Raw genomic sequence first — 140,000 nt, 5'->3', positions numbered from 1 at the left:
TACCTCATATTACTGTGTATTACCTCGTGTTACTGTATATTACCTCATGTTACTGTGTATTACCTCATATTACTATATATTACCTCATGTTACTGTGTATTACCTCATATTACTATATATTACCTCATGTTACTGTGTATTACCTCATGTTACTGTATATTACCTCATGTTACTGTGTATTACCTCATGTTACTGTATATTACCTCATGTTACTGTATATTACCTCATATTACTGTATATTACCTCATGTTACTGTATATTACCTCATATTACTGTGTATTACCTCATGTTACTGTGTATTACCTCATATTACTGTGTATTACCTCATGTTACTGTATATTACCTCATATTACTGTGTATTACCTCATGTTACTGTGTATTACCTCATGTTACTATATATTACCTCATGTTACTGTATATTACCTCATATTACTGTATATTACCTCGTGTTACTGTATATTACCTCATGTTACTGTATATTACCTCATATTACTGTGTATTACCTCATGTTACTGTATATTACCTCATATTACTGTGTATTACCTCATGTTACTGTGTATTACCTCATATTACTGTATATTACCTCATGTTACTGTATATTACCTCATGTTACTGTGTATTACCTCATGTTACTGTGTATTACCTCATATTACTGTATATTACCTCATGTTACTGTATATTACCTCATGTTACTGTATATTACCTCATATTACTGTGTATTACCTCATGTTACTGTATATTACCTCATATTACTGTGTATTACCTCATGTTACTGTGTATTACCTCATGTTACTATATATTACCTCATGTTACTGTATATTACCTCATATTACTGTATATTACCTCATGTTACTGTATATTACCTCATATTACTGTATATTACCTCATGTTACTGTGTATTACCTCATGTTACTGTATATTATCTCATGTTACTGTATATTACCTCATGTTACTATATATTACCTCATGTTACTGTATATTACCTCATATTACTGTATATTACCTCATGTTACTGTATATTACCTCATGTTACTGTATATTACCTCATATTACTGTATATTACCTCATGTTACTGTATATTACCTCATATTACTGTATATTACCTCATGTTACTGTATATTACCTCATGTTACTGTGTATTACCTCGTGTTACTGTATATTACCTCATGTTACTGTGTATTACCTCATATTACTGTATATTACCTCATGTTACTGTGTATTACCTCATGTTACTGTGTATTACCTCATATTACTGTGTATTACCTCATGTTACTGTATATTACCTCATATTACTGTGTATTACCTCATGTTACTGTGTATTACCTCATGTTACTGTATATTACCTCATGTTACTGTGTATTACCTCATATTACTGTATATTACCTCGTGTTACTGTATATTACCTCATATTACTATATATTACCTCATGTTACTGTGTATTACCTCATATTACTATATATTACCTCATGTTACTGTGTATTACCTCATGTTACTGTGTATTACCTCATGTTACTGTATATTACCTCGTGTTACTGTATATTACCTCGTGTTACTGTGTATTACCTCATGTTACTGTATATTACCTCATGTTACTGTATATTACCTCATATTACTGTATATTACCTCATGTTACTGTATATTACCTCATATTACTGTGTATTACCTCATGTTACTGTGTATTACCTCATATTACTGTGTATTACCTCATATTACTGTGTATTACCTCGTGTTACTGTATATTACCTCATATTACTGTATATTACCTCATGTTACTGTGTATTACCTCATGTTACTGTATATTACCTCATATTACTGTATATTACCTCATGTTACTGTATATTACCTCATATTACTGTATATTACCTCATGTTACTGTATATTACCTCATATTACTGTGTATTACCTCATGTTACTGTGTATTACCTCATATTACTGTGTATTACCTCGTGTTACTGTATATTACCTCATATTACTGTATATTACCTCATATTACTGTGTATTACCTCGTGTTACTGTATATTACCTCATATTACTGTATATTACCTCATGTTACTGTATATTACCTCATGTTACTGTATATTACCTCATATTACTGTATATTACCTCATGTTACTGTATATTACCTCATATTACTGTGTATTACCTCATGTTACTGTGTATTACCTCATATTACTGTGTATTACCTCATATTACTGTGTATTACCTCATGTTACTGTGTATTACCTCATGTTACTGTATATTACCTCATGTTACTGTGTATTACCTCATGTTACTGTATATTACCTCATGTTACTGTATATTACCTCATATTACTGTATATTACCTCATGTTACTGTATATTACCTCATATTACTGTGTATTACCTCATGTTACTGTGTATTACCTCATATTACTGTGTATTACCTCATGTTACTGTATATTACCTCATATTACTGTGTATTACCTCATGTTACTGTGTATTACCTCATGTTACTATATATTACCTCATGTTACTGTATATTACCTCATATTACTGTATATTACCTCGTGTTACTGTATATTACCTCATGTTACTGTATATTACCTCATATTACTGTGTATTACCTCATGTTACTGTATATTACCTCATGTTACTGTATATTACCTCATGTTACTGTGTATTACCTCATGTTACTGTGTATTACCTCATGTTACTGTATATTACCTCATGTTACTGTGTATTACCTCATGTTACTGTGTATTACCTCATATTACTGTATATTACCTCATGTTACTGTGTATTACCTCATGTTACTGTGTATTACCTCATGTTACTGTGTATTACCTCATGTTACTGTATATTACCTCATGTTACTGTGTATTACCTCGTGTTACTGTGTATTACCTCATATTACTGTGTATTACCTCATATTACTGTATATTACCTCATGTTACTGTATATTACCTCATGTTACTGTATATTACCTCATATTACTGTGTATTACCTCATGTTACTGTGTATTACCTCATGTTACTATATATTACCTCATATTACTGTATATTACCTCATGTTACTGTATATTACCTCATGTTACTGTGTATTACCTCATGTTACTGTGTATTACCTCATATTACTGTATATTACCTCATGTTACTGTATATTACCTCATGTTACTGTATATTACCTCATATTACTGTGTATTACCTCATGTTACTGTATATTACCTCATATTACTGTGTATTACCTCATGTTACTGTGTATTACCTCATGTTACTATATATTACCTCATATTACTGTGTATTACCTCATGTTACTGTGTATTACCTCATATTACTGTATATTACCTCATATTACTGTATATTACCTCATGTTACTGTGTATTACCTCATATTACTGTATATTACCTCATATTACTGTATATTACCTCATGTTACTGTGTATTACCTCATGTTACTGTATATTACCTCATGTTACTGTATATTACCTCATATTACTGTATATTACCTCATGTTACTGTATATTACCTCATGTTACTGTGTATTACCTCATGTTACTGTGTATTACCTCATGTTACTGTATATTACCTCATATTACTGTGTATTACCTCATGTTACTGTATATTACCTCATGTTACTGTATATTACCTCATGTTACTGTGTATTACCTCATGTTACTGTATATTACCTCATGTTACTGTATATTACCTCATATTACTGTATATTACCTCATGTTACTGTATATTACCTCATATTACTGTATATTACCTCATGTTACTGTATATTACCTCATATTACTGTATATTACCTCATGTTACTGTATATTACCTCATATTACTGTGTATTACCTCATGTTACTGTATATTACCTCATGTTACTGTGTATTACCTCATGTTACTGTATATTACCTCATGTTACTGTGTATTACCTCGTGTTACTGTGTATTACCTCATATTACTGTTGTCGGGATCCCTCAGATTACTCTTTCATCTGAAGGACCGATGTTCTTAGGTGTGAAGCACCATATGTCTCTAATCAATTGCTCCGTCGAGAAGGATAACACAGACACCAGCTGTATAATACCACTCGGGATGCCTGCCAAGACGCCTCTGGCTTATCAGTTAGGCTTCCGTCTTTTATAGTAAAGAATTTAAACATTTTACAGACATGCGCAGTACAAATGATTTTACAACTTGTTTTAGACAAAGAAAGTCATTTAGGCGAAAAAGCAGAGGTATTTGACCTTGGTTCACAAGGGAGATGTCTGAGACATCTCCTCGAAGAACAGATAAGGTTTTAAACAAGAGAATGCAACATAGACAGAACTCAATTTAACTCCTTCAGTTCCTATCATTCCCCCCTTTGACATCTTCATTTTCCACAATCTGGAACACTGGATCCTGCAACAACAGCGGATAGTGGCTCGTTCACCAGGTACTATCCCAGGCCGACGGGTTGCCCAAGGGAGACAGGTCTTCTACCTTCTCCATCCCCCAGATACTGAAGCCACGTCCATCATTGCAAGAGTACGCTCCTTCATGCCAGAAATGAGATGTCAATCTAGGACTCAAATGAATAATAGTTAAATTCTTGTTGTTTACAGTCAAACTTCCTTATCTATTTCTACATCTTTTCTTGCATACAGAGATACACCAAAAAACAAGTTTCAATAGCACATATATTACGAAGATACAAACAACAATGATTTTGGACAGCAACGGTGGTGTTCGATATATCCAATATATCCCATATTTGGTCATCTAAGTAATCTGTAGCCCTGACTAATTTATCCCACATTTGAGTAATCATAGGATAAATAAAAATAGAGCTGACAATTTTATTAGCCACACTCATCTGCACTATATGTGGTCTCCCAGAGAGGCAAGGTGTATTGTCAGCAGCTCTTTTGTACAACGTGTGTTTAGGTATGCTCTGAGTATTCAACTGGTCATTCGGAATAACAAAGGTAGCTGGAGTCAAACGACCCAGAGTACAAGCACCTTTTACCCCTACTGGCAACCATTTATATGCATTGTCTCCACATACCCAGAACATGTCACTAGGTAGGTCCCATAGGGCTGAATGTTGTAATACCAGTCTATGAACTAAATCTATGAACGCAGATACATTCTGAAGCATACACCAATTTGGAAGTTGTCCTAAAGGGCTACAATACCCTACATCGGGATTTCCACAGGTGGGAGTTCCTTTCTCATATCCAGATGACTCGTTGCAAGGTATATTACCTGAAATATTAAAACAAGTTTCATTATTGCCCTGGGGAAATAAATTGGAATACTCCCAGGACGTGTTATGCAACCTTCTTTCTAGCAGTATTGGTTTGAAGGCATCAGTAGAGTGGGAAGTTACATTAAAACTAACTTGTAGGCCATACATTGGAATTTGCCCCAGGTAGGTTAATCGAGTTCTATTCCTGGGTACCCAAGCCCCCCTTTATATGCCAGATATTGAAGGTGTGTATTACTTCCTGAAAGATTACCCTGCCACCAAGGGTATCCTACCCATCCCACAATAGGTATACCAACAGTTGTGTTCCATAACTTCACATTATTTGTGGCATTATTAGCGAGTGTATCAGAACAACTGGTCCAGGCAAATAATTCCTCGGGTGGCACAGGAATAACAAGGAACGGAATACTAGTGGCTGATACTGGTGAATGTGTGCAGATCCAGCAATCTGCTGGAGACTGAGTGTCTTTTGACCAATCATTTAGTATTTTTTCCTGATGTTGTATAAACTTATTATTCAAGGACATTGGAGAATTTAGATTGTCCCACGCAGCTACCATTATTACAGATAATGCAACAAAACCAAACCAAAACATTATGCACTCTTATGCTTTGTTAACTCCTGTGGCTAGTTTGCAATGCGATGCGTGGATCCAGGTTGGTCTTCCTTCCAACTTAACAGAAGTAGGCGTTGTTAGGAGTACTTGGTAAGGTCCTTGATATCGGGGTTCAAGGGTCTTTCTGGAGTGTTTCTTGACATATACGTAATCACCAGGTTGTAGACAATGAGTTCCTTCCACACTATCTGGATCTGGAATGGAAGAGAAAACTAGAGAATGCATTTGAGTTAAATGCTTTTGCAACTGGATTACATAACTTGTCAAATTATCCACATTGAGTGTTAAGACCTGTGGGTAGTACAACCCTGTGTTCGGTGGTCTTCCAAACAGTATCTCGAAGGGTGACAGTTTAGTTTTCCCCGTGGGTGTGTACCTTACTGAGAATAATGCTAATGGGAGACACTCTGGCCATGGTCTATGGGTCTGCTCCATGGTTTTCTGTATTTTCAATTTCAGTGTCCCGTTCATTCTCTCTACCTTCCCTGAACTCTGTGGGTGGTAGGGTGTATGAAATGCCTGTTCTACACCTATCATTTGCATTACATTTTGCATTACCTCAGCAGTAAAGTGTGTACCTCTGTCTGATTCAATTGTTTCAGGGACACCGAATCGTGGTACTAGTTCCATCACCAGTTTCTTTGCAGTGGCTCGAGCTGTAGCCGTTTTCACCGGGTAGGCCTCTGGCCATCCAGAGAAGAGATCTACACATACTAGGATATTTGCATACACTCCTACCTTGGTAGCTGTATGTCGTCAATCTGCCGTCTCTGAAACGGGTAGAGAGGCCTAGGTGTCGCTTTCTTAGGGACTTTTACTGTTTTACCTGGGTTGTGCTGTGCACAGATGAGGCATGATTGTACAAGTTTCGCGGCTGCGCAACTGAAGCCAGGAGCGATCCAGAAGGCATCTACCATGGCACACATGTGACTTTTTGAGGTGTGATTGGGGCCATGTGCTGCTTGCGCCATGATTGGGAACAGGGACTTTGGTGGGCACATTTTATCCTTATTCTCCCATACTCCATTTGAGTTCAGCTCAGCTCCCAGTCTCCCTCGGTGTACCTTCTCTGTTTGGGCAGCCTTTTGCTGGAGGGATTTCAGGACATCTAGACCCAATGTGGCTGGAATACGCTGACTCCCCGCCACCGTCCACTGCTCTCTCTAGGCCGCCTTGTGCTATTTTAGCAGCCTCGTTCGCCCTTCTATTGCCCTCTACCTCCACGGAGTCACCTTTGTGTGTGCTTTTACCTTGACAATGCCAACCTGGACTGGTAACATCAATGCCTCCATCAATTGTTTCACCAGCTCTGCATTTTTAATGGGCTTCGAATCTGTGAAAATATTAGCGACTTTACCTGCAGCGGCTCTACACGCCTCAGTGAGTGCCTTCAACTCTGCCTCCTGCGCCGACATGTGAGGAGAGAGTGGTTCCGCTCGGATTACCTCATGTGAGGATACTACTGCATACCCAGTGTAGAATCGTCCATCCTGGTGGTATCTGGGGCCATCTACAAAAAAGAAACTCAAAGTCTGCATTAGGAACAGGTTTTTCATGAATGTGTGCAAACCCAACTGTCTCCTGACTCATCAGTTCTATGCAGACATGTTCATGCGTCATGTCAAAGTATCCTTCCTCACTTGCCAATACGGTCACCAATTCCCCCTTTTCTGAATCCACAGGCAGGAGGGTGGCTGGATTCAGAACGTTACATCTTTTGAGGAGTGACATACTCAGGAATTAGTAGAGCACACTCAAGTCGGAGCTGTCTGGCCATAGACAGATGTTTTGGTTGAACTTGTAGGAGTATGGCATGGATCGTCAGCGTCATCTCACATGCCTTTCCTATTACGTCTCCACTTTTTTCCTTGTGCTCCAGCATACATGACAGGTCGTTTTATTGTCCTTGTTTGCTCAATTTCTTTAACTACCTTAAGGAAGTCTTTCGGATCTACATGTCTCCATTCAGGTCTGGCTGTCTGTACTGCGTCTCGTAAGTCTTTGTTCATACCGTCAATGAGTGCATTCACCAGTATTCTAACATCAAGTGGGTTTATGCAAATGTACCCCATGTCTGCCCATTTCAGCTGTAACCGTCCAAGGTATATCTCTACTCTCTCTCCTCTTTGCTGTGTCACATTAGTCAGGAGTACAGACTGCTCTGATTGTTCCACTGCAGCCCATTGTCTTAGTGACTCACAGTACGTCTCCCCAGATCGTGCAGATTTATCATCCATGCCCCAAGCCTGATTCTTTGTCACATCTGTGTGTCTTAATTATATGATCTAGTGCGTCACCTGCCTTTAAACTCACCAACCTCTCTAAGTCTGCCCAGGTACACATATATGTTTGCTGTACTTCCTTTATGTGTCTGTAAAACGGGAATGGTTGGTCTTCAGGGGCAGGCAGCTGCTTCAGCAAAGCTAGCTGGTCAGAGGGGCTCCAGGGATAATACACCTGCATCTTTCTTATTCTAGTCACACTTCTAGGTCCTGCTGGGGTTGGCCGTCTGATGTCTACTGTCAGCTTACTCCTCAAGGGCCAATGTCCCTACTATCCACTATCCACACTATTATGTCAGCTTCTTATGATCTTGTCTGGATAGGATTTAGTGCAATTCTCTTAGGTCAGTAGCACAGGTCACACAAGTAGCTATTCAGTCTGGGTTTGTCTGAGTCTGACCACAGTGTTTACAAGTCCATCTATTTTGTCTGGGTCTCTGGTTACACTTTGTCAATCAAACATTCATAATACACCTTTCATACTGCTGCACATTCTCAAGCATCATTTATTCACTTGCTATTTTCTTCCCTTGTCTGTGCCTTTTTGTACATCCAAACATTCACACTCTGGTATTTTTGCCTTTTTCAATATTTGTCCCACTTGTTTTACTGCTTCCTTCCTTCTCTGTCTCTTGTAATTTGACACAATTTGCTATACAAATCAATCACACAACTAGAAGCAGGTTCAAACACATTAATGACCAAGCAATCACTTACAATTCCCTTCTAAATTAGGCACCAAATCTTACTTTTAACTTCCAATCTTCAATTAAGTACTGTTGCTTTAAAATGCACAAATCTTTCAGCTTGTACCTTACGGATAGAATTACAGAGAATTTTGAGCACAGCTCACACTCAGCAGAGATAAGAGCGAAGGGAGAAGAAAAACTACGCAGCGGTATCATTCCCCCCTCCCATCAGAATGCAGCGTCGTCCTTCACAGAATTCTGTAGTTCTTTAGACTTATCAAAATCAATTTCTACAAAGAAACTCAAAATCACGGGATTTCACTGTAAGGGCAGATAACTGTATAATGAGATTAACCATGCCTTGCCCTTTTTCTGGCCAAATGCATTCAGGAAACTTTACAATGTAATGCCACATATAACACGAACTATATCATTACTCAATTCATTCAGTCTCAGATGTAGATTTGAAATATCTATAACGCATCTGTCCGGGATTCCACCACAACTAGAAAGGTCACAAATCTCTTGACACAAAAATGATGTGTGATGATTCATTCATACGTGCTCATTCACTGATTTTTTTTTTTTTTTTTATACTCAATTACTCATCTCTCATCTTATTCAGAGGTTCTCATAGACATATATACAAGGATTCACACAGCCTGCCTATCTTGCACTTTGGATTTGATTAATACTTTTTCCAGGTTCTTTGCTGCACTACTTCCATATCTATCCTCAATTATATCACATAACCGATTTCCTTCTTCAGGTATCTTTCCCTGACTGTTCCCCATCTTATCTTTTATTCTTATCCTGTCTCTCTTGTTGTCTTCCTGTTAGTCCCCTGCCTTAGGTGGTGTATTGGGTAAGCTCAAGACTAGGCTCTACTATACCTCGTTACCTTCTTCCTAAGGTGCTAACAGGCTAAATGGAGTGTCTGTTCCTCGGTGTACTACGTGTTTCGTGTACTTATATGCTATGTAGCATCCGAACAGAAATACTCCCACAACACACAGGATTGTAAATAAAGTGTCCATCTACTGGGGTTCTTCAGTCATATCCTGTCACAGGCTCATTTCACGGTCCTGTGCTCATTCGGTCACACTCTTATCTGTCACAAGGTTTATTCGTAAAGGGTGTTGATTTAAGCTTAGGCGGTGACCTCCCCGAAAGGACGCTGTCACATGACCCAGTTAGGCAATATCACCACTCTTTGAACGAATACCTACTGTGCAGCTTATTTTTCTACTTTCCACAACCTTTCAAATCAAAGTAGCCATTCAACAACCTCCTCTATTTCTAGTGCGGAACCGTCTATTGTGAAAAACTTGTCCGTCCGGGCTGCGCAGTATGAACTGTTCACCCAGCCTTATATTCCATAATGTCAGACCTCTCCCATTTTGATTTGCATCAGCTCTTTTTCTAAAAATAGCTGTGCACACACAGAACCTACAGTAACCTCTCATTCGAGCAGAAATTACATATGCGTGTCACACCCGATTTCCTCAGAGTTCTTATATGGACCTGATTTTACGGCCCCCTCCTCTACTAGATTCCCCTTTATACGGACCTTAGTTATAATGATAGATTATGAAGAGCAGAGAAGAGAAAAAATTGATCTCTTACCTGGCCAGGTGTTTAGGTCTGCTGTTCACAATTTCATCAGTAACTGGAGTGGTCTGTAGATCGGGTAGTCTTGGAGAGGTGCCTATATCAGGTCCCTGTTTCGGGCGCCAGGAAACTGTCGGGATCCCTCAGATTACTCTTTCATCTGAAGGACCGATGTTCTTAGGTGTGAAGCACCATATGTCTCTAATCAATTGCTCCGTCGAGAAGGATAACACAGACACCAGCTGTATAATACCACTCGGGATGCCTGCCAAGACGCCTCTGGCTTATCAGTTAGGCTTCCGTCTTTTATAGTAAAGAATTTAAACATTTTACAGACATGCGCAGTACAAATGATTTTACAACTTGTTTTAGACAAAGAAAGTCATTTAGGCGAAAAAGCAGAGGTATTTGACCTTGGTTCACAAGGGAGATGTCTGAGACATCTCCTCGAAGAACAGATAAGGTTTTAAACAAGAGAATGCAACATAGACAGAACTCAATTTAACTCCTTCAGTTCCTATCACTGTATATTACCTCATGTTACTGTATATTACCTCATGTTACTATATATTACCTCATGTTACTGTATATTACCTCATATTACTGTATATTACCTCATGTTACTGTGTATTACCTCATGTTACTGTATATTACCTCATGTTACTGTGTATTACCTCATGTTACTGTGTATTACCTCATGTTACTGTATATTACCTCATGTTACTGTATATTACCTCATATTACTGTGTATTACCTCATGTTACTGTGTATTACCTCATGTTACTGTATATTACCTCATGTTACTGTGTATTACCTCATGTTACTGTGTATTACCTCATGTTACTGTATATTACCTCATGTTACTGTGTATTACCTCATGTTACTGTATATTACCTCATGTTACTGTGTATTACCTCATGTTACTGTATATTACCTCATGTTACTGTGTATTACCTCGTGTTACTGTGTATTACCTCATGTTACTGTGTATTACCTCATGTTACTGTATATTACCTCATATTACTGTATATTACCTCATGTTACTGTATATTACCTCATGTTACTGTATATTACCTCATGTTACTGTATATTACCTCATGTTACTGTGTATTACCTCGTGTTACTGTGTATTACCTCATATTATTATTATTATTATTATTATTTATTGTTATAGCGCCATTTATTCCATGGCGCTTTACATGTGAGGAGGGTATACATAAAAACAAGTACAATAATCTTAAACAATACAAGTCATAACTGGTACAGGAGGAGAGAGGACCCTGCCCGCGAGGGCTCACAATCTTCAAGGGATGGGTGATAATACAGTAGGTGAGGGTAGAGCTGGTCGTGCAGCGGTTTGGTCGATCGGTGGTTACTGCAGGTTATAGGCTTGTCGGAAGAGGTGGGTCTTCAGGCTCTTTTTGAAGGTTTCTATGGTAGGTGAGAGTCTGATATGTTGTGGTAGAGAGTTCCAGAGTAGGGGTGATGCGCGAGAGAAATCTTGTATGCGATTGTGGGAAGAGGAGATAAGAGGGGAGTAGAGAAGGAGATCTTGTGAGGATCGGAGGTTGCGTGCAGGAAAGTACCGGGAGACGAGGTCACAGATGTATGGAGGAGACAAGTTGTGGATGGCTTTGTACGTCATGGTTAGGGTTTTGTAATGGAGTCTCTGGGCAATTGGGAGCCAGTGAAGGGATTGACAGAGGGGAGAAGCTGGGGAATAGCGGGGGGACAGGTGGATTAGTCGGGCAGCAGAGTTTAGAATAGATTGGAGGGGTGCGAGAGTGTTTGAGGGGAGGCCGCAGAGCATGAGGTTGCAGTAGTCAAGGCGAGAGATGATGAAGGCATGGACTAGGGTTTTTGCAGATTCTTGGGTGAGGAATGAACGGATGCGTGAAATATTTTTGAGTTGAAGTCGGCAGGAAGTGGAAAGGGCTTGGATATGTGGTTTGAAGGAGAGATCAGCATCAAGGATTACTCCGAGGCAGCGAGCTTGTGGGACTGGGGAGAGTGGGCAGTCATTTACTGTAATTGATAGGTTCGTAGGGGGGGTCACGTGAGATGGGGGAAAGATGATGAATTCTGTTTACTATATTACTATATTACTGTATATTACCTCATGTTACTGTGTATTACCTCATGTTACTGTATATTACCTCATGTTACTGTGTATTACCTCATGTTACTGTGTATTACCTCATGTTACTGTATATTACCTCATGTTACTGTGTATTACCTCATGTTACTGTGTATTACCTCATGTTACTGTATATTACCTCATGTTACTGTATATTACCTCATATTACTGTGTATTACCTCATGTTACTGTATATTACCTCATGTTACTGTATATTACCTCATGTTACTGTGTATTACCTCATGTTACTGTATATTACCTCATGTTACTGTATATTACCTCATGTTACTGTGTATTACCTCGTGTTACTGTATATTACCTCGTGTTACTGTGTATTACCTCATGTTACTGTGTATTACCTCATATTACTGTATATTACCTCATATTACTGTATATTACCTCATGTTACTGTATATTACCTCATGTTACTGTGTATTGCCTCGTGTTACTGTGTATTACCTCATGTTACTGTGTATTACCTCGTGTTACTGTGTATTACCTCATGTTACTGTATATTACCTCGTGTTACTGTATATTACCTCATGTTACTGTATATTACCTCATGTTACTGTGTATTGCCTCATGTTACTGTGTATTACCTCATGTTACTGTATATTACCTCATGTTACTGTATATTACCTCATGTTACTGTGTATTGCCTCATGTTACTGTGTATTACCTCATGTTACTGTGTATTACCTCATATTACTGTATATTACCTCGTGTTACTGTGTATTACCTCATGTTACTGTGTATTACCTCATGTTACTGTGTATTACCTCATATTACTGTGTATTACCTCATGTTACTGTATATTACTGTATATTACCTCATATTACTGTATATTACCTCATATTACTGTATATTACCTCATGTTACTGTATATTACCTCATGTTACTGTGTATTACCTCATGTTACTGTATATTGCCTCATGTTACTGTATATTACTGTATATTACCTCATATTACTGTATATTACCTCATGTTACTGTATATTGCCTCATGTTACTGTATATTACTGTATATTACCTCATATTACTGTATATTACCTCATATTACTGTATATTACCTCATGTTACTGTATATTACCTCATATTACTGTGTATTACCTCATGTTACTGTATATTACCTCATGTTACTGTGTATTACCTCATGTTACTGTGTATTACCTCGTGTTACTGTGTATTACCTCATATTACTGTATATTACCTCGTGTTACTGTGTATTACCTCATATTACTGTATATTACCTCATGTTACTGTATATTACCTCATGTTACTGTGTATTACCTCATGTTACTGTATATTACCCCATATTACTGTGTATTACCTCATATTACTGTATATTACCTCATGTTACTGTGTATTACCTCATGTTACTGTATATTACCTCATATTACTGTGTATTACCTCATATTACTGTATATTACCTCATGTTACTGTGTATTACCTCATATTACTGTGTATTACCTCATATTACTGTATATTACCTCATGTTACTGTGTATTACCTCATGTTACTGTGTATTACCTCATATTACTGTGTATTACCTCATGTTACTGTATATTACCTCATATTACTGTGTATTACCTCATATTACTGTATATTACCTCATGTTACTGTGTATTACCTCATATTACTGTGTATTACCTCATATTACTGTATATTACCTCATGTTACTGTGTATTGCCTCATGTTACTGTGTATTACCTCATGTTACTGTGTATTACCTCATATTACTGTATATTACCTCGTGTTACTGTGTATTACCTCATATTACTGTATATTACCTCATGTTACTGTATATTACCTCATGTTACTGTGTATTACCTCATGTTACTGTATATTACCTCATATTACTGTATATTACCTCATGTTACTGTGTATTACCTCATGTTACTGTATATTACCTCATATTACTGTGTATTACCTCATATTACTGTATATTACCTCATGTTACTGTGTATTACCTCATATTACTGTATATTACCTCATGTTACTGTGTATTACCTCATATTACTGTGTATTACCTCATATTACTGTATATTACCTCATATTACTGTGTATTACCTCGTGTTACTGTATATTACCTCATGTTACTGTGTATTACCTCATATTACTGTATATTACCTCATGTTACTGTATATTACCTCATATTACTGTGTATTACCTCATGTTACTGTGTATTACCTCATGTTACTGTGTATTACCTCATATTACTGTGTATTACCTCATATTACTGTATATTACCTCATGTTACTGTATATTACCTCATATTACTGTATATTACCTCATGTTACTGTGTATTACCTCATATTACTGTGTATTACCTCATGTTACTGTGTATTACCTCATATTACTGTGTATTACCTCATATTACTGTATATTACCTCATGTTACTGTGTATTACCTCATGTTACTGTGTATTACCTCATATTACTGTGTATTACCTCATATTACTGTATATTACCTCATGTTACTGTATATTACCTCATATTACTGTATATTACCTCATGTTACTGTGTATTACCTCATATTACTGTATATTACCTCATATTACTGTATATTACCTCATGTTACTGTATATTACCTCATATTACTGTGTATTACCTGATAGGAACTGAAGGAGTTAAATTGAGTTCTGTCTATGTTGCATTCTCTTGTTTAAAACCTTATCTGTTCTTCGAGGAGATGTCTCAGACATCTCCCTTGTGAACCAAGGTCAAATACCTCTGCTTTTTCGCCTAAATGACTTTCTTTGTCGAAAACAAGTTGTAAAATCATTTGTACTGCGCATGTCTGTAAAATGTTTAAATTCTTTACTATAAAAGACGGAAGCCTAACTGATAAGCCAGAGGCGTCTTGGAGGCATCCTGAGTTGTACCATACAGCTGGTGTCTGTGTAGTTCTTCTCGACGGAGCTGATTTAATTAGAGACATATGATGCTTCACACCCAAGAACATCGGTCCTTCAGATGAAAGAGTAATCTGAGGGATCCCGACAGTTTCCTGGCGCCCGAAACAGGGACCTGATATAGGCACCTCTCCAAGACTACCCGATCTACAGACCACTCCAGTTACTGATGAAATTGTGAACAGCAGACCTAAACACCTGGCCAGGTAAGAGATCAATTTTTCTCTTCTCTGCTCTTCATAATCTATCATTATAACTAAGGTCCGTATAAAGGGGAATCTAGTAGAGGAGGGGGCCGTAAAATCAGGTCCATATAAGAACTCTGAGGAAATCGGGTGTGACACGCATATGTAATTTCTGCTCGAATGAGAGGTTACTGTAGGTTCTGTGTGTGCACAGCTATTTTTAGAAAAAGAGCTGATGCAAATCAAAATGGGAGAGGTCTGACATTATGGAATATAAGGCTGGGTGAACAGTTCATACTGCGCAGCCCGGACGGACAAGTTTTTCACAATAGACGGTTCCGCACTAGGAATAGAGGAGGTTGTTGAATGGCTACTTTGATTTGAAAGGTTGTGGAAAGTAGAAAAATAAGCTGCACAGTAGGTATTCGTTCAAAGAGTGGTGATATTGCCTAACTGGGCCATGTGACAGCGTCCTTTCGGGGAGGTCACCGCCTAAGCTTAAATCAACACCCTTTACGAATAAACCTTGTGACAGATAAGAGTGTGACCGAATGAGCACAGGACCACGAAATGAGCCTGTGACAGGATATGACTGAAGAACCCCAGTAGATGGACACTTTATTTACAATCCTGTGTGTTGTGGGAGTATTTCTGTTCGGATGCTACATAGCATATAAGTACACGAAACACGTAGTACACCGAGGAACAGACACTCCATTTAGCCTGTTAGCACCTTAGGAAGAAGGTAACGAGGTATAGTAGAGCCTAGTCTTGAGCTTACCCAATACACCACCTAAGGCAGGGGACTAACAGGAAGACAACAAGAGAGACAGGATAAGAATAAAAGATAAGATGGGGAACAGTCAGGGAAAGATACCTGAAGAAGGAAATCGGTTATGTGATATAATTGAGGATAGATATGGAAGTAGTGCAGCAAAGAACCTGGAAAAAGTATTAATCAAATCCAAAGTGCAAGATAGGCAGGCTGTGTGAATCCTTGTATATATGTCTATGAGAACCTCTGAATAAGATGAGTAATTGAGTATAAAAAAAAAAAAAAAAAAAAATCAGTGAATGAGCACGTATGAATGAATCATCACACATCATTTTTGTGTCAAGAGATTTGTGACCTTTCTAGTTGTGGTGGAATCCCGGACAGATGCGTTATAGATATTTCAAATCTACATCTGAGACTGAATGAATTGAGTAATGATATAGTTCGTGTTATATGTGGCATTACATTGTAAAGTTTCCTGAATGCATTTGGCCAGAAAAAGGGCAAGGCATGGTTAATCTCATTATACAGTTATCTGCTCTTACAGTGAAACCCCGTGATTTTGAGTTTCTTTGTAGAAATTGATTTTGATAAGTCCAAAGAACTACAGAATTCTGTGAAGGACGACGCTGCATTCTGATGGGAGGGGGGAAGGATGGAGCTGCGCAGTTTCTTCTCCCTTCGCTCTTATCTCTGCTGAGTGTGAGCTGTGCTCAAAATTCTCTGTAATTCTATCCGTAAGGTACAAGCTGAAAGATTTGTGCATTTTAAAGCAACAGTACTTAATTGAAGATTGGAAGTTAAAAGTAAGATATGGTGCCTAATTTAGAAGGGAATTGTAAGTGATTGTTTGGTCATTGTAAGTGATTGCTTGGTCATTAATGTGTTTGAACCTGCTTCTAGTTGTGTGATTGATTTGTATAGCAAATTGTGTCAAATTACAAGAGACAGAGAAGGAAGGAAGCAGTAAAACAAGTGGGACAAATATTGAAAAAGGCAAAAATACCAGAGTGTGAATGTTTGGATGTACAAAAAGGCACAGACAAGGGAAGAAAATAGCAAGTGAATAAATGATGCTTGAGAATGTGCAGCAGTGTGGAAGGTGTATTATGAATGTTTGATTGACAAAGTGTAACCAGAGACCCAGACAAAACAGATGGACTTGTAAACACTGTGGTCAGACTCAGACAAATCCAGACTGAATAGCTACTTGTGTGACCTGTGCTACTGACCTAAGAGAATTGCACTAAATCCTATCCAGACAAGATCATAAGAAGCTGACATAATAGTGTGGATAGTGGGTAGTGGGGACATTGGCCCTTGAGGAGTAAGCTGACAGTAGACATCAGATGGCCAACCCCATCAGGACCTAGAAGTGTGACTAGAATAAGAAAGATACAGGTGTATTATCCCTGGAGCCCCTCTGACCAGCTAGCTTTGCTGAAGCAGCTGCCTGCCCCTGAAGACCAACCATTCCCATTTCACAGACACATAAAGGAAGTACAGCAAACATATAAGTGTACCTGGGCAGACTTAGAGAGGTTGGTGAGTTTAAAGGCAGGTGACGCACTAGATCATATAATTAAGACACACACAGATGTGACAAAGAATCAGGCTTGGGGCATGGATGATAAATCTGCACGATCTGGGGAGATGTACTGTGAGTCACTAAGACAATGGGCTGCAGTGGAACAATCAGAGCAGTCTGTACTCCTGACTAATGTGACACAGCAAAGAGGAGAGAGAGTAGAGATGTACCTTGGACGGTTACAGCTGAAATGGGCAGACATGGGGTACATTTGCATAAACCCACTTGATGTTAGAATACTGGTGAATGCATTCATTGACGGTATGAACAAAGACTTACGAGACGCAGTACAGACAGCCAGACCTGAATGGAGACATGTAGATCCGAAAGACCTCCTTAAGGTAGCTAAAGAAATTGAGCAAACAAGGACAATAAAACGACCTGTCATGTATGCTGGAGCACAAGGAAAAAAGTGGAGACGTAATAGGGAAGGCATGTGAGATGACACTGACGTTTCTTTTGACAATCTATTCCCCACATGACATCCATGCCATACTCCTACAAGTTCAACCAAAACATCTGTCTATGGCCAGACAGCTCAGACTTGAGTGTGCTCGACTAATTCCTGAGTATGTCACTCCTCAAAAGATGTAACGTTCTGAATCCAGCCACCCTCCTGCCTGTGGATTCAGAAAAGGGGGAATTGGTGACCGTATTGGCAAGTGAGGAAGGATACTTTGACATGACGCATGAACATGTCTGCATAGAACTGATGAGTCAGGAGACAGTTGGGTTTGCACACATTCATGAAAAACCTGTTCCTAATGCAGACTTTGAGTTTCTTTTTTGTAGATGGCCCCAGATACCACCAGGATGGACGATTCTACACTGGATATGCAGTAGTATCCTCACATGAGGTAATCCGAGCGGAACCACTCTCTCCTCACATGTCGGCGCAGGAGGCAGAGTTGAAGGCACTCACTGAGGCGTGTAGAGCCGCTGCAGGTAAAGTCGCTAATATTTTCACAGATTCGAAGCCCATTAAAAATGCAGAGCTGGTGAAACAATTGATGGAGGCATTGATGTTACCAGTCCAGGTTGGCATTGTCAAGGTAAAAGCACACACAAAGGTGACTCCGTGGAGGTAGAGGGCAATAGAAGGGCGAACGAGGCTGCTAAAATAGCACAAGGCGGCCTAGAGAGAGCAGTGGACGGTGGCGGGGAGTCAGCGTATTCCAGCCACATTGGGTCTAGATGTCCTGAAATCCCTCCAGCAAAAGGCTGCCCAAACAGAGAAGGTACACCGGGGGAGACTGGGAGCTGAGCTGAACTCAAATGGAGTATGGGAGAATAAGGATAAAATGTGCCCACCAAAGTCCCTGTTCCCAATCATGGCGCAAGCAGCACATGGCCCCAATCACACCTCAAAAAGTCACATGTGTGCCATGGTAGATGCCTTCTGGATCGCTCCTGGCTTCAGTTGCGCAGCCGCGAAACTTGTACAATCATGCCTCATCTGTGCACAGCACAACCCAGGTAAAACAGTAAAAGTCCCTAAGAAAGCGACACCTAGGCCTCTCTACCTGTTTCAGAGACGGCAGATTGACGACATACAGCTACCAAGGTAGGAGTGTATGCAAATATCCTAGTATGTGTAGATCTCTTCTCTGGATGGCCAGAGGCCTACCCGGTGAAAACGGCTACAGCTCGAGCCACTGCAAAGAAACTGGTGATGGAACTAATACCACGATTCGGTGTCCCTGAAACAATTGAATCAGACAGAGGTACACACTTTACTGCTGAGGTAATGCAAAATGTAATGCAAATGATAGGTGTAGAACAAGCATTTCATACACCCTACCACCCACAGAGTTCAGGGAAGGTAGAAAGAATGAACGGGACACTAAAATTGAAAATACAGAAAACCATGGAACAAACCCATAGACCATGGCCAGAGTGTCTCCCATTAGCATTATTCTCAGTAAGGTACACACCCACGGGGAAAACTAAACTGTCACCCTTCGAGATACTGTTTGGAAGACCACCGAACACAGGGTTGTACTACCCACAGGTCTTAACACTCAATGTGGATAATTTGACAAGTTATGTAATCCAGTTGCAAAAGCATTTAACTCAAATGCATTCTCTAGTTTTCTCTTCCATTCCAGATCCAGATAGTGTGGAAGGAACTCACTGTCTACAACCTGGTGATTACGTATATGTCAAGAAACACTCCAGAAAGACCCTTGAACCCCGATATCAAGGACCTTACCAAGTACTCCTGACAACGCCTACTTCTGTTAAGTTGGAAGGACGACCAACCTGGATCCACGCATCGCATTGCAAACTAGCCACAGGAATTAACAAAGCATAAGAGTGCATAATGTTTTGGTTTGGTTTTGTTGCATTATCTGTAATAATGGTAGCTGCGTGGGACAATCTAAATTCTCCAATGTCCTTGAATAATAAGTTTATACAACATCATGAAAAATTACTGAATGATTGGTCAAATCATTTGCTGGATCTGCACACATTCAGCAGTATCAGCCACTAGTATTCCGTTCCTTGTTATTCCTATGCCACCCGAGGAATTATTTGCCTGGACCAGTTGTTCTGATACACTTGCTAATAATGCCACAAATAATGTGAAGTTATGGAACACAACTGTTGGTATACCTATTGTGGGATGGGTAGGATACCCTTGGTGGCAGGGTAATCTTTCAGGAAGTAACACATACCTTCAATATCTGGCATATAAAGGGGGGGCTTGGGTACCCAGGAATAGAACTCGATTAACCTACCTGGGGCAAATTCCAATGTATGGCCTACAAGTTAGTTTTAATGTAACTTCCCACTCTACTGATGCCTTCAAACCAATACTGCTAGAAAGAAGGTTGCATAACACGTCCTGGGAGTATTCCAATTTATTTCCCCAGGGCAATAATGAAACTTGTTTTAATATTTCAGGTAATATACCTTGCAACGAGTCATCTGGATATGAGAAAGGAACTCCCACCTGTGGAAATCCCGATGTAGGGTATTGTAGCCCTTTAGGACAACTTCCAAATTGGTGTATGCTTCAGAATGTATCTGCGTTCATAGATTTAGTTCATAGACTGGTATTACAACATTCAGCCCTATGGGACCTACCTAGTGACATGTTCTGGGTATGTGGAGACAATGCATATAAATGGTTGCCAGTAGGGGTAAAAGGTGCTTGTACTCTGGGTCGTTTGACTCCAGCTACCTTTGTTATTCCGAATGACCAGTTGAGTACTCAGAGCATACCTAAACACACGTTGTACAAAAGAGCTGCTGACAATACACCTCACCTCTCTGGGAGACCACATATAGTGCAGATGAGTGTGGCTAATAAAATTGTCAGCTCTATTTTTATTTATCCTATGATTACTCAAATGTGGGATAAATTAGTCAGGGCTACAGATTACTTAGATGACCAAATATGGGATATATTGGATATATTGAACACCACCGTTGCTGTCCAAAATCAGCTCATCATAGCCACTAATCAGCATACCATAGTATTAGATTATTTAACTGCAGCGCAAGGAGGTATGTGTCAAGTCATCGGACCAGCTTGCTGTCATTATATAGATCCCAACAGTAGTTTAAAGTTAAGATCAAAATTAGAGGATGTTCAAAAACTTAGAGATCAGTACGATAAAGACAATGATCGTACTAAGGATAGTTGGTGGTCAGATACATTCTCCTTTCTTAATCCAGCTAATTGGTTTAAGGGTATTGGAGGCTGGATAACTGGGATTATACTAAGTCTATTACGTATTGTTGTCTGTATCTTCGTAATATATGTGCTATTGAAACTTGTTTTTTGGTGTATCTCTGTATGCAAGAAAAGATGTAGAAATAGATAAGGAAGTTTGACTGTAAACAACAAGAATTTAACTATTATTCCTTTGAGTCCTAGATTGACATCTCATTTCTGGCATGAAGGAGCGTACTCTTGCAATGATGGACGTGGCTTCAGTATCTGGGGGATGGAGAAGGTAGAAGACCTGTCTCCCTTGGGCAACCCGTCGGCCTGGGATAGTACCTGGTGAACGAGCCACTATCCGCTGTTGTTGCAGGATCCAGTGTTCCAGATTGTGGAAAATGAAGATGTCAAAGGGGGGAATGATAGGAACTGAAGGAGTTAAATTGAGTTCTGTCTATGTTGCATTCTCTTGTTTAAAACCTTATCTGTTCTTCGAGGAGATGTCTCAGACATCTCCCTTGTGAACCAAGGTCAAATACCTCTGCTTTTTCGCCTAAATGACTTTCTTTGTCGAAAACAAGTTGTAAAATCATTTGTACTGCGCATGTCTGTAAAATGTTTAAATTCTTTACTATAAAAGACGGAAGCCTAACTGATAAGCCAGAGGCGTCTTGACAGGCATCCCGAGTTGTACCATACAGCTGGTGTTTGTATAGTTCTTCTCGACGGAGCTGATTTAATTAGAGACATATGATGCTTCACACCCAAGAACATCGGTCCTTCAGATGAAAGAGTAATCTGAGGGATCCCGACATACCTCATGTTACTGTATATTACCTCATGTTACTGTGTATTACCTCATATTACTGTATATTACCTCATGTTACTGTGTATTACCTCATGTTACTGTATATTACCTCATATTACTGTGTATTACCTCATGTTACTGTGTATTACCTCATGTTACTGTGTATTACCTCATGTTACTGTATATTACCTCATATTACTGTATATTACCTCATGTTACTGTGTATTACCTCATGTTACTGTGTATTACCTCATATTACTGTATATTACCTCATGTTACTGTATATTACCTCATATTACTGTATATTACCTCATATTACTGTATATTACCTCGTGTTACTGTGTATTACCTCATGTTACTGTGTATTACCTCATGTTACTGTGTAGTACCTCATGTTACTGTGTATTACCTGATGTTACTGTGTATTACCTCATGTTACTGTGTATTTCCTCATATTACTGTATATTACCTCATATTACTGTATATTACCTCATATTACTGTATATTACCTCGTGTTACTGTGTATTACCTCATGTTACTGTGTATTACCTCATGTTACTGTGTAGTACCTCATGTTACTGTGTATTACCTGATGTTACTGTGTATTACCTCATGTTACTGTGTATTTCCTCATATTACTGTATATTACCTCATATTACTGTATATTACCTCATATTACTGTGTATTACCTCATGTTACTGTATATTACCTCATGTTACTGTGTATTACCTCATATTACTGTGTATTACCTCATATTACTGTATATTACCTCATGTTACTGTGTATTACCTCATGTTACTGTATATTACCTCATGTTACTGTGTATTACCTCGTGTTACTGTGTATTGCCTCATGTTACTGTGTATTACCTCATGTTACTGTGTATTACCTCATGTTACTGTATATTACCTCATGTTACTGTGTATTACCTCATGTTACTGTGTATTACCTCATGTTACTGTATATTACCTCATGTTACTGTGTATTACCTCATGTTACTGTGTATTACCTCATATTACTGTATATTACCTCATGTTACTGTATATTACCTCATATTACTGTATATTACCTCATATTACTGTATATTACCTCGTGTTACTGTGTATTACCTCATGTTACTGTGTATTACCTCATGTTACTGTGTAGTACCTCATGTTACTGTGTATTACCTGATGTTACTGTGTATTACCTCATGTTACTGTGTATTACCTCATATTACTGTATATTACCTCATATTACTGTATATTACCTCATATTACTGTATATTACCTCATATTACTGTATATTACCTCATATTACTGTATATTACCTCATATTACTGTGTATTACCTCATGTTACTGTATATTACCTCATGTTACTGTGTATTACCTCATATTACTGTGTATTACCTCATGTTACTGTATATTACCTCATATTACTGTGTATTACCTCATGTTACTGTATATTACCTCATGTTACTGTGTATTACCTCATGTTACTGTGTATTACCTCGTGTTACTGTGTATTGCAGTCTGTGTTTCATGGTCGGTGCCGCTCTGTATCCTGACTTCCTCCTGTTATTTCATCCTTTAGTTTCTCCCTTTCCTGTCACAACTTGCAGCCTCATTTTCTTAAAGAAGACGGGGGGTTAGCGCCGTGTTCCTCTCCACACACCGTGTATGAGGAGTCGAGGACAGGACACCCGGCATTGCCCCTTTATACTGCATTCAGTGAAGCTTTATTAAGTGGACGCAACGAACATTCATTTTGCCAAAGCAGTAGGAGCTGTGGGGATAATGGTGAGGACTGAGGTAACGATGGATGGGGTACAGGGTGGGGGCCATAGAAGTCCATGGCATAGGGAAGGTGGATGGGGGGATGGGGCAGATCCAGGGTGGGGCTATAGAAGTCCATGGCATAGGGAAGGTGGATGGGGGGATGGGGCAGATCCAGGGTGGGGCTATAGAAGTCCATGGCATAGGGAAGGTGGATGGGGGGATGGGGCAGATCCAGGGTGGGGGCCATAGAAGTCCATGGCATAGGGAAGGTGGATGGGGCAGATCCAGGGTGGGGGCTATAGAAGTCCATGGCATAGGGAAGGTGGATGGGGGGATGGGGCAGATCCAGGGTGGGGGCTATAGAAGTCCATGGCATAGGGAAGGTGGATGGGGGGATGGGGCAGATCCAGGGTGGGGGCCATAGAAGTCCATGGCATAGGGAAGGTGGATGGGGCAGATCCAGGGTGGGGGCTATAGAAGTCCATGGCATAGGGAAGGTGGATGGGGGGATGGGGGCAGATCCAGGGTGGGGGCTATAGAAGTCCATGGCATAGGGAAGGTGGATGGGGGGATGGGGCAGATCCAGGGTGGGGGCCATAGAAGTCCATGGCATAGGGAAGTTGGATGGGGGGATGGGGGCAGATCCAGGGTGGGGGCCATAGAAGTCCATGGCATAGGGAAGGTGGATGGGGGGATGGGGCAGATCCAGGGTGGGGACCATAGAAGTCCATGGCATAGGGAAGGTGGATGGGGGGATGGGGCAGATCCAGGGTGGGGGCTATAGAAGTCCATGGCATAGGGAAGGTGGATTGGGGCTATCCAGGATGAGGCCATAGAAGTCCATGGCATAGGGAAGGTGGATGGGGGGATGGGGCAGATCCAGGGTGGGGGCCAGAGAAGTCCATGGCATAGGGAAGTTGGATGGGGGGATGGGGCAGATCCAGGGTGGGGCTATAGAAGTCCATGGCATAGGGAAGGTGGATGGGGGGATGGGGCAGATCCAGGATGGGGCTATAGAAGTCCATGGCATAGGAAAGGTGGATGGGGGGTTGGGGCAGATCCAGGGTGGGGGCTATAGAAGTCCATGGCATAGGGAAAGTGGATGGGGGGATGGGGCAGATCCAGGATGGGGGCCATAGAAGTCCATGGCATAGGGAAGGTGGATGGGGGGATGGGGCAGATCCAGGGTGGGGCTATAGAAGTCCATGGCATAGGGAAGGTGGATGGGGGGATGGGGCAGATCCAGGGTGGGGGCCATAGAAGTCCATGGCATAGGGAAGGTGGATGGGGGGATGGGGCAGATCCAGGATGGGGCTATAGAAGTCCATGGCATAGGAAAGGTGGATGGGGGGATGGGGCAGATCCAGGGTGGGGGCCATAGAAGTCCATGGCATAGGGAAGGTGGATGGGGGGTTGGGGCAGATCCAGGGTGGGGGCTATAGAAGTCCATGGCATAGGGAAGGTGGATGGGGGGATGGGGCAGATCCAGGGTGGGGGCCATAGAAGTCCATGGCATAGGGAAGGTGGATGGGGCAGATCCAGGGTGGGGGCTATAGAAGTCCATGGCATAGGGAAGGTGGATGGGGGGATGGGGGCAGATCCAGGGTGGGGGCTATAGAAGTCCATGGCATAGGGAAGGTGGATGGGGGGATGGGGCAGATCCAGGGTGGGGGCCATAGAAGTCCATGGCATAGGGAAGTTGGATGGGGGGATGGGGGCAGATCCAGGGTGGGGGCCATAGAAGTCCATGGCATAGGGAAGGTGGATGGGGGGATGGGGCAGATCCAGGGTGGGGACCATAGAAGTCCATGGCATAGGGAAGGTGGATGGGGGGATGGGGCAGATCCAGGGTGGGGGCTATAGAAGTCCATGGCATAGGGAAGGTGGATTGGGGCTATCCAGGATGAGGCCATAGAAGTCCATGGCATAGGGAAGGTGGATGGGGGGATGGGGCAGATCCAGGGTGGGGGCCAGAGAAGTCCATGGCATAGGGAAGTTGGATGGGGGGATGGGGCAGATCCAGGGTGGGGCTATAGAAGTCCATGGCATAGGGAAGGTGGATGGGGGGATGGGGCAGATCCAGGATGGGGCTATAGAAGTCCATGGCATAGGAAAGGTGGATGGGGGGTTGGGGCAGATCCAGGGTGGGGGCTATAGAAGTCCATGGCATAGGGAAAGTGGATGGGGGGATGGGGCAGATCCAGGATGGGGGCCATAGAAGTCCATGGCATAGGGAAGGTGGATGGGGGGATGGGGCAGATCCAGGGTGGGGCTATAGAAGTCCATGGCATAGGGAAGGTGGATGGGGGGATGGGGCAGATCCAGGGTGGGGGCCATAGAAGTCCATGGCATAGGGAAGGTGGATGGGGGGATGGGGCAGATCCAGGATGGGGCTATAGAAGTCCATGGCATAGGAAAGGTGGAAGGGGGGATGGGGCAGATCCAGGGTGGGGGCCATAGAAGTCCATGGCATAGGGAAGGTGGATGGGGGGTTGGGGCAGATCCAGGGTGGGGGCTATAGAAGTCCATGGCATAGGGAAAGTGGATGGGGGGATGGGGCAGATCCAGGATGGGGGCCATAGAAGTCCATGGCATAGGGAAGGTGGATGGGGGGATGGGGCAGATCCAGGGTGGGGCTATAGAAGTCCATGGCATAGGGAAGGTGGATGGGGGGATGGGGCAGATCCAGGGTGGGGGCCATAGAAGTCCATGGCATAGGGAAGGTGGATTGGGGCTATCCAGGGTGGGGGCCATAGAAGTCCATGGCATAGGGAAGGTGGATGGGGGGTTGGGGCATATCCAGGGTGGGGGCCATAGAAGTCCATGGCATAGGGAAGGTGGATGGGGGGTTGGGGCATATCCAGGGTGGGGGCCATAGAAGTCCATGGCATAGGGAAAGTGGATGGGGGGTTGGGGCATATCCAGGGTGGGTGCCATAGAAGTCCATGGCATATCAGAGTTCTCTTTCTCGCAGTCTATGGCATTCGTTCACATATTGCGCTGCTATCTCCACTGCTCTCTCTTCTTCCCCCAGCAGGATGTATGTTTTCTCTTCCTCCTTCATGGAATCCGGGAAGAGATGTGAGAGTCTCCTGAGGTCAGTGTCCCTCACTGCTGAGTATTTGGTATTTTTCAGTTTGTCGGATTTTTCTCTTTATATTTCTGAGTAAAATGTAAATTTATTCTATAAACTTCTGACCACAGGTCTCCGAATTTCGAAGCACTAAATTTTGTATTTATTATCAGAAAATGAGAAATGGTCAAAACAACAAAAAATGCAGAGTGCTTGCCGACCTCAAATAATGCTAAGAAAACAAGATCATAATCATTTAGAAACAACAATCCTAATGTTTTACCTCAGGAAGAGTTCAGAGATCAATATTCTGTGGAGTCCCCATGATTGTTAACCCCAGCTTTCCTGCGTCTTGGCTGCTTCCCACCAGTCTCTCACACGGCTTTGGGTGACCTTCTCCCACTGCTGGTACACACATGTCAGCAGTTCTTCTTTGTCTGATGGCTTGTGACTCTCCATCTTCCTCCTGATTACATCCAGAGGTTCTCAGTTCTGGAGACTGGGCGGCCATGGCAGGGGTGTGATGTGCTGGTCTCTTCATTTTTCCCCGAGCGGTATGTCTGGATCCCTCCTCCCTGAGTGACGTCTCCTCCTCGATCCTGAATACCTGAATTCTCACCCAGATCTCTGCAGCTGAAGGTACAGTCAGACCCTCGTCTCATCAGGTAAGTCCGAGATCCTGCAGAACATTACACCACTGACCACCCTGCAGAGCATCGCTCCTCCACCTCCTGACATGCCATCACTGATCTCCAGAGATCTGCAGAATATTACACCACTGACCACCCTGCAGAGCATCACTCCTCCACCTCCTGACATGCCATCACTGATCTCCAGAGATCTGCAGAACATTGCACCACTGACCTCCCTGCAGAGCTTTGCTCCTCCACCTCCTGACATGCCATCGCTGATCTCCAGAGATCTGCAGAACATTGCACCACTGACCTCCCTGCAGAGCTTTGCTCCTCCACCTCCTGACATGCCATCGCTGATCTCCAGAGATCTGCAGAACATTGCACCAGTTATACATTATTACATTTGGATTTACAGGATCCGTCCCCTAGTGGTCTCTCTGACAGGTGGTCTATAATAATCATTATTTTTGTATACATATTCCGCAGCACTTTACAGGTTGCACACATTTTCATCGCTGTCCCTAATGGGGCTCACAATCTACATTCCCTATCAGTATGTCTTTGGAGTGTGGGAGGAAACCAGAGTACCCGGAGGAAACCCACCAAACACGGGGAGAACATACAAACTCCTTGCAGATGTTGTCTGATAGGCGGTCTTTGTAATCAGTCTTTCTGACGGGTGGTCTCTCTAGGTGATCTCTCTGATCGGTGGTCTCTCTCCGTTTGATCTCTATGCTCAGTAGTGGACGAGGCCCCGGCGGCCTGATGTGCTGAGGCCTGTATGAAGCATCCCAGGAATGACAGGACTCCCCTCCCACAACTACTGTAATCTCATCTCCCTCATACACCGTGTCCCAAATTATTGTGCAAATGATATTTTTCTCTGATTTCCCTAAGTGGTCGGTGCCAATGCCGGTCACTCTAATAAAAGTCATCACCCGTCAGAGACTACATGGCATGTTATTGAGGGAACCTCTCCACCATGAATGGACACAATGCTCCAAGTTATTGGGCCCAGGAGAAGTTCTAGACGTTTCATCTGTTGTAAAGAACTGGAAATGCTCCTTTGTGGAATTTGCAGCATTAGGAGGTCACATTCACTCAGCAAAAAAGCTATTTAACTCCAAAACCTCCTAACAGGCCAAGTTACATACAGTAGGAACCCTTCTGTGATATAGTAACAGTAATTAAGGTTGAAGGGAGACTTTAAGTCCATCTAGTTCAGCCCATATCCTATCCTAACTTGCCCTAACATGTTGATCCAGAGGAAGGCAAAAAAAACCCCATGTGGCAAACAGTAAGCTTCACATTGGGGAAAAAAACTCCTTCCCGACTCCACATACGGCAATCAGACTAGCTCCCTGGATCAACGCAATATTAAGGAGACTAGTGTATATACCCTGTAATATTATACTTTCCAAGAAAGGCATCCAGTCCCTTCTTACATGTTAGTAGGGAATCACTCATTACAACATCATATGGCAGAGAGTTCCATAGTCTCACTGCTCTTACAGTAAAGAATTCGCATCTGTGAGTATGCTTAAACCTTCTTTCCTCCAGATGTAGAGGATGCCCCCTTGTCCCCGTCACAGGTCTAAGCGTAAAAAGATCATTAGAAAGGTCTTTGTACTGTCCCCGCATATATTTATACATTGTAATAAGATCACCCCTAAGCCTTCGATTCTCCAAACTAAATAACCCCAGGTGTAATAGCCTGTCTTGGTATTGCAGACCCCCTAGTTCCCTAATAACCTTGGTCGCTCTTCTCTGCACCCGCTCCAGTTCAGCTATGTCTTTGTTATACACCGGAGACCAGAACTGTACACAGTATTCTAAGTGTGGTCGCACTAGTGACTTATATAGAGGTAACATTATATTCTCCTCATGAGCATCTATGCCTCTTTTAATGCATCCCATTATTTTATTTGCCTTTGCAGCAGCTGCCTGACACTGGCCACTAAATGTGAGTTTGTTGTCCACCCATACACCCAGGTCTTTTTCAGTGACAGTTTTGCCCAGTGTTTTAAAATTAAGCACATAATTATACATCTTGTTCATTCTACCCAAGTGCATGACCTTACATTTATCCCCATTAAAGCTCATTTGCCATTTATCAGCCCAAGCTTCTAGTTTACATAAATCCTCCTGTAATATAAAATTGTCCTCCTCTGTATTGATTACCCTGCAGAGTTTAGTGTCATCTGCAAATATTGAAATTCTACTCTCTATGCCCCCTACAAGGTCATTAATAAATATGTTAAAAAGAAGCGGGCCCAATACTGACCCCTGTGGTACCCCACTGCTAACCGTGACCCAGTCCGAGTGTGCTCCATTAATAACCACTCTTTGTTTCCTATCCCTGAGCCAGCTCTTAACCCACCTACACATATTTTCCCCTAGCCCCATTGTTTTCATTTTATGTATCAACCTTTTGTGTGGCACCGTATCAAAAGCTTTTGAAAAGTCCATATACACCACGTCCACTGCATTCCCTTGGTCCAGTCCGGAACTTACCTCTTCATAAAAGCTTATCAGATTAGTCCGACAGGAACGGTCCCTTGTAAACCCATGTAGATATTGGGTCATGAGGTTATTCTTCTCCAGATACTCCAGTATAGTATCTCTTAGAAAACCCTCCAGGATTTTACCCACAGTTGAGGGTAAGCTCACTGCCTATAATTTCCAAGTTCAGGTTTTGTCCCCTTTTTGAATATTGGCCCCACATTTGCTATACGCCAGTCCTTTATTATTCTTTCATCTATTGAACTTGTGAGTTTTTGGAGAGTTTCTGCTTGTATTTCTTTGCATGAAGTCTATTGCAAAAAAAAGGGGGGGAGACAAAAAGCGCAATAGGGTCTTATCCACGTTACAAAGGACAGTATATCTTGAAATATGCTCACCTGGTTAGGATGAGATAAGAGCGTGTAGGTAGCGGCTGCTGCAGATCCACAGGTCTTCAGTGACCAGAAGAAATGATAAATCCAAAGGGAATTCGTAGCTATATTCCGCGCTGCCGCTTTAGACAATTTCCAGGAGAGTGCTGTATGATTGCAGTGGTTTTATTCTACGCGTTTCAGGGGTCTCATGCCCCCTTCATCAGGAAATACCACCTGATGAAGGGGGCATGAGACCCCTGAAACGCGTAGAATAAAACCACTGCAATCATACAGCATTCTCCTGGAAATTGTCTAAAGCGGCAGCGCGGAATATAGCTACGAATTCCCTTTGGATTTTGCATGAAGTCAGAATAGCCTCCCAGAGCTGCTGTTTTGATGTGAACTGCCTCCCACCCTCATAGATCTTTTGATGATACTCTATGTATCTATAGGGTTCTAGGTTCTCTATAGGGTTGAGGTCAGGGGAAGATGGTGGCCACACCATGAGTTTATCTCCTTTTATGCCCATAGCAGCCAATGACTCAGAGGTATTCTTTGCATGAAGATTATTTTGCTCCTGAAGGCACGTTTCTGCTTTTTATACCATGGAAGACAGCTGTCAGTCAGAAACTCTATATACTTTGCAGAGGTAATTTTCACACCTTCAGGAACCTTAAAGGGCCCTACCAGCTGTTTCCCCATGATTCCGGCCCAAAACATGACTCCTTCATCTCCTTGCTGATGTCGCAGCCTTGTTGTGACATGTGGCCATCCACCAACCATCCACTACTTCATCCATCTGGACCATGCAGGGTTGCTCGACACTCATCAGTAAACAATACTGATATGTCTGGGCCTACTGCAACTGTTTCTGCTTGTGAGTACTGTTTAGGGGTGGCCAAATAGTAGGTTTATGCACCACAGCAAGCCTTTGAAGGATCCTACACCTTGAGGTTCGAGGGACTCCAGAGGCACCAGCAGCTTTAAATATCCGTTTGCTGGTTTGTAATGGCTTTTTAGCAGCCACTCTCTTAATCCAATGAACTTGCCTGGCAGAAACCTTCCTCATTCTGCCTTTATCAGCACGAACACGTCTGTGCTCAGAATCAACCACAAATCTCTTAACAGTACGATGATCACGCTTAAGTTTTCGGGAAATATCTAATGTTTTCATCCCTTGACCAAGGCATTGCACTATTTGATGCTTTTCAGCAGCAGAGAGATCCTTTTTTCTTTCCCATGTTACTTGAAAACTGTGGCCTGCTCAATAGTGTGGAACATCCAGTTTTCCTTTTATTGGGCTCACATGGCAAACTAATTATCACAGGTATCTGAGATTGATTTCAGTGATCCAAAGAACCCTGAGACACTATACCATCAATTACGGGGTCAATGTCTGAGATCCCGCACACAGGGACGGTGTCCGAGATCCCGCGTACAGGGTCAATTTCCGAGATCCCGTGTACAGGGACGATGTCCGAGATCCCGGGTACACGGACGATGTCCGAGATCTCGGGTACACGGACGATGTCCGAGATCCCGGGTACAGGGACGATGTCCGAGATCCCGGGTACAGGGACGATGTCCGAGATCCCGGGTACAGGGACGATGTCCGAGATCCCGGGTACAGGGACTAGGTCCGAGATCTTGCGTACAGGGACTAGGCCCGAGATCCCGCGTACAGGGACGATATCTGCGATCTCGCGAACAGGGACGATGTCTGAGATCCCACATACATGGATGATGTCCGAGATCTCGCGTACAGGGACGATGTCCGAGATCCCATGTACAGGGACGATGTCTGAGATACCACATACAGGGACGATGTCCGAGATCCCAAGTACAGGGATGATGTCCGAGATCCCATGTACAGGGACGATGTCCGATATCCCGCGTACAGGGACGATGTCCGAGATCCCGCTTATAGGGACAGGTCCCGACATCCCACGTATCGGGACAGGGCTCGAGCTCCCACGTATAGGGACATGTCCCGACATCTCACATATAGGGAGAGGACCGGAGCTCCCACATTCAGGGTCTTCTCTACCCCAGATGGCTGTCGCCATTTCATCAACCATAAAAGGTGTCGATCCTTTCCATCCCGGGAAAGCTTTCTTCATATGGCAGACTGAAGTGGTCGCCTGACCTTTAAATTTCAGGGAGGCTGTGATCATGTGGAATTCCATAGAGGCTGTCTGGCTTTTAAACATCCCGAGAAGGCTGTGACCATGTGTTTCAAAATCTAAGGCACCTGGCCATTCTATGACAGCAAGATTGTCAGCATGTGACTGACCATAAAGGGCTCTGGTCTATACCATCCCAGCGAGGGTGTGATCATGTGACTGACCATAGAGGGCTCTGGGCTATTCCATCCCAGAGAGGCTGTGACCACGTGACAGACCATACAGGGCTCAAGGGTGTGACCACGTGACTGACCATAGAGGGCTCCGGGCTATTCCATCCCAGAGAGGCTGTGACCATGTGACTGACCATACAGGGCTCGAGGCTGTGACCATGTGACTGACCATAGAGGGCTCCGGGCTATTCCATCCCAGAGAGGCTGTGTCCATGTAACTGACCATAGAGAGCTCCTGGCTATTCCATACCAGTGAGGCTGTAGCCATGACTGACTGTAGGGTGCTCCGGACTATTCCATCCCGGAGACGCTGTGACCATGTGACTGACCATAGGGGGCACCTGGCCGTTCCATCCTGAGGAGGCTGTGACCATATGACTGACCGTATGGGGAATGCACCAGATCTTTCCATTCCGGAGAGGCTGTGACCATATGACTGACCATAGGGGGCGCTGGGCCATTTATCCCGGAGAGGCTGTGACCATATCACTGACCATAGGGGCCGCAGGGGCATTCCATCCTGGAGAGGCTGTGACCATATGACTGAGCGTACGGTGCAACGGGTCATTCCATCATGGACAGACTGTGACCATATGACTGATCATCGGATGCGTTGGTCCGTTCCATCCCATCCTGGAGAGACTGTGACCACATGACTGACTGCAGGGTGCCCCGGGCCGTTCCATCCTGGAGAGACTGTGACCATATGACTGATTGTAGGGTGTGCTGGTCCATTCCATCCCTTCCCAGGGAGGCTGTGACCATGACTGACTGTAGGGTGCGCCGGGTCGTTCCATCCTGGAGAGGCTGTGACCATATGACTGACCGTAGAGTGCGCTGGGTTGTTCCATCCCAGAGTGGTTGTGACCATATGACTGACCGTAGGGTGCGCCGGACCATTCCATCCCAGAGAGACTGTAACCATACGACTCACTTCAGGGTGCTCTGGGCCGTACCATCCCAGGGAGGCTGAGACTGTATGACTGATTGTAAAGTGCACAGTGCCATTCCATCCCAGAAACGCTGTGACCATTTGACTGACCGTAAGGGACGCTGGGCTGTTCCATCCTGGAAAGGCTGTGACTATGTGACTGACTGTAGGGGGCACCTGGCCATTCCATCCTGGGGAGGCTGTGACCATATGGGGAATGCACCGGGTCTTTCCATTCCGGAGAGGCTGTGACCATATGACTGACCATAGGGGGCGCTGGGCCTTTCAATCCCGGAAAGGCTGTGACCATATGACTGACCATAGGGGCCATAGGGGCATTCCATCCTGGAGAGACTGTGACCATATGACTGAGCGTAAGGTGCAACGGGCCATTCCATCCTGGACAGACTGTGACCATATGACTGATCGTAGGGTGCGCTGGTCTGTTCCATCCCATCCCAGGGAGGCTGTGACTATGACTGACTGTAGGGCGTGCTGGGCCGTTCCATCCTGGAAAGGCTGTGACCATATGACTGATCGTAGTGTGCGCTGGTCCGTTCCATCCTGGAGAGGCTGTGACCATATGACTGATCGTAGTGTGCGCTGGTCCGTTCCATCCTGGAGAGGCTGTGACCATATGACTGATTGTAGTGTGTGCTGGTCCATTCCATCCTGGAGAGGCTGTGACCATATGACTGATCGTAGTGTGTGCTGGTCCGTTCCATCCTCGAGAGGCTGTGACCATATGACTGATCGTAGTGTGTGCTGGTCCGTTCCATCCTCGAGAGGCTGTGACCATATGACTGACTGTAGGGCGTGCTGGGCCGTTCCATCCTGGAAAGGCTGTGACCATATGACTGATCGTAGTGTGTGCTGGTCCGTTCCATCCTGGAGAGGCTGTGACCATATGACTGATCGTAGTGTGCGCTGGTCCGTTCCATCCTGGAGAGGCTGTGACCATATGACTGATTGTAGTGTGTGCTGGTCCATTCCATCCTGGAGAGGCTGTGACCATATGACTGATCGTAGTGTGTGCTGGTCCGTTCCATCCTCGAGAGGCTGTGACCATATGACTGATTGTAGTGTGTGCTGGTCCGTTCCATCCTGGAGAGGCTGTGACCATATGACTGATTGTAGTGTGTGCTGGTCCGTTCCATCCTGGAGAGGCTGTGACCATATGACTGATCGTAGTGTGTGCTGGTCCGTTCCATCCTGGAGAGGCTGTGACCATATGACTGATCGTAGTGTGCGCTGGTCCGTTCCATCCTGGAGAGGCTGTGACCATATGACTGATCGTAGGGTGCGCTGGTCCATTCCATCCTGGAGAGGCTGTGACCATATGACTGATCGTAGTGTGCACCGGACCATTCCATCCCAGAGGGGCTGTGACCATATGGCTGACTGTAGGGTGCACCGGACCATTCCATCCCAGAGGGGCTGTGACCATATGGCTGACTGTAGGGTGCGCCGGACCATTCCATCCCAGAGGGGCTGTGACCATATGGCTGACTGTAGGGTGCGCCGGGTTGTTCCATCCTGGAGAGGCTGTGACCATATGACTGACCGTAGGGGGCGTCGTGTTGTTCCATCCTGGAGGGGCTGTGACCATATGGCTGATTGTAGTGTGTGCTGGTCCGTTCCATCCTGGAGAGGCTGTGACCATATGACTGATTGTAGTGTGTGCTGGTCCGTTCCATCCTGGAGAGGCTGTGACCATATGACTGATCGTAGTGTGTGCTGGTCCGTTCCATCCTGGAGAGGCTGTGACCATATGACTGATCGTAGTGTGTGCTGGTCCGTTCCATCCTGGAGAGGCTGTGACCATATGACTGATCGTAGTGTGCGCTGGTCCGTTCCATCCTGGAGAGGCTGTGACCATATGACTGATCGTAGGGTGCGCTGGTCCGTTCCATCCTGGAGAGGCTGTGACCATATGACTGATCGTAGTGTGCACCGGACCATTCCATCCCAGAGGGGCTGTGACCATATGGCTGACTGTAGGGTGCACCGGACCATTCCATCCCAGAGGGGCTGTGACCATATGGCTGACTGTAGGGTGCGCCGGACCATTCCATCCCAGAGGGGCTGTGACCATATGGCTGACTGTAGGGTGCGCCGGGTTGTTCCATCCCAGAGGGGCTGTGACCATATGGCTGACTGTAGGGTGCGCCGGGTTGTTCCATCCTGGAGAGGCTGTGACCATATGACTGACCGTAGGGGGCGTCGTGTTGTTCCATTCTGGAGGGGCTGTGACCATATGGCTGACTGTAGGGTGCACCGGACCATTCCATCCCAGAGGGGCTGTGACCATATGGCTGACCGTAGGGGGCGTCGTGTTGTTCCATCCTGGAGAGACTGTGACCATGTGACTGACCGTAGGGTGTGCCAGGTCGTTTCATCCTGGAGAGGCTGTGACCATATGGCTGACCATAGGGGGCGCCAGGCCGTTCCATCCTGGAGAGGCTGTGACCATATGACTGACCATAGGGGGCGCCAGGCCATTCCATCCCAAGGATGCTCTGAGCTTTCTTTTTTCTTTCCTCAGTGTCCGCTCTGATGGCGCTCTACAGTTTTGGGACAGATCCCGTGTCTTGTCATGCCTGGAACAAAGATCGATCCCGTGAGTAATGAGAACGTGTAAGGGTTTATGACCCCCCCCCATTATAATCAGTAGGTAGCCACAGGGGCGTAATGATCGCTGAGGGTATGACCGTGACTGTACCTGTGTGTGAGGGGCCGTTGGGTCAGCGCTATTTTCTTCAGGTGTATGGCAGAGCTGAGGACCACAGGCTCCCTGCCCCGCACTAACATTACAGCCAAAGGTCTAGAGGCCCCAGCGGCAGAGCACTCCGACATAATGTCAAGGTCACCGGTGTGATGTAATTTTTCACGCCTGCGACGTGACACCAGTAAGCGCTGCAGCTTTACAGTAAGTGTGGGGCAGAGAGCCAGCTGAGAGAAAGAAGAGGAGCAGCTCGGTGTGGGAGCGTGGACAGGTGACAGATTGGGTTAGTCTTTGTATGATAGTAGTGGAGCACTGGGGGGCAGAATACTATACAGAGGCAGAATTGGAGAACATCATTGCTATACTGGGGCCACATATGGGGGCCACAATGAGGGACATTACACCTCTATGGGGCATGATAGGTGGGCTGTACTAGTTTATGGTGCCATGGTGGGAGAAGTTCTGGGGTATTTGGACACTAGGGGGGCATAAGGATTATTACTGTATGGGGGCATGATAGGTGGGCAGTACTAATGTATGGGGCCATGGTGGGAGAAGTTCTGGGGTATTTGGACACTAGGGGGGCATAAGCATTATTACTGTATGGGGGCATGATAGGTGGGCAGTACTAATATATGGGGCCATGGTGGGAGAAGTTCTGGGGTATTTGGACACTAGGGGGCATAAGCATTATTACTGTATGGGGGCATGATAGGTGGGCAGTACTAATGTATGGGGCCATGGCGGGGGAAGTTCTGTGGGTTTTGGACACTAGGGGGCATAAGCATTATTACTGTATGGGGCATGATAGGTGAGCAGTGCTAGTTTATGGTGCCATGGTGGGAGAAGTTCTGGGGGATTTGGACACTAGGGGGGCACAAGCATTACTATTGTATGGGGGCTCATAGTGTGACAGGGTGACTTGCCCAGTGTGACCTGACCCGACAATCGGTCGGTCACAAAACCAACAAAGACAAACAAGGGGACACCAGGGACAGAATTACAACGGTGGGCCCTGCAAATAGGGAACGGGGAAATGGACACCTCCTGCACTCTCCTAAGGAAGTGCCCTGAACTCTCCTCACATTCCCTATACAAGTTCTTTCAACCTGTCGCTGACCAGGATACCTCAGTCCCTCACTTGCCCTGCACCTATCCCTTACTAGGGAACTGTCAAGTGCGGACACTGGTCCCACCGCTGTACTAGTAAAACACCAAGGAAAATAACAGACAGGGAAAAACAAACAACACTTAGCTTCCTCTAAAGTCATGCCCCGGACCGGAGAGTAAGGCACCCGAACACAGCTTCCAGCAGGATAACCACTGCTCCAGATCTGCTGCAAACACCACTGCTCCAGATAGCTTGTCTCTTCAAAACGGTTAGCTTCCAAATGACCAGTATTACCAACAGGGAGCTGCAGCAGCTGATGACCTTTTATAGGAAGGAGGGGGGAGGTCACCACCTGCTGACTAATTAAACATGTAGTAACACCAGCGGGTAGCGGCGAGGGGGAACCCCAGAAGCAGACTCACTAAACTTGTAGTAACACCAGCGGCCACCGGGTGCAAAAACCCATATTAACCCCCGAGGGCCTGAAAGGAAAAAGGTTTCTATAAGAGAATCCAGACTCTGCCACAGATCCAAAAATGGACCGTGACACATAGGGAAACATCACTACTGTATTGTCATTTACTTTTGGCAACGCTGTTACTGTAGAAGTGAGGAATATTGGAAGAGGTGAACCAGAATCGGTCAGCCCAGGAGTGGACATATCATTGGGGCACCGTGTACAGCCTAACAGGTGCCCAAGAGGTAAGGGGGCTGCCAGAAAAATAGGAATAATTCCTAAAATTCTATGTACATGTCCAGTGCTCGTGCTGCCCCACCCCCCATTAGGTTTGTGCAGTGTACACCCGAAGCCATGTGCAGGCACGTAGCTGCAGCTTCCCTCCCCTGTTGGAATGGCCACTCGCCCCTCCTTCAGGTAAAGGAGCTTTGTGCAATGTGAGGTCAAGGTCGCCGGGCTCAAGCTGGCAGGAAGTAAGGTTTACCAGCCACATGTTCCTTTGTTTATTTCAGATCAAATTTAATAACACACAATAAGCCCAGAGACAGGAAGCCTATATTTTCAGGATTGGCATAACCAAAGCTACACGCAGCAGCGTTTTGCAGCTTGTGCGTCCACCAGAAACCGAGAAAAGGGTATATTCCTCCCAGTCATACATAGACATATGGTGTTTGGTCTTAAATGAAAGAGAAATTCGTACGCAAACATTTGATTCCCCTGTCGTCTCTCTGTGAGCTTTCCAGCCCGAGATATGGCCCGCAGAAGTTTTTAATACTTTTTAATAGGGTGTGTATATCCTCTAGCTCAGCCCCCCAGTGAGGTCAGCAAGGGAAAGGTATAAAGCTCAGATGCTGACTCAGGAGGGTGTCAGATGCCAGGAGTGCCAGCTTGGAAGCTGTGCTGATGGACCATTTCCCCTTGAGGAAGGCGCTCCTCCCCCCATCAACACATCATACCAGTGACTGAGATGTGTAAGTTCTTATTTTCATCCTTTTTTATTTTGTAACTGTTTTGTATATACTGTATTGTGTCTCCTTTTGTAATATATTCTGTATTTTTGTAAACACTACCTATATTTTCTGGAGTAAATCTATAAAATTTACTAGTTTTGTTTTCCTTGCTCTATGAACGAACCTCTATGACAGAACAGAGGTTTATGTGTGTATTTCCGGCCTGAGCCTGGGGATATACATACCGCCCTCACTGCAGCGTGCCCAATAGCCAGTACATGGCAAGGCAGACTGACTGCCGACTACTTGTCCTAGGTGTAGTTCCCTGACTGACCTGAAGATAATGGGGGCGCCAGAGAGCTGCAAGTTCCAAACCGGAACTGAGAGTGGGATAAACAAGTAGCTCCCTGACAGGGGCCACTACCACTTTCAAACCAGTGAGCAGGTTCTGCCAGAGACACAAAGAAGGGCCATATACTGTTCTTGCCCTAAGGGCCTCTTGTGTCACCGCTCAGTCACAGTCAGCCATAGATGTCTGTGTGTAACACTCAGAAGAGACTTATCCTGGCTGGAAGAAGAAGCCATAGTGCTCTACGCCGGGTGAAGAAAAAAACCCAAAATGACTTCAATATTTGAGACGCAACTGATGAGTGTGTGGCGTTACCTATACTGTCCATAATGGAAACTCCCACTTTAGAGTCAATCTATGGGGTGATATTCATTTCACTACTGTGATTTCTTTTATCAATAATCAGCGTAGTGATATTAATCTGTCACTATGTGGTGGTAATATGTGATCTGGTCAGGGTGTGGCAGTATTTTGCCTTTGTATGAGGTATCATTTGGTCACTATGTGGCCTGGTCATGGTGTGGCGGTATTTGACCCCTGTATATGGTATTATTGGTCACTATGTGGTGGTAGTAGAAAAAAAACATTATTACTGCATTTTTGCAGCATTTTTTCAACCCCCATTCAAGCCAATGGGTGAAAAACGCTGCAAAAATGCTGAAAGTAATGACATACTCTATGTCCAAAAAAAAGCAGCAAAGCACAAAATCCTGATGACACAAAAAACCAGTGTGTGTGCATGAGATTTCTGAAATCTCTTAGGCTTTGCTGGCACTGTAAAAAGCAGCTGAAAATTAGCATAAAAAAAGCAGCACAAAAACGCCCAGTGTGAACAAATCCTAAGTCTTGTTTGCCAGGGGGATCAAATACTTATTTCTCCCTGCAAAATGCAAATAGATTTATACAATGTGATTTTTCTGGATTTTATGTTTGATATTCTATCTCTTAATGTTAAAATTAACCTACCCTTAAAATTATAGACTGTTCATGTCTTTATCAGTGGGCAAACTTACAAAATCAGCAAGGGTTCAAATACTTATTTCCTTCACTGTATATGATCTGGTCACGGTGTTGCTGTATTATTCGATCAGTATGTGAGAGTAATATGTGGTCTGGTCACGGTATTTCTCCCTTGTATGTGGTATTATACGGTCACTATGTGATGGTAATTTGTGATCATGGAGTGTTTGTATTTGTTCCCTGTATGTAGAATGATTTGGTTACTATTAGTATTATAGTGCCATTTATTCCATGTGAAAAGGGATATACATAATAAGACAAAAACAGTCATAAAGCCCATTAGAAATATCAGTGATCCACTTTTGGGTGGCTTTTACTATGGATCGTACATATGGATCCGTTTCATGTGTACTTGATACCTGTGACCTACCTGCCTTTGGCGATTACTGGATGCTGTATCAACATCGATTTTACTCTTTTAGCCCCATTTGGCCCTTTACCTGTATTTGGAATTAACTATTCATATTTGTTTCTTTCTAATGGGCTTTATGACTGTTTTTCTCTCTGGTCTTTTTGTATATGTTGTTGGTTGCAGTTGGCCCTTATTCTAGTCCATAAGATATGTGGTATTATTTAATACGTTATTTGTTGGTATTTACGATATTAGTGGAGGTTTTTCTTCCATTTTTTCCACTATATTATGCTTGCCGATACTATTCTCTTCTATAATAAAAAACAAGTACCATAATCCTAAACAATAAAGGTTGGCGACTGGTCCAGGAGGAGAGCGGAATCTGCCCCTGAGGGCTCACAATCTGCAAGGGATGGGTAAGGATACAGTAGGTGAGGGTACAGCTGGTCTTGCAGCAGTTTGGCGGTTACTGCAGGTTGTAGGCTTATCAGAAGAGGTCGGTCTTCAGGTTCCCTTTGAAGGTTTCCACATTAGGAAAGAGTCTGATATGTTGTGGTAGAGAGTTCTAGAGTAGGGGGGACGAGCGGGAGAAATCTTGTATGTGATTGTGGGAAGAGGAGATAAGAGGGGAGTAGAGAAGGAGATCTTGTGAGGATCGGAGGTTGTGTGCAGGTTGTAGGCTTGTCGGAAGAGGAAGGCCTTCAGGTTCCTTCTGAAAGTTTCCACGGTAGGCAAGAGTCTGATATGTTGTGGTAGAGAGTTCCAGAGTGGGGGGGATGCGCGGGAGAAATCTTGTACGTGATTGTGGGAAGAGGAGATAAGAGGGGAGTACAGAAGGAGATCTTGTGAGGATCGGAGGTTGTGAGCAGGGTTCCTAGTACTGAACCTTGGGGTACACCTACTGATTGGGGTGAGATGAGATGGTGGTGTGTGAGTGGGAGACACTGTTTGTAAGGGCTGAAGAGGAGAGGGCTGAATACAATCTGTAGACGGGAATCAGTGATGTGTAGTCCGTTGGCAAATATATAGCTGCAACTGTTTTTTTTTGGGGGGTGGGGGCTGAAAAAATTTGATCCTTCAATTATTACATGCTTAGAGGTCCTTTTTTGTTTTATACAACACTCCCAAAAATCATTGAAACTCTTTCCTGGGATAAATTTCTCACCAAATACACTATCCCGTAGTGTGGAGTACATTTCTGTATTCTATAAAACTGAGAAAAAGCATTTAAACATTTTGCAGGGTTAATTACATTTCTCACCAAAACACTATTCCGTGTTCAGGGGTACATTTCGTTGGTCTATAAGCCTCAAACAACTTTTTCAAAAATGTATCGGTATTACTTTGCTCATCCATAGGGAATCACAGCTTCTTGGGTAGGTTCTGTTGCTATATAAGCCTCAAAAAGCTTGTTTAAAAATTATCACTATACATTGCTAATCCGTGGAGCATTACTTGTTCTTGGGTACATTTAGGTGGTATACACTCAAAAAAAAGTTCAAAAATGTTTTCCTGATTCAATTAGTCATCCATACAGTTTAATGTGGTTTGTGTAAAATTACAGTGGGTTAAAATTTTTACAAACCGCTTGTCCTGGTATAGGTAAAGCATTTTTTTTCAAAAAATTTACTATTGTCACATTTAGGACAGAGACACACTGGCGAATTTTTCGTCCGAGAATCGGATCGTAAAACTTGCCCTGGCCGACACCTCTCCTGACCTGAACTTGACAGCTGCATAGTAATCCATCACGCTGTCAAGCTCAGGTCAGGAGAAGTGCCGGCCAGGGCAAGTTTTACGATCCGATTCTCGGACGAAAAATTCGCCAGTGTGTCTCTGCCCTTACTCTACAAATGGGTTTGTGGGAATTTTCTTTGGTTTGAAGTAAAATCTAAAATTGGGTTGGTAGAGGTGAGGAAATTTGGTTGTTCAAAAATGGACTATTGCCACATTTACTCTAAAACTTGGTGTGTAATTTCATTGGTATTAAAAATAAAACAAAACTAAAATTTGGCCTGGTACAAGTGTAAAAATTTGGTCCCTCAGTAGTCGGTCCTCAGCAGCCACTATTTCTCCAGTTGTGATGTCCCCACCTTGTATCAGCTGTAGGGATTCGCTCTGGTAGGTAATGTCAGGGCTGCAGTAACGAGGCAACACAAAGGCTTAAAGTCCAATTTCAGTGGTTTAATGTCACGTTGTAAACAGCAGATTAACAGAAAGTAAGGAAAAACAAAAATGTACTCCAGCTTGGAGAACCACTGGTCCCAGACTCACCCCTTGCATGGGATGGGCTTAATTAAGCGGCTGCCAGGTCCTGCGGCATCCGCCAGGTGCCATTCCCAGGGTTGTTGAGAGTCTGGCTGCTATAGTCCTGCAGCACGGGGATCCTGTGTACAAGTTTCAAGCTGAGTCCAGCCAAGGTCCTGTAACTTCCAGACACACACTCACCATGTGCCAAACACCAACATCCATTACGTAGCCCATAACCCCTCCTACAAGTGAGGTAAACATCACATGGGCTGATCACCTGACCATGACATCATCGCAGGTCCTGTCTTTAGGGAAAAACCCGGCCAAACATTAACCTGCTGGGAGAAATGTATCTCCCATCCAGTAAAACACCCTTTACTGTACCACACAGCACGTGTCCAGGAACATCACCCGTGCCCTTACCAACGCACTTACTAGGATTGTCCACTTAACGACCGACATGTGAACAAGCGCTTGTGGCCAAGAACATCGCATTTACTCCACCTCCTACACCAGTTCCTGCACTCCTTCCTGCTCCTCCTCATCCTCCATCTCCGATGTGGTATCTCAGATCACGTCGTCCACATCAGCTGAAAGCTCTGCAGCACTGCCTCAATGAATCGGCAACAGACTCTGCTGAAACCAATTTGTTTAGGAGACAAACCGCACACCGCGGCAGAGTTACTTCCAACGAGGCTTGGTTCTGTGTGATAATGGGCGAAACCTGGTGGCAGATGTGAAGCTTGGCAAGCTCACACACATACATTGGTACATGTGCTCAACTTGTTAGTTGAGCAGTTTCTGAAAACCTACCCAGATTTGCCAGAGCTTCTGGTTAAGGTACGCCGTGTCAGCACCCATTTCCGCAAGTCACCCACAGCTACTTCCGCAGCGCATGCAAGTGCCAGCTCGCTGACTGGTGTGTGACGTGCCCATGTGCTGGAAATCTGCATGGCACATGCTGGCAAGCTTTGTGAGCAGCAGAGTCTAGTTGTTGAATATCAGCTCCAACCCACCCATTGGTATTCTGGTCAGCCTCTGCAGATAACAACTGAAGCATGGACATGGATGTCTGACATTTGTTTGGTTCTCCAAGACTTTGAGAAATCCATAAAGATAGTGAGCGTAGATATTAGCCATGATCGGGATCAACATGAGCTGGCAGAGTGCAAAAGAGACCACTATCCACGCAAGCTTCGCCCTGTCTCTCCTACGTGGGTGGGCTGAGGAGAGGAATGAGGAGGAAGAGATGGAGGAGGAGATGGAGATTTGTCATCATGGTGAAAATAGGGAAGTGTTGACTGTATGGAGTTTGGCACATATGGCTAACTTTATGAACCGCTTCCTTTCCCATAACCCTCGCATTACATTCATCTTGGCCAAAAAAAAAAAAAAGAGTACTGTTTGCTAACCTTCCTAGACCCACACTTCAAGGAAAACTTTGCATCTCTTCTTCCTGAGGTGTAGAGGTCTTCTAATATGGTGCTATACCAGAAGGCCATTGTGGAAAATATCTTGAAAAAATATCAGTCTGACAACACTAGTGGCGGGGGCAAGCTTCCTTGCCTAACAAAGGAGGAGAGGCCAGGGAGACACCAGGTAGAACAGAGGATGGGGTACACTGTCAAAGGCCTGGGCCAATTTTATGACACCCTCCCAGCATCTATGCCTTCATGCCAGGTTATTTTTGACAAGAAGGAAAAGTTTTAAAAGATGGTCAAGCAATACCTGGTAAACCAAATCAAAGTACTCGCTACTTCATTTGTGACCAACAACTTTTGGGTCTCAAAGCTGGACACGTGGCATGAGCTATCTGTGACGAACAGCCCACCGCCGTTCGTCTACTTACGGGCGACACTAACGGGGGTCCCGCTGCCACCAAAACGCGACGGACAGCGGACCCTGTGTCACCACTATGTCACAATCCCACCCCTGACACGGGTGTATCAGCGGACGGAGGGACGTGACACAATGCCGGCACACAGCTATCACAGGCACCGTTGGGGCTTATCTTAGTTATCCCACCACCGGCACCATGTGACAAAAATATCCAGCAAGCTAATCTCGCTCTACAATTTGCCGCAGGGGGAGTTTAATTTGGATGCCCCACCACTGCTATCAATCTTCCAAGTACTGCGGGGATTTATGTATATCCCACTTTCTCAGTTCCACTTTGGAACTCACAGCTCTCCGGCGCCCCCCTTACCCTCAGGTCAGTCAGGGAACTGCACCTAGGATAATTGGTCGCCGGACGGGCTGCCTGTTGTGAACCGGCAATTAGGCTTCTGCAGTAAGGGAATTATCAATGCTGTGGCTGCAGACCCTTATTCAGCAATATAAGACCCTTCTGTACTGCCAGCAAGCCGTAATAGCCGTACACAACGCGCTGCCACCAGTCACGGTTACTTAATTCACAGTGTTAAATTAAGAGGGTCCGTGGCAAACCCTTTGAATTAGTAGCGATTATCTATCAAAGGCGTATAGTTCGAGTCTTAGAGCATGGAGACAGATCTAAATAATTATTTCATTTATTTTCCGAAAGAGGACAGTGATTACAGATAAAAGTTGCTATAAAATTGAGACATAAAATATGTACAGTACAGGTATAAAATAAAAGTGGAGAAAACAAAGAGATTACACTCACAGTTCCATATTGTTCCTTAGGCAGACCATGCGGCTAAGGTGGGTGGAGGCGGAGCTGCACTTCTCCGCTCATCTGGATCTTTCTAGCACGACGACTTGAGCTGTTCTGAGCTGGTTCTGCCAGGGAATGCCTTATAGACTTTCCTATGTGACATCACAGAGAGGTGCATTCTGGGTTGATCCCACCTCTCTTATCCAAGTTATGTTTTGGCTACAAAACTTAGATTAGCTATAACTTTATGGGAGAAGCTGGTATGGACTCATCAGTGGTATCATGTTTCCCAGCGTAATGAGCCCATCAAGAAAACATCAAACATCTATGCGATATGACCGTCCATTTGGGCGCAAATCATATCTCAGGTTCTGGACATCCGAGAGTTTTGCAACAGGCACCACAGCGAAGCTGGGTCTGCTCGGATCGCAGAAATATGATTTTTATATTTCTGCTGGGTATGGTTTTCGCGGGACAATCCCTTATTGTTTTATTCAAACTCCTGGTTTCAAATAAAGAGTTTAGTTCCCGCACTTTTTTTTCTCTTTCAGCTGAGAGAAGCCAAATGGTGTGAGGAAGATGGTCTAGCTAATTAACATTCCTGCTCTTCCAGAGGAAGTGGCAGGGTTGATAAAACCTGGGGGGAAAGAATTCCTACTACTGACAGTTTACAATGTCCTAGGATGGAGGATTTGTTAGCACATTGCAACAGAAAACATATCTTCGGGCATTGTACATCACACCTCCCCCCTTAAGAGGGCGCTAAGGAGGCATTACCTCTCGGTAATCTGCCATGCGCACCTCAGCGGGTTCGCCCCGGCGGGACAACCCATCGGCATTGCCGTTTTCACTGCCCTTCCTGTGTTTTACAGTAAAATCGTACTGTTGAAGGGCAAGGCTCCAGCGGAGCAATCTTCCATTGGTTCCGGACACTGTGCAACCAGCTCAGAGGGTTGTGGTCGGTTACCACCGTGAAGGCGCGCCCGTACAGGTAGGGCTGCAAACGTTGCAGTGCCCACACCATGGCCAGACACTCCTTCTCGATGGTCGAGTATGCCACTTCCCTCGGCAGAAGTTTCCGGCTCAGGTACAACACGGGGTGCTCTTGGTTCCCCGAGTCGACCTGGCTAAGCACAGCACCGAGGCCAAACTCGCTGGCGTCGGTCTGTACCAGAAACGGGCGACTGCTGTCGACTGCTCTCAACACTGGAGAGTTGCACAGGGCTGCTTTCAAAGCTTGGAAAGCCGCCTCACAGTCATCTGTCCAGTTGACTGTTTGGGGTAGCCTCTGCTTGGTGAGGTCAGTCAAGGGTTTGGCAAGGGCGCTATAGTCCTGTACGAACCGCCTATAGTACCCTGCAGTGCCCAAGAAGGACTTCACCTGTTTCTTGGTCCTGGGGGTGGGCCAGGACACGATTGCGTCCACTTTTCCTGGCTCCGGACTCATGGAACCCCCGCCTACCCGGTGCCCCAGGTAGTGGACCTTGCGCATGCCTATCTGGCACTTCCCCGGCTTGATGGTCAGGCCTGCCTGGTGAAGACGCTTGAGCACCTCCTGGAGGTGCTGAAGGTGTTCCTCCCAGGTGGAACTGAAGACGGCAATATCGTCTAAGTACGCCACGGCGTACTCCTCCAGTCCCCGAAGCAGGTGGTTGACCATCCGCTGGAAAGTGGCAGGGGCATTCTTCATGCCGAAGGGCATGACCGTGGACTCGTACAGTCCAAAGGGGGTGATAAAGGCGGATTTCTCCTGCGCCTCAGGGCTCAGGGGAATCTGCCAGTATCCCCGACTCAAATCCATGATGGATATGTAGTTGGCGTTTGTCAACCGCTCGAGCAGATCCTCGATGCGCGGCATTGGGTGGGCATCAGAGGTTGTGATGGCGTTGAGCCCCCTGTAGTCCACGCAGAACCGGGTGGTTCGATCCTTTTTAGGAACGAGGACTACAGGTGAAGCCCACGCACCTTTTGACCGTCGAATCACTCCCAGCCTTAACATCTCATCGACCTCTCGGCGCATGACTTGTTGCACCGTTTCAGAGATCCGATAAGGTGTTCGCCGTAATGGGGCATGATTCCCGGTGTCCACCTCATGAACCGCTAACTCCGTCCTCCCAGGACGGTTGGTGAACACGGGCCGGAAGAGTTCCAGGGTGGCCATCAACTGCAACCGCTGGGACACGGTGAGCGAACCACTTATCTCCATGTCCTCAATGGACCCATTGGCCTTGGCCTGGGCCAGCATGTCCAGGAGGGAATCTTCCTCCCCATCCTCTGGCAGATTGCAGACCGGTAGGATGCAAGCTTCACGTTCGTAGTGCGCCTTCAGCATGTTGACGTGAAAGGCCTTGCGCCTACCCCGAGCATGGTCAAGCGTGACCACGTAGGTGACCGGGTTGAGCTGTTGGTGGACGACGTACGGGCCTTCCCAGGCTGCCTGAAGCTTATCCGTTGGTACCGGGACCAACACCCACACCTTTTGACCCACCTGGTAGGTCCGCTCCCGGGCGTTCTGGTCGTACCAGCGCTTCTGGTCAGCCTGAGCCTGCGTCATGTTGTCATGCACCAACTGCGTCAAGGTCTGCATCTTGTCACGGAAGCGCATGACATAATCCACGATGGACACTTCTGTGGGGTTTGGCTCATCTTCCCAGGATTCTCTTATCAACCCAAGGGGTCCCCGGACTCGCCTGCCATACAGGAGCTCGAAGGGGGAGAACCCGGTCGAAGCCTGCGGAACTTCTCTGTAAGCGAACAGCAGGTGTGGGAGGTACCGCTCCCAGTCGCGCCCTTGGGTCTCAACCAGTATGCGGAGCATCTGTTTGAGGGTACCGTTGAAACGTTCACACAAACCGTTAGTCTGTGGGTGATACGGACTCGATACCAGCTGCGTCACCTGCATTTTCTCACAGAGAGCCTCCATTAGGCGAGACATGAATTGGGGCCCTTGATCGGTAAGCATCTCCCTGGGAAATCCTACTCTCGAAAAGATGGTCACCAGTGCGTCAGCCACCTTATCTGCCCTGGTTGAAGACAGAGCTACTGCCTCTGGGTACCGGGTAGCGTAGTCTACCACGGTGAGAATGTATCGCTTTCCGGAGCTGCTGGGGACGGACAGCGGTCCTACAATGTCCACCGCGATTCTCTGGAAAGGCTCCTCTATCACCGGCAAAGGAATAAGGGGAGCCTTAAGAGCAGGCCCCGCCTTACCCACTTTTTGACAGGTGGCGCAGGAGCGGCAGTAGTGTGTTACATCTGTCCCCATCTTGGGCCAATAGAAGTGTTGAGACAGCCGTGCCTTTGTTTTGCTGATCCCCAAGTGTCCAGCGAGTGGAATCTCATGGGCAATCCGCAACAACTCGGTTCTGAACTGATAGGGGACGACCAGCTGTCTTTCCCTCAACCACTCCTTTTTAGGATCTCCGGGTACTGTCTCCCGGTACAACCTTCCTCGTTCCCAGAACACCCTCTCCTTATCAGACTTGGAGGTGGGCGTCTCGGCGAGACCTCTCAATTTCTCCAGGCTGGCATCTGAGTGCAGAGCAGCCTGGAACTCCATGCTGGAGGCTGCCAGAAGTGACGTCAGGGTCCCCTCTTTACTGGGACCCTCTGGAACCGGCTCTGGGTTCACCTCTGGTTCAGTCTCTCCTGTAGCAGCAGAGGGTCCAGAAGACAGTGCGTTACCTGCGATCTGGGCACTCTGACTGCGTGTGACAGCTGCTATGTATGCTGTCTCCCTGGGGATTTCTGCAGACCCACCAGCTGGTGCTGCCCTGGGCTCTACCTCCCCATCCACCCCCAACACTTCAGGAGCAGTGCTACTTATGGGCCAGTTACCTTCCTCGGTGGCACTGGTCAGCTGCATGGCATTACCTTCCTCATGGTCCCCATGCACCTCCCCATTTCCTTGAGCACCGTTGCTTACTCCTGCCAGGGGTTCCTCAGCCGTCTCACTCCGCAGAGTGACGGGGCTGAGCACTTCGGTACCTGTGGACACATCTACCGCTTCAAAGAAAGGGTTAACGGGTTCAGTCGGCACAGATACATCAACATCATCATCATCCTTCCTAGGAGAAGAATGGTTATCAGTTTGCTTTGGTACATTCACATCAGCATCAGCATCGTACCTGGGGAAAGAATGGTTGTTAGTTGCATCATTACTCATCAAGGCATTAGCAGGTAACACATTCAGTTTCCCATCATCAACATCATCAGGGTTAACGTTACCCTTATTATCAGTTTGGGGAAGGGTGTCAGGGACATAGTATGCAACCATCCTCCCCAAGTCAGTCCCCAATAAAACATCAGTGGGCAAATTTTCAGACACTCCCACCTCCCTCAACCCGCTCCCGGCACCCCAGTCAAGAAAAACTCGTGCCACTGGCAAGGGACAACGGGTGCCTCCAATCCCGGTGACAGTCAGGGTTTTCCCCTCAACAAACTCTTCAGGGGCCGCCAGTCCAGGACGGATGAGGGTTCGTTCAGCCCCGGTGTCCTTGAGGCCTGTAGCAAGACGGGCCCCCACCTGAACAGGTTGAACGTTGTCGTCAGCCCTCCCAACCACACCTCCCACCAAAAGAACAGAGGCATTGGGCCCGGGGGCCTTGGCTGGGGGGTTCTTCGGCCTGTTCGGACAGGTGTAAAAGAAGTGACCAGGCCGCTGGCAGTGGTGACACAGGCGACTGTCAGTAGCCGGCCTGTTGTTGGCAACAGGGACAGGGCCTCCGGAGGGACGGCTAGCTGGGGCATTGGGGTTGGTTGCTGGCTTACCCCCTTTCCAGCTGGTGGCGACTGGCCTCCGCGTCTCGGGCTTCCGGTTGGCCTCGTGGTTGTCGGCGATCTGCGCCGCTTTGTCCGCGTTCGTTGGTTCGCGGTCCAGGATGAACTGTCGGACCTCAGCTGGGCAGAGATGCAGGAACTGGTCTTTGATCATCAGGTCCCGTAGCTGCTCAAAGGTTTCAACGGACAGTCCATGGATCCACTGGTCAAAGTGGGTCCTGAGTCCTTGCACCACATCACTGTAGCTATCGTGTGGGCCACGTTGGAGGTGTCGGAACTTCTTTCGGTATACCTCAGGTGTCAGCCGGTATTTGGCGATCAGCGCCTGCTTTATGGCGTCATAGTCATCATCGGCTTCTGGCGGAAGAGAAGCAAATGCCTCCAGGGCTTTGCCTTTTAGCCCTGGGGTCAAGTACCTTGCCCATTGGTCTCTAGGCAGCTGGTACTGTCTGCAGGCTTTCTCAAAGGCTCGCAGAAATGTGTCCAAGTCCCCGTCCTTTTCCATCACGGGAAAATGCTCTGGCCGGGGTTTAGGAGTCTGGACGCTGCTGGGCTCACGGCTTCTGGCTGTGAGGGCATTCCCACCCCGCTGGAGTACCTCCAGTTCATGGGCCCTCTGCGCCTGGCGCTCGGCTCTCTCAGCCTCAGCTTGGCGCTCAGCTCTCTCCGCCTGGCGCTCGGCTCGCTGCTCTGCTCTCTCTCGAGCTTGCTGGATCAGCCTCACCCGCCCATCACTGTCTTCGGCGGGGAGTTCGTCCAAGGCCATTTGCAGATAGGGGTCCACCCCGTTCTGGTTGAATGTGGGGCCAGCGCTCAGGAGTGGAGCCTCTGCTGCAGCCCCATTGCAACTTGGGCCAACTTCTGCGCTCGCTGGATTCTGGTCGTTGTCCAGCTGCACTAGAGCCGCGATCATTTGAGCTCTGTTTTTGTTCGTGGCGTCAAGGCCTTGGTACGTGCATAACGCAGCAAGAACTTCCTTTGTCTGCCGGGTGTACCAAGGTTCTCCTTTTGCCGCCATGGTTGCCAAATAAAAGATAGAAAAAGAAAAACGAAGAAACGGGAGGGGGATACTTGCAAGTACACACTAATGTCTCAGGACTAGTAACCACTGAGTCTGTTCTCCAAAACCTATGATGCAGGATTCCCGCAGGAACCGTGCAGGTTTTTAGTGAGAGGAATGATTGCTCAAACCAAATCACTAATGCTCTAGGATTATCCCACCGCGCTGCCACCAGTATGTGACGAACAGCCCACCGCCGTTCGTCTACTTACGGGCGACACTAACGGGGGTCCCGCTGCCACCAAAACGCGACGGACAGCGGACCCTGTGTCACCACTATGTCACAATCCCACCCCTGACACGGGTGTATCAGCGGACGGAGGGACGTGACACAATGCCGGCACACAGCTATCACAGGCACCGTTGGGGCTTATCTTAGTTATCCCACCACCGGCACCATGTGACAAAAATATCCAGCAAGCTAATCTCGCTCTACAATTTGCCGCAGGGGGAGTTTAATTTGCTTGCCCCACCACTGCTATCAATCTTCCAAGTACTGCGGGGATTTATGTATATCCCACTTTCTCAGTTCCACTTTGGAACTCACAGCTCTCCGGCGCCCCCCTTACCCTCAGGTCAGTCAGGGAACTGCACCTAGGATAATTGGTCGCCGGACGGGCTGCCTGTTGTGAACCGGCAATTAGGCTTCTGCAGTAAGGGAATTATCAATGCTGTGGCTGCAGACCCTTATTCAGCAATATAAGACCCTTCTGTACTGCCAGCAAGCCGTAATAGCCGTACACAACGCGCTGCCACCAGTCACGGTTACTTAATTCACAGTGTTAAATTAAGAGGGTCCGTGGCAAACCCTTTGAATTAGTAGCGATTATCTATCAAAGGCGTATAGTTCGAGTCTTAGAGCATGGAGACAGATCTAAATAATTATTTCATTTATTTTCCGAAAGAGGACAGTGATTACAGATAAAAGTTGCTATAAAATTGAGACATAAAATATGTACAGTACAGGTATAAAATAAAAGTGGAGAAAACAAAGAGATTACACTCACAGTTCCATATTGTTCCTTAGGCAGACCATGCGGCTAAGGTGGGTGGAGGCGGAGCTGCACTTCTCCGCTCATCTGGATCTTTCTAGCACGACGACTTGAGCTGTTCTGAGCTGGTTCTGCCAGGGAATGCCTTATAGACTTTCCTATGTGACATCACAGAGAGGTGCATTCTGGGTTGATCCCACCTCTCTTATCCAAGTTATGTTTTGGCTACAAAACTTAGATTAGCTATAACTTTATGGGAGAAGCTGGTATGGACTCATCAGTGGTATCATGTTTCCCAGCGTAATGAGCCCATCAAGAAAACATCAAACATCTATGCGATATGACCGTCCATTTGGGCGCATATCATATCTCAGGTTCTGGACATCCGAGAGTTTTGCAACAGGCACCACAGCGAAGCTGGGTCTGCTCGGATCGCAGAAATATGATTTTTATATTTCTGCTGGGTATGGTTTTCGCGGGACAATCCCTTATTGTTTTATTCAAACTCCTGGTTTCAAATAAAGAGTTTAGTTCCCGCACTTTTTTTTCTCTTTCAGCTGAGAGAAGCCAAATGGTGTGAGGAAGATGGTCTAGCTAATTAACATTCCTGCTCTTCCAGAGGAAGTGGCAGGGTTGATAAAACCTGGGGGGAAAGAATTCCTACTACTGACAGTTTACAATGTCCTAGGATGGAGGATTTGTTAGCACATTGCAACAGAAAACATATCTTCGGGCATTGTACATCACACCTCCCCCCTTAAGAGGGCGCTAAGGAGGCATTACCTCTCGGTAATCTGCCATGCGCACCTCAGCGGGTTCGCCCCGGCGGGACAACCCATCGGCATTGCCGTTTTCACTGCCCTTCCTGTGTTTTACAGTAAAATCGTACTGTTGAAGGGCAAGGCTCCAGCGGAGCAATCTTCCATTGGTTCCGGACACTGTGCAACCAGCTCAGAGGGTTGTGGTCGGTTACCACCGTGAAGGCGCGCCCGTACAGGTAGGGCTGCAAACGTTGCAGTGCCCACACCATGGCCAGACACTCCTTCTCGATGGTCGAGTATGCCACTTCCCTCGGCAGAAGTTTCCGGCTCAGGTACAACACGGGGTGCTCTTGGTTCCCCGAGTCGACCTGGCTAAGCACAGCACCGAGGCCAAACTCGCTGGCGTCGGTCTGTACCAGAAACGGGCGACTGCTGTCGACTGCTCTCAACACTGGAGAGTTGCACAGGGCTGCTTTCAAAGCTTGGAAAGCCGCCTCACAGTCATCTGTCCAGTTGACTGTTTGGGGTAGCCTCTGCTTGGTGAGGTCAGTCAAGGGTTTGGCAAGGGCGCTATAGTCCTGTACGAACCGCCTATAGTACCCTGCAGTGCCCAAGAAGGACTTCACCTGTTTCTTGGTCCTGGGGGTGGGCCAGGACACGATTGCGTCCACTTTTCCTGGCTCCGGACTCATGGAACCCCCGCCTACCCGGTGCCCCAGGTAGTGGACCTTGCGCATGCCTATCTGGCACTTCCCCGGCTTGATGGTCAGGCCTGCCTGGTGAAGACGCTTGAGCACCTCCTGGAGGTGCTGAAGGTGTTCCTCCCAGGTGGAACTGAAGACGGCAATATCGTCTAAGTACGCCACGGCGTACTCCTCCAGTCCCCGAAGCAGGTGGTTGACCATCCGCTGGAAAGTGGCAGGGGCATTCTTCATGCCGAAGGGCATGACCGTGGACTCGTACAGTCCAAAGGGGGTGATAAAGGCAGATTTCTCCTGCGCCTCAGGGCTCAGGGGAATCTGCCAGTATCCCCGACTCAAATCCATGATGGATATGTAGTTGGCGTTTGTCAACCGCTCGAGCAGATCCTCGATGCGCGGCATTGGGTGGGCATCAGAGGTTGTGATGGCGTTGAGCCCCCTGTAGTCCACGCAGAACCGGGTGGTTCGATCCTTTTTAGGAACGAGGACTACAGGTGAAGCCCACGCACCTTTTGACCGTCGAATCACTCCCAGCCTTAACATCTCATCGACCTCTCGGCGCATGACTTGTTGCACCGTTTCAGAGATCCGATAAGGTGTTCGCCGTAATGGGGCATGATTCCCGGTGTCCACCTCATGAACCGCTAACTCCGTCCTCCCAGGACGGTTGGTGAACACGGGCCGGAAGAGTTCCAGGGTGGCCATCAACTGCAACCGCTGGGACACGGTGAGCGAACCACTTATCTCCATGTCCTCAATGGACCCATTGGCCTTGGCCTGGGCCAGCATGTCCAGGAGGGAATCTTCCTCCCCATCCTCTGGCAGATTGCAGACCGGTAGGATGCAAGCTTCACGTTCGTAGTGCGCCTTCAGCATGTTGACGTGAAAGGCCTTGCGCCTACCCCGAGCATGGTCAAGCGTGACCACGTAGGTGACCGGGTTGAGCTGTTGGTGGACGACGTACGGGCCTTCCCAGGCTGCCTGAAGCTTATCCGTTGGTACCGGGACCAACACCCACACCTTTTGACCCACCTGGTAGGTCCGCTCCCGGGCGTTCTGGTCGTACCAGCGCTTCTGGTCAGCCTGAGCCTGCGTCATGTTGTCATGCACCAACTGCGTCAAGGTCTGCATCTTGTCACGGAAGCGCATGACATAATCCACGATGGACACTTCTGTGGGGTTTGGCTCATCTTCCCAGGATTCTCTTATCAACCCAAGGGGTCCCCGGACTCGCCTGCCATACAGGAGCTCGAAGGGGGAGAACCCGGTCGAAGCCTGCGGAACTTCTCTGTAAGCGAACAGCAGGTGTGGGAGGTACCGCTCCCAGTCGCGCCCTTGGGTCTCAACCAGTATGCGGAGCATCTGTTTGAGGGTACCGTTGAAACGTTCACACAAACCGTTAGTCTGTGGGTGATACGGACTCGATACCAGCTGCGTCACCTGCATTTTCTCACAGAGAGCCTCCATTAGGCGAGACATGAATTGGGGCCCTTGATCGGTAAGCATCTCCCTGGGAAATCCTACTCTCGAAAAGATGGTCACCAGTGCGTCAGCCACCTTATCTGCCCTGGTTGAAGACAGAGCTACTGCCTCTGGGTACCGGGTAGCGTAGTCTACCACGGTGAGAATGTATCGCTTTCCGGAGCTGCTGGGGACGGACAGCGGTCCTACAATGTCCACCGCGATTCTCTGGAAAGGCTCCTCTATCACCGGCAAAGGAATAAGGGGAGCCTTAAGAGCAGGCCCCGCCTTACCCACTTTTTGACAGGTGGCGCAGGAGCGGCAGTAGTGTGTTACATCTGTCCCCATCTTGGGCCAATAGAAGTGTTGAGACAGCCGTGCCTTTGTTTTGCTGATCCCCAAGTGTCCAGCGAGTGGAATCTCATGGGCAATCCGCAACAACTCGGTTCTGAACTGATAGGGGACGACCAGCTGTCTTTCCCTCAACCACTCCTTTTTAGGATCTCCGGGTACTGTCTCCCGGTACAACCTTCCTCGTTCCCAGAACACCCTCTCCTTATCAGACTTGGAGGTGGGCGTCTCGGCGAGACCTCTCAATTTCTCCAGGCTGGCATCTGAGTGCAGAGCAGCCTGGAACTCCATGCTGGAGGCTGCCAGAAGTGACGTCAGGGTCCCCTCTTTACTGGGACCCTCTGGAACCGGCTCTGGGTTCACCTCTGGTTCAGTCTCTCCTGTAGCAGCAGAGGGTCCAGAAGACAGTGCGTTACCTGCGATCTGGGCACTCTGACTGCGTGTGACAGCTGCTATGTATGCTGTCTCCCTGGGGATTTCTGCAGACCCACCAGCTGGTGCTGCCCTGGGCTCTACCTCCCCATCCACCCCCAACACTTCAGGAGCAGTGCTACTTATGGGCCAGTTACCTTCCTCGGTGGCACTGGTCAGCTGCATGGCATTACCTTCCTCATGGTCCCCATGCACCTCCCCATTTCCTTGAGCACCGTTGCTTACTCCTGCCAGGGGTTCCTCAGCCGTCTCACTCCGCAGAGTGACGGGGCTGAGCACTTCGGTACCTGTGGACACATCTACCGCTTCAAAGAAAGGGTTAACGGGTTCAGTCGGCACAGATACATCAACATCATCATCATCCTTCCTAGGAGAAGAATGGTTATCAGTTTGCTTTGGTACATTCACATCAGCATCAGCATCGTACCTGGGGAAAGAATGGTTGTTAGTTGCATCATTACTCATCAAGGCATTAGCAGGTAACACATTCAGTTTCCCATCATCAACATCATCAGGGTTAACGTTACCCTTATTATCAGTTTGGGGAAGGGTGTCAGGGACATAGTATGCAACCATCCTCCCCAAGTCAGTCCCCAATAAAACATCAGTGGGCAAATTTTCAGACACTCCCACCTCCCTCAACCCGCTCCCGGCACCCCAGTCAAGAAAAACTCGTGCCACTGGCAAGGGACAACGGGTGCCTCCAATCCCGGTGACAGTCAGGGTTTTCCCCTCAACAAACTCTTCAGGGGCCGCCAGTCCAGGACGGATGAGGGTTCGTTCAGCCCCGGTGTCCTTGAGGCCTGTAGCAAGACGGGCCCCCACCTGAACAGGTTGAACGTTGTCGTCAGCCCTCCCAACCACACCTCCCACCAAAAGAACAGAGGCATTGGGCCCGGGGGCCTTGGCTGGGGGGTTCTTCGGCCTGTTCGGACAGGTGTAAAAGAAGTGACCAGGCCGCTGGCAGTGGTGACACAGGCGACTGTCAGTAGCCGGCCTGTTGTTGGCAACAGGGACAGGGCCTCCGGAGGGACGGCTAGCTGGGGCATTGGGGTTGGTTGCTGGCTTACCCCCTTTCCAGCTGGTGGCGACTGGCCTCCGCGTCTCGGGCTTCCGGTTGGCCTCGTGGTTGTCGGCGATCTGCGCCGCTTTGTCCGCGTTCGTTGGTTCGCGGTCCAGGATGAACTGTCGGACCTCAGCTGGGCAGAGATGCAGGAACTGGTCTTTGATCATCAGGTCCCGTAGCTGCTCAAAGGTTTCAACGGACAGTCCATGGATCCACTGGTCAAAGTGGGTCCTGAGTCCTTGCACCACATCACTGTAGCTATCGTGTGGGCCACGTTGGAGGTGTCGGAACTTCTTTCGGTATACCTCAGGTGTCAGCCGGTATTTGGCGATCAGCGCCTGCTTTATGGCGTCATAGTCATCATCGGCTTCTGGCGGAAGAGAAGCAAATGCCTCCAGGGCTTTGCCTTTTAGCCCTGGGGTCAAGTACCTTGCCCATTGGTCTCTAGGCAGCTGGTACTGTCTGCAGGCTTTCTCAAAGGCTCGCAGAAATGTGTCCAAGTCCCCGTCCTTTTCCATCACGGGAAAATGCTCTGGCCGGGGTTTAGGAGTCTGGACGCTGCTGGGCTCACGGCTTCGGGCTGTGAGGGCATTCCCACCCCGCTGGAGTACCTCCAGTTCATGGGCCCTCTGCGCCTGGCGCTCGGCTCTCTCAGCCTCAGCTTGGCGCTCAGCTCTCTCCGCCTGGCGCTCGGCTCGCTGCTCTGCTCTCTCTCGAGCTTGCTGGATCAGCCTCACCCGCCCATCACTGTCTTCGGCGGGGAGTTCGTCCAAGGCCATTTGCAGATAGGGGTCCACCCCGTTCTGGTTGAATGTGGGGCCAGCGCTCAGGAGTGGAGCCTCTGCTGCAGCCCCATTGCAACTTGGGCCAACTTCTGCGCTCGCTGGATTCTGGTCGTTGTCCAGCTGCACTAGAGCCGCGATCATTTGAGCTCTGTTTTTGTTCGTGGCGTCAAGGCCTTGGTACGTGCATAACGCAGCAAGAACTTCCTTTGTCTGCCGGGTGTACCAAGGTTCTCCTTTTGCCGCCATGGTTGCCAAATAAAAGATAGAAAAAGAAAAACGAAGAAACGGGAGGGGGATACTTGCAAGTACACACTAATGTCTCAGGACTAGTAACCACTGAGTCTGTTCTCCAAAACCTATGATGCAGGATTCCCGCAGGAACCGTGCAGGTTTTTAGTGAGAGGAATGATTGCTCAAACCAAATCACTAATGCTCTAGGATTATCCCACCGCGCTGCCACCAATATGTGACGAACAGCCCACCGCCGTTCGTCTACTTACGGGCGACACTAACGGGGGTCCCGCTGCCACCAAAACGCGACGGACAGCGGACCCTGTGTCACCACTATGTCACAATCCCACCCCTGACACGGGTGTATCAGCGGACGGAGGGACGTGACACAATGCCGGCACACAGCTATCACAGGCACCGTTGGGGCTTATCTTAGTTATCCCACCACCGGCACCATGTGACAAAAATATCCAGCAAGCTAATCTCGCTCTACAATTTGCCGCAGGGGGAGTTTAATTTGGATGCCCCACCACTGCTATCAATCTTCCAAGTACTGCGGGGATTTATGTATATCCCACTTTCTCAGTTCCACTTTGGAACTCACAGCTCTCCGGCGCCCCCCTTACCCTCAGGTCAGTCAGGGAACTGCACCTAGGATAATTGGTCGCCGGACGGGCTGCCTGTTGTGAACCGGCAATTAGGCTTCTGCAGTAAGGGAATTATCAATGCTGTGGCTGCAGACCCTTATTCAGCAATATAAGACCCTTCTGTACTGCCAGCAAGCCGTAATAGCCGTACACAACGCGCTGCCACCAGTCACGGTTACTTAATTCACAGTGTTAAATTAAGAGGGTCCGTGGCAAACCCTTTGAATTAGTAGCGATTATCTATCAAAGGCGTATAGTTCGAGTCTTAGAGCATGGAGACAGATCTAAATAATTATTTCATTTATTTTCCGAAAGAGGACAGTGATTACAGATAAAAGTTGCTATAAAATTGAGACATAAAATATGTACAGTACAGGTATAAAATAAAAGTGGAGAAAACAAAGAGATTACACTCACAGTTCCATATTGTTCCTTAGGCAGACCATGCGGCTAAGGTGGGTGGAGGCGGAGCTGCACTTCTCCCCTCATCTGGATCTTTCTAGCACGACGACTTGAGCTGTTCTGAGCTGGTTCTGCCAGGGAATGCCTTATAGACTTTCCTATGTGACATCACAGAGAGGTGCATTCTGGGTTGATCCCACCTCTCTTATCCAAGTTATGTTTTGGCTACAAAACTTAGATTAGCTATAACTTTATGGGAGAAGCTGGTATGGACTCATCAGTGGTATCATGTTTCCCAGCGTAATGAGCCCATCAAGAAAACATCAAACATCTATGCGATATGACCGTCCATTTGGGCGCAAATCATATCTCAGGTTCTGGACATCCGAGAGTTTTGCAACAGGCACCACAGCGAAGCTGGGTCTGCTCGGATCGCAGAAATATGATTTTTATATTTCTGCTGGGTATGTGTCATGTCGGACGCTGTTCACACCACAGCATCCGGCAGGCAGAGGTAGTTCCACCTCCAGCCACTATAGCCTCAGTGGCGCCGGCCTGATCTTCAGGCTCTCGGGGGTTAATCCTGCTGGAGACCAGGTTGGATGGTTAGTCACGCCCACGGTCTTTAAATAGTCATGCTGGCCTATGGGCGTCGCCGATTATAGCTTGTGTTTCATACCAAGTGGTTCCGGTCTGGAGTGGAGGTGTTCAAGAGAGAGAGAGATTCATATCTGGTGTCGTATGATCCGTCGTTATCCTTTCTCCTTCCCATATTTGTGTTTAGTTGTGCCCTGTTCACATTACTGTTTATTCCTGTGTGTGTGCGGCGCAGTGCAGTTTAAGTTCTCCCTGTCTGTCATTATTTGTGTGGGAGCTTTGGTGGTGACTTCTCACTGGGTGGAGGGTGGAGGGTTAAGTGCAGGGCTGAGCAGGAGATAAGGAAAGGTCGGAGGCTCAGGCATTTGCACCTTCAGCAAAAACCCTGGGTTGAGGGTCAGACAGGGTTTCCCCTAGTAAAGGGACACCACAGGGGCCCCGGGTCTTTCAGCCTTAGTTGAACTAAGCCCCCGTGACATTATAATCGGCCCACATTTTTTCAGGAGTCCATGGATCCATTAGATTCCATAACCCGCCAGTTGGCGGCGCTGTCCATACAGGTCTCCGAGTTGAATGGGGCAGTTCAGCAGCAGGGCCTGGTAGTAGCAAAGGTGCAAACGGCATCTGCAGGTATCGGTGCAGAGCCGAAGTTTCCGCTGCCAGAACGATTTTCAGGCGATCGCAGCAAATTTGTCGTATTTCGGGAGGCCTGCAAATTATACTTCCGCATGCGGCCAATATCCTCAGGTAATGAGGCCCAGCGAGTAGGGCTGGTGTTGTCATTACTGAGTGGTGACCCCCAAGCATGGGCATTTTCCTTACCACCTGACTCTGCTACATTTCATTCGGTCGATAATGTTTTTTCTGCCCTCGGGCTCATTTACGATGACCCTGACCGACTGGCTCTAGCGGAATCTAAAATCCGCGCCCTCCGCCAGGGGGAGCGCTTGGCAGAAGACTATTGTTCGGAATTTCGCCGCTGGGCTGTAGACACACAGTGGAATGACCCAGCACTGCGGAGCCAGTTTATTCATGGGGTATCAGGGAGGGTGAAACAAGCCCTCCTGATGTATGAGACTCCGGCATCATTGGAGTCTGCCATGAGTTTGGTGATACGTATTGATCGCCGTTTTCGTCAGGGGGCACAGGAGACGCTACCTCTGGGGGAAAACAGAGGTGCAGGTGTGGTTGAAGTAGATGAGTCCCCTGAACCTATGCAGATTGCTGGCGTGGCACAGGTTCAGCCTCGCGCTCCGGGAGTCCGGAAGTCCGGAGCATGTTTCTACTGTGGTAAAGGTGGTCATTATGTTAACGTTTGCCCGGTACTACCTAAGAGGGTCACACCGGCGGAAAACTGTTAAGCTCAGAGGGTATGGAGGAGACCCAACTGAGCGTATGCATATCCTCCATGATGGTATCTCAATGTATGCTCCCTGCCAAGGTTATTGTCGCCGGCAGAGAGCTACCTATATCAGTGTTTGTGGATAGCGGTTCCGCCACCAATCTCATAGATGAGGAGTTTGCACACACCGCCGGGTTTAAGATTGAAAAACTTCCTCACCCCATACAGGTGGTGACCATTAATGCTGTTCCCCTCCCTCAAGGGGAGATTACTGAGTTTGTGGCAGAGGTGAAACTCCACATTGGGGTCCTACATTCTGAGTCGGTTACATGTAGGGTCCTCCGTAATCTCCCAGCTCAAATGGTCCTGGGTTTTCCATGGCTGTCCAGGCACAACCCGGTAATTGATTGGAAAACTCAGGACATAGTACAATGGAGTGGTTTCTGCCAAGACAATTGCTTGGCCACATGTGTGTCCGCCGTGACGCCCAGCCTGCCGGAGGCTTTGCAGGATTTTGCGGATGTTTTCTCTGAGAAGGGTTGCTCAGAACTGCCTCCACATAGAGCCTATGACTGTGCTATTAGGCTAAAACCCGGGGCCAAATTACCTAAGGCCAGGATGTTTAATATTTCTGGTCCTGAGAGACAAGCTCTGAAAGACTACATCGCGGAGAGTCTGAGCAAAGGTCACATCCGGCCTTCGTCCTCGCCTGTAGCCGCGGGGTTTTTCTTCATTAAGAAGAAAGATGGGGGGTTACGCCCGTGTCTGGATTTCCGAGAGTTAAACCAGATTACTATCCGTGATCCCTACCCAATGCCGTTGATCCCGGATTTGTTCAACCAGGTAGCGGGGGCAAAATGGTTTTCCAAGCTGGACCTCAGGGGGGCGTATAACCTCATAAGGGTCCGTCAGGGGGATGAGTGGAAGACGGCGTTTAACACTCCTGAGGGTCATTTTGAGAGTCTGGTTATGCCGTTTGGGTTGACCACCGCGCCTGCCGTTTTCCAACATTTTATTAATGATGTCTTTGCTCATGTCCTGGGGAGATTTGTGATTGTATACCTGGATGATATCCTCATTTATTCCAGCGATCGGGACACTCATTTGCAGCATGTTAGGCAGGTGTTACAGTTGCTCCGGGAGAACCAGCTCTATGCTAAGCTGGAAAAATGTTTATTTTTTGTCCAGGAGTTGCCCTTTTTGGGATATATTGTGTCCGCAGCTGGTTTTAAAATGGACACCGCTAAGGTGCAAGCGGTGTTGCAATGGGAGAGGCCGGAGAGTCTGAAAGCACTCCAGCGGTTCCTGGGGTTTGCGAATTATTATAGGAAATTTATAAAACACTTTTCGACTGTCGCCAAACCGCTCACGGACATGACAAAAAAGGGTGCCGATCTGGCGAACTGGCCTGAGGTGGCTATACGTGCATTTGAGCGTCTGAAGAATAGTTTTGCTTCAGCCCCCATTCTGGTGCAACCAGACGTGTCTAAACCTTTTGTGGTAGAGGTTGATGCGTCGGAGGTGGGAGTGGGGGCAGTACTGTCTCAAGGCTCGTCCTTGAGCGAGATGCATCCATGCGCCTACTTCTCCAAGAAGTTGTCGCCGGCCGAACGGAATTATGATATCGGCAACAGGGAGTTGTTGGCCATCAAACTGGCTTTTGAGGAATGGCGACACTTCTTGGAGGGGGCGGCTCACCAGGTCACAGTTATCACCGACCATAAGAATCTGCTCTACCTGGAGTCGGCCAAGCGTCTGTCTCCTAGGCAGGCTCGCTGGGCATTGTTTTTTACTCGTTTCAATTTTCTTGTGACGTACCGTCCCGGGGCTAAAAACACCAAGGCGGATGCTTTGTCTAGGTGTTTTCCGGGGGGAGAACCTCGGGAAGAGCCGGTACCCATCCTCCAGAAAGGGGTAGTGGTCTCGGCTCTCACGACTGAGGTAGAGGCGGAGATTGCCGAGGCCCAAGAGGAGGTACCACCAGGACTTCCCGCCAACAAATCATTTGTACCCCTGCATCTTCGGCCTAAGTTGTTGAAGGAACACCACGATTCGGTACTGGCTGGTCACCCAGGGGTGAAGGGCACCTTAGAGCTGGTATCGCGTCGTTTCTGGTGGCCCAAAATCCGGCAGGACGTGGTCTCGTACGTGGCAGCTTGCATCACGTGCGCTAGGGCTAAGTCACCCCGAACCCGTCCTGCTGGCACGCTACAGCCTCTGGGGGTACCCAATAGGCCATGGACAGAAATCTCCATGGATTTTATCACTGACTTGCCAGCCTCGGCAGGGAACACGGTCATCCTGGTGGTGGTTGACCGTTTTTCAAAGATGGCGCATTTTGTGGCGTTGTCTTCTTTGCCCAATGCTAAGACGTTGGCTCAGGTATTTGTGAAGGAGGTGGTCAGACTCCACGGAGTACCGTCTGACATAGTATCTGATAGGGGTACGCAATTTGTGGCGAGGTTTTGGAAAGCTTTTTGCTCAAGGTTGGGGATCAAGTTGTCACATTCATCGGCGTTTCATCCACAGTCTAATGGACAAACTGAGCGCATGAACCAAAATCTTGAACAGTATTTACGATGCTTTGTGTCCGACAACCAGGAGGAGTGGTCTACTTTCCTTCCTCTGGCCGAATTCGCATTAAATAATCACCGCCAAGAGTCATCAGGAGAGTCTCCATTCTTTTGTGTGTACGGTCAACATCCTCAGTTTTGTACCTTACGTCAGGGTGTCTCCGGGGGTGTCCCGGAGGAGGATCAGCTAGGAGCCCAATTGTCATCAGTCTGGAGGCGGGTGAAACAGCGTTTGTTGAGCATGAGTGCCAGGTACAAACGGGTGGCTGACAGTAGACGCGTGCCAGGTCCGGACCTGTGTGTGGGTGAATGGGTGTGGTTAGCTACGAAGAACATAAAACTCAAAATCCCTTCTTTAAAACTGGGTCCAAGGTTTATTGGGCCTTTTAGGATTTCTGCCATCATTAACCCAGTGGCTTATCGGTTGGAACTTCCCGCAGTGTACAAGATACACAACGTGTTTCACAGGGCTTTATTGAAAAAGGTGGTAGGCTCTGTGGACACAACGCCGATGCCACCTCCAGTCATGGTGGATGGCGAGTTAGAGTTCGAGGTCGCCAAGGTAGTGGACTCTCGAGTAGTACGCCGTACTCTTCAGTATTTGGTGCACTGGCGGGGGTATGGTCCAGAGGAGAGGTCTTGGGTTCCAGCCTCAGACATACATGCAGATCGGCTGGTCAGTTCTTTTCACCGTCGTCATCCGGACAAGCCGGGTCCTATGAGTCTTGAGGGCCCTGGGGTCCCTCGTAGAAGACGGGGTACTGTCATGTCGGACGCTGTTCACACCACAGCATCCGGCAGGCAGAGGTAGTTCCACCTCCAGCCACTATAGCCTCAGTGGCGCCGGCCTGATCTTCAGGCTCTCGGGGGTTAATCCTGCTGGAGACCAGGTTGGATGGTTAGTCACGCCCACGGTCTTTAAATAGTCATGCTGGCCTATGGGCGTCGCCGATTATAGCTTGTGTTTCATACCAAGTGGTTCCGGTCTGGAGTGGAGGTGTTCAAGAGAGAGAGAGATTCATATCTGGTGTCGTATGATCCGTCGTTATCCTTTCTCCTTCCCATATTTGTGTTTAGTTGTGCCCTGTTCACATTACTGTTTATTCCTGTGTGTGTGCGGCGCAGTGCAGTTTAAGTTCTCCCTGTCTGTCATTATTTGTGTGGGAGCTTTGGTGGTGACTTCTCACTGGGTGGAGGGTGGAGGGTTAAGTGCAGGGCTGAGCAGGAGATAAGGAAAGGTCGGAGGCTCAGGCATTTGCACCTTCAGCAAAAACCCTGGGTTGAGGGTCAGACAGGGTTTCCCCTAGTAAAGGGACACCACAGGGGCCCCGGGTCTTTCAGCCTTAGTTGAACTAAGCCCCCGTGACAGTATGGTTTTCGCGGGACAATCCCTTATTGTTTTATTCAAACTCCTGGTTTCAAACAAAGAGTTTAGTTCCCGCACTTTTTTTCTCTTTCAGCTGAGAGAAGCCAAATGGTGTGAGGAAGATGGTCTAGCTAATTAACATTCCTGCTCTTCCAGAGGAAGTGGCAGGGTTGATAAAACCTGGGGGGAAAGAATTCCTACTACTGACAGTTTACAATGTCCTAGGATGGAGGATTTGTTAGCACATTGCAACAGAAAACATATCTTCGGGCATTGTACATCACACTATCCCTCTAATCCGTGCAGGTGTTGGGCTGCCCTGCCGCTACTGTTTTGTCTTTGCGGATTTTTAGTGCAACAGTGGTTTCATAACAGACAGATGCTTTGGCCTGTCAACAGAACGTGCTGGCAGGGTCACTCTTATAACAATGAACAAAGCCTGGCTTAGACCCGACTTTTACACATCACCAGATGATAGCAGCACCTAAAGTGTTTTTAATGTTCTATATTTGAATGAAGTCCACCAGTTGTTGCCTTCTAGGTTCTATGGATGACCTTACTGATAATTTTTTCCTAGCCTTGCACTTTGTGTAAACCTTTATGAGTATGGTGTATTGGACTGGGTGGTGGAACCATTGTGCTGTGATCCGAGGAGGAAAGCCTGGAAGGGCTTGATTAGGTGCTTTACCAAGTTTGACCTCTACTGCACGGCGACTCATGATACAGCCCATTTACTTCACCCCATATTGGAGGTTGTGACTTCTATGCTGGATATTATATTTTTAGAGATTTTTTTCAATAAAATACGTTTTTATGGGACTAGTTGAGCTGGATTGTACCTTCTTGATCGATTACTTCTCCCAACCATTGGCTGGGGAGACGTTAGAATGGCACGCACCCTAAGCATGGTGCCCTGCAAACTTTCTAAAGACAACCAGACCAGTGAACGAGAACACCCACTGACCCTCATGTCTTCACGTTTAGTAAATCCTAAAAATCGCTGAATTGCCTTACTGCCAGCAGAGCACAGCCATTTGAGAACTGAAGCCTTCTCCTTCTCAGGATCCATCATCAAACCCGGGTCCGAGATAACATGTCCTAGGAAAGACAGAGAGCCGGTCAGGATCGCTGGTGCATCTCTAAATGATCGCTAGTGAGCTTTCACACAGAAAGATCTCACAGCGATGCAGCAGCGACGCAGAGCACAATACTCACCTTTCACACACAGCGATCCTGACGTCCTCCCGCCTCCACGCGTCGCTCGTCATCACAGCAGGAAGTCCCAACAGGAAGCAGACGGCGAGAAATGGAGCCAGACGTTCTCGCGCGATCAGCGATGGACAGGGGGGAAGCCGGTCGGAGGTAAGTATCACACATAGCGATATCGCTATAACGTCACAAAATCGGTGATATTATAGCGATATTGCTATGTGTAAATCCCCCTTTAGTCTTTGCAAGATCTGGCGAATGTTCCTCCTATGATAAGGCAGATCTCGACAGAAGACCAGGATATCATCCAGATAAACCACCACGCAAGAGTTAAGAAGACCTCTAATTATACAGATACTAAATAGTGACCAGTTCATACATGGACTTATGCAAATACTGGCCGGTGACCGGATCATACATGTACATATACAAATACTGGCCAGAGACCGGGTCATACATGTACATATACAGACACTGGCCGGTGACCGGATCATACATGTACATATACAGATACTGGCCGGTGACCGGATCATACATGTACATATACAGATACTGGCCGGTGACCGGATCATACATGTACATATACACATACTGGCCGGTGACCGGATCATACATGTACATATACAGATACTGGCCGGTGACCGGATCATACATGTACATATACAGATACTGGCCGGTGACCGGATCATACATGTACATATACAGATGCTGGCCAGAGACCGGGTCATACATGTACATATACAGACACTGGCCGATGACCGGATCATACATGTACATATACACATACTGGCCGGTGACCGGATCATACATGTACATATACACATACTGGCCGGTGACCGGATCATACATGTACATATACAAATACTGGCCAGAGACCGGGTCATACATGTACATATACAGACACTGGCCGGTGACCGGATCATACATGTACATATACAGATACTGGCCGGTGACCAGATCATACATGTACATATACAGATACTGGCCGGTGACCGGATCATACATGTACATATACAGATACTGGCCGGTGACCGGATCATACATGTACATATACACATACTGGCCGGTGACCGGATCATACATGTACATATACAGATACTGGCCGATGACCGGATCATACATGTACATATACATATACTGGCTGATGACCAGATCATACATGTACATATACAGATACTGGCCGATGACCGGATCATACATGTACATATACAGATACTGGCCGGTGACCGGATCATACATGTACATATACAGATACTGGCCGGTGACCGGATCATACATGTACATATACACATACTGGCCGGTGACCGGATCATACATGTACATATACAGATACTGGCCGGTGACCGGATCATACATGTACATATACAGATACTGGCTGATGACCGGATCATACATGTACATATACATATACTGGCTGATGACCAGATCATACATGTACATATACAGATACTGGCCGATGACCGGATCATACATGTACATATACAGATACTGGCCGGTGACCGGATCATACATGTACATATACAGATACTGGCCGGTGACCGGATCATACATGTACATATACACATACTGGCCGGTGACCGGATCATACATGTACATATACACATACTGGCCGGTGACCGGATCATACATGTACATATACACATACTGGCCGGTGACCGGATCATACATGTACATATACAGATACTGGCCGGTGACCGGATCATACATGTACATATACAGATACTGGCCGGTGACCGGGTCATACATGTACATATACATATACTGGCTGATGACCAGATCATACATGTACATATACAGATACTGGCTGATGACCGGATCATACATGTACATATACAGATACTGGCTGGTGACCGGATCATACATGTACATATACAGATACTGGCCGGTGACCGGATCATACATGTACATATACAGATACTGGCTGATGACCGGATCATACATGTACATATACAGATACTGGCTGGTGACCGGGTCATACATGTACATATACAGATACTGGCTGGTAGCTTGTAATTGAAGCTTTGGCGGCCTTGTCCATCCATTGTTGATCACCTGTGTGATTGTCCTGACGATTGGTGGTAACAACTGGTTTACTTGGGTTATTGCAGAGCTTGGCTGTGACCGTACCAGGTTATATATATATATATATATGCTTCATGTATAGCATACTTTTACTGTGTATAATACTTATACTGGAGGACTCAGGAGTCTTTTTGCGTGGAGCAAGACACTACAGAACACAGTTTGTAGGTGAAAAAGTCTATATTATAAACACATGGTGCTTCAAACAAGTGCAGAGAAAACGCAAGTTCATAATGTAACGGGGTATTCTGTGCTGTAATACCTCTTACATTACCACCCCGTGTTTCAGGAGGTCCACTCTGCTTTTCCTCACTTCTGGGTCGAAAGGCTTTGTAACATGGGAACATATAAAAGATCACTGCTACTCCGTGTATTTCCAGTGTGACAACATTTTACTCACCGGTCTCAGAATATATATACATACAGAGGACAGGACAATCAATATGTGTCGGGCCAGTAGATAACAGGCTCCAATTAAAATGCCAGACGTACATTACAATAGCCGCAGGTGGCCGGTGACCCCTGAACATTTACCGTGGGATTTACAAAGGTGGGCAGAGGTCAGAAGTGGGATATCTTGTTTACCTCTGCCCAGGGGTCGCAGGCAGTCGGTTGCTGCATTAGGGGTATGCATCTCACATTGCACCTATCATACATGCATCTCCTATTCGGGGTGCTGCGTGGTTCTGTAACACGGTTCCCCCTTTTCAGCGACGCGATCGGCATACACAGTCTGATTCTTAACGGATCGGCTTGGAGATGACCGAAGTCTATGGGGTTGGTACAAGTTCCGTTTTTCGACTTAGTCCATCGGCGTTACCATTTTGTTTGCCGGGTCTGTGGCGGATGGTGAAGTCCAGAGGTTGTAGGGCTGAACTCCACCGCAGTAATCTGGCGTTGTCTCCTGAGACCCGATTAAGCCACACTAGGGGATTATGGTCCGTTAGGAGGGAAAACTGTCGTCCCTACAAATATGGTTGTAACTTCTTGAGTGCCCATGCTACTGCCAGGCACTTCTTCTCGATGGCAGCATACCTTACTTCGCGTGGCAGTAGTTTCCGACTCAGGTAAGCTACCGGGTGGGTCTTGACCGTCAGGCCCGACTTGGCTCCGCACTGCCCCCAGTCCAAACATAGATTTGTCTGTGTGAACAAGGAAACGTTTAGTTGGATCGGGTGCGGCCTATACTGGGGTATTTGTGAGGGCGTCCTTTAGCTGGCAGAAGGCTTCCTCACATTCGGGGGTCCAGGTTACCTGGCGGGGGAGGTTCTTACGGGTCAGATCAGTGAGGGGCTTGGCTATGCTGCTGTAATTGGGGACAAATTTCCTATAATACCCTGCTGTCCCTAGAAAAGCTATGACCTGGGTTTTAGTGCGTGGGGTGGGCCATTTGGGTATGGCCTCAATTTTGGCTGGATCTGGTCGCTGTTTCCCACCCAATGTCCTAAATACTGAATCTCTGCTTTGGCCACGTGACACTTGTTGGGGTTCAAGGTGATCCCGGCCTTGTGGATCCTGTCCAATACTGTCTCTAGGTGATTTAGATGCTCATCCCATATTGCGCTGTAGATGGCAATGTCAGCCAGGTAGGCAGAAGCATAGTCCTGGAGACCATCCAGAAGCCGGTCAGCCAGCCTCTGGAAGGTCACAGGGGCATTCTTCATCCCGAATAGCATAACTCAAAACTGGAATAAGCCGAACGGGGTGACAAATGCAGACTTGGAAACAGCGTCAGGATATAGGGGGATCTGCCAATAGCCTTTGCATAGATCGATAGTCGTCAAATACTTTGCCCCCTGCAGCCGGTCTAACAACTCATCCACACGCGGCATGGGGTACACATCCGTCACCGTTTTCTCATTTAGCTTGCGATAGTCTACACAAAACCGGGTAGTCCCATCCCTCTTGGGCACTAACACTACGGGGGATGCCCAGGGACTGACTCTTCAATGAACCCTAAACGCAACATCTCTTGTATCTCTTGTCGCATCCCTTCTCGTACAGACTCAGGGGGGTCTGATCCTGGGTCTCAACCTTGTGTTGTGCCAGGCGGGTGTACCCCGGTCTCTCTGAAAACATCCTCTGTCGCTGCCTTAACAACGCCTGCACCTGCTGTCTCTCCCGGGACCCTAAGTTTTCTCCCAAGTGTACCTGGTCCCATGTTTTAGACTGAGTCCTCTCCCCTAAGACATCAGGCAAGGGGAGTCCTGCTAAATTCTCTGCTTTGGGTGCACAGATGGCCACTACCTCTTCAGGGCGCTCCTGGTAGGGCTTCAGCATATTCACATGGAACATGCGGATAACCCTGGGGTCGTCACAATCGGCAACATTGTAGGTGGTGTCGGCTATTTTCCCCACTACCTGGTAGGTCCCCTGCCATGCAGCTTTGAATTTGTTCTGCTTAGTTGGTTCTAACACCAGGACATTCTGTCCTATCTCAAAGGTGCGTTCTCTGGCCCTCAGATCGTACCACACGCTGGCGCCGTTGGGCCGCCTGCATGTTCCCACGTACAGCCTGAGTCAGCTCCTGTAGGCAGTCCTGGAATTGCAGCACATAGGGCACAATAGGTATCCCTTCTATGGTTCCCTCCCCTTCCCAGTGTTCTCGCACTAAGTCTAGGGGTCCCCTTACCCGCCTTCCATATAACAGTTCGAACGGGGAGAACCCTGTGGATTCTTGGGGCACCTCCCAATAGGCAAACAGGAGGTGTGGCAAGAATTTCTCCCAGTCCCTGTAAGTCCTGGTAAAAGTCCCAATAAGTTGTTTTAATGTTCCGTTAAAACGTTCACACAACCCATTGGTTTGCGGGTGGTACGGGGCGTTCTAATGGACTTTACGCTGCACAACACGCTCTATACGCATAACAGACTCCAATTAAGACACCAGACGTACTTTATAATAGCAGTGGAGTTTACAAAGGTGGGGGGAGGTCAGAAGTGGGATATCTTGTTTACCTCTGCCCAGGGGTCACAGCCGGTTGGTTGCTGCATTAGGGGTATGCATCTCACATTGCACCTATCACACATGCATCTCCTATTCGGGGTGCTGGGGGGGTTCTGTAACACATAACACTTAGAATAACTACTTAACAAGTCTGTGGGAAACCTCAGAGAGAAATGCAATCAGCAAAACAGTCTGTGAAGCGCAGTATGAACTTGAAAATTCTGGAAACAAGTAGGTCTGTGTCTAGTCCATGCACAGATAAGCAAGTCCATACAAGATGTTAGATTATCCAGGGAGGCCTCAGTAGGAAGTCTCAGATTAAGCAGAGCAGTCCCAAACTTTGCAGCTAATTAAGCAAAGGCAGAAACGGAGCAGCAACCAGCTTACATGTTGCAGGGGAAGGTCAGCGGCACCGAGGAAGCAGCACGAGCAGAAGAAACACTGGCACACATGAATGCAGTAGAAATCAGAGAGCGAGGAGCAGGATATTCACACAGGTTTGCAGGAGCACCTAGAAAGCCAGGAAACTGCCAGGAGCAGAACACAGGCAGAATACTCTAGCACAGACTAGAGTTTGGGGTGGAGTTATAAGGCAGGAAGACAAGGGGCACATGAAACAAAAGACGCCATCTTGAAAAAGGGCAGGCATGCCCAAAAGGTAACCAAAAATATTCAGAGTCCTGACACTGTGAGATCGCCAATAACCGGCCTTGTAGTGGAAGCAGTCGTGGCTTCGTCCATCCATTGTCGATCCCCTGTGTGATTGTCCTGACAAGTGGTGACAACTAGTGTTGTCCTGACAAGTGGTGACAACTAGTGATGTGTGAGTAGCATCATTGCTCGGGTTTTCCTGAGCATGCTCGGGTGGTCTCCAAGAATTTTGGCGTGCTTCGAGATTTAGTTTTCGTCCTCTCAACTGCATGATTTGTGGCTGCTAGACAGCCTGAATACATGTGGGAATTCCCTAACAAATAAGCATTCCTCACATGTATTCAAGCTGTCCAGCGCCCACAAATCATGTAGCTGAGGCGACGAAAACTTAATCTCCTCGCTTGCCAAAATACTCGGTGGCCACTCGAGCATGCTTGGAAAAACCTGAGTTTCCTTGAGTTATTGCGGAGCTTAGCTGTGACTGTACCGGGTATATGTATACAGCACTAGCTGAAGATCCCGGCGCTGCCCGGGCATAGTAACTAACTGTGGTTAGTTATAGCAAATTATAATTATCCTCCATCCCATAGTCCCGTGCCCATATACCCATCATACATATCCTCCATCCCATAGTCCAGTGCCCATATATCCGTCATACATATCCTCCATCCCATAGTCCCGTGCCCATATACTCATCATACATATCCTCCATCCCATAGTCCCATGCCCATATACCCATCATACATATCCTCCATCCCATAGTCCACTGCCCATATACCCATCACACATATCCTCCATCCCATAGTCCAGTGCCCATATATCCGTCATACATATCCTCCATCCCATAGTCCCGTGCCCATATACTCATCATACATATCCTCCATCCCATAGTCCCATGCCCATATACCCATCATACATATCCTCCATCCCATAGTCCACTGCCCATATACCCATCACACATATCCTCCATCCCATAGGCCCGTGCCCATATACCCGTTATACATATCCTCCATCCCATAGTCCTGTGCCCATATACCCATCATACATATCCACCATCCCATAGTCCAGTGCCCATATATCCGTCATACATATCCTCCATCCCATAGTCCCGTGCCCATATACTCATCATACATATCCTCCATCCCATAGTCCCATGCCCATATACCCATCATACATATCCTCCATCCCATAGTCCCGGGCCCATATACCCATCATACATATCCACGATCCCATAGGCCCGGGCCCATATACCCATCATACATATCCTCCATCCCACAGTCGAGTGCCCATATACCCATCACACATCCTCCATCCCATAGTCCCATGCCCATATACCCATCACACATCCTTCATCTCATAGTCCCATGCCCATATACCCATCACACATCCTCCATCCCATAGTCCCATATACCCATCATACATATTCGCCATCCCATAGTCCCGTGCCCATATACCCGTCATACATATCCTCCATCCCATAGTCCAGTGCCCTTATACCCATCATACATATCGTCCATCCCATAGTCCAGTGCCCATATACCCATCATACATATCCTCCATCCCATAGTCCCATGCCCATATACCCATCATACATATCCTCCATCCCATAGTCCAGTGCCCATATACCCATCATACATATCCTCCATCCCATAGTCCAGTGCCCATATACCCATCATACATATCCTCCATCCCATAGTCCCATGCCCATATACCCATCATACATATCCTCCATCCCATAGTCCAGTGCCCATATACCCATCATACATATCCTCCATCCCATAGTCCCATGCCCATATACCCATCACACATCCTTCATCTCATAGTCCCATGCCCATATACCCATCACACATCCTCCATCCCATAGTCCCATATACCCATCATACATATTCGCCATCCCATAGTCCCGTGCCCATATACCCGTCATACATATCCTCCATCCCATAGTCCAGTGCCCATATACCCATCATACATATCGTCCATCCCATAGTCCAGTGCCCATATACCCATCATACATATCCTCCATCCCATAGTCCCATGCCCATATACCCATCATACATATCCTCCATCCCATAGTCCAGTGCCCATATACCCATCATACATATCCTCCATCCCATAGTCCCATGCCCATATACCCATCATACATATCCTCCATCCCATAGTCCCATGCCCATATACCCATCACACATCCTCCATCCCATAGTCCCATGCCCATATACCCATCATACATATCCTCCATCCCATAGTCCAGTGCCCATATACCCATCATACATATCCTCCATCCCATAGTCCCGTGCCCATATACCCATCACACATATCCACCATCCCATAGTCCAGTGCCCATATACCCATCATACATATCCTCCATCCCATAGTCCAGTGCCCATATACCCATCACACATCCTCCATCCCATAGTCCAGTGCCCATATACCCATCATACATATCCTCCATCCCATAGTCCCGTGCCCATATACCCATCATATATATCCTCCATCCAATAGTCCACTGCCCATATACCCATCACACATCCTCCATCCCATAGTCCCGTGCCCATATACCCATCACACATCCTCCATCCCATAGTCCCGTGCTCATATACCCATCATATATATCCACGATCCCATAGGCCCGTGCCCATATACCCATCATACATATCCTCCATCCCATAGTCCCATGCCCATATACCCATCACACATCCTCCATCCCATAGTCCCATGCCCATATACCCATCACACATCCTTCATCTCATAGTCCCATGCCCATATACCCATCACACATCCTCCATCCCATAGTCCCATATACCCATCATACATATTCGCCATCCCATAGTCCCGTGCCCATATACCCGTCATACATATCCTCCATCCCATAGTCCAGTGCCCTTATACCCATCATACATATCGTCCATCCCATAGTCCAGTGCCCATATACCCATCATACATATCCTCCATCCCATAGTCCCATGCCCATATACCCATCATACATATCCTCCATCCCATAGTCCAGTGCCCATATACCCATCATACATATCCTCCATCCCATAGTCCAGTGCCCATATACCCATCATACATATCCTCCATCCCATAGTCCCATGCCCATATACCCATCATACATATCCTCCATCCCATAGTCCAGTGCCCATATACCCATCATACATATCCTCCATCCCATAGTCCCATGCCCATATACCCATCACACATCCTTCATCTCATAGTCCCATGCCCATATACCCATCACACATCCTCCATCCCATAGTCCCATATACCCATCATACATATTCGCCATCCCATAGTCCCGTGCCCATATACCCGTCATACATATCCTCCATCCCATAGTCCAGTGCCCATATACCCATCATACATATCGTCCATCCCATAGTCCAGTGCCCATATACCCATCATACATATCCTCCATCCCATAGTCCCATGCCCATATACCCATCATACATATCCTCCATCCCATAGTCCAGTGCCCATATACCCATCATACATATCCTCCATCCCATAGTCCCATGCCCATATACCCATCATACATATCCTCCATCCCATAGTCCCATGCCCATATACCCATCACACATCCTCCATCCCATAGTCCCATGCCCATATACCCATCATACATATCCTCCATCCCATAGTCCAGTGCCCATATACCCATCATACATATCCTCCATCCCATAGTCCCGTGCCCATATACCCATCATACATATCCACCATCCCATAGTCCAGTGCCCATATACCCATCATACATATCCTCCATCCCATAGTCCAGTGCCCATATACCCATCACACATCCTCCATCCCATAGTCCAGTGCCCATATACCCATCATACATATCCTCCATCCCATAGTCCCGTGCCCATATACCCATCATATATATCCTCCATCCAATAGTCCACTGCCCATATACCCATCACACATCCTCCATCCCATAGTCCCGTGCCCATATACCCATCACACATCCTCCATCCCATAGTCCCGTGCTCATATACCCATCATATATATCCACGATCCCATAGGCCCGTGCCCATATACCCATCATACATATCCTCCATCCCATAGTCCCATGCCCATATACCCATCACACATCCTCCATCCCATAGTCCCGTGCCCATATACCCATCACACATCCTCTATCCCATAGTCCCGTGCCCATATACCCATCACACATCCTCCATCCCATAGTCCCGTGCCCATATACCCGTCATACATATCCTCCATCCCATAGTCCAGTGCCCATATACCCATCATACATATCGTCCATCCCATAGTCCAGTGCCCATATACCCATCATACATATCCTCCATCCCATAGTCCCATGCCCATATACCCATCATACATATCCTCCATCCCATAGTCCAGTGCCCATATACCCATCATACATATCCTCCATCCCATAGTCCCATGCCCATATACCCATCACACATCCTTCATCTCATAGTCCCATGCCCATATACCCATCACACATCCTCCATCCCATAGTCCCATATACCCATCATACATATTCGCCATCCCATAGTCCCGTGCCCATATACCCGTCATACATATCCTCCATCCCATAGTCCAGTGCCCATATACCCATCATACATATCGTCCATCCCATAGTCCAGTGCCCATATACCCATCATACATATCCTCCATCCCATAGTCCCATGCCCATATACCCATCATACATATCCTCCATCCCATAGTCCAGTGCCCATATACCCATCATACATATCCTCCATCCCATAGTCCCATGCCCATATACCCATCATACATATCCTCCATCCCATAGTCCCATGCCCATATACCCATCACATATCCTCCATCCCATAGTCCCATGCCCATATACCCATCATACATATCCTCCATCCCATAGTCCAGTGCCCATATACCCATCATACATATCCACCATCCCATAGTCCAGTGCCCATATACCCATCATACATATCCTCCATCCCATAGTCCAGTGCCCATATACCCATCACACATCCTCCATCCCATAGTCCAGTGCCCATATACCCATCATACATATCCTCCATCCCATAGTCCCGTGCCCATATACCCATCATAAATATCCTCCATCCAATAGTCCACTGCCCATATACCCATCACACATCCTCCATCCCATAGTCCCGTGCCCATATACCCATCACACATCCTCCATCCCATAGTCCCGTGCTCATATACCCATCATATATATCCACGATCCCATAGGCCCGTGCCCATATACCCATCATACATATCCTCCATCCCATAGTCCCATGCCCATATACCCATCACACATCCTCCATCCCATAGTCCCGTGCCCATATACCCATCACACATCCTCCATCCCATAGTCCCATGCCCATATACCCATCATACATATCCTCCATCCCATAGTCCAGTGCCCATATACCCATCATACATATCCTCCATCCCATAGTCCCGTGCCCATATACCCATCATACATATCCACCATCCCATAGTCCAGTGCCCATATACCCATCATACATATCCTCCATCCCATAGTCCCGTGCCCATATACCCATCATACATCCTCCATCCCATAGTCCAGTGCCCATATACCCATCATACATATCCTCCATCCCATAGTCCAGTGCCCATATACCCATCATACATATCCTCCATCCCATAGTCCAGTGCCCATATACCCATCACACATCCTCCATCCCATAGTCCCATGCCCATATACCCATCATACATATCCTCCATCCCATAGTCCAGTGCCCATATACCCATCACACATCCTCCATCCCATAGTCCAGTGCCCATATACCCATCATACATATCCTCCATCCCATAGTCCCGTGCCCATATACCCATCATAAATATCCTCCATCCAATAGTCCACTGCCCATATACCCATCACACATCCTCCATCCCATAGTCCCGTGCCCATATACCCATCACACATCCTCCATCCCATAGTCCCGTGCTCATATACCCATCATATATATCCACGATCCCATAGGCCCGTGCCCATATACCCATCATACATATCCTCCATCCCATAGTCCCATGCCCATATACCCATCACACATCCTCCATCCCATAGTCCCGTGCCCATATACCCATCACACATCCTCCATCCCATAGTCCCATGCCCATATACCCATCATACATATCCTCCATCCCATAGTCCAGTGCCCATATACCCATCATACATATCCTCCATCCCATAGTCCCGTGCCCATATACCCATCATACATATCCACCATCCCATAGTCCAGTGCCCATATACCCATCATACATATCCTCCATCCCATAGTCCCGTGCCCATATACCCATCATACATCCTCCATCCCATAGTCCAGTGCCCATATACCCATCATACATATCCTCCATCCCATAGTCCAGTGCCCATATACCCATCATACATATCCTCCATCCCATAGTCCAGTGCCCATATACCCATCACACATCCTCCATCCCATAGTCCCATGCCCATATACCCATCATACATATCCTCCATCCCATAGTCCAGTGCCCATATACCCATCATACATATCCACCATCCCATAGTCCCATGCCCATATACCCATCACACATCCTCCATCCCATAGTCCCGTGCCCATATACCCATCACACATCCTCCATCCCATAGTCCCATGCCCATATACCCATCATACATATCCTCCATCCCATAGTCCAGTGCCCATATACCCATCATACATATCCTCCATCCCATAGTCCCGTGCCCATATACCCATCATACATATCCACCATCCCATAGTCCAGTGCCCATATGCCCATCATACATATCCTCCATCCCATAGTCCAGTGCCCATATACCCATCATACATATCCTCCATCCCATAGTCCAGTGCCCATATACCCATCACACATCCTCCATCCCATAGTCCCATGCCCATATACCCATCATACATATCCTCCATCCCATAGTCCCGTGCCCATATAACCATCATACATATCCTCCATCCCATAGTCCCGTGCCCATATACCCATCATACATATCCTCCATCCCATAGTCCCGTGCCCATATACCCATCATACATATCCTCCATCCCATAGTCCAGTGCCCATATACCCATCATACATATCCTCCATCCCATAGTCCCATGCCCATATACCCATCATACATATCCTCCATCCCATAGTCCCGTGCCCATATACCCATCATACATATCCTCCATCCCATAGTCCAGTGCCCATATACCCATCACACATATCCTCCATCCCATAGTCCAGTGCCCATATACCCATCATACACATCCTCCATCCCATAGTCCCATGCCCATATACCCATCATACACATCCTCCATCCCATAGTCCAGTGCCCATATACCCATCACACATCCTCCATCCCATAGTCCTGTGCCCATATACCCATCACACATCCTCCATCCCATAGTCCCGTGCCCATATACCCATCATACATATCCACCATCCCATAGTCCAGTGCCCATATACCCATCACACATCCTCCATCCCATAGTCCCGTGCCCATATACCCATCATACATATCCTCCATCCCATAGTCCCGTGCCCATATACCCATCATACATATCCTCCATCCCATAGTCCAGTGCCCATATACCCATCATACATATCCTCCATCCCATAGTTGAGTGCCCATATACCCATCACACATATCCTCCTTCCCATAGTCCAGTGCCCATATACCCATCATACATATCCTCCATCCCATAGTCCAGTGCCCATATACCCATCACACATATCCTCCTTCCCATAGTCCCGTGCCCATATACCCATCATACATATCCTCCATCCCATAGTTGAGTGCCCATATACCCATCACACATATCCTCCTTCCCATAGTCCAGTGCCCATATACCCATCATACATATCCTCCATCCCATAGTCCAGTGCCCATATACCCATCACACATCCTCCATCCCATAGTCCAGTGCCCATATACCCATCACACATCCTCCATCCCATAGTCCTGTGCCCATATACCCATCATACACATCCTCCATCCCATAGTCCAGTGCCCATATACCCATCATACACATCCTCCATCCCATAGTCCAGTGCCCATATACCCATCACACATCCTCCATCCCATAGTCCTGTGCCCATATACCCATCATACACATCCTCCATCCCATAGTCCAGTGCCCATATACCCATCATACACATCCTCCATCCCATAGTCCAGTGCCCATATACCCATCATACACATCCTCCATCCCATAGTCCAGTGCCCATATACCCATCACACATCCTCCATCCCATAGTCCTGTGCCCATATACCCATCACACATCCTCCATCCCATAGTCCCATGCCCATATACCCATCACATATCCTCCTTCCCATAGTCCAGTGCCCATATACCCATCACACATCCTCCATCCCATAGTCCCGTGCCCATATACCCATCATACATATCCTCCATCCCATAGTCCCGTGCCCATATACCCATCATACATATCCTCCATCCCATAGTCCCGTGCCCATATACCCATCATACATATCCTCCATCCCATAGTCCAGTGCCCATATACCCATCATACATACTCCATCCCATAGTCCCATGCCCATATACCCATCATACATATCCTCCATCCCATAGTTGAGTGCCCATATACCCATCACACATCCTCCATCCCATAGTCCAGTGCCCATATACCCATCACACATCCTCCATCCCATAGTCCCGTGCCCATATACCCATCATACATATCCTCCATCCCATAGTCCCGTGCCCATATACCCATCATACATATCCTCCATCCCATAGTCCCGTGCCCATATACCCATCATACATATCCTCCATCCCATAGTCCAGTGCCCATATACCCATCATACATACTCCATCCCATAGTCCCGTGCCCATATACCCATCATACATATCCTCCATCCCATAGTTGAGTGCCCATATACCCATCACACATCCTCCATCCCATAGTCCCGTGCCCATATACCCATCACACATCCTCCATCCCATAGTCCCGTGCCCATATACCCATCATACATATCCTCCATCCCATAGTCCCGTGCCCATATACCCATCATACATATCCTCCATCCCATAGTCCAGTGCCCATATACCCATCATACATACTCCATCCCATAGTCCCGTGCCCATATACCCATCATACATATCCTCCATCCCATAGTTGAGTGCCCATATACCCATCACACATCCTCCATCCCATAGTCCCATGCCCATATACCCATCACACATCCTCCATCCCATAGTCCCATGCCCATATACCCATCACATATCCTCCTTCCCATAGTCCAGTGCCCATATACCCATCACACATCCTCCATCCCATAGTCCAGTGCCCATATACCCATCATACATATCCTCCATCCCATAGTCCCGTGCCCATATACCCATCATACATATCCTCCATCCCATAGTCCCGTGCCCATATACCCATCATACATATCCTCCATCCCATAGTCCAGTGCCCATATACCCGTCATACATATCCTCCATCCCATAGTCCCGTGCCCATATACCCATCATACATATCCTCCATCCCATAGTCCCGTGCCCATATACCCATCATACATACTCCATCCCATAGTCCCGTGCCCATATACCCATCATACATATCCTCCATCCCATAGTTGAGTGCCCATATACCCATCACACATCCTCCATCCCATAGTCCCGTGCCCATATACCCATCACACATCCTCCATCCCATAGTCCCGTGCCCATATACCCATCACACATCCTCTATCCCATAGTCCCGTGCCCATATACCCATCACACATCCTCCATCCCATAGTCCCGTGCCCATATACCCGTCATACATATCCTCCATCCCATAGTCCAGTGCCCATATACCCATCATACATATCGTCCATCCCATAGTCCAGTGCCCATATACCCATCATACATATCCTCCATCCCATAGTCCCATGCCCATATACCCATCATACATATCCTCCATCCCATAGTCCAGTGCCCATATACCCATCATACATATCCTCCATCCCATAGTCCCATGCCCATATACCCATCACACATCCTTCATCTCATAGTCCCATGCCCATATACCCATCACACATCCTCCATCCCATAGTCCCATATACCCATCATACATATTCGCCATCCCATAGTCCCGTGCCCATATACCCGTCATACATATCCTCCATCCCATAGTCCAGTGCCCATATACCCATCATACATATCGTCCATCCCATAGTCCAGTGCCCATATACCCATCATACATATCCTCCATCCCATAGTCCCATGCCCATATACCCATCATACATATCCTCCATCCCATAGTCCAGTGCCCATATACCCATCATACATATCCTCCATCCCATAGTCCCATGCCCATATACCCATCATACATATCCTCCATCCCATAGTCCCATGCCCATATACCCATCACACATCCTCCATCCCATAGTCCCATGCCCATATACCCATCATACATATCCTCCATCCCATAGTCCAGTGCCCATATACCCATCATACATATCCACCATCCCATAGTCCAGTGCCCATATACCCATCATACATATCCTCCATCCCATAGTCCAGTGCCCATATACCCATCACACATCCTCCATCCCATAGTCCAGTGCCCATATACCCATCATACATATCCTCCATCCCATAGTCCCGTGCCCATATACCCATCATATATATCCTCCATCCAATAGTCCACTGCCCATATACCCATCACACATCCTCCATCCCATAGTCCCGTGCCCATATACCCATCACACATCCTCCATCCCATAGTCCCGTGCTCATATACCCATCATATATATCCACGATCCCATAGGCCCGTGCCCATATACCCATCATACATATCCTCCATCCCATAGTCCCATGCCCATATACCCATCACACATCCTCCATCCCATAGTCCCGTGCCCATATACCCATCACACATCCTCCATCCCATAGTCCCGTGCCCATATACCCATCACACATCCTCCATCCCATAGTCCCATGCCCATATACCCATCATACATATCCTCCATCCCATAGTCCAGTGCCCATATACCCATCATACATATCCTCCATCCCATAGTCCCGTGCCCATATACCCATCATACATCCTCCATCCCATAGTCCAGTGCCCATATACCCATCATACATATCCTCCATCCCATAGTCCAGTGCCCATATACCCATCATACATCCTCCATCCCATAGTCCCATGCCCATATACCCATCATACATATCCTCCATCCCATAGTCCAGTGCCCATATACCCATCATACATATCCACCATCCCATAGTCCCATGCCCATATACCCATCACACATCCTCCATCCCATAGTCCCGTGCCCATATACCCATCACACATCCTCCATCCCATAGTCCCATGCCCATATACCCATCACACATCCTCCATCCCATAGTCCCGTGCCCATATACCCATCACACATCCTCCATCCCATAGTCCCATGCCCATATACCCATCATACATATCCTCCATCCCATAGTCCAGTGCCCATATACCCATCATACATATCCTCCATCCCATAGTCCCGTGCCCATATACCCATCATACATATCCACCATCCCATAGTCCCGTGCCCATATACCCATCATACATATCCACCATCCCATAGTCCAGTGCCCATATACCCATCATACATATCCTCCATCCCATAGTCCAGTGCCCATATACCCATCATACGTATCCTCCATCCCATAGTCCAGTGCCCATATACCCAACACACATCCTCCATCCCATAGTCCCATGCCGATATACCCATCATACATATCCTCCATCCCACAGTCCCGTGCCCATATACCCATCATACATATCCTCCATCCCATAGTCCCGTGCCCATATACCCATCATACATATCCTCCATCCCATAGTCCCGTGCCCATATACCCATCATACATATCCTCCATCCCATAGTCCCGTGCCCATATACCCATCATACATATCCTCCATCCCATAGTCCCATGCCCATATACCCATCATACATATCCTCCATCCCATAGTCCCGTGCCCATATACCCATCACACATATCCTCCATCACATAGTCCAGTGCCCATATACCCATCACACATATCCTCCATCCCATAGTCCAGTGCCCATATACCTATCATACACATCCTCCATCCCATAGTCCCATGCCCATATACCCATCATACACATCCTCCATCCCATAGTCCAGTGCCCATATACCCATCATACACATCCTCCATCCCATAGTCCAGTGCCCATATACCCATCATACACATCCTCCATCCCATAGTCCAGTGCCCATATACCCATCACACATCCTCCATCCCATAGTCCTGTGCCCATATACCCATCACACATCCTCCATCCCATGGTCCCGTGCCCATATACCCATCATACATATCCACCATCCCATAGTCCAGTGCCCATATACCCATCACACATCCTCCATCCCATAGTCCCGTGCCCATATACCCATCATACATATCCTCCATCCCATAGTCCCGTGCCCATATAACCATCATACATATCCTCCATCCCATAGTCCAGTGCCCATATACCCATCATACATATCCTCCATCCCATAGTCCCGTGCCCATATACCCATCACATATCCTCCATCCCATAGTCCCGTGCCCATATATCCATCATACATATCCTCCATCCCATAGTCCAGTGCCCATATACCCATCACACATCCTCCATCCCATAGTCCAGTGCCCATATACCCATCACACATCCTCCATCCCATAGTCCCGTGCCCATATACCCATCATACATATCCTCCATCCCATAGTTGAGTGCCCATATACCCATCACACATATCCTCCTTCCCATAGTCCAGTGCCCATATACCCATCATACATATCCTCCATCCCATAGTCCAGTGCCCATATACCCATCACACATATCCTCCTTCCCATAGTCCCGTGCCCATATACCCATCATACATATCCTCCATCCCATAGTTGAGTGCCCATATACCCATCACACATATCCTCCTTCCCATAGTCCAGTGCCCATATACCCATCATACATATCCTCCATCCCATAGTCCAGTGCCCATATACCCATCACACATCCTCCATCCCATAGTCCAGTGCCCATATACCCATCACACATCCTCCATCCCATAGTCCTGTGCCCATATACCCATCATACACATCCTCCATCCCATAGTCCAGTGCCCATATACCCATCATACACATCCTCCATCCCATAGTCCCGTGCCCATATACCCATCATACATATCCTCCTTCCCATAGTCCAGTGCCCATATACCCATCATACATATCCTCCATCCCATAGTCCCGTGCCCATATACCCATCATACATATCCTCCATCCCATAGTCCAGTGCCCATATACCCATCACACATATCCTCCATCCCATAGTCCAGTGCCCATATACCCATCACACATCCTCCATCCCATAGTACCATGCCCATATACCCATCATACATATCCTCCATCCCATAGTCCAGTGCCCATATACCCATCATACATATCCTCCATCCCATAGTCCCGTGCCCATATACCCATCACACATCCTCCATCCCATAGTCCAGTGCCCATATACCCATCATACGTATCCTCCATCCAATAGTCCAGTGCCCATATACCCATCATACATATCCTCCATCCCATAGTCCCGTGCCCATATACCCATCATACATATCCTCCATCCCATAGTCCAGTGCCCATATACCCATCACACATATCCTCCATCCCATAGTCCAGTGCCCATATACCCATCACACATCCTCCATCCCATAGTACCATGCCCATATACCCATCATACATATCCTCCATCCCATAGTCCAGTGCCCATATACCCATCATACATATCCTCCATCCCATAGTCCCGTGCCCATATACCCATCACACATCCTCCATCCCATAGTCCAGTGCCCATATACCCATCATACACATCCTCCATCCCATAGTCCCGTGCCCATATACCCATCACACATCCTCCATCCCATAGTCCAGTGCCCATATACCCATCATACACATCCTCCATCCCATAGTCCCGTGCCCATATACCCATCACACATCCTCCATCCCATAGTCCAGTGCCCATATACCCATCATACATATCCTCCATCCCATAGTCCCGTGCCCATATACCCATCACATATCCTCCATCCCATAGTCCCGTGCCCATATACCCATCATACATATCCTCCGTCCCATAGTCCCGTGCCCATATACCCATCACACATCCTCCATCCCATAGTCCCGTGCCCATATACCCATCATACATATCCGCCATCCCATAGTCCCGTGCCCATATACCCATCACACATATCCTCCATCCCATAGTCCAGTGCACATATACCCATCACACATCCTCCATCCCATAGTCCCGTGCCCATATACCCATCACACATCCTCCATCCCATAGTCCCGTGCCCATATACCCATCATACATATCCGCCATCCCATAGTCCCGTGCCCATATACCCATCACACATATCCTCCATCCCATAGTCCAGTGCCCATATACCCATCACACATCCTCCATCCCATAGTCCCGTGCCCATATACCCATCATACACATCCTCCATCCCATAGTCCCGTGCCCATATACCCATCACACATCCTCCATCCCATAGTCCCGTGCCCATATACCCATCACACATATCCTCCATCCCATAGTCCCGTGCCCATATACCCATTACACATCCTCCATCCCATAGTCCCGTGCCCATATACCCATCATACATATCCTCCATCCCATAGTCCCGTGCCCATATACCCATCACACATCCTCCATCCCATAGGCCCGTGCCCATATACCCATCACACATCCTCCATCCCATAGTCCTGTGCCCATATACCCATCACACATCCTCCATCCCATAGTCCCGTGCCCATATATCCATCATACATATCCTCCATCCCATAGTCCAGTGCCCATATACCCATCATACATATCCTCCATCCCATAGTCTCGTGCCCATATACCCATCATACATATCCTCCATCCCATAGTCCAGTGCCCATATACCCATCATACATATCCTCCATCCCATAGTCCCGTGCCCATATACCCATCATACATATCCTCCATCCCATAGTCCAGTGCCCATATACTCATCACACATCCTCCATCCCATAGTCCCGTGCCCATATACCCATCATACATATCCTCCGTCCCATAGTCCCGTGCCCATATACCCATCACACATCCTCCATCCCATAGTCCCGTGCCCATATACCCATCACACATATCCTCCATCCCATAGTCCAGTGCACATATACCCATCACACATCCTCTATCCCATAGTCCAGTGCCCATATACCCATCACACATATCCTCCTTCCCATAGTCCAGTGCCCATATACCCATCATACATATCCTCCATCCCATAGTCCAGTGCCCATATACCCATCACACATCCTCCATCCCATAGTCCAGTGCCCATATACCCATCACACATCCTCCATCCCATAGTCCTGTGCCCATATACCCATCATACACATCCTCCATCCCATAGTCCAGTGCCCATATACCCATCACACATATCCTCCTTCCCATAGTCCCGTGCCCATATACCCATCATACATATCCTCCATCCCATAGTTGAGTGCCCATATACCCATCACACATATCCTCCTTCCCATAGTCCAGTGCCCATATACCCATCATACATATCCTCCATCCCATAGTCCAGTGCCCATATACCCATCACACATCCTCCATCCCATAGTCCAGTGCCCATATACCCATCACACATCCTCCATCCCATAGTCCTGTGCCCATATACCCATCATACACATCCTCCATCCCATAGTCCAGTGCCCATATACCCATCATACACATCCTCCATCCCATAGTCCCGTGCCCATATACCCATCATACATATCCTCCTTCCCATAGTCCAGTGCCCATATACCCATCATACATATCCTCCATCCCATAGTCCCGTGCCCATATACCCATCATACATATCCTCCATCCCATAGTCCCGTGCCCATATACCCATCATACATATCCTCCATCCCATAGTCCAGTGCCCATATACCCATCACACATATCCTCCTTCCCATAGTCCCGTGCCCATATACCCATCATACATATCCTCCATCCCATAGTTGAGTGCCCATATACCCATCACACATATCCTCCTTCCCATAGTCCAGTGCCCATATACCCATCATACATATCCTCCATCCCATAGTCCAGTGCCCATATACCCATCACACATATCCTCCTTCCCATAGTCCCGTGCCCATATACCCATCATACATATCCTCCATCCCATAGTTGAGTGCCCATATACCCATCACACATATCCTCCTTCCCATAGTCCAGTGCCCATATACCCATCATACACATCCTCCATCCCATAGTCCAGTGCCCATATACCCATCACACATATCCTCCTTCCCATAGTCCCGTGCCCATATACCCATCATACATATCCTCCATCCCATAGTTGAGTGCCCATATACCCATCACACATATCCTCCTTCCCATAGTCCAGTGCCCATATACCCATCATACATATCCTCCATCCCATAGTCCAGTGCCCATATACCCATCACACATCCTCCATCCCATAGTCCAGTGCCCATATACCCATCACACATCCTCCATCCCATAGTCCTGTGCCCATATACCCATCATACACATCCTCCATCCCATAGTCCAGTGCCCATATACCCATCATACACATCCTCCATCCCATAGTCCCGTGCCCATATACCCATCATACATATCCTCCTTCCCATAGTCCAGTGCCCATATACCCATCATACATATCCTCCATCCCATAGTCCCGTGCCCATATACCCATCATACATATCCTCCATCCCATAGTCCCGTGCCCATATACCCATCACACATATCCTCCTTCCCATAGTCCCGTGCCCATATACCCATCATACATATCCTCCATCCCATAGTTGAGTGCCCATATACCCATCACACATATCCTCCTTCCCATAGTCCAGTGCCCATATACCCATCATACATATCCTCCATCCCATAGTCCAGTGCCCATATACCCATCACACATCCTCCATCCCATAGTCCAGTGCCCATATACCCATCACACATCCTCCATCCCATAGTCCTGTGCCCATATACCCATCATACACATCCTCCATCCCATAGTCCAGTGCCCATATACCCATCATACACATCCTCCATCCCATAGTCCCGTGCCCATATACCCATCATACATATCCTCCTTCCCATAGTCCAGTGCCCATATACCCATCATACATATCCTCCATCCCATAGTCCAGTGCCCATATACCCAGCACATATCCTCCATCCCATAGTCCAGTGCCCATATACCCATCATACATATCCTCCATCCCATAGTCCCGTGCCCATATACCCATCATACATATCCTCCATCCCATAGTCCAGTGCCCATATACCCATCACACATATCCTCCATCCCATAGTCCAGTGCCCATATACCCATCACACATCCTCCATCCCATAGTACCATGCCCATATACCCATCATACATATCCTCCATCCCATAGTCCCGTGCCCATATACCCATCACACATCCTCCATCCCATAGTCCAGTGCCCATATACCCATCATACGTATCCTCCATCCAATAGTCCAGTGCCCATATACCCATCATACATATCCTCCATCCCATAGTCCCGTGCCCATATACCCATCATACATATCCTCCATCCCATAGTCCAGTGCCCATATACCCATCACACATATCCTCCATCCCATAGTCCAGTGCCCATATACCCATCACACATCCTCCATCCCATAGTACCATGCCCATATACCCATCATACATATCCTCCATCCCATAGTCCAGTGCCCATATACCCATCATACATATCCTCCATCCCATAGTCCCGTGCCCATATACCCATCACACATCCTCCATCCCATAGTCCAGTGCCCATATACCCATCATACACATCCTCCATCCCATAGTCCCGTGCCCATATACCCATCACACATCCTCCATCCCATAGTCCAGTGCCCATATACCCATCATACACATCCTCCATCCCATAGTCCCGTGCCCATATACCCATCACACATCCTCCATCCCATAGTCCAGTGCCCATATACCCATCATACATATCCTCCATCCCATAGTCCTGTGCCCATATACCCATCACACATCCTCCATCCCATAGTCCCGTGCCCATATACCCATCATACATATCCTCCATCCCATAGTCCTGTGCCCATATACCCATCACACATCCTCCATCCCATAGTCCCGTGTCCATATACTCATCATACATATCCTCCGTCCCATAGTCCCGTGCCCATATACCCATCACACATCCTCCATCCCATAGTCCCGTGCCCATATACCCATCATACATATCCGCCATCCCATAGTCCCGTGCCCATATACCCATCACACATATCCTCCATCCCATAGTCCAGTGCACATATACCCATCACACATCCTCCATCCCATAGTCCCGTGCCCATATACCCATCACACATATCCTCCATCCCATAGTCCCGTGCCCATATACCCATCACACATCCTCCATCCTATAGTCCCGTGCCCATATACCCATCACACATCCTCCATCCCATAGTCCCGTGCCCATATACCCATCACACATATCCTCCATCCCATAGTCCCGTGCCCATATACCCATCATACACATCCTCCATCCCATAGTCCCGTGCCCATATACCCATCATACATATCCTCCATCCCATAGTCCTGTGCCCATATACCCATCACACATCCTCCATCCCATAGGCCCGTGCCCATATACCCATCACACATCCTCCATCCCATAGTCCTGTGCCCATATACCCATCACACATCCTCCATCCCATAGTCCCGTGCCCATATATCCATCATACATATCCTCCATCCCATAGTCCAGTGCCCATATACCCATCATACATATCCTCCATCCCATAGTCTCGTGCCCATATACCCATCATACATATCCTCCATCCCATAGTCCAGTGCCCATATACCCATCATACATATCCTCCATCCCATAGTCCCATGCCCATATACCCATCATACATATCCTCCATCCCATAGTCCCATGCCCATATACCCATCACACATCCTCCATCCCATAGTCCAGTGCCCATATACCCATCATACATATCCTCCATCCCATAGTCCCGTGCCCATATACCCATCACACATCCTCCATCCCATAGTCCAGTGCCCATATACCCATCACACATCCTCCATCCCATAGTCCAGTGCCCATATACCCATCATACATATCCTCCATCCCATAATCCAGTGCCCATATACCCGTCATACATATCCTCCATCCCATAGTCCCGTGCCCATATACCCATCATACATATCCACCATCCCATAGTCCAGTGCCCATATACCCATCACACATCCTCCATCCCATAGTCCCGTGCCCATATACCCATCATACATATCCTCCATCCCATAGTCCCGTGCCCATATACCCATCATACATATCCTCCATCCCATAGTCCAGTGCCCATATACCCATCATACATATCCTCCATCCCATAGTTGAGTGCCCATATACCCATCACACATATCCTCCTTCCCATAGTCCAGTGCCCATATACCCATCATACATATCCTCCATCCCATAGTCCAGTGCCCATATACCCATCACACATATCCTCCTTCCCATAGTCCCGTGCCCATATACCCATCACACATATCCTCCATCCCATAGTTGAGTGCCCATATACCCATCACACATATCCTCCTTCCCATAGTCCAGTGCCCATATACCCATCATACATATCCTCCATCCCATAGTCCAGTGCCCATATACCCATCACACATCCTCCATCCCATAGTCCAGTGCCCATATACCCATCACACATCCTCCATCCCATAGTCCTGTGCCCATATACCCATCATACACATCCTCCATCCCATAGTCCAGTGCCCATATACCCATCATTCACATCCTCCATCCCATAGTCCAGTGCCCATATACCCATCACACATCCTCCATCCCATAGTCCAGTGCCCATATACCCATCACACATCCTCCATCCCATAGTCCTGTGCCCATATACCCATCATACACATCCTCCATCCCATAGTCCAGTGCCCATATACCCATCATACACATCCTCCATCCCATAGTCCAGTGCCCATATACCCATCATACACATCCTCCATCCCATAGTCCAGTGCCCATATACCCATCATACATATCCTCCATCCCATAGTTGAGTGCCCATATACCCATCACACATATCCTCCTTCCCATAGTCCAGTGCCCATATACCCATCATACATATCCTCCATCCCATAGTCCAGTGCCCATATACCCATCACACATATCCTCCTTCCCATAGTCCCGTGCCCATATACCCATCATACATATCCTCCATCCCATAGTTGAGTGCCCATATACCCATCACACATATCCTCCTTCCCATAGTCCAGTGCCCATATACCCATCATACATATCCTCCATCCCATAGTCCAGTGCCCATATACCCATCACACATCCTCCATCCCATAGTCCAGTGCCCATATACCCATCACACATCCTCCATCCCATAGTCCTGTGCCCATATACCCATCATACACATCCTCCATCCCATAGTCCAGTGCCCATATACCCATCATACACATCCTCCATCCCATAGTCCCGTGCCCATATACCCATCATACATATCCTCCTTCCCATAGTCCAGTGCCCATATACCCATCACACATATCCTCCATCCCATAGTCCAGTGCCCATATACCCATCATACGTATCCTCCATCCCATAGTCCAGTGCCCATATACCCATCATACATATCCTCCATCCCATAGTCCCGTGCCCATATACCCATCATACATATCCTCCATCCCATAGTCCAGTGCCCATATACCCATCATACATATCCTCCATCCCATAGTCCAGTGCCCATATACCCATCACACATCCTCCATCCCATAGTACCATGCCCATATACCCATCATACATATCCTCCATCCCATAGTCCAGTGCCCATATACCCATCATACATATCCTCCATCCCATAGTCCCGTGCCCATATACCCATCACACATCCTCCATCCCATAGTCCAGTGCCCATATACCCATCATACACATCCTCCATCCCATAGTCCCGTGCCCATATACCCATCACACATCCTCCATCCCATAGTCCAGTGCCCATATACCCATCATACACATCCTCCATCCCATAGTCCCGTGCCCATATACCCATCACACATCCTCCATCCCATAGTACCATGCCCATATACCCATCATACATATCCTCCATCCCATAGTCCAGTGCCCATATACCCATCATACATATCCTCCATCCCATAGTCCCGTGCCCATATACCCATCACACATCCTCCATCCCATAGTCCAGTGCCCATATACCCATCATACACATCCTCCATCCCATAGTCCCGTGCCCATATACCCATCACACATCCTCCATCCCATAGTCCAGTGCCCATATACCCATCACACATCCTCCATCCCATAGTCCCGTGCCCATATACCCATCATACATATCCGCCATCCCATAGTCCCGTGCCCATATACCCATCACACATATCCTCCATCCCATAGTCCAGTGCACATATACCCATCACACATCCTCCATCCCATAGTCCCGTGCCCATATACCCATCACACATCCTCCATCCCATAGTCCCGTGCCCATATACCCATCATACATATCCGCCATCCCATAGTCCCGTGCCCATATACCCATCACACATATCCTCCATCCCATAGTCCAGTGCCCATATACCCATCACACATCCTCCATCCCATAGTCCCGTGCCCATATACCCATCACACATCCTCCATCCCATAGTCCCGTGCCCATATACCCATCACACATCCTCCATCCCATAGTCCCGTGCCCATATACCCATCACACATATCCTCCATCCCATAGTCCCGTGCCCATATACCCATCACACATCCTCCATCCCATAGTCCTGTGCCCATATACCCATCACACATCCTCCATCCCATAGTCCAGTGCCCATATACCCATCATATATATCCTCCATCCCATAGTCCAGTGCCCATATACCCATCATACATATCCTCCATCCCATAGTCCTGTGCCCATATACCCATCACACATCCTCCATCCCATAGGCCCGTGCCCATATACCCATCACACATCCTCCATCCCATAGGCCCGTGCCCATATACCCATCACACATCCTCCATCCCATAGTCCCGTGCCCATATATCCATCATACATATCCTCCATCCCATAGTCCAGTGCCCATATACCCATCATATATATCCTCCATCCCATAGTCCAGTGCCCATATACCCATCATACATATCCTCCATCCCATAGTCTCGTGCCCATATACCCATCACACATCCTCCATCCCATAGTCCCGTGCCCATATATCCATCATACATATCCTCCATTCCATAGTCCAGTGCCCATATACCCATCATACATATCCTCCATCCCATAGTCCAGTGCCCATATACCCATCATACATATCCTCCATCCCATAGTCTCGTGCCCATATACCCATCACACATCCTCCATCCCATAGGCCCGTGCCCATATACCCATCACACATCCTCCATCCCATAGTCCTGTGCCCATATACCCATCACACATCCTCCATCCCATAGTCCTGTGCCCATATATCCATCATACATATCCTCCATCCCATAGTCCAGTGCCCATATACCCATCATACATATCCTCCATCCCATAGTCCAGTGCCCATATACCCATCATACATATCCTCCATCCCATAGTCTCGTGCCCATATACCCATCATACATATCCTCCATCCCATAGTCCAGTGCCCATATACCCATCATACATATCCTCCATCCCATAGTCCAGTGCCCATATACCCATCACACATCCTCCATCCCATAGTACCATGCCCATATACCCATCATACATATCCTCCATCCCATAGTCCAGTGCCCATATACCCATCATACATATCCTCCATCCCATAGTCCCGTGCCCATATACCCATCACACATCCTCCATCCCATAGTCCAGTGCCCATATACCCATCATACACATCCTCCATCCCATAGTCCCGTGCCCATATACCCATCACACATCCTCCATCCCATAGTCCAGTGCCCATATACCCATCATACACATCCTCCATCCCATAGTCCCGTGCCCATATACCCATCACACATCCTCCATCCCATAGTACCATGCCCATATACCCATCATACATATCCTCCATCCCATAGTCCAGTGCCCATATACCCATCATACATATCCTCCATCCCATAGTCCCGTGCCCATATACCCATCACACATCCTCCATCCCATAGTCCAGTGCCCATATACCCATCATACACATCCTCCATCCCATAGTCCCGTGCCCATATACCCATCACACATCCTCCATCCCATAGTCCAGTGCCCATATACCCATCACACATCCTCCATCCCATAGTCCCGTGCCCATATACCCATCATACATATCCGCCATCCCATAGTCCCGTGCCCATATACCCATCACACATATCCTCCATCCCATAGTCCAGTGCACATATACCCATCACACATCCTCCATCCCATAGTCCCGTGCCCATATACCCATCACACATCCTCCATCCCATAGTCCCGTGCCCATATACCCATCATACATATCCGCCATCCCATAGTCCCGTGCCCATATACCCATCACACATATCCTCCATCCCATAGTCCAGTGCCCATATACCCATCACACATCCTCCATCCCATAGTCCCGTGCCCATATACCCATCACACATCCTCCATCCCATAGTCCCGTGCCCATATACCCATCACACATCCTCCATCCCTTAGTCCCATGCCCATATACCCATCATACATATCCTCCATCCCATAGTCCAGTGCCCATATACCCATCATACATATCCTCCATCCCATAGTCCAGTGCCCATATACCCATCATACATATCCTCCATCCCATAGTCTCGTGCCCATATACCCATCACACATCCTCCATCCCATAGGCCCGTGCCCATATACCCATCACACATCCTCCATCCCATAGTCCTGTGCCCATATACCCATCACACATCCTCCATCCCATAGTCCTGTGCCCATATATCCATCATACATATCCTCCATCCCATAGTCCAGTGCCCATATACCCATCATATATATCCTCCATCCCATAGTCCAGTGCCCATATACCCATCATACATATCCTCCATCCCATAGTCTCGTGCCCATATACCCATCACACATCCTCCATCCCATAGTCCCGTGCCCATATATCCATCATACATATCCTCCATCCCATAGTCCAGTGCCCATATACCCATCATACATATCCTCCATCCCATAGTCCAGTGCCCATATACCCATCATACATATCCTCCATCCCATAGTCTCGTGCCCATATACCCATCACACATCCTCCATCCCATAGGCCCGTGCCCATATACCCATCACACATCCTCCATCCCATAGTCCTGTGCCCATATACCCATCACACATCCTCCATCCCATAGTCCCGTGCCCATATATCCATCATACATATCCTCCATCCCATAGTCCAGTGCCCATATACCCATCATACATATCCTCCATCCCATAGTCTCGTGCCCATATACCCATCACACATCCTCCATCCCATAGGCCCGTGCCCATATACCCATCACACATCCTCCATCCCATAGTCCTGTGCCCATATACCCATCACACATCCTCCATCCCATAGTCCCGTGCCCATATACCCATCATACATATCCTCCATCCCATAGTCTCGTGCCCATATACCCATCATATATATCCTCCATCCCATAGTCCAGTGCCCATATACCCATCATACATATCCTCCATCCCATAGTCTCGTGCCCATATACCCATCATATATATCCTCCATCCCATAGTCCAGTGCCCATATACCCATCATACATATCCTCCATCCCATAGTCTCGTGCCCATATACCCATCATATATATCCTCCATCCCATAGTCCCTTGCCCATATACCCATCATACATATCCTCCATCCCATAGTCTCGTGCCCATATACCCATCATATATATCCTCCATCCCATAGTCCAGTGCCCATATACCCATCATACATATCCTCCATCCCATAGTCTCGTGCCCATATACCCATCATATATATCCTCCATCCCATAGTCCAGTGCCCATATACCCATCATACATATCCTCCATCCCATAGTCTCGTGCCCATATACCCATCATATATATCCTCCATCCCATAGGCCCGTGCCCATATACCCATCACACATCCTCCATCCCATAGTCCTGTGCCCATATACCCATCACACATCCTCCATCCCATAGTCCAGTGCCCATATACCCATCATACATATCCTCCATCCCATAGTCCAGTGCCCATATACCCATCATACATATCCTCCATCCCATAGTCTCGTGCCCATATACCCATCATACATATCCTCCATCCCATAGTCCAGTGCCCATATACCCATCATACATATCCTCCATCCCATAGTCAACCATTGTGACATCATAATGATGGGCGGGGCTTGATACACACTTTTCCCCCATTATGTAGATAGTGGCAAAATTGTTTGGTGAATTAGAACGCGCGGGGTTAAAATTTTGCCTCATAACATAGCCTAGGACACTCTCGGGGTCCAGACGTGTGACTGTACCAAATTTTGTGGCTGTAGCTGCGACGGTGCGGATGCCAATCCCGGACATACACACACACATACATACATACACACACACACATACAGTACATACACACACATACACACACACTTGAGCTTTATATATTAGATACAGTTGTGGCCAAAAGTATTGACACCCCTGCAATTCTGTCAGATAATATTCAGTTTCTTCCTGAAAATGATTGCAAACACAAATTCTTTGGTATTATCTTCATTTAATTTGTCTTAAATGAAAAAACACAAAAGAGAATGAAGCAAAAAGCAAAACATTGATCATTTCACACAAAACTCCAAAAATGGGCCGGACAAAAGTATTGGCACCCTCAGCCTAATACTTGGTTGCACAACCTTTAGCCAAAATAACTGCGACCAACCGCTTCCGGTAACCATCAATGAGTTTCTTACAATGCTCTGCTGGAATTTTAGACCATTCTTCTTTGGCAAACTACTCCAGGTCCCTGATATTTGAAGGGTGCCTTCTCCAAACTGCCATTTTTAGATCTCTCCACAGGTGTTCTATGGGATTCAGGTCTGGACTCATTGCTGGCCACCTTAGAAGTCTCCAGTGCTTTCTCTCAAACCATTTTCTAGTGCTTTTTGAAGTGTGTTTTGGGTCATTGTCCTGCTGGAAGACCCATGACCTCTGAGGGAGACCCAGCTTTCTCACACTGGGCCCTACATTATGCTGCAAAATTTGTTGGTAGTCTTCTGACTTCATAATGCCATGCACACGGTCAAGCAGTCCAGTGCCAGAGGCAGCAAAGCAACCCCAAAACATCAGGGAACCTCCGCCATGTTTGACTGTAGGGACCGTGTTCTTTTCTTTGATTGCCTCCTTCTTTCTACTGTAAACTCTATGTTGATGATTTTGCCCTAAAAGCTCTACTTTTGTCTCATCTGACCAGAGAACATTCTTCCAAAATGTTTTAGGCTTTTTCAGGTAAGTTTTAGCAAACTTCAGCCTGGCTTTTTTACGTCTCGGGGTAAGAAGTGGCGTCTTCCTGGGTCTCCTACCATACAGTCCCTTTTCAGTCAGACGCCGACGGATAGTACGGGTTGACACTGTTGTACCCTCGGATTGCAGGGCAGCTTGAACTTGTTTGGATGTTAGTGGAGGTTCTTTATCTAACATCCGCACAATCTTGTGATGAAATCTCTTGTCAATTTTTCTTTTCCGTCCACATCTAGGGAGGTTAGCCACAGTGCCATGGGCTTTACACTTCTTGATGACACTGCACACGGTAGACACAGGAACATTCAGGTCTTTGGAGATGGACTTGTAGCCTTGAGATTGCTCATGGTTCCTCACAATTTGGTTTCTCAAGTCCTCAGACAGTTCTTTGGTCTTCTTTCTTTTCTCCATGCTCAATGTGGTACACACAAGGACACAGGACAGAGGTTGAGTCAACTTTAATCCATGTCACCTGGCTGCAAGTGTGATTTAGTTATTGCCAACACCTGTTAGGTGCCACAGGTAAGTTACAGGTGCTGTTAATTACACAAATTAGAGAAGCATCACATGATTTTTCGAACAGTGCCAATACTTTTGTCCACCCTCTTTGTTATGTTTGGTGTGGAATTATATCCAGTTTGGCTTTAGGACAATTCTTTTTGTGTTTTTTCATTTAAGACAAATTAAATGAAGATAATAATAACAAAGAATTTGTGTTTGCAATCATTTTCAGGAAGAAACTGAGTATTATCTGACAGAATTGCAGGGGTGTCAATAATTTTGGCCACAACTGTATATGTATTCCATGTATAGCATGCGCTCTGTGACTTCGCCAGTAACCGGCCTTGTAGTGGAAGAAGTCGCGGCCTCAACCACCCATTGTCGGTCATGAGATTGTCCTGACGATTGGTGACAACTGGTTTTCGTGGGTTATTGTAGAGCCTGGCTGTGACCGTATCGGGTATATATATTCCATGTATAGCATACGCTCTGTGACTTCGCCAGTAACCGGCCTTGTAGTGGAAGCAGTCGCGGCCTCATCCACCCATTGTCGGTCATGTGACTGTCCTGACGATTGATGACAACTGGTTTTCGTGGGTTATTGCAGAGCCTGGCTGTGACCGTATCGAGTATATATATTCCATGTATAGCATACGCTCTGTGACTTCGCCAGTAACCGGCCTTGTAGTGGAAGAAGTCACAGCCTCATCCATCCATTGTCGGTCATGTGATTGTCCTGACGATTGGTGACAACTGGTTTTCCAGGGTTATTGCAGAGCCTGGCTGTGACCGTATCGGGTATATATATTCCATGTATAGCATATACTCACTGTGACGTCGCCAGTAACCGGCCTTGTAGTGGAAGCAGTCGCGGCCTCAACCACCCATTGTCGGTCATGTGACTGTCCTGACGATTGGTGACAACTGGTTTTCGTGGGTTATTGCAGAGCCTGGCTGTGACCGTATCGGGTATATATATTCCATGTATTGCATACGCTCTGTGACTTCGCCAGTAACCGGCCTTGTAGTGGAAGAAGTCACAGCCTCATCCATCCATTGTCGGTCATGTGATTGTCCTGACGATTGGTGACAACTGGTTTTCCAGGGTTATTGTAGAGCCTGGCTGTGACCGTATCGGGTATATATATTCCATGTATAGCATATACTCACTGTGACGTCGCCAGTAACCGGCCTTGTAGTGGAAGCAGTCGCGGCCTCAACCACCCATTGTCGGTCATGTGACTGTCCTGACGATTGGTGACAACTGGTTTTCGTGGGTTATTGTAGAGCCTGGCTGTGACCGTATCGGGTATATATATTCCATGTATAGCATACGCTCTGTGACTTCGCCAGTAACCGGCCTTGTAGTGGAAGCAGTCGCGGCCTCATCCACCCATTGTCGGTCATGTGACTGTCCTGACGATTGATGACAACTGGTTTTCGTGGGTTATTGCAGAGCCTGGCTGTGACCGTATCGAGTATATATATTCCATGTATAGCATACGCTCTGTGACTTCGCCAGTAACCGGCCTTGTAGTGGAAGCAGTCACAGCCTCATCCATCCATTGTCGGTCATGTGATTGTCCTGACGATTGGTGACAACTGGTTTTCCAGGGTTATTGCAGAGCCTGGCTGTGACCGTATCGAGTATATATATTCCATGTATAGCATACGCTCTGTGACTTCGCCAGTAACCGGCCTTGTAGTGGAAGAAGTCACAGCCTCATCCATCCATTGTCGGTCATGTGATTGTCCTGACGATTGGTGACAACTGGTTTTCCAGGGTTATTGTAGAGCCTGGCTGTGACCGTATCGGGTATATATATTCCATGTATAGCATACGCTCTGTGACTTCGCCAGTAACCGGCCTTGTAGTGGAAGCAGTCGCGGCCTCAACCACCCATTGTCGGTCATGTGACTGTCCTGACGATTGGTGACAACTGGTTTTCGTGGGTTATTGCAGAGCCTGGCTGTGACCGTATCGGGTATATATATTCCATGTATTGCATACGCTCTGTGACTTCGCCAGTAACCGGCCTTGTAGTGGAAGAAGTCGCAGCCTCGTCCACCCATTGTCGGTCATGTGACTGTCCTGACGATTGATGACAACTGGTTTTTGTGGGTTATTGCAGAGCTTGGCTGTGACCGTATCGGGTATATATATTCCATGTATAGCATACTCTCTGTGACTTCGCCAGTAACCGGCCTTGTAGTGGAAGCAGTCGTGGCCTCATCCATCCTTTGTCGGTCATGTGACTGTCCTGACGATTGATGACAACTAGTTTTCATGGGTTATTGCAGAGCCTGGCTGTGACCGTATCGGGTATATATATTCCATGTATAGCATACGCTCTGTGACTTCGCCAGTAACCGGCCTTGTAGTGGAAGAAGTCGCGGCCTCATCCACCCATTGTCGGTCATGTGATTGTCCTGACGATTGATGACAACTGGTTTTCATGGGTTATTGCAGAGCCTGGCTGTGACCGTATCGGGTAGATATATTCCATGTATTGCATACGCTCTGTGACTTCGCCAGTAACCGGCCTTGTAGTGGAAGAAGTCGCGGCCTCGTCCACCCATTGTCGGTCATGTGATTGTCCGGATGATTGGTGACAACTGGTTTTCGTGGGTTATTGCAGAGCTTGGCTGTGACCATATCGGGTATATATATTCCATGTATAGCATACGCTCTGTGACTTCGCCAGTAACCGGCCTTGTATAGTGGAAGAAGTCTCGGCCTCATCCATCCTTTGTCGGTCATGTGACTGTCCTGACGATTGATGACAACTAGTTTTCATGGGTTATTGCAGAGCCTGGCTGTGACCGTATCGGGTATATATATTCCATGTATAGCATACGCTCTGTGACTTCGCCAGTAACCGGCCTTGTAGTGGAAGAAGTCGCGGCCTCATCCACCCATTGTCGGTCATGTGATTGTCCTGACGATTGATGACAACTGGTTTTCATGGGTTATTGCAGAGCCTGGCTGTGACCGTATCGGGTAGATATATTCCATGTATTGCATACGCTCTGTGACTTCGCCAGTAACCGGCCTTGTAGTGGAAGAAGTCGCGGCCTCGTCCACCCATTGTCGGTCATGTGATTGTCCGGATGATTGGTGACAACTGGTTTTCGTGGGTTATTGCAGAGCTTGGCTGTGACCATATCGGGTATATATATTCCATATATAGCATACGCTCTGTGACTTCGCCAGTAACTGGCCTTGTATAGTGGAAGAAGTCTCGGCCTCATCCATCCTTTGTCGATCATGTGATTGTCCTGACGATTGGTGACAACTGGTTTTCGTGGGTTATTGCAGAGCTTGGCTGTGACCGTATCGGGTATATATATTCCATATATAGCATACGCTCTGTGACTTCGCCAGTAACCGGCCTTGTAGTGGAAGAAGTCGCGGCCTCATCCATCCTTTGTCGATCATGTGATTGTCCTGACGATTGGTGACAACTGGTTTTCGTGGGTTATTGCAGAGCTTGGCTGTGACCGTATCTGGTATATATATTCCATATATAGCATACGCTCTGTGACTTCGCCAGTAACTGGCCTTGTATAGTGGAAGAAGTCGCGGCCTCATCCATCCTTTGTCGATCATGTGATTGTCCTGACGATTGGTGACAACTGGTTTTCGTGGGTTATTGCAGAGCTTGGCTGTGACCGTATCGGGTATATATATTCCATATATAGCATACGCTCTGTGACTTCGCCAGTAACTGGCCTTGTATAGTGGAAGAAGTCGCGGCCTCATCCATCCTTTGTCGATCATGTGATTGTCCTGACGATTGGTGACAACTGGTTTTCGTGGGTTATTGCAGAGCCTGGCTGTGACCGTATCGGGTATATATATTCCATGTATTGCATACGCTCTGTGACTTCGCCAGTAACCGGCCTTGTAGTGGAAGAAGTCGCGGCCTCGTCCACCCATTGTCGGTCATGTGATTGTCCGGATGATTGGTGACAACTGGTTTTCGTGGGTTATTGCAGAGCTTGGCTGTGACCGTATCGGGTATATATATTCCATGTATAGCATACGCTCTGTGACTTCGCCAGTAACTGGCCTTGTATAGTGGAAGAAGTCTCGGCCTCATCCATCCTTTGTCGATCATGTGATTGTCCTGACGATTGGTGACAACTGGTTTTCGTGGGTTATTGCAGAGCCTGGCTGTGACCGTATCGGGTATATATATTCCATATATAGCATACGCTCTGTGACTTCGCCAGTAACTGGCCTTGTATAGTGGAAGAAGTCGCGGCCTCATCCATCCTTTGTCGATCATGTGATTGTCCTGACGATTGGTGACAACTGGTTTTCGTGGGTTATTGCAGAGCCTGGCTGTGACCGTATCGGGTATATATATTCCATATATAGCATACGCTCTGTGACTTCGCCAGTAACTGGCCTTGTATAGTGGAAGAAGTCGCGGCCTCATCCATCCTTTGTCGATCATGTGATTGTCCTGACGATTGGTGACAACTGGTTTTCGTGGGTTATTGCAGAGCCTGGCTGTGACCGTATCGGGTATATATATTCCATGTATAGCATACGCTCTGTGACTTCGCCAGTAAGCGGCCTTGTAGTGGAAGAAGTCGCAGCCTCATCCACCCATTGTCGGTCATGTGATTGTCCGGATGATTGGTGACAACTGGTTTTCGTGGGTTATTGCAGAGCTTGGCTGTGACCGTATCGGGTATATATATTCCATGTATTGCATACGCTCTGTGACTTCGCCAGTAACCGGCCTTGTAGTGGAAGAAGTCGCGGCCTCGTCCACCCATTGTCGGTCATGTGATTTTCCTGACGATTGGTGACAACTGGTTTTCTTGGGTTATTGCAGAGCCTGGCTGTGACCGTATCGGGTATATATATTCCATGTATAGCATACGCTCTGTGACTTCGCCAGTAAGCGGCCTTGTAGTGGAAGAAGTCGCAGCCTCATCCACCCATTGTCGGTCATGTGATTGTCCGGATGATTGGTGACAACTGGTTTTCGTGGGTTATTGCAGAGCCTGGCTGTGACCGTATCGGGTAGATATATTCCATGTATTGCATACGCTCTGTGACTTCGCCAGTAACCGGCCTTGTAGTGGAAGAAGTCGCGGCCTCGTCCACCCATTGTCGGTCATGTGATTGTCCGGATGATTGGTGACAACTGGTTTTCGTGGGTTATTGCAGAGCTTGGCTGTGACCATATCGGGTATATATATTCCATATATAGCATACGCTCTGTGACTTCGCCAGTAACTGGCCTTGTATAGTGGAAGAAGTCTCGGCCTCATCCATCCTTTGTCGATCATGTGATTGTCCTGACGATTGGTGACAACTGGTTTTCGTGGGTTATTGCAGAGCTTGGCTGTGACCGTATCGGGTATATATATTCCATATATAGCATACGCTCTGTGACTTCGCCAGTAACCGGCCTTGTAGTGGAAGAAGTCGCGGCCTCATCCATCCTTTGTCGATCATGTGATTGTCCTGACGATTGGTGACAACTGGTTTTCGTGGGTTATTGCAGAGCTTGGCTGTGACCGTATCTGGTATATATATTCCATATATAGCATACGCTCTGTGACTTCGCCAGTAACTGGCCTTGTATAGTGGAAGAAGTCGCGGCCTCATCCATCCTTTGTCGATCATGTGATTGTCCTGACGATTGGTGACAACTGGTTTTCGTGGGTTATTGCAGAGCTTGGCTGTGACCGTATCGGGTATATATATTCCATATATAGCATACGCTCTGTGACTTCGCCAGTAACTGGCCTTGTATAGTGGAAGAAGTCGCGGCCTCATCCATCCTTTGTCGATCATGTGATTGTCCTGACGATTGGTGACAACTGGTTTTCGTGGGTTATTGCAGAGCCTGGCTGTGACCGTATCGGGTATATATATTCCATGTATTGCATACGCTCTGTGACTTCGCCAGTAACCGGCCTTGTAGTGGAAGAAGTCGCGGCCTCGTCCACCCATTGTCGGTCATGTGATTGTCCGGATGATTGGTGACAACTGGTTTTCGTGGGTTATTGCAGAGCTTGGCTGTGACCGTATCGGGTATATATATTCCATGTATAGCATACGCTCTGTGACTTCGCCAGTAACTGGCCTTGTATAGTGGAAGAAGTCTCGGCCTCATCCATCCTTTGTCGATCATGTGATTGTCCTGACGATTGGTGACAACTGGTTTTCGTGGGTTATTGCAGAGCCTGGCTGTGACCGTATCGGGTATATATATTCCATATATAGCATACGCTCTGTGACTTCGCCAGTAACTGGCCTTGTATAGTGGAAGAAGTCGCGGCCTCATCCATCCTTTGTCGATCATGTGATTGTCCTGACGATTGGTGACAACTGGTTTTCGTGGGTTATTGCAGAGCCTGGCTGTGACCGTATCGGGTATATATATTCCATATATAGCATACGCTCTGTGACTTCGCCAGTAACTGGCCTTGTATAGTGGAAGAAGTCGCGGCCTCATCCATCCTTTGTCGATCATGTGATTGTCCTGACGATTGGTGACAACTGGTTTTCGTGGGTTATTGCAGAGCCTGGCTGTGACCGTATCGGGTATATATATTCCATGTATAGCATACGCTCTGTGACTTCGCCAGTAAGCGGCCTTGTAGTGGAAGAAGTCGCAGCCTCATCCACCCATTGTCGGTCATGTGATTGTCCGGATGATTGGTGACAACTGGTTTTCGTGGGTTATTGCAGAGCTTGGCTGTGACCGTATCGGGTATATATATTCCATGTATTGCATACGCTCTGTGACTTCGCCAGTAACCGGCCTTGTAGTGGAAGAAGTCGCGGCCTCGTCCACCCATTGTCGGTCATGTGATTTTCCTGACGATTGGTGACAACTGGTTTTCTTGGGTTATTGCAGAGCCTGGCTGTGACCGTATCGGGTATATATATTCCATGTATAGCATACGCTCTGTGACTTCGCCAGTAAGCGGCCTTGTAGTGGAAGAAGTCGCAGCCTCATCCACCCATTGTCGGTCATGTGATTGTCCGGATGATTGGTGACAACTGGTTTTCGTGGGTTATTGCAGAGCTTGGCTGTGACCGTATCGGGTATATATATTCCATGTATTGCATACGCTCTGTGACTTCGCCAGTAACCGGCCTTGTAGTGGAAGAAGTCGCGGCCTCGTCCACCCATTGTCGGTCATGTGATTTTCCTGACGATTGGTGACAACTGGTTTTCTTGGGTTATTGCAGAGCCTGGCTGTGACCGTATCGGGTATATATATTCCATGTATAGCATACGCTCTGTGACTTCGCCAGTAAGCGGCCTTGTAGTGGAAGAAGTCGCAGCCTCATCCACCCATTGTCGGTCATGTGATTGTCCGGATGATTGGTGACAACTGGTTTTCGTGGGTTATTGCAGAGCTTGGCTGTGACCGTATCGGGTATATATATTCCATGTATTGCATACGCTCTGTGACTTCGCCAGTAACCGGCCTTGTAGTGGAAGAAGTCGCGGCCTCGTCCACCCATTGTCGGTCATGTGATTTTCCTGACGATTGGTGACAACTGGTTTTCTTGGGTTATTGCAGAGCCTGGCTGTGACCGTATCGGGTATATATATTCCATGTATAGCATACGCTCTGTGACTTCGCCAGTAAGCGGCCTTGTAGTGGAAGAAGTCGCAGCCTCATCCACCCATTGTCGGTCATGTGATTGTCCGGATGATTGGTGACAACTGGTTTTCGTGGGTTATTGCAGAGCTTGGCTGTGACCGTATCGGGTATATATATTCCATGTATTGCATACGCTCTGTGACTTCGCCAGTAACCGGCCTTGTAGTGGAAGAAGTCGCGGCCTCATCCATCCTTTGTTGATCATGTGATTGTCCTGACGATTGGTGGTAGCAACTGATATTCTTAGGTTATTGCGGAGCCTGGCTGTGACTCTATCAGGTGTGAGGCAGTGAGGGGGATCATATGCGAGGGTCGATATGTGTTCCCCAGGATGTGGACGGAGTCTTATTAAACTCGCTGGCGTGCCTTGTGTTCACAGCAGGACACCTGTGAGTCACAAGGCAAAATAAAAGAAAGGATTGGGTCCAAGTAGTCAGATTTTTAGGAAACCAGGTAAGGGCTTTTATTTTTGGAGGGATTTGCAGGTTTGGTAGTGGGACAAATCCCTCTCTCCACTCTGGGGTTGGAAGTGGCTCTATGGCCACGATTCCATTTAAAATCTGTCACTTTTGCTTTGGGTGTGTCAGTTTGGAGTTTGCAAGCTTCAGAGCAGGTGGCTCTGTGCAACCCAGGTCTGTGTGGAGCTAACACAGAGCCAGGGACTTCCAGGCCGCTGACGCACCACTGAGACACGGCGGTGCCATTGTCCACGGCAATGAGTTGTGAACACGGACTGTGTATATTGAAGCCCGCTGCGATCTGCAGGATACCACGCTCTTTTGTGAGAAGCATCTGTGTATATATATATATATATATATATATATAATATATAAAGCTCAATGTGGGTGTGTTTGTGTGTGTGTATGTCCGGGATTGGCATCCGCACCGTCGCAGCTACAGCCACAAAATTTGGCACAGTCACACGTCTGGACCCCAAGAGCGTCATAGGCTATGTTGTGAGCTGAAATTTTAACCCAGCGCGTTCCAATTCACCAAACAATTTTGCCCCTATCTACATAATGGGGAAAAAGTGTATGTACTGGCATCTGCACCGTCGTAGCTACAGCCACAAAATTTGGCAGTCACACGTCTGGACCCCGAGAGTGTCCTAGGCTATGTTGTGAGGCAAAATTTCTCTGTTCTTTCTTTCTCATTCTCTGTTCTGTCTTTCCCTCATTTTCTTTCTCTTTGTTCTTTCTTTCTCTCTCTAATCTTTCTTTTTTCTCTGTTCTTTCTTTCCCCTCTTTCTTTCCTCTTCTTTCTCTCTGTTCTTTCTTTCTCTTCTTTACTTCTTTCTTTCTCTCTCTGTCCTTTCTGTGTCTCTTTCCCCTCTTTCTTTCTCTCTGTTCTTTCTTCTTTCTCTCTATTCTTTCTCTCTCTGTTTTCTTTTTTCTCTCTGTTTTCTCTCTTCCTTAGTGCCAGTCAGTGTGCCCATAATGCCAGCCACTGTGCCCTCAGTACCAGTCTGTGTGATCAGCAGTGCTAAATGGGTGCGTTTGGGCGTGGACATGGGTGTGACTAGTTGCGAAATGGATGTGGCCGGGGCGTGGCCTAAAATTTGCAGCGGCGTGCTGCGCGCACCGCTGTCTTTCTCCCTCTTTCCCTTCTTCAAAGGTTGGGAGGTATGATAGGGGCGGCTATGACCAGGGGGTCTGGTTGCCCAATGGATAGCAGTTCTGCCAGGAATTCTGTCACCGTGCGTACAAAAGGGGACAGAGCTTTGGCAGGAGTACTGTACCTAAAAGCAATAAATAGGACTGAGCTGAAATCCTGGGCACAGCTCTGATTACACGTTATATAGTCGTGTTAATCTCCTCTCACTTCTTGTAACCTACAAGTGTACAAAGATATTATATAGTCACCATGTGACTAGTGGGCCTGTGTAACTTCAAATGCCAGGGCTGAATTTTAGTCCCAGTCTGGCCCTGGTCTAGGGAATGGAGTTTCTGCTCGGTCGGGTTAGTGGGATTCTAGCAGAAGGATGGGAGGACTGTCTTGTAGTCTATGAAATTTGGAGGCAACTTTGGGCAGATACAAGGGGTCTGGCTTTAAAGTGACCCTGTCATCTCTAAACTGGGTGTCCGGAGGTAGCCTAGAGAGTGCTTGTAGATCAAATCTCCTGGCCGACGTTAGGGCAGCCAACAGGGCAGTCTTGAAGGAAAGGATCTTTATAGGGACAGAATCAATAGGCTCAAAGGGGGGTTCTGTTAGTGCTGATAGTACTAAGTTGAGATCCCATGGAACCAGCTTACGTTTAATGATGGGTCTGGATCTCACTGCCGCTTTAACGAGTCTAGCCACCCAGTAATTGTTTGCTAGGTTGCAGTTGTATAAAGTCCCTAGAGCCGAGACCTGGACTCTAAGCGTATTTGTGGCTAGACCCACCTCCAACCCCTTCTGGAGGAATTCCTGTATCTGGTCAATGCGGATTTTCTGACCAACCTCCGCCCCTGAGTCTGATAAGAATCTTCTCCAGAATTTGGCGTAGATATTTGTCGTGGAGGCTTTCTTGCTTTTTAATAGGGTGTTGACTAGCCCACGGGAAAACCCCCTCCCTTTCAGCAGCTCCCCCTCAAATTCCACGCCGCTAGGTGTAAGTTGGATACTTGTGGGTGATACACTGGACCTTGGGACAGAAGGTCCGGGAGCTCTGGGAAAATCCATGTCTGGGACACGGACATCTTCCTCAACCAAGGACACCACGGTCTCCTGGGCCAGAATGGGGCTACTAGGGTAACGTGAGCCCTGTCCTCTCAACTCTTCCTCAGCACTATCGGAATTAAATTCAGTGGGGGGAAGGCATACGCCAGGTAGAAGTTCCAAGGGATCAGGAGAGCGTCCACAGCATATGGGTTCTCTCTGGGATCCAGAGAACAAAACAGAGGGAGTTGTCTGTTCCTTCTGCTGGCGAACAAGTCTATTTCCGGGGACCCCCACATGTGTACAATCTGTCTGAAGATGGCCCTCTTTAGTGCCCACTCTCCTTGCTTGAGCCTGTTGCGACTTAGGAAATCGCTGTTATATTGTGTTTTCCTTTTATATGTAGGGATGTAAGGGATAGAAGGTGAGCCTCGGCGATCTGAAAGATACGATTCGCCACATCCATTAAGGGTCTGGACCGGGTTCCCCCCTGGTGGTTAATGTAGGCTACAGTTACCTGGTTGTCTGAGAATAGCCTGACGTGTTCGCCCTGTAGGGACATAAGGAAAGCACTTACAGCCCGCTCCACGGCTAACAGCTCTTTAAGGTTAGAGGAAAATTTTTGCTCTGAAGGTGTCCACGCCCCCTGGACCCACATATCCCCCATATGTGCTCCCCAGCCCCTGGGACTAGCATCTGTGGTTATGATTCGGGAGATATGATTTACCCAAGGAACTCCCCTACGCAGATTTGGTATTTGTGACCACCATCGTAGAGACTGAATGGTATTGTCGGATAAGGTGAATCTACCCTCGAGGCGACCTTCTAGCCGACGGGTGTTGTGCAAAACGTCCCACTGCAGGGTTCTGGTGTGGAATTGGGCCCAGAGCACTGCTGGTATACATGATGTGAGTGAGCCCAACAGCGACATTGCCCCTCTAAGTGTAATCGATGGATTGTCTTTCACCCTGAGTGTCTGACGCTGAATGTTGAATACTTTAGATTCTGGCAACCGACACTTCTGTATATCAGAGTCTAGGATAAGGCCAAGGAAATGCTGCACTTTTAGGGGCTGCAACCGTGACTTTTTAAAATTAATGATCCATCCTAACCCCTGAAGGCTGGATATTACCTTCCCTAATTGGGCGGTGCAGTGAGATTCCGAGTGCCCCACAATTAGTAGATCGTCTAGATAGGGGATCACGAGAATGTCTTGTTCGTGCAAATAGGCCATAACCTCAGCCATTATCTTCGTGAAGATCCGGGGTGCCACTGCTACCCCGAAGGGAAGTGCCCTGTATTGGAAGTGGCATATAATTCCGCCCAGTGAAACTGCCACCCTTAGAAATTGCTGATGATCTGCATGTATCGGGACGTGATAATAGGCGTCTTTAAGGTCTAAGACTACCATAAAGCACCCTCTGAATAGCAATTTAATAGCGGATTTCACAGACTCCATTTTGAAAGAGTGAATTTCAATAATTTCATTGAGGCTTCTGAGATTAATGATAGTGCGGAAGGAGCCGTCTGGCTTCTTGACTAGAAATAGGGGGCAGTAGAACACCTTACCTCTTTGTAGCTCAGGAACCCTTACCAAGACACCCTTCTGGAGAAGTTCCCGGACCTCCAACTCCAACACCTCCTGTTCTGTAGATGAAGAGCGGATGGCGGTTAGAAGAAATTTCTCATGCGGGGTTCTCTGGAACTCAAACCTCAGTCCCGTTCTGATAATGCGCCGTATCCATTGGCTATTTGAAATACTTGATCAGGCTGGGTAGAAGGCCAACAGCCTCCCCCCGACCTGGTCCGGCAGTTATTTAGGATTACAACGGTCCCGTGGGGTATTAAACATATACTGGGTCGCCCTCCCAGGGCCGTGGGGTACTCAGTACCGGGCCGGTGTCAAGGGGATGTGTCACAGCGGCGGTGACCTGGTCCGTGGCCTTAGGCGCCAAAATCAAGGGTGGTTTGTGGTTAATGTAATAGTTCGTGACGCCACCTGTGGTGTTTGGCAAGTAAGATGTTAAGCCAACGCTGCGTGCAGATCCACTGGGACTGATGCAGCAAAGATGGTGTAGCTCCCCACAGGTGGAGCTGTAGTCCCAGGGCAGTGTAGGTGCAATGGTTGAGGAGAGGCACAGAATGGTGCGGATGCTGATACCCAGATGTAGTGGTGCTGATGCGAGAATGAATGGAGGACACCAGAGCTTGCAGTTTCAAAGCTTTACTCACAGTTCGTAGTGAACACAGGTGCCTGCTTTAGTACCGTGTCCTCCGGTGCAGAAGCTCAGCCAACCTCCAGGCGAGATAGGACTCTCCCTGCCAACACTCCGCCAACATGTGCCTTTCTGAACGACTCCGCCAATGAGCCTTTAATGGTGAAGCACTCCAGTACTTAGTTACCCTGGAATACCTCCTTATAGATGTTCCTAGAACTCTCACTTGTATGACAGACAGCTGTAGCCTGCTCAGGGATGCTCCTGGATCCCGGCTCTCTATCAGTTTGCTGTTGTGTCCCAAGTCTTGGATGGGAGTAGTGCATTTACAGCCAACTACTCCACTGGTGTCTGCTGCAGAACCATAAGTGTCCATACAACCTCGGGGACCGGGCCCCGGCCTTGCGCTGAGAACCTATAGGCAGGGTTCCTATCCAACCCACTCCTCCTCTCTGCTCTCTTTACTCCTTCGTTCCGTACTTGTCTCTCCTTCATATGGATGCTTAGGTTACAGGTCTACGTCTCTCTCCTTCTCCTCGGACCCGTCCTCAGACTCTCCTGACTGACTGTCCTTCTGTCAGACGGCCCCCTAGTGGACTGACCTCTAATTCTAAACCTTCCCAACCTTTTATATGGATCTAAACTCCACCCACCTCCCAGCACATCTCGTGTTACGAAGCAAGGATCCGCGAAAGGTGCTCTGCTACCTACTAAGCATTGAGCTGCAATCTGTTCCTCTGCTGAACTATCCTGTGTGTTGGATGCAGGCGTTGGAATGTGGCAAGGAGTTCCCACCTTACCTGGATGGTGGGGCACTACACCTTAGGAGAAGGTGCAGTACCTCAGTGGCGACTGAGTCTCAGTGGTGCCACAATGCCCCCTACCTTTCCGCCTGCTGTCATATCTGGGTCTCTCTCTTGTTGCTCTCCTACAGTCAGACCACCTTCTGTAAGAGTCCCGTCTGTAAGATGGCGTTCCTAAGTAGGGGAATCGTTTCTTGCTGTCGCCAACTTTCTCTAACAGTTCATCCAGCACTTTACCAAATAAATGAACTCCTTCACACGGGATGCCGCATAACTTTGATCTGTCCTGCATGTCACCTGGCCAACATTTAAGCCACAAGGCCCTACGGGCGGCATTGGAGAGGGCCGCGGATCTGGCTACTAACTTTACAGAGTCCGCTGACGCATCTGAGAGGAAGGCCGCCGCTACCTGGATTGTAGAAAGGGAGGAAACGATGTCCTGTCTTGGGACTTTATCTCTAAGCTGCTCTTCTAAATGGTCCAACCATACCATTAAGGACCTGGCAGTGCACGTGGCAGCGATCGCTGGTCTGAGGGCTCCTGCTGATGTCTCCCAGGTTCCATTAAGGAAGACGTCAGCCTTCCTATCCAGCGGGTTCTTTAAGCTACCAAGGTCCTTAAAGAGTAGGGAAGTTTTTTTGCACGCTTTGGCGACTGTTGCGTCCAGTTTTGGGGCTTTGTCCCATGAGGATGAAGCTGCCTCCTCAAATGGATACCTTCTTTTGAAGGCAGGTGGCAGCGAGCCTTTCCTCTCAGGCTTTTTCCACTCCCTTGTGATAAGGGCGCTGATTTTGTCTACCAACGGAGAGGACCTTCGATTTTTCCGGTCCAACCCCCTGAACATCGAATCCTGCACGGACTTTTCTGTTGGGGTCTCCTCAATCCCCATTGTGCTGTTTACCGCCTTTAATAGATTACTGACTCGTTCTAGCGGAAAACAGGAGTGGGCCGATCTGGCTTCTGATGATGATGATGATGACGGGGATGAGTTTGATCTTAACTCTTGTGAGTCGCTGTCTGAGACTAAAACGGGGGATCTAGGAGACTTCCCTTTAAACCCCTTGTCTGGAGATAGGGATCTGACCGAACCCCTAACCTCCTGCCTGACTATCTCCCGCAGACTGGAGGTAAAGTCGGAGGTCTCTTCTGTGACTAGGCGATGTATGCAGGGTCTACATAGCTTCCTTCCATGACCGTCTGGAAGGGGAGCCCCGCACTCGGCACACTCTCTGTGCTTGCTTTTCCCAAAGCACTTTTTCCCCTGACAGATTGGAGAGAGGGAACATAAGGGAACAGAAAATCACCAAGGTGAACTTTCTCGTAGCTCACTTACCCCTGACTTTTAAGAGAGTGGTACCGGGTTCTGTGGGGGGTCATCACAGCTGCCGATCCTTTACGGCTCGTGGACTTTTCAGGTTTCGCCTTCTGGATAGATTTATGCCTCCCAGAGCGGCTGCTGCTGCTAGACCGCTGCTGGGACTTTTCTGAAGGCTGTGGCTGCTCATCCAGAGACTGCATGCTCTAGTGACGCCATTATGCACTATACAGGGCCAGAAGCATCCCGCAGCTGATCTGAGTCTGCTAAGTAGCTGGCCATCCCCTAGGTACCGCCCCCGATGGGGCCAGCAGGTGCCTCTCATCCAGACCCGCCGAGTACCCCTTGGTGTCCGGCTCCTCTCCCCCCCCGACCGCGCCCGCTGTGAGAACCTGGGACCCGCGACCAGGGCGCACGCCGCACCTGCGCATGCCACTGTCGTCATGCTCCCCCAGAGGTGCCCACCCCTGACGTTACCGCTGCGGCCCACAGCGCCTGCCTGGTGCGTCATACGGCGCGCCCAGGCTGCGTCATCGGCCCGCGCACAATAGTCAGTGGCCCGCCTCCTCCGGCGGAAGCAGCCGCCCCGAACCAAGCCGCGGACGCCCCCGGGACCATGCCCCCCCAGCCGAAGGCATCCACCCCCCGCAGGACCGGACCAGGAGGGGCTGCCAGAATATACTTACCGGGTACTGGCGTCGGGCCTCCAGAAGCAGGCACTCCCCCTGAAGGCCTCTTCCACATGCTGCCGCCTGCACCAACAGTCCCCCTGCCGTGTGGCGCTTCCGGTACTCCGGACAGACCGAGGGAGGGGTCCCCTGCTGCCTGAACCGGCCTGCCGGCCCGGGATTCCACTCAAGAAACTTTGGACTCCTGAAGAGGCATGTCTGAAGTGATCCCCTGTCAGGGACAGGAAACCAACTGAGGCGGGAGAGAGGGCCGCCCTTTTTTAGGTCTGTAGGTTTCCTGTCCCCGAAGGGTGGATCCCCTCTCGTGGTGCTGTCATGGCGACTGAATAAAAAGTGTATGCATGTATTGGCATCTGCACCGTCGTAGCTACAGCCACAAAATTTTGCACAGTCACACGTCTGGACCCCGAGAGCATCATAGGCTATGTTGTGAGGCAAAATTTTAACCCCACGCGTTCCAATTCAGCAAATAATTTTGCCCCTATCTACATAATGGGGAAAAAAGTGAAAGGAAAAGTGTTGGGGAAAATTGACAGCTGCCAGATGTGAACACGGGGGACTGAAAGAATGAGAGCGATGGCGCCAAAGAGTATACACCGTACAGTTGCTAAGGCCTGTTTCACACTTGCTTTTTTTTGCAGCGCGTTTTTCCCGCAAAAAAACGCATTGAAAAACGCATACAAAAGCATACAACTGCTGCGTTTTTTTCAAGCATTTTTATGAGCATGCATGAAAAAAACGCAGCGTTTTTAAGCGTTTGTATGCGTTTTTAGTGCGTTTTTACCGCGTTTGCGTTTTTTTCCAACATTAGGTGGCCCCTCACACTAACCCAAACCATGACTTTACTAACCCTAACCCTAACCCTGACCCTGACCCTAACCCTTAACCAAACCATACTTAACCCTAACCCTAACCCTGACCCTAACCCTAACCCTTAACCAAACCATACTTAACCCTAACCCTGACCCTAACCCTGACCCTAACCCTTAACCAAACCATACTTAACCCTAACCCTGACCCTAACCCTTAACCAAACCATACTTAACCCTGACCCTAACCCTGACCCTAACCCTGACCCTAACCCTTAACCAAACCATACTTAACCCTAACCCTGACCCTAACCCTAACCCAAACCATACTTAACCCTAACCCTGACCCTAACCCTAACCCTGACCCTAACCCTTAACCAAACCATACTTAACCTTAACCCTAACCCTAACCCTGACCCTAACCCTTAACCAAACCATACTTAACCCTAACCCTAACCCTGACCCTAACCCTAACCCTTAACCAAACCATACTTAACCCTAACCCTGACCCTAACCCTGACCCTAACCCTTAACCAAACCATACTTAACCCTAACCCTGACCCTAACCCTTAACCAAACCATACTTAACCCTGACCCTAACCCTGACCCTAACCCTGACCCTAACCCTTAACCAAACCATACTTAACCCTAACCCTGACCCTAACCCTAACCCAAACCATACTTAACCCTAACCCTGACCCTAACCCTAACCCTGACCCTAACCCTTAACCAAACCATACTTAACCTTAACCCTAACCCTAACCCTGACCCTAACCCTTAACCAAACCATACTTAACCCTAACCCTAACCCTGACCCTAACCCTAACCCTTAACCAAACCATACTTAACCCTAACCCTGACCCTAACCCTGACCCTAACCCTTAACCAAACCATACTTAACCCTAACCCTGACCCTAACCCTTAACCAAACCATACTTAACCCTGACCCTAACCCTGACCCTAACCCTGACCCTAACCCTTAACCAAACCATACTTAACCCTAACCCTGACCCTAACCCTAACCCAAACCATACTTAACCCTAACCCTGACCCTAACCCTAACCCTGACCCTAACCCTTAACCAAACCATACTTAACCTTAACCCTAACCCTAACCCTGACCCTAACCCTTAACCAAACCATACTTAACCCTAACCCTGACCCTAACCCTAACCCTGACCCTAACCCTAAACCCCCTTAACTAACCCTAACTTTACCCAAACCCCTAAATTCCATTGTCTAAACTAATGGTAAAAAAAAAACCGCATGTGCAAAAAAACGCATACATAAGCATGCCAATGCGCACATATGCTCACCATAGACTTATAATGGGTGTCTTGCTGTAAAAAAACGCATTGCGCGCGCATGCGTTTTTTTGAGGCAAATCGGACGCACAAAAAATGCAACAAGTTGCATTTTGTGCGCCCGAGCGCATACCGCAAAAAAACGCATGCGCGGTAAAACGCGTACAAACGCATGTGTATGCGCACATAAGCGCATCCCATGCAAAGTATAGGAAAAAAAAACGCATGCGCTATTTAGCGCTAAATTACCGCGAAAAAAAACGCAAATGTGAAACCAGCCTAAGGTGGGGCCCTGACATGGGAGACTCACCACACACGGGGATATGAACACACACACAAAATGCACCACACACTACCACGTGCTTCACCACATAGACCACCCTCAGCATACATTTCACCACTGTGGTGTAGTGACCACTGTGTCCACTAGGGGGCGCTGTATGGATGACCCAGGAGAGTGCACGAATGGCAAGATACTGAATGACTGTTATGTATCTCAAGGTGAGTGGCCTTGAGATGGAGATTTGTGTGAGTGTTAGTCAGCAGTGATACTGCTGAGGTGCTGGTTCAATGTGTCAGGGACTAGTTACCTACAAACCCACCCAGGGGGTGCGTTTATTAACGCTATTGTAAAGTGTATATGTGTGTGTGAAGGACCTGTGATGAGGTCATAGTCATGTGACCCGGTGGGCGTGGCTATGGACCATATAATGTGGCCAGGGAAGGTCACATGTGGTGAATGCTGGGACCCAATTGGTCCAGTGTGGAAGGTCCCGTTGAGATGGAGCTTCCTGGCTAACAGCCTGTGGCATGGCTGTGGTGAATGGCTGCACGTGTCTGAGAGTTCCCAGGGGAGGGAATGAACGTCTGCAGTAAGCTGAAGCAGCCATGAGGAGACCCGGACGTGGGTGAGATAAATGAGGCTAAGAGAGCCTGTGTGCTGGACATGGTACAACCTGTGTGACCACAGGGTTCAGCAACGATTTGGATTTCTGGATCACGGAGTGAACTACTTATACGATGGACTACTTGCTAGAGATGGGGTGCACCTTACGAAGACTGGAAAGCATGTATTTGGAAGTCGCCTTGCTACACTTGTAAGGAGAGCTTTAAACTAGAACAACATGGGAAGGGAAGCAAAAGACCAGAAAAAGCCATACACCTGACAAATGCTATTGAGAACTCTGCTATTAGAAGTGGAAAGGAAGAACAAAGACGAAAGAATCTAATTAATAAAAATATTGGAGAAAGAGAAACCAATCACAAACTAAAATGTTTCTATACTAATGCACAAAGCATGGGCAACAAACAAGGAGAATTGGAACTACTAACACAGGAAAAGAAATATGATGTCATTGGAATCACTGAAACTTGGTGGGACAATACACATGATTGGAATACAAGACTAGAAGGATACAACTTATTTGCAAGAAACAGACTTGATAAACGAGGAGGGGGTGTCGCATTGTATGTTAGAAACGCGTATATCTGCACAGAGATTGAAGCTTCAGAGACTGGGAGTTCTGTGGAAACTGTTTGGGTAAGAATACAAGGACAGAACAATGGAAAGGACACCATTGTAGGCATTTACTACAGGCCGCCTGTGCAAGCCGAAGATATAGATGAACTCTTTATGCATCAGATGGCCAAGTTCTCCAAAAAATATGACATAGTTGTCATGGGAGATTTCAACTATCCAGACATTTGTTGGGAATCTCTCTCAGGCAAAACTAACAGGTCAAGGAAATTCTTATCGTCTCTTGCTGACAACTTTATCTTCCAAAAGGTAAGGGAGAAAACAAGGGGAACTGCTACCTTGGATCTAATCCTTATAAACAGGGAGGAAATGGTTGAGGAGGTAAAAGTGGCTGGGACCCTAGGAGGTAGCGACCATGCTATTTTAGAATTTTGGATTACTAGAGGTGGAAGACCTGTGAAGACTCAGACGTCAAGGTTAGATTTCAGAAAGGCAGATTTTAAGGGATTCAGAAAGAGAATTGGAGGGATCCAATGGCTGGATATCCTTAAAGACAAAAATGTCCAGGAAGGATGGGAAATCTTGAAAAATGAAATTCTCAAAGCACAGTTGTTAACAATTCCGAAAAGAGGGAAGAATAGGAAGCATTTAAGGAAACCAGGATGGATGAACACAGAACTTAAGCACATGCTAAAAAGGAAGAAAAAAATGTTTATAAAATGGAAAGAGGGAGGCATATCTAAAGAAGAATATAATGCTGTCTGCAGAACCTGCAGGGCACAAATCAGATTAGCTAAAGCTGAAAATGAACTGAGGCTTGCAAGAGATGTCAAAAGCAATAATAAAGGATTTTGGGGATATGTCAAAAGTAAAAGAAAAGTCAAAGATGCTATAGGATTTTTACAGGATGAAAATGATGAAATGGTAAGACAGGATGTTGAGAAGGCCGAACTTTTAAATTCCTATTTTGCATCTGTTTTCTCTCAGAAAGGAAATGCAACATCAACTGTTATTCACTGTCCTATTAAGGGAATAGAAGAATCCAGGATATCTATAAACAGAAAGATAGTGAGGAAACACTTAGCTAACCTAAATGAATTCAAGTCTCCAGGTCCAGACGAATTACACCCCAGAGTACTGAAGGAGATAGCAGAAGAAATTTTTGAACCCCTCTCCATAATCTTTGAAAATTCTTGGAGAACAGGAGAAGTGCCAGAAGACTGGAGAAGAGCAAATGTTGTTCCTATCTTCAAAAAGGGGAAGAAGGTGGACCCAGGCAACTATAGGCCGGTGAGTCTGACTTCTATACCAGGAAAGATCTTTGAACAAATTATTAAACAACATGTATGTCAATACCTGGATAAGAATGAAGTGATTAAACAGAGTCAGCATGGGTTTGTAACTAATAAGTCATGTCAGACTAACTTAATTTCCTTCTATGACGGTATCACTGATTGGGTGGATCAAGGAAATGCTGTAGATATAGTATATCTTGACTTCAGCAAAGCATTTGACAAAGTCTCTCATACAATCCTTATTGAAAAAATGACTAAGTATGGAATGGACAAGGCAACTGTTAGGTGGATTCATAGCTGGCTTAGTGATCGGACCCAAAGAGTGGTCGTAAATGGCTGCACATCCAGTTGGAAGAATGTCTCAAGTGGGGTACCACAGGGCTCTGTCCTGGGCCCTGTATTGTTCAACATCTTTATCAACGATTTAGATGAAGGAATTGAGGGTAAACTGATTAAATTTGCTGATGACACAAAGCTAGGAGGGATAGCTAATACTAGAGAAGAGAGAGAGAGGATTCAAAAAGATTTAAATAAACTGGAGAAGTGGGCAGCAACTAACAGAATGGTTTTTAACAGGGAGAAATGCAAAGTACTAAATCTGGGCAATAAAAATGAAAAAAGCATATATAGAATGGGAGGAATAGGGCTAAGTGACAGCACATGTGAAAAAGACTTGGGTATACTAATAGATCACAGACTGAATATGAGTCAACAGTGTGATGCAGCAGCAAAAAAGGCAAATGCAATTCTAGGATGTATTAACAGAAGCATACAGTCTAGATCACGTGAAGTCATTATTTCCCTCTACTCCTCTTTGGTCAGACCTCATCTGGAATATTGTGTCCAGTTTTGGGCACCACATTTTAAAAAAGACATCAACAAACTGGAGCAAGTTCAGAAAAGAGCGACCAGAATGGTGACCGGTCTGCAAACCCTGTCTTATGAGGAAAGATTGCAGGATTTGGGAATGTTTAGTTTGCAAAAGAGAAGACTGAGAGGAGACTTAATAGCTGTCTACAAATATCTAAAGGGCTGTCACATTGTAGAAGGATCAACTTTATTCTCATTTGCACAAGGAAAGACTAGAAGCAATGGGATGAAACTGAATGGGAGGAGACACAGATTAGATATTAGAAAAAACTTTTTGACAGTTAGAGTGATCAATGAGTGGAACAGGCTGCCACGAGAAGTGGTGAGTTCTCCTTCAATGGAAGTCTTCAAACAGAGGCTGGACAGACATCTGACTGGGATGATTTAGCGAATCCTGCTTTGAGCAGGGGGTTGGACCAGATGGCCCAGGAGGTCCCTTCCAACTCTACGATTCTATGATTCTATGATTCTATGAGGATTTACAGAGTGAAGCTCTGCCATGGACGCTCTGCTGTTTATATGCGGTTGCATATTGCTTTGGTTTATGATGATGAATAAACCTCATGGACTATGCTTGTTTTATGGAAAACCCGTGCTGGATCTGGTTTTGTGGCGGCTAAGCGAGAATCCCCTATCTGAATGACAGCGCTTCCTCACACCACACATACACCAACCTCGCCACACAAAAGTCGCCACGCTGTCCCAGAGCTGTGATTGGTCGCTATCAGCAACAGTTTTCTTTGTAGACAGTTGTGGTAACTGAGGCCGATTATTCTTATCATTTCTATGGTGTTATCGTCCTTCTGTAAAGCTGGAAATAACACAATTTATTACCGTGCCAACACAGACCACCCTCTGACACAGACTGCAGGGGGAGCCCAGCATCACAGGATAGGATTAGTTACACGGCTCAGCAGTCAGTATCACTCAGGATAGGATTAGTTACACGGCTCAGCAGTCAGTATCACTCAGGATAGGATTAGATACACAGCTCAGCAGTCAGTATCACTCAGGATAGGATTAGATACACAGCTCAGCAGTCAGTATCACTCAGGATAGGATTAGATACACAGCTCAGCAGTCAGTATCACTCAGGATAGGATTAGATACATGGCTCAGCAGTCAGTATCACTCAGGATAGGATTAGATACATGGCTCAGCAGTCAGTATCACACAGGTTAGGATTAGATACACGACTCAGCAGTCAGTATCACACAGGAGAGGATTAGATACACGACTCAGCAGTCAGTATCACACAGGAGAGGATTAGATACACGGCTCAGCAGTCAGTATCACACAGGAGAGGATTAGATACACAGCTCAGCAGTCAGTATCATATAGGTTAGGATTAGATACACGTCTCAGCAGACAGTATCACACAGGATAGGATTAGATACACGGCTCAGCAGTCAGTATCACACAGGAGAGGATTAGATACACGGCTCAGCAGTCAGTATCACACAGGAGAGGATTAGATACACAGCTCAGCAGTCAGTATCATATAGGTTAGGATTAGATACATGTCTCAGCAGACAGTATCACACAGGATAGGATTAGATACACGGCTCAGCAGTCAGTATCACACAGGAGAGGATTAGATACACGGCTCAGCAGTCAGTATCACACAGGAGAGGATTAGATACACGGCTCAGCAGTCAGTATCACACAGGATAGGATTAGATACACGGCTCAGCAGTCAGTATCACACAGGAGAGGATTAGATACACGGCTCAGCAGTCAGTATCACACAGGAGAGGATTAGATACACGGCTCAGCAGTCAGTATCACACAGGATAGGATTAGATACACGGCTCAGCAGTCAGTATCACACAGGAGAGGATTAGATACACGGCTCAACAGTCAGTATCACACAGGAGAGGATTAGATACACGGCTCAGCAGTCAGTATCACACAGGAGAGGATTAGATACACAGCTCAGCAGTCAGTATCATATAGGTTAGGATTAGATACATGTCTCAGCAGACAGTATCACACAGGATAGGATTAGATACACGGCTCAGCAGTCAGTATCACACAGGAGAGGATTAGATACACGGCTCAGCAGTCAGTATCACACAGGAGAGGATTAGATACACGGTTATTATGTGCAATATAATCATTATAATTTGCTATAACCACAGTTGGTTACTATGCCCGGGCAGCGCCGGGCTCTTCAACTAGTATATATATATATATTGTAGGGTTTTGCTCTGGTAGGTAATGTCAGGGCTGCAGTAAGGAGGCAGCACAAAGGCTTAAAGTCCAATTTCAGTGGTTTAATGTCACGTTGTGAACAGCAGATTAACAGAAAGTAAGGAAAAACAAAAATGTACTCCAGCTTGGAGAACCACTGGTCCCATACTCACCCCTTGCATGGGATGGGCTTAATTAAGCGGCTGCCAGGTCCTGCGGCATCCGCCAGGTGCCATTCCCAGGGTTGTTGAGAGTCTGGCTGCTATAGTCCTGCAGCACGGGGATCCTGTGTACAAGTTTCAGGCTGAGTCCAGCCAAGGTCCTGTAACTTCCAGACACACACTCACCATGTGCCAAACACCAACCTCCATTACGTAGCCCATAACCCCTCCTACAAGTGAGGTAGACATCACATGGGCTGATCACCTGACCATGACATCATCGCAGGTCCTGTCTTTAGGGAAAAACCCGGCCAAACATTAACCTGCTGGGAGAAATGTATCTCCCATCCAGTAAAACACCCTTTACTGTACCACTTATATATTTATAATTAGTCCATGTGTAGCATACGCTCACTGTGAGTTGGCCAATAACCGGCCTTGTAGTGATTGTCCTGACGATTGGAGGTGGAGGAGTGCTGGTTCATGTCAACTTGATAACAGCGGGGGGGATACCTGTGTGATCCTCTGTCTGTTCCCTGACCACAAGATGACAGTGGTGGGATTTCTTTATGTTTATCGGTCTTTTTAGCCAAGTGGGTGTTGCCTCAACTTTTCTCTTGTTGAGGATGACATCCGTTTGGATAACAGGCCTAGATTTAGATACAGGGAAGGGAAAGCCAAATTCGAGGAATGTAGATTCTGGAGAACAGCGGCCTGTGTGACAGAAAAGCATATTCATGGTAAGTGACAGGCAGTAATGAACATGGTATCATTGGCCATCTGATCATCACTGGGTAGCATAAGCCTGCAGCTGTTGTACGCCTCTTCACATCGTGCTCTCAGCAGAGGGTCTGTGATCGTGTGTCAGTGCTATACTAGAGCTTTCTCTGTCCTTCTTCCTTTTTGTTTGTCTAGAAATTGCCATCAGTCCCAATAATCATCTGATCCTCATCTACCAGAAGGTGGACGATGTGTGGAGCCAGATCCATGAGCTGCGGGAGCACAATGGCCGCATCACGGGTGAGGACAGGGCTGGATGGGAGCAGATGTCTGGAGTCAGGGCTGCGGCCTGCCCCGTCGGTGACCCACAAACCCATCATGCCTTCTATGTTCCAGGCATTGACTGGGCCCCAAACTCTAATCAGATTGTGACGTGTGCGGTGGACAGAAATGCCTACGTGTGGACTTTGAAGGATGGGGTGTGGAAACCAACCCTGGTTCTGCTGCGCATCAACCGAGCTGCAACCTGTGTCAAATGGTCACCCCAGGAGAACAAGATTGCCGTGGGCAGCGGCTCCCTGACTATTTCCATCTGTTACTTTGAGAAGGAGAATAACTGGTGAGTAAGGGGTTACGCTAAGCCCTGGTGACGACAGGCACCATGACACTTCTTTCTGGCCTCACGTCTACTGTCTCCTGCCTCACGTCTACTGTCTCCTGCCTCACGTCTACTGTCTCCTGCCTCACGTCTACTGTCTCCTGCCTCACGTCTACTGTCTCCTGCCTCACGTCTACTGTCTCTGGCCTCACATCTACTGTCTCTGGCCTCATGTCCATTGCCTCTGGCCTCATGTCCACTGTCTCTGGCCTCATGTCCTCTGTCTTTGGCCCCATCTCTTGGGCCATTCTGCTCTGATCTTGAGTCAATCCTTAAGACATCTGTGCTATTCTTCTGTTGGGCCATCTTTGCCTTCATATCTTGGGTTATCTCTGGGATGATCGCTTGATTAACATATTTACATAGGTAGAAAAAGCCTCTTGCCCATCATGTCCACCCATTCTCCACCAGTCCTACATAGTCACTAGATTATCTATTACCCACAATGCTATTGTTGTGAGAAGCCTCCGGCCCATCATGTCCACCCATTCTCCACCAGTCCTACATAGTCACTAGATTATCTATTACCCACAATGCCATTGTTGTGAGCAGCCTCCAGCCCATTATGTCCACCCATTATCCACCATTCCTACATAGTCTCTAGATAATGTATTACCCGCAATGCCATTGTTGTGAGAAACCTCTTGCCCATCATGTCCACCCATTCTCCACCAGTCCTACATAGTCACTAGATTATCTATTACCCACAATGCCATTGTTGTGAGAAGCCTCTGGCCCTTCATGTCCACCCATTCTCCACCAGTCCTACATAGTCACTAGATTATCTATTACCCACAATGCCATTGTTGTGAGAAGCCTCTGGCCCTTCATGTCCACCCATTCTCCACCATTCCTACATAGTCACTAGATTATCTATTACCCACAATGCCATTGTTATGAGAAGCCTCTCACCCATCATGTCCACCCATTCTCCACCATTCCTACATAGTGTGATAAAACACTCCTGGATCGCCTTTGCTGGGGTCAAAGGTCACGTGCATTCAGCATGAAACTCAGGCGCAGAGCTGGGATTCGGGTATAACTGACCCTGGGTCAGGTTTATTAACGGTGAAAGCAATGCAAAAGGAAATAAAACATAAAACAAATCCTTGCCTGTCCGGCACTAACTAAACAATGGACAACCTAACTACCAACTGGCGGGCTTCTCCCGTCCAGCCAAACCACAGTTGCAGTGGGCACTGCTTCCACTCACGTGTGTCTCTCACACAGACAGGCTCTCTGTGTTCCCAGGCTGAGACACTCACACAACCACCTTGCATCCTTTTATATCCACCTCCCATTATTCATTAGCAAGCAGGTGAGATACTGACCAGACTAGGCCACATAGGAAAGGAATCTGGGCGAGATATACCTGCCCTCATCCACTATTCCCACATGATTCTCACATATCCCCCCCCCTCTGCTCAGACCACTCCTGTCGAGCAATGACACCCGCCAAACAGTGCACTCGGGACAGGGCATCTGCGTTTCCCATCTGTACTCCTGGGCGGTGCTCCACCGTAAAAGTGTAGGCCTGCAGGGCAAGGAACCACCGGGTCACCCGGCTATTCCGTTCCTTGTTCAAGTGCATCCACTTGAGAGGGGCATGGTCAGTGATCAGCCTGAACTTTCGGCCCACCAGGTAATATTTGAGGGCCTCTAAAGCCCACTTAATGGCGAGGCACTCTTTTTCTACGACTGCATACCTTTGCTCGTGTTTATTCAGCTTCCTGCTGAGATAGAGGACTGGGTGTTCCACTCCGTCCCTCACTTGTGAGAGTACGGCCCCGATACCGGTATCAGAGGCATCCGTTTGTACCACAAACTCACTGCGGAAGTCCGGAGTCACCAGTACGGGCTGAGAGCAAAGTGCCCGTTTTAGGCTATGGAAGGCTTCTTCAGCCGCTAAACTCCATTTAATCATGACGGAGTCTTTCCCTTTTGTAAGATCCGTCAGGGGGGTAGCGATGGCTGCAAAATTGGGTATGAACCGGCGATAATAGCCGGCGATCCCCAGGAAGGCTTGCACCTGCTTCTTGTTGACAGGTTGTGGCCAGTCCTGAACCGCCTGAATCTTTTCAACCTGGGGTTTAACAACACCCCTCCCAATTACATACCCCAAATACCGGGCTTCTTCTAGCCCGATGTGACATTTCTTGGGGTTCGCGGTTAGACCTGCCTCCCACAGGTCGTCAATCACAGCTTGTACTTTCTGGAGATGAGTCTCCCAGTCCAAGCTGTAAATGACAATGTCATCCAAATAGGCCGAAGCATACCGCCTATGTGGCCTCAGGACTCGATCCATCAGTCTCTGGAAGGTCGCTGGTGCTCCGTGCAGTCCAAACGGCATATACACATACTGAAATAGACCTTCTGGGGTAGCAAATGCCGTCTTTTCTCTGGCAGCCTCCGCCAGAGGGATCTGCCAATACCCCTTTGTTAGGTCTAGGGTCGTAATATACCGGGCTTTTCCTAACCGATCTATTAACTCGTCGACCCGGGGCATGGGGTAGGCATCAAATTTTGAGACCGCATTCAGTTTCCTGAAGTCATTGCAGAACCGGATGGTGCCGTCCGGTTTAGGAATTAGCACAATCGAGCTGGACCACGCACTGTGCGATTCCTCAATGACTTCTAACTCTAACATTGCCTTCACTTCTCGGGAAACGGCTTCACGGCGCGCTTCCGGGATTCGGTAGGGCTTTACGTGAACGGTGACACCAGGTTCCGTTACGATGTCATGTTTCATTAGCATAGTCTGCCCGGGTTTTTCTGAGAAAAACTTTTGGTTGTGAAGTAGAAACTGCCTGACTTCCGTCTTTTGCCGCTCCGAGAGAGTCTCTGCAACCCGTACCTCTGGTACGGTATGCGAGCAGACAGGACGGGCCAGCTCCGCTGACAAGGCAGACCGATCCTTCCAGGGCTTTATCAGATTTACATGATAAATCTGTTCAGGTTTCCGTTTACCTGCCTGGTATACCTTGTAGTTTACTTCACCAACTCTTTCCTTGATCTCAAAGGGGCCCTGCCACTTTGCCAGGAACTTACTGTCCACCGTGGGGACCAGGATCAACACCCTATCTCCGGGTGCAAACGTACGGATCTTGGCGCCCCTATCATAGATTCTTTTTTGGGCTCCTTGAGCCTGTATCATGTGTTCTTTGACGATAGGCATCACAGCCGCAATACGGTCCTGCATTTGTGTGACGTGATCTATCACTGTTTTAAATGGAGTGACCTGACTCTCCCAGGTTTCTTTTGCAACGTCTAACAGTCCGTGAGGACGTCGGGCGTACAATAACTCGAAAGGCGAGAATCCCGTGGAAGACTGAGGTACTTCCCTGATGGCAAAAAGCAAATACGGAAGTAAATAGTCCCAGTTCTTCCCATCCTTGTCTATCACCTTTCTCAGCATCTGCTCCAGAGTTTTATTGAACCGTTCAACCAACCCGTCTGTTTGAGGGTGATACACGGATGTGCGTAACGGTTCGATTTGTAACAATCGGCAGAGCTCCTTCATTATCCTGGACATAAAGGGGGTCCCCTGGTCGGTAAAGGGGGTCCCCTGGTCGGTGAGTATCTGTTTTGGTATAACGACCCGACTAAACACATGCACCAGCTCCTTGGCAATCGTCTTGGTGGCTGTGTTACGCAAAGGGATGGCCTCCGGGTAACGAGTGGCATAATCCAAGATGACCAGGATATGTTGGTGTCCACGTGCAGACCGTGGAAGGGGCCCAACTAAATCCATCCCAATCCTCTCAAACCGGACTTCAATAATAGGTAGGGGTACCAAAGGGCTACAGAACCGGGGCTTAGGTGCAGAGGCTTGGCAGTCAGGACAAGACTCGCAATATACACGAATATCATGATGCATGCCTGGCCAAACAAAACAGTGTAATATCCTTTCGGTGGTTTTCTGGACTCCCAGGTGACCTCCCATCACATGTCCGTGGGCCAGGTCCAGCACCTCCCGCCGGTAGGGTTTTGGCACGACTAATAGTTGCACCGTATCTTCACCCTTTTTCTCTATCTGATAGAGTAAATCATTCTCCAGAACCATGTAAGGATATGCCAGCCTAGAGCCAGGTTCTACGGGTACCCCATTTATCACTTTTACATTTGTCCTAGCCTGAGAAAGGGTAGGATCCTTTATTTGCTCGCTTTGGAAGTCATCTTTCTGAACTTCTAAATCCGGCAAACGGGGAGGTGGACGGCTGTCGGCCTCCTCCTCTTCCCCGGTCTCCTCATTATCACCCGCCATGACTGAAAACGGGAACTGCAGGTCATTTCCCGCAGACTCTTCCCCCGAGTCTTCCGGGGAGACCTCTTCCAGGGGTTCGGGACCCACACGCTCCCTGGGAGAAGAATCATGTACACTATTACCCGAGGGCATCAACTGATTCTCCCACAATTGCCAGAAGTGGGGAAAATCCCGGCCCAGGATAACATCATGCAATAACGCCGGGACGAGTCCCACTTTATGTTGCACAGACCCATAGGAAGTAGTAATGCATATGACCGTGGTGAGGTACGAACAGGTGTCTCCATGCACACACGTTACAGAAAATTTGTCTGATGGTCCCGTCGGGGCTGACACCAGACTGGCCTTCACCAGAGTCACCACACTTCCCGAGTCTAACAATGCCACCACATTTTTGCCATCAACAGTTAAATCACACAAGTGTTTTTCCACATCCTTTTGACCGGCATTCACACTCACTACCCGTGCAACCATAGACATGTGGTTTTTAGAGTCTGTGACGTCGCACTGCATGGGTTCAGTAGTGACCGGACAGTTCGCAGCAATATGTCCCATCTCTTGGCAGCGGAAATACCTAACGGGCCCCTTGCTTAGACCATAGTTCGTTACACTTGGCCTCTCAGTGCGGGCAGTCCCGTTTTCCTCCCCCACTGTCTTAGGGATTTTTCCATCTCCCCTACTCCCTGGAACAGTCTTACCGGTTCCACGTGGAGACGATGAAGAACGAGGTGGGGTAGCGTCGTCTCGGAGTCCTTCCGCCACGGAGTAACGTTCAACCAGATCCACCAGTTGATCTGCCGTCGTAGGATTTCCATGTCTTACCCACTTCCTCAGGGCTGGCGGTAGAGCTCTCAGGTACTTGTCCATGACGACTCTCTGGATTATCTCTGGCGCTGTCAACACCTCGGGTTGTAGCCACTTCTTCGTCACGTGGATCAGGTCGAACATCTGGGACCGCGGTGGTTTATTCGGCTGATAAGTCCATTGATGCACTCTCTATGCACGGACAGCGGTCGTCATTCCCAGCCGGGCCAAGATCTCGGCTTTCAATTTGTCAAAGTCCTGCGCGGCTTCAGGCTCTAAGTCATAATAAGCCTTTTGGGCCTCACCGGAAAGAAACGGGGCAATCAGGCCGGCCTATCGTGCCTTCGGCCATTTTTCTCTCACCGCCGTCCGTTCAAACGTGGTCAGGTATGCCTCGACGTCATCTTCGGTCGTCATTTTCTGCCAGTACCGACTCACGTGAATCACTCTCGACTCGGCTTCCAGGTTAAGCTCAGGTAAGCTTGCCAAGCGCTGCGCCACCTGCTGGAGAAGCGAACGATCGGTAACTGTCATGTCCACCAACTCCTTCAGCTGGGCCATCATCACCCGATTAGCTTCTTGCTGGACGGCGGTGGACTGTACCAGCGCTTTCACCACGTCCTCCATGCTCATGCTTGCAACGTGATGCCCGCGTTCTCCACCACAATGTGATAAAACACTCCGGGATCGCCTTTGCTGGGGTCAAAGGTCACGTGCATTCAGCATGAAACTCAGGCGCAGAGCTGGGATTCGGGTGTAACTGACACTGGGTCAGGTTTATTAACGGTGAAAGCAATGCAAAAGGAAATAAAACATAAAACAAATCCTTGCCTGTCCGGCACTAACTAAACAATGGACAACCTAACTACCAACTGGCGGGCTTCTCCCGTCCAGCCAAACCACAGTTGCAGTGGGCACTGCTTCCACTCACGTGTGTCTCTCACACAGACAGGCTCTCTGTGTTCCCAGGCTGAGACACTCACATAACCACCTTGCATCCTTTTATATCCACCTCCCATTATTCATTAGCAAGCAGGTGCGATACTGACCAGACTAGGCCACATAGGAAAGGTATCTGGGCGAGATATACCTGCCCTCATCCACTATTCCCACATGATTCTCACAATAGTCACTAGAATATCTATTACCTACAATGCCATTGTTGTGAGAAACCTCTCGCCCATCATGTCCACCCATTCTCCACCAGTCCTACAGAGTCACGAGATTATCTATTACCTACAATGCCATTGTTGTGAGAAGCCTCTCGCCCATCATGTCCACCCATTCTCCACCAGTCCTACAGAGTCACGAGATTATCTATTACCTACAATGCCATTGTTGTGAGAAGCCTCTCGCCCATCATGTCCACCCATTCTCCACCAGTCTTACATAGTCACTAGATTATTACCCACAATGTCATTGTTGTGATAAGCCTCCGGCCCAACATGTCCACCCATTCTCCAAAAGTCCTACGCCGTCACTAGATTATCTATTACCCACAATGCCATTGTTATGAGAAGCCTCTGGCCCATCATGTCCACCCATTCTCCACCAGTCCTACATAGTCACTAGATTATCTATTTCCCAAATTGCCATTATTGTGAGAAGCCTCTCGCCCATCATGTCCACCCATTCTCCACGAGTCCTACATAGTCACTAGATTATCTATTACCCACATTGTCATTGTTGTGAGAAGCCTTCGGCCCATCATGTCCACCCATTCTCCAAAAGTCCTACGCCGTCACTAGATTACTGTATCTATTACTCACAGTGCCATTGTTGTGAGAAGCCTTCGGCCCATCATGTCCACCCATTCTCCACCATTCCTACATAGTCGCTAGATTATCTGTTACCCACAATGTCATTGTTGTGAGAATCCTCCGGCCCATCATGTCCACCCATTCTCCACCAGTCCTACATAGTCACTAGATTATCTATTTCCCAAAATGCCATTGTTGTGAGAGGCCTCCGGCCCATCATGTCCACCTATTCTCCACCAGTCCTACATAGTCGCTAGATAATCTATTACCCACAATGCCATTGTTGTCAGAAGCCTCTGGCCCATCATGTCCACCCATTCTCCACCAGTCTTACATAGTCACTTACAGAAACAAGCCATAAATTTAGATTAGGTTATAATTGTAGAGAAGGACTTGGAGCGCACATCCGATGACCACACACTGATCTGCTGCCAGCCAACACACCCCAAACATGAGCTTCACACATTAACATTCGGATCTTCTCTGTCGTCTCTGTCCTCACTGAGCGCAGGACTTGCGTGGGATTCATACTCACCTCTCACCATTTTTGCCTTTCCTGTCCTTTCTGAGCGTGGTGTAACCCTCTACATTTGTCACCCAGTTATGACTCGCATTCAACCAAGTATCTGTAATGGCCACCACATGGTAATCTGTGTCCAACATTCTAGTATATGTTTCCTGCTTGCTTTATGTCAGACTTCTTGCACCTTCTTCCAGCCGAAACGTGATTACATCGGCACATTTATTACTACTAATCATCCCCTGCTCTTCTTCCTAGTCCCAGCCCCCCTCTAAATTCTCATGGGACCTTACTGTTTTTCATGCTCTAGTTATCTCTCCAATCTTCTTTTAGGTCATCTATAAGCTTCATACTTCGGTTCTGGACCTCTTGGGTTCTCTCTGGTTTGATCTCTTGGTTAACTCATGGATGATCTCTCCATTCTCTTTTTGGGTCATCTATAAGCTTTATATTTCGATTCTGAACATCTTGGGTCCTCTCTGGTTTGATATCTTGGGGAAACTCTTGCATGATCACTCCATTCTCTTTTTTGGTCATCTATAAGCTGCATATTTCGATTCTGAACATCTTGGGTCCTCTCTGGTTTGATCTTTTGGGTAACTCTTGGATGATCTCTCCATTCTCTTTTTAGGTCATCTATAAGCTTCATATTTCGATTCTGAACATCTTGGGTCCTCTCTGGTTTGATATCTTGGGGAAACTCTTGGATGATCTCTCCATTCTCTTTTTGGGTCATCTATAAGCTTTATACTTTGGTTCTGGACCTCTTGGGTCCTCTCTGGTTTGATATCTTGGTTAACTCTAGGATGATCTCTCCATTCTCCTTTTTAAGTCACCTATAAGCTTCATATTTCGATTCTGAGCCTATTGGTCCTCTCTAGTTTGATCTCTTGGTTAACTCTTAGATGATCTCTCCATTCTCTTTTTGGGTCATCTATAAGCTTCAGATTTTGATTCTGAGCCTCTTGGGTCCTCTCTGGTTGATATCTTTGTTAACTCTTGATCTCTTTATTCTCCTTCTGGATCACATGCTTCTCACTTGGACTCAGGACTTCTGAAGTCATCTGTGTATTCAACTCTTGAGTCATTTCTGAGCTGTTCTCTTGGGTCAGCTTTTGGGTCATCTCTTCTCTCTTAGTTTCAATTATCTCCAAGCCTCTTTTGGACTCCTGACTTCTGGGATCATCTATGGGCTGAAATCTTGTGTCATCTCTCTTTTCTTGTATGGATCATCTTTTGGCTTCATATCTGTATTTTATTTATTTTTAAGCTAATCAATTGAGTCATTTCTCAATCTCTAGGGTATTTTTGGGGCCCTTGATTTTAATTAAAAGTCCATGAGGTCTGTCCTAACCCTGATTGTCCATTGTAGTCATCCATCTCTAGAATGACTGATGAACATGTCTGTCTCCTTCCCTCATGTGAGCAGGTGGGTCAGCAAACACATTAAAAAATCAATTCGCTCCACCATCCTGAGCCTGGCCTGGCACCCGAACAACATCCTGGTGGCTGCAGGCAGCTGTGACTTCTACTGCAGGTAACAGTGCATAGGGGAAACGGACGTGTGGACATTGTGGTCTAAGAGTGACTGGTGCATCCGGCACAGTCAGCAGCGGAGAAGAGACATCTGTGCAGGTGTCATCAAAAACCTGTACGACACAGATCCACAAAGCACAAGACTGTTCCTAGCATGTCTCCTGGATGATGATGATGATGATGATGATGATGATGATGATGTGTGACTGATCCCTGCATGTCTCCTGGATGATGATGATGTATGACTGATCCCTGCATGTCTCCTGGATGATGATGATGATGATGTATGACTGATCCCTGCATGTCTCCTGGATGATGATGATGATGTATGACTGATCCCTGCATGTCTCCTGGATGATGATGATGATGTATGACTGATCCCTGCATGTCTCCTGGATGATGATGATGTATGACTGATCCCTGCATGTCTCCTGGATGATGATGATGTATGACTGATCCCTGCATGTCTCCTGGATGATGATGATGTATGACTGATCCCTGCATGTCTGCTGGATGATGATGATGTATGACTGATCCCTGCATGTCTCCTGGATGATGATGATGTGTGACTGATCCCTGCATGTCTCCTGGATGATGATGATGTGTGACTGATCCCTGCATGACTCCTGGATGATGATGATGTATGACTGATCCCTGCATGTCTCCTGGATGATGATGATGATGTATGACTGATCCCTGCATGTCTCCTGGATGATGATGATGATGTATGACTGATCCCTGCATGTCTCCTGGATGATGATGATGATGTATGACTGATCCCTGCATGTCTCCTGGATGATGATGATGATGTATGACTGATCCCTGCATGTCTCCTGGATGATGATGTATGACTGATCCCTGCATGTCTCCTGGATGATGATGATGATGTATGACTGATCCCTGCATGTCTCCTGGATGATGATGATGTATGACTGATCCCTGCATGTCTCCTGGATGATGATGATGATGTATGACTGATCCCTGCATGTCTCCTGGATGATGATGATGTGTGACTGATCCCTGCATGTCTCCTGGATGATGATGATGTATGACTGATCCCTGCATGTCTCCTGGATGATGATGATGATGTGTGACTGATCCCTGCATGTCTGCTGGATGATGATGATGTATGACTGAGCCCTGGATGTCTCCTGGATGATGATGATGTATGACTGATTCCTGCATGTCTCCTGGATGATGATGATGTATGACTGATCCCTGCATGTCTCCTGGATGATGATGATGTATGACTGATCCCTGCATGTCTCCTGGATGATGATGATGTATGACTGATCCCTGCATGTCTTCTGGATGATGATGATGATGTATGACTGAGGTCTGTATGTCACCATAACTAATTGTCATTTTTTTTTTTTTGTTTTATTTTTTTTCAGAATTTTTTCCACTTATGTGAAGGAGATTGAAGAGAAGCCGAGTGCCACATTATGGGGGAGCAAGATGCCTTTTGGGGAGATTCTTTTTGAGAGAGGGGAGAATGGTGGCTGGGTGCATGGAGTTTGCTTCTCTCCCAGTGGTCAATGCCTGGCCTGGGTCGACCACAACAGCACTGTCAATGTGGCTGACTCTGCGCACGACAAAGAGTGAGAAACAGAATAAGTATTCATGTGATCAATAATGTATGATATACCATTATAATAGCTATATATGATTGTGGAGACACGGGGGTCAGCGGGTGTCCTAGTCCACTGGCCAGAGACCACATAGACCAGGTGTGACGCGTCAGCTTCAGCTGAGTCGACTTTTTCTTTAGAGTGGACCCTCTGGGTCGTGGCACCCACCCACCGAGGGCGGGCTGACCTTGTGAGGAACCACCCCCTATACAAGGAGTGTCAGGGGCAAGACCAAGGGGGTGAGCCACCACGACTGCTGGGACCAGACGGCCGGCTCAAGGAAGACACAATGTGAGTGTCTGACGACCAGGGACAGGCAGGAATCAAGACAAGACGTAAGTTCAAGGTATCTTCGTTAAGGAAATCTTCAGGGTAACATCAGGTGCAAGACGTGAAAACACAGGGAAAACACAGCAAGGTGCGTGCGAGGGCACGCCAAGGTCCATGGCATGGTACGTGCTAGATGGCATGCCTGGGAACAGGCAAAGGCACGATGACGTCGGACTCCAGACAGCAGGCAACGATCAACAAGGTCATCAGGTTCCGGAGCTCTGATGGCGATCGGCAGGATCCGGGCATCCGGCAAGCAAACTAGGGTTCAGGCAAGGAGGCACGACAGAGTTCAAGACATGATGCGTGTTAGGGAAGACGCCAGGGTCCAAGGCAAAGTTCAAGGCAGGGTGCGTGCTAGGGACACGCCAGGGTCCAAGGCAAGGTGCAAGGCAGGGTTCAACACACTAGGCATGGTGCGTGTATAGGAGACACGCCAGGGTCCAAGGTCCTGGGCGCGCTAAGGAAGCCACCAGGATTCAAGATTCAAGGTCCTGCGCATGCTAGAGGCACGCCAGGGGCACGGTACAAAGAATGGTCCTGGCTGTGCTAGGAGGCACGCCAGGGTACAAGGTTAGCGGTAGGTCCCACATGTGCTAGAGAACACGTTGGGCTTTGAAGTTCAGGACAGATGTCCAGCGCGTGCAGAGGGGCATGCCAGGGTCAGGGTTCAAGACAAAGAGCAGAGCACAGAGCAAGGTACAAGCAAGACAAAGATTCAAGACAGGTCATGGAACTCAGAACACGACAGAGAGACAATGTTCAGGACAGAGCAAGGAAAGTGAAAGACTTGTTCAAGAGTAGCATGAAAACGCACAGTGCGAGAAACAGCATGAGTGCAAGGGAGCACGGAAACCACGACTGGGGCACCGGCAGGTGGTACCGGCTGGAGGCACAGGCAGGCGGGCATGACTAGAGGCGGCACGGCTGAGGCACAGACAGGCGGAAACCACTATAGCACTGGCCGGCGAGCACGGCTGAGGCACAGAAAGGCGGGCACGACTAGAGGCAGCACGGCTGAGGAACAACAGGCGGGCGCGGAGCAACCAGGCGTGTGCAAGAGGGCACGCAGCCACAAGGCAGGGCTAGGCAAAGGTACAGGACAGAGACCCGTGCGCTACGGCACGGCAAAGCCTGGTATGAGAGGTGCAAGGGCGCACGAAAAACGGAGGCAAGACATAGAGTTCAAGACATGGTCCTGCGCATGCAGAGGGCATGTCAGGGGCAGAGTTCAGGGCAAGGTCCTGCGCATGCAGAGGGCATGTCAGGGGCAGAGTTCAGGACAGAGAGCGGAACATAGGCAGTAGCACAGAGCCGGGTACAAGAGAAGAGAAGCAGAGCGTATGCTAGAGCCCAGAACTGGGTGCAGAGACATAGAACTAGCAGTGGAGTGTAGGCCGAAGCCCAGAGCCGGGTCAAGGCAGAGCCTTGAGACTAGACACGGAACATAGGACGAACAACAAGGCAAAGAGCTTAGGCAAGACATAGCGAAACAGGCTAAGGCAGGAAACAGAGGAAGTACTACAAGTCTAAACATAGCAAGGACAAACACAGCATGAAAGACAACACAAGACATGGAACGAGACAAGAGACAGAGTACAAGCACAGAGCGTGTGCAGAGAGGCACAACAGGGCAGAGTGCAGGGGCACAGAATACAGGGAGTGCCCGAGCAGACCAAGCAGCCATGCAGGGAAGCAACACGATACTCAGGCCCCGACCATAGGAACGGGCGGTCTGATATAGGGCAATAGCACCTGCACTTCTGGGTCAGGACCAGGGGAGAACTTCCGGTTCAGATCCTCCAGGATCATAGAGAGGATAGCTGGGCCAGACTGGGCTGGACTATAGAGAAGGTCACATGATCAGGGAGTCCAGGACCATAGGAAGGATTGCTGGATCAGACACTGCTGGACATAGAGAAGGTCACATGGTCAGGGTCTTCAGGAACACAGAGAGGATTGCTGCAGGCAGAGCAGAGATGGCTGGTCACACAGCAACGGCGTGTAGCCATGAGGTAAAACGCACATGCGCACTGACAATGGCAGGCAGCCATGAGATGAGGCGCGCGTGCACACTGCTCCAGGCATGTTGCAGCACAACAGTCATGAAGTGCGTGTGCACACTGCTCCAGGAGTCATGCGGCATGCCAGACATGGCAGGCATGATAGTTCGGTGCGCATGCACACTGCTCCAGGCATCTTGCAGCATAACAGTCATGAAGTGCGTGTGCACACTGCTCCCTGGATCTTGCAGCATAACAGTCATGAGTTGCGTGTGCACACACTGCTCCAGGAATCTTGCAGCATAACAATCATGAGGGACGTGTGCACACTGCGAGACCCGCGGGGCGCCCGCAGGGACCCGGACCTGGGGACAATGAGGCATGACAGTGGGGATAATGCAGCGCAAGCAACATGGCCGGCATGACGGGCATGACACCAGGGCTCATCCCACCGAAAGCCCGCTCTCCTTTCCCGTGGGCGTAATACTACTGAGACAACACAGGGTGACTCGCCGGGATAATGGCAGCTGTGAAAGATAGCAGACAATGAGTTGCAGCAACTCAAAAGTCAACATCCAGCTTATACGAAAAATAATCTGTTACTGGAACAACCAAAAAAAATAATTCAAAAGTCAACATGAAGATAATAGCCTATGTCTCCTGGCCTACTGAACATTGATGTTTGGATAATTAAGATTAAAAGCTGTGTTGTCACAATGATATACTCCAAAATCCTATAGAAGCGTAGCAATGCAAGCCAAAATATGAAGGAAATATCTATATAGAACAGTTAATAGATATAAAAAACATTTAAAAAGGGTATCGGACTAAGGCAGGGCCGCACAGAAACAACCTCCCAAAACAGAAAAGAGATGTATATCAGAATCAATTAGATACACCGAGGAACAGAGTCCTACCACAATATTATACAGCTCCACAAAGATTCCAAATAAGGATGGAGGAAGGAAGGGGAGGACACTGCATGTGAAACACGCGTCGGGGTGCTCCTTTGGCTGCCACACAGGTATATTTCACCTTTTACTTCTCAGTTTCGTAGCTCATTTTTTGCTTCCACAGCTGTTTGAAACCCAGGATTGTTTCTATTCCTTCATCTTTATGCCTTATTATGGCTAGATTCCTTAGTTAAGTAATCTGTACACATAAATTGCTTCACTTTAACCCCTTTACCCCCAAGGGTGGTTTGCACGTTCATGACCGGGCCAATTTTTACAATTCTGACTACATTCCCTTTATGAGATAATAACTCTGGAACGCTTCCATGGATCCCGGTGATTCTGACATTGTTTTCTCGTGACATATTGTATTTCATGTTAGTGGTAAAATTTCATTCATATAACTTACATTTAAAAAATGGAAATTTGGCGAAAATTTAGAAAATTTTGCAACTTTGAATTTTTATGCCCTTAAATCACAGAGATACGGCACACAAAAGACTTAATAAGTAACATTTCCCACATGTTTACTTTACATCAGCACAATTTGGGAACCAAAATTTTTTTGTTAGGACGTTATAAGGGTTAAAAGTTGACCAGCGATTTCTCATTTTTGCCACACCATTTTTTTAGGGACCACATCACATTTGAAGTCACTTTGAGGGGTCTATATGATAGAAAATACCCAAAAGTGACACCATTCTAAAAACTGCACCCCTCAAGCTACTCAAAACCACATTCACATTCAAGAAGATTATTAACCCTTCAGGTGCTTCACAGGAATTTTTGGAATGTTTAAAAAAAAAAAAAAAAATGAACATTTAACTTTTTTTTTCACAAAAAAATTACTTCAGGTTCAATTTTTTTTTATTTTACCAAGGGTAACAGGAGAAATTGGACCCTAAAAGTTATTGTGCAATTTGTCCTGAGTACGCTGATACCCCCAAATGTGGGGGTAAACCACTGTTTGGGTGCATGGCAGAGCTTGGAAGGGAAGGAGCACTGTTTGACTTTTTCAGCGCAGAATTGTCTGGAATTGAGATCAGACGCCATGTTGCGTTCGGAGAGCACCTGATGTGCCCAAACAGTGGAAACCCCCAATTCTAACTCCAACCCTAACCCCAACACACACCTAACCCTAACCCTAACACACCCCTAATCTATTCCCAACCCTAACCCTAATCCCAACTGTAACTGTAATCCAAACCCTAACCTCAACTCTAGCCCCAACCCTAACTTTAGCCCAACTCACTTTAGCCCAACTCTAACCCTAATGGGAAAAGAGAAATAATACATTTTTTTATTATTATTATTCCCTAAGAGTGATAAAGGGGGTTTGATTTACAATTTTTTTTTATTTTGATCACTGTGATAGACCCTATCACAGTGATCAAAATGAACCAATAGGAAAAAATCTCCTATTGTTGCCGGGTGCCGGCCGGCAGATCTCGGCGGGCGCACTGCGCATGCGCCTGACATTTTCTCCTGGAAGAAGAAGCCAGCGACCCGGGGGGCTTCAGGTGGCCTGCAGATATAGCGGAGGTACCGGGGGGTGATCGGGGGACCCTATTTCTCTATCATCAGAGAAGAGAGAGAAATTAAATGGAAAATCAGAGTTTTTTTGTGGTCACCGTTATACCATTAATAACGGCGAATGCAACACCGGGGTCAGTAAAAACTGACCCGAATCATGTTCTCTGAGGTCTCGGCTACCCCCAGGCAGCCGAGACCCTGGAGAAATTCCGACACTTGGGGTGCTATAACCTTAAACCTCAGCGCCGTTAAAAAGCGGTGCTGTGGTTTAAGTACGCTTAACTGCTGCCGTTAAAAGGTGTATCGGCGGTCGTTAAGGGGTTAAATGTGACTCTCATAATTTTCCCCTGCTTGCGCCGATCGCCGGCAGAGCAGGGGAGATTGATGAGAGCCGTGTTCAGCATCCGACGCTGGGGGACAGCGCTTACTCTATCGCTTCGTCCCAGGCGCCTGTCCGTGTGATACTGATGCGGCACACGCATGCCACACATGTGCAGCAAGTATTACACACACAGACACTGACATCTCCGGTACCGGAAACAGGACGTG

General features: G+C 47.5%; 1 protein-coding gene across 1 annotated transcript; it reads left to right on the top strand.

Annotated features, from left to right (window-relative positions):
- Positions 1 to 27,788: 27,788 nt before the first annotated feature.
- On the top strand, positions 27,789 to 134,606 carry LOC141075585 (actin-related protein 2/3 complex subunit 1B-like). Its single transcript, XM_073562697.1, has 6 exons — positions 27,789 to 27,979; positions 36,658 to 36,732; positions 123,655 to 123,759; positions 123,856 to 124,078; positions 132,895 to 133,002; positions 134,396 to 134,606. The coding sequence occupies exons 2-6, from the start codon at positions 36,669 to 36,671 to the stop codon at positions 134,604 to 134,606; spliced, it is 711 nt and encodes a 236-aa protein (XP_073418798.1). The 5' UTR covers positions 27,789 to 27,979; positions 36,658 to 36,668.
- The last annotated feature ends 5,394 nt before the right edge of the window (positions 134,607 to 140,000 follow it).

The sequence above is a fragment of the Dendrobates tinctorius genome, unplaced genomic scaffold (assembly GCF_039654945.1).
Source record: "Dendrobates tinctorius isolate UK_male_01 unplaced genomic scaffold, ASM3965494v1 ptg000364l, whole genome shotgun sequence".
NCBI classification, from domain to species: domain Eukaryota; kingdom Metazoa; phylum Chordata; class Amphibia; order Anura; family Dendrobatidae; genus Dendrobates; species Dendrobates tinctorius.
Note: the sequence above shows the minus strand (reverse complement) of the source record. Positions and strands in the feature narration are given on the sequence as shown.

Excerpts from the sequence above, each read along its gene's own strand:
- LOC141075585 (XM_073562697.1), top strand. The coding sequence starts at position 36,669 with ATGGCGCTCTACAGTTTTGGGACAGATCCCGTGTCTTGTCATGCCTGG. Across the intron at positions 36,733-123,654 it reads CTGGAACAAAGATCGATCCC|AAATTGCCATCAGTCCCAAT; the intron begins GTGAGTAATGAG and ends TTGTTTGTCTAG. Across the intron at positions 133,003-134,395 it reads AGCTGTGACTTCTACTGCAG|AATTTTTTCCACTTATGTGA; the intron begins GTAACAGTGCAT and ends ATTTTTTTTCAG.